The sequence below is a fragment of the Notothenia rossii genome (assembly GCF_949606895.1).
Source record: "Notothenia rossii genome assembly, chromosome: 11".
Lineage (NCBI taxonomy): Eukaryota > Metazoa > Chordata > Actinopteri > Perciformes > Nototheniidae > Notothenia > Notothenia rossii.
This window is the reverse complement of record NC_136910.1, coordinates 15,623,060-15,762,070: the sequence shown is the minus strand read 5'-3', so window position 1 is coordinate 15,762,070 and position 139,011 is coordinate 15,623,060. Positions and strand designations below refer to the sequence as shown.

Here is a 139,011-nt window from a genome sequence, read left to right as displayed (position 1 = left end):
ACAAATATTTATTAAAATTCCTCAGCCTTTGTCAAATGCTGGTGAGAGTTTCCTAGCCATTCTCCACCCCAATTTACTGGTGTGAAAAGATAGGCCTTTGGGAACAAGCTTACTTCTTTGCAAGGGAGCGTGTCTATGTTCCCACAGCCCGATGGTCCCACAGCCCAATGGTCCCACATTTCAAATTTGTCTTCAAGATTAGGCCCTATGTTCCCAGGGAAAGGCCTAACCCTAACCTAACCCTAACCCGTTTTGTTCAGCCGGATAATCTCCACATGTCTACCCTACTTTTATAATTTCGAATCATAAATCGCAAGAAGCAAAAAGCTAACATAAATATGTAAATATTTAATATTATAAAAGTAGGGTATATATATATATATATATATGTAGCACCTCTAGTCCTATATCATACCAAGAACAGAGGCACTAACATCTTCCTAGGTTCGTAAAGTGGTATGTCGTGAATAACTCTGGGAAGAGTTAGATTTTAGTTGAAGATTTTACAATTTTATTGCCAGCAGTGTTCATCAACATTTACATTAAATTGTGCCAACAATATGAAAAGGAATGAAAATACAAAATAGGGCTCTTTACCACACAAATAGAAATAGTCTCTTCCCTTTGATCAAGAGAATTCAAATCAGTTCAGTTCTGTGGGTGTGTATGTACTGCTATGGCTCTTCTACCCGGGTAGAGCTAATAGTGTACTGGTTCTTATCTTGATGAGATCAGTGTTTATTCAGCAGGATTCTTAAAATCACGCGTCCTCTGTAGGCAGGTCCAACGGTAGGCCACACCGCTTCCAACAACCGCTCACAGATTCACTGGGCTTGGCTCGCCATCAATCCCAAGTCAGATTAGATCTGGCTCGCTGACATCAATAAAAAAACAACCGGAGTTTCTACACTTATAAGACGACACAGGCTTTCATCTTCTAGTTCGGGTTCACACAGGGGTCCTTGCAGGTCAGAGTTTGTCAACTGATATAGTTGAGAGTACAAATAACACTTTTTAAATACTATTACTATACTAGGAGCTTCTCAACTTATGTCTCTGCGTCTTCAGGGTGTTCACAGGGAAAAAGAGAGAGAGAGAGGCGGAGTGATTCGCGCCACTCATTACCCTGGGTGTACATTCTAGCGTGCTCCGTGCAGAAACAACATGTATTCATACATCTAAATGACATAAAGGGGTCTAGTAGCCCTATATTTCATATGGGTTACATCCTCCCCCCTTGACTCAGCATGAGTCCCTTCATGCTCTGAAATCCCATAGTCTCCAATGGCATTGAGTGTTTGATTAAAGCTGTCCAAGAGACTTTGTGCAAAGGAGATCAAAGGTTTTACCAACTTAGAGTAATGAAGATGGTCAGGTGGTTGCCGTGACCGCTGAGATTTTCGTGTAGAGTCATTTGTTTCTCCACTGGTCACATTTCTATCCTCTTCCTCATCAACTGTCTCAGAGGTTGGTGCATTTTCCAACTTGGCATTCGGCTGGGCCTCAACAGCATCACCGTCTTTAGGATCCTTGAGGTTTAATGCATCATCTTCCTCATCATTGTTCTCAGCATCAGCTGGAATTTCATTTGTCACATCCGGTAAATTTGTTGGGAAGTACTCAACCATGATATCTGATATCTCTCCATCAACCATCTCAGGAGATGCTCCAACAGAATCTGCAGGTAACTCAGGACAACCACTCATGCAAAGCTCATCCTGAGGCTGAGAGGTCAAGGAGGTCGTTGGCATGGCTGGTAAACGCTCACAATTGTTTTCTGAAGTAGCAGTTGCTTGTGGTGTCCTTGGAATGTCAAATACTTGAGTAAAGCTTTCCTTGGGAATGGAAGACCACTGAGCAGGACAGTAACATGAGTCGTCCTCAGACTCCGAGTGTTCATCCAGAACCTGGGGTTGACTACTCCTGGTTCTTGGCTTGTGGGCTTTTGGTTTGACTTGTTCAGTTTCTTCCTATTCGGAAAGGTTTCCACATGGAAGCAAGAGATCTCTATGTAGGGTTCGGATGGGACCATCTCCACTCATGGGCTGATCTGTGTAGACAGGTAGATCTCCCATCCTTTTCTGAACTTTATACATAGTGGATTCCCACTTATCTGCAAGCTTGTGTTTGTTTCGAAAGTGCAAGTTCCTTACTAGCACTCGGTCACCTTCCTGAAATGTTGATTCTCTTACTGCTCTGTCAAAGCGACATTTGTTCCGCCCAGCAACCTTCTGCGAGTTCCTTGTGGCGATCTCATAGCTTCCTTGAATACATGCTTTCAAGTTTCTCACATACTGGGAGTGAGATTTAGGACCACCATTTTTAACAGGTAGAGAAAACACAATGTCCACTGGTAGCCTTGGTTGGTGTCCAAACATCAGCTCATACGGAGTGAAACCGGTAACATTGTTCTTGGTGCAATTATAGGCATGTGTGAGGGGTTTAACATAATCACGCCAGTGACTTTTCTCTTTCTCTTTTAAGGTTCCCAACATACCAAGGAGGGTTCGGTTAAACCGTTCCACAGGGTTTCCCCTAGGGTGATAGGGATTTGTGCACACTTTGGTGATACCAGCTAGAGTGTAGAGCTCTTTGATTAGTTGCTACTCGAAGTCCCTGCCCTGATCACTGAGCAGACGCTCCGGAAACCCATAATGCACCAAGTACTGCTCCCAGAGGCACTTTGCGACTGTTGTTGCTTTCTGATCTTTTGTGGGTATGGCGACAGCATACTTTGTATAATGATCTGTGATGACCAAGATGTCTTTTGTATTGTGACTGTCAGGCTCCAATGATAAATAATCCATGCACACCAGTTCAATGGGACGAGTTGTTTGGATATTTACAAGCGGTGCTGATTTTTCTGGTGGTGTTTTTCTTCTGACACAACGTCCACATGACTTGATTTTGGTTTCCACATCTGCAGCCATTTTAGGCCAATAAAACCTTGACCTGACAAGGTCAATAGTTTTATCCAAACCCATATGCCCCATATCATCATGAAGGCAAGTGAGAATGGTTGACCTCAAAGATTTTGAAACAACAAACTGATTGGCGATATCATCGTCTGATCGTCGGGTTTTGTAGAGGAGACCATTCCTCAACTCAAACCGCTTACATTCTTTGAGCATTATCTTCAGCTCCAAGGAATTATGATTGGGTTTGGGATTTGCTTCACCTCCAGCCTCTAACAAGTTGATGACAAATCCAACGTCTGGATCAGACCTCTGCAGACGCTGGAGTTCTTCCTCGTCGTAGGTAGGTATGGTGAAACAACCTGCAGCCTCCTCATCTCCGTAGATGTCTGGCACTGCTTCTGCATGAAGAGCAAGGGATTCTACCAAGGTGATAGAAGGAATATTGTTAGCTTCATCTAAGAGATGGCGGTGACACAAGGCATTGACTGTGTCGACTGACAGATCTTGTTGTTCAGGAGATGAAGACAGGTGGTGTGAGGAAAACTGTTTCATCCGCTCTCTTTCTTCCAGAGAAACAGGGTCATCAGCCAGAGGGTCATGTGGCCATCTAGATAAACCGTCAGCATCTTGGTTGCTATTACCAGGGCGGTACTTGATGTTAAAGTCAAAGTTAGATAAAGCAGCTAGCGAACAGCATCAAGTTTGGCTGACTTCAGGACATAGGTTAACGGATTGTTATCCGTTATGACTGTGAACATGTTACCATATAGGTAGTCTTGAAACTTCTCCACAATGGACCACTTAAGGGCCAAGAACTCTAATTTATGGGCTGGGTACCGCTTTTCGCTCTGTGAGAGCCCTCTGCTTGCATATGCGATGACTCTCATTTCACCCTCTTGTTCTTGGTACAATGCAGCTCCTAACCTAGAAGTGCTTGCATCTGTGTGGAGAATGTATGGTAACTGTGGATTAGCAAATCCAAGCACTGGTGCAGAAGTAAGCTTTTCTATGATTGACTCAAAAGTGTCACGCTCCTGGGCTCATGTCACGGTTGTAATTTTTTAGGTTTGGGTGTTTTTGCTGTTTTCCATGTCATATTTTCCTCTGGGTTATTGTCTGGTCCTTTTCCCTGTGTTTTTCCTCTTGTCCTTAGTTCCCTGGTGTGTCTAGTTATCTGATTGTGTTCACCTGTAGCCCTTGTGTTTCTCCTCCCCTGCCCAGCTGTTTCTTGTCCTGTGATTACCCTTCTGTGTATTTAGTCTTGTCTCCTCCTGTGTTCAGTGTTGGTGCTTCTTTTGTGTGTGACTTAGTTCACCGGAAAGTGTTTTGTCTGTTCCAAGTTTATGTTAGACCTTGAAATAAAGGTTAAATCAAGTGTTATCTGCGTTTGGTTCCTACCTGCTTCACTCTGCGTATCAGAAAGCACCAACCAAGAAATGGGCCCAGCAGATCCGTTCGAGCTGGAAGTATTGAACTTTTCCTTTTTTTTGGCTAACTGCTCGGATCGATGGAAGAGAGCACCCGGAGTTCAGCAGCGAGAGGCTGTGTTGTCGGAGGCGCGCCAGATGGCTAGAGAGAAACCAGGTTTGGTGAAGTTTTTACCTGGCTGGATTTCAAAGATCCTCCCGGTGTGTGATTCCCGGCCTGCTAGCCCCAGGCATGCTAGCTCCCTGTCTTCCAATTCCCAACCTGGTACCATACGCCTCGGTGTGTTCCGTCTGAAGTCAACCCATGCTTCGGCCCCAGTTCCTGCTCCTGTCCAGGAGTATTCCGGAACTTGTTGGGCTTATGGAGGTCCACGGAGTATTCAGGCGGCTGCGAAGAGAAGGAGTCGCAAGGCCAGGCTAGCAGCCCGAGCCCCAGCAGCCATGGTTCCGGCTACAGAACCGGCCCACACAGCCATGGTTCCAGCCCCAGTTCTGGCCCCAGCAACCATGGTTTCAGCCCTGGTTCCGGCCCCAGCAGCCATGGTTCGGGCTCCAGTACAGGCCCCAGCAGCCATGGTTCCGGTTACTGAACCGGCCCCAGAAACCATGGTCCCAGTTTCGGCTATAGGACTGGCTGTCCGTCCGACGCCAGCTCCCCGTGTCCTGTCGGCATACCGGCCGACTCCAGCACCTCGTCTCCTGTTGGCTGTCCGTCCGACGCCAGCTCCCCGTGTCCTGTCAGCATACCGGCCGACTCCAGCACCTCGTCTCCTGTTGGCTATCCGTCCGACGCCAGCTCCCAGTGTCCTGTTGGCTGTCCGTCCGACGCCAGCTCCCCGTGTTCTGTTGGCGAACCAACCCTCTCAAGTCCCTGCTCAAGTCCCCTCTCCAGTCTCTTCTCAAGTTTCCCCTCGAGTTCCCTCTCAAGTATCCTCGAGTCCCCTCTCGAGTCCCCTCTCAAGTCTCCTCTCGAGCTACCTCTCTAGTCCCCTCTCAAGTCACCTCTCAAGTCTCCTCTCCAGTCCCCTCTCAAGTCTCCTCTCAAGTTCCTACCCGAGTCCCCTCTCAAGTCACCTCTCAAGTCTCCCCTCGAGTCCCCTCTCGAGTCCCCTCTCGAGTCCCCTCTCCAGTTCCCTCTCCAGTCTCCTCTCAAGTTCCTACCCGAGTCCCCTCTCAAGTCACCTCTCAAGTCTCCTCTTCAGTGCCTTCTCAAGTCTCCTTTCGAGTTACCTCTCGAGTCCCCTCTCAAGTCCCCTCTCAATTCCCCTCTCAAGTCTCCTCTCGAGTTCCCTCTCAAGCCCTCTCTCGAGTTCCCTCTCGAGTCCCCTCTCGAGTCACCTCTCGAGTCCCCTCTCGAGTCACCTCTCGAGTCCCCTCTCGAGTCCCCTCTCAAGTCACCTCTCGAGTTCCCTCTCAAGTCTCCTCTCGAGTCCCTTCTCAAGTCCCCTCTCAAGTCTCCGTTCAAGTTCCCTCTCAAGATCCCTCTCAAGTCATCTCTCAAGTCAACTCTCAAGTTGCCTCTCAATTCCCCTCTCAAGTCTCCTCTCGAGTTCCCTCTCAAGCCCTCTCTCGAGTTCCCTCTCGAGTTCCCTATCGAGTTCCCTCTGGAGTCACCTCTGGAGTCCCCTCTCAAGTCACCTCTCGAGTTCCCTCTCAAGTCTCCTCTCGAGTCCCTTCTCAAGTCCCCTCTCAAGTCTCCGTTCAAGTTCCCTCTCAAGATCCTTCTCAAGTCATCTCTCAAGTCAGCTCTCAAGTTCCCTCTCGAGTCTCTTCTCGAGTCCCTTCTCATGTCCCCTCTCAAGTCTCCGTTCAAGTTCCCTCTCAAGATCCCTCTCAAGATCCCTCTCAAGTCATCTCTCAAGTCAACTCTCAAGTTTCCTCTCGAGTCTCCACTCAAGTCCCTTGTTCTGTGTCATTGGCGGTTCCGCTGGGGGTCCTGCCAATCCTATGTCCTGTGCCGTTGGAGGTCCCGCAGACTGCTCTTCTGCCGGGGGTCCTGCCAACCCTATGTCCTGAGCCGTTGGAGGTCCCGCAGACTACTCTTCTGCCGGGGGTCCTGCCAACTCCATGTCTTGTCCTGTTGGAGGTCCCGCAGACTGCTCTTCTGCCAGGGGTCCTGCCAGACTGCTCTTCTGCTGGGGGTCCTGCCAACCCTATGTCCCGTGCCGTTGGAGGTTCCGCCGACTGCTCTCCTGCCGGGGGTCCTGCCGGCCCTGTGTCGTCTTCCGTGGGGGATCTTGCCGACACCGGCTCCTGCCCGGCCTCCGGAGCTGTCCGGTCTTTGCCCTCGAGCCCGTTCCCCTTAGTTCGCCCGCTGTGGTCTTCTCCCCTCCTCGAACTCTGCCTTGCCCCCGGGCCGTCCGCCTGAGACCCCCGCCTCAAACTCTGTCTTGCCCCCAGGCCGTCCGCCCGAGACCCCCACCTCATACTCTGTCTTGCCCCCGGGCCGTCCGCCCGAGTTCCCCTCTTTGAAATCTACCTTACCCCCGGGCCGTCCGCCCGAGTTCCCCACTTTGGACTCTGCTTTGCCCCCGGGCCGTCCGCCCGAGTTCCCCTCCTTGTTTTCTGCCTTGCCCCCGGGCCGTCCACCCGAGACCCGTCCTCCAGACCCCCTCCACCCTGCTGGACTTTGTTTTTTGGGAAGTCTGGAATCCGTCCCTTGAGTGGGGGGTTATGTCACGTTCCTGGGTTCATGTCACGGTTGTAGTTTTGTAGGTTTGGGTGTTTTTGCTGTTTTCCATGTCATGTGCGTTTGGGTCCTACCTGCTTCACTCTGTATATCAAAAAGCTTCCTGGCAGGCAGGTCTCCACCTGTCTGAAAAGGGTTCTTTAGGGTGGAAGTACCCTCCAGAGGAAGATGTTGCTTTTGTACCGTTTCTGTAGGGTGGGTAACCTCCAGTAAGGTCGTTCAAGGGTTTGACTATTTTTGAATAGTCCTTTATGAACATTCTGAAGTACCCTGCGAAACCTAAGAATGACTTAAGGTCGCTGAGGTTTTGAGGCCTAGGCCAGGTGCGGAGGGCACTGATCTTCTCTGGATTGGTCTCTACCCCTTTGCTTGAAACAATGTGGCTTAAATAGTGCACTGAACTTTGGAAGAAGTGACATTTTGATGGAGAGAGTTTCAACCCATTTTTTCTGAGTTGTTGGAGGACATGTGAAGGTCTAGTCTCATGTTTTTATAATGTGCTTGACAACACAATAATATCATCTAAGAACACAAGTACTTCCTTCAGGTTTAAGATTCCCATACACTTTTCCATTAAGCGTTGGAAAGTACTCGGAGCATTGGTGATGCCTTGGGGCATACGATTAAACTAATAAAACCCCAGTGGACACACAAAAGCGGTCTTAGATTTATCACGCTCCTCCATCTCAATCTAGTAGTAGCCAGATTTAAGGTCCATTACCGAAAACCATTTGGATCCGGCGAGGGCTGAGAAAGCCTCTTCAAGATTGGGAAGTGCGTATGCATCTCGGATAGTCAGCGCATTCAGTTTACGATATTCAATGCATAGTCGGACCTCTCCGTTTTTCTTACGAACCACCACAATTGGTGAAGAATAAGGAGACTCTGATTCACGAATCACTCCTGCACAGTGGTGTAGTCTACGTGATACGCTGGTATACGCCGTATACCCACTAGAAAATGCCAGTGATTTCCGTATGCCCTCTTAAAAATGAGCGATGATACGTAACAACATCATTTTGTGACTTCGCTTTCACGCTTTCGTCCCCTTCTGTGTTAATACTTTTGGACGTCTGGGGCTTCCGTCGCCTTTGGCCTGTTGCTAAGCAACAGCAACACACTTTGTTCGGCTCTGACAAACCCCACGTTTCTCTAACGTTATCAGAATTTGATCCGCCCATCATTCAAGTTCGCGGAACGCTAAACAGGAAGCAAACATGAAACGAAAACAGACGACAATATTTTAATGTTTTCCGAAGTTTTCCCCTATTACCACTACAGAAGAAGAGCCAGGTCAGGCGGCTGTCCTAAAGGTGACAGAGAACGAGTCCGGCGCTACCGCAAATTTACCCAGTAAGTGAAATTAGCATGGTTATGATTAACGTAACAGTAGCTAACTAGCTAACTTGCTAGCTAATTTGATCAACGTTAGTGTGGTGGATCAATGGAAGAGAAAGGGAGCGAGATAGTGTGTGTGTGTGTGTGTGTGTGTGTGTGTGTGTGTGTGTGTGTGGGGTCATAAACAGAACACAATGTTTATATTATCTCCTTGTTTCGGACACAGATGAGAGCTCCTGGCCAGCCTTGTGGACTGAAAGTTAGGCTATGGAATTTAAGAACAGGCATCCTTGGTTGGGGTGGAGGGACAGAAAGTTAGGGAAATGTCAGCACACATGCAAAGGAAAGCTGATCTAAACAACAGAAATTCAAAAAGTCAATGACTATGCAAATGAGAGTTAATTCATGGTCATGTTAAAATTGCATTTAAAACATTTGCATCATTACATTACTATATGTTAGTTATCAGTAGTTGTCAAATAATTAGCTATTGAAAAAGTGGAACATTTTTCTCCTTTTATCTGCTTTTCATGCATTTGTTAGCCATAATGTAAATATTGTAAGCAGTTTATTAAATACTTTTGAGTAAATCTTGGCTCTTTTCTGCAGTTGTTATTGGTAAAAACTTGTATTATGCTAATTAGTCATGGTTTTGTTTATTTCCTTTGCAGCGCTACAAAATCAGTAGGTGTCCTCACAGAACAACGAGTGTCTATGTCTGAGGAGTGGGTGCACTTTAAGATCCAGTCCTCAGATTCAAGCAGATCAACATCTTTGGCCTCTTTGAGAAACAAGATTAGACGACATGAGACGTCCAGAGCACACAAAATAGCCCAGGAGCTCACGGAGAAGGGTGGACAGGATTTAGTTGGAAATTTGGTGAGAGCTGTGTCAGAGACTGTGTTTGCAGTAGGCCATATTGAGATTTTGATAAAAATGTCGATTAATTATTCAACCCTAGAAGATAAGTGGGCTTTTTCCATCATTGTTCATTCTTTTATTTTTTTATTGTTAATTTCACTGGCAGTTAAAAGTCACATAAAAATGCTTATAATACATTGACATGTTGATAACACATAACCAGTCTCAAGACTAGTCTATGCATTAGTAAGTGTGATGGTATTCATGAGGTGTTGCTTCGAGACAGATGTCGCTCCGCGATGCGTCGCTCTAGGATGGATGAATACAATTATTACAGTATACCCACTACAAAAAAGTAGACTACACCACTGCTCCTGCATCAAGGAGTGTTTGCACATGCTTCCTCACAGCTTCATAATCCTTTGGGTGAATAGGTCTGGACTTTTGTTTGAATGGTGTTTCGTCTTTTAGATTTATGTGATGTTTCACTTTAGATGTATGCGCAAAATCCAGATGATGCTGGGAAAAAACATCAGCATAAGCATTTAGACTCTGGCTTATTCTGTCCTTCCACCCTGTTGGGAGAGGAGAATCACCAAAGTCAAATGTAAGGTCTGATTTGGTAGGTTCATTTACTGACTGAGATGTAACAGTACAGCATTTCACACTTTCAGCATTTTCGTTTGAAGCAGGTAGGTTGTCATAGATTTCCTCAGGAGCATGAAGCTCGGCAATCACACAGTTTGAGGGAAGCGTTATGTCATGCTCAGTTTCATTCCGAACCCACACAGGTAACTTATGAGGACGCTGCTTGGGTAAGGTGACAAGACAACACTCTACCAATATTCCACCTGGCAAGGCAGATGTCGTAGGCTGTTCGACAATAGCACATTCGCTAGTGGTGTCTGCTCTGACATAGCCCTCAAGGAGGACTCTCCCTTGAGCATGTATAACTTGCTGTGTTTTGTCCTTAAGGGTCATCAGGCCTACTCTTCCACCAGAGCTTGCCTCTTTCCTGAGCTTGAGAGTGAGAAGAATTTGTCTATATCCATAGACAGGAGTCAGATCATTGGGTTCTTTCCCATCACAATACTCATCGTACAAGATGTCAAGTGTATTTGTCCCTACCAATATAGGTAAGTCACAGTTTGAGCGTAGGTCTGGAACTACTAACGCTAATGTAGACATTTCTGGCTCAGAGTCAACAAAGTTCTTTGGAAACTTAAGGCTTAAGCCTAAGTATGGGACATTCTGGCCATTAGCACCCTCCACATCTAGACAATCAATAGGTTGAAGGGGGTGCTGGGACAGATGTTTGTTGTAAAAAGAGTCAGCTACATTGGTCACCTGAGAATCAGAGGAGAGAGTTACAGTCCACACCTGAAACATTAACATTAGCTGTGCATTTCTGTCCAACAAGACCTTTTGGGAGCTTCACTCGGTTTTCAAACTTGTGAGAGGGATTACATGTTTTAGTCTGGGATTTAGATATGGGACGTTCGTGTGTAGTATCAGTTCCTGGTAGTCCCTCTATAGCAGGGGTCGGCAACCCCTGGCACGCGTGCCAGCATTGGCACGCGGCACCGTAACCAGTGGCACACTAGGAATAAGTGGAATAAGTGTGCAATAATATTTAAATTGTATTTTCGGATCCTGAACGAGACCGCCGCCAGAGCGCGTCTACCTGCAGAAGGAAGCCATGCACGCAACGCAGCCCCGCTCTCTTTAACTCCAGGTGACTTTCTGCCGCTTTCCTCCGTGGTGCAATGCTGATCGTTTCACCACAGAGGAAAGCACTTCACAAATTGCAGTAGGCCTACCCATAACGAGCTGTACAAATGCCGCAGTTTTTGCGTGGCTGTGTCTTTAGTTGAAAGCCCAGTGGCGATCAGCTCATCGAAATAATATGCTACAAATTTGGGGCGGACTGGCCATCTGTGTGTTGAACTTTCCTGTCGGCTCCCAGACCGTAGTCGAGGAGGGCAGAAGCAACAAGCTTCAGGTTCAATAACCCACTTTAGCTTAAATGACTGGAGAGAGGCGAGCTCTTCTTGGGAGGCCGTTGCATTTATTTAGCTGTTCTTCTGTTTCACAAAATACATCACAGACCTCTGTTTTTCTGCTTCCTCGTTTCACTTCCAGAAACATACACACGTTCCCTCACTGTCGCTCTGCCAACCACACACACACATGCACAAGCCACACCCCTCTCTCTCTCTCTCTTAAAGGGACAGCGATCTCATCTCACTCTGCATGACCCTAATATTATAACATGTGTGTTCTTGAGAATCACAGAACGGACGATTGTCCTTATTATTATGCCGTTTAAACCAATCATTTAAATGTGGAAAATGTGTAAGTTTCGTTGACAGGTCCACACACTGTTGATCATTCTCGATCGTCGGCACGCTGATAACAATTTTTTTTTTAAATGGCACTTCATATCAAAAAGGTTGCCGATCCCTGCTCTACAGGAACTGGGTTCAGTTGAAATGATGCTTATTTTCTTCCTCCCAGGCTTGTTGTTTTTTCTTCAACTCTTTACGCTTCACTTCAACTAGCTCATGGTTTGGTTCATTACTGCAGGTAGGCGCAATGTGGCCATCCTTGCCACACCTGAAGCAATATGAGGGACGGGGCCTCTTTGAGAGCTTTAAATCGCCTGTGTATGAGGATTTTTCTTCATGGGAGGCATTGGGTTTTGACTTGACTTTCTTATATGGTTTTGTGGAAGTCTGACTTGAATCATTACTCCAGGATGCTTTCAGGGAAGCCACTTGAGCTTGAAGCTTGGCAAGTTGTTTTTCCAGACATTGTGTATTGGTTGAAGGTGTCCCCTCTGTAGCAACAGGTACACCAAAGTCATCAGCGGTATACTCTCCAACTGAAATGGAATGTGTCTGCACTCTGGTTTTGGAACCATCCAAGTGTTGCTTCATGCGGCTGGACTTGGCAGCTTGCCTGTCCTCTTCAGTACGCAGAAGAAGGAGTAACTCAGAAAATGAGGGTGGTTGACTCTTTTTCTGTTCAAGTTGCAGATTTGTGATCAGACTGTTATTCCAGCAGCCTCTGCAGAACTGCTTAAGTAGCTGGCGGTCTGAGTCAATGGCAGCAATGCCGCCTCTCTTAATGACTTTACTCAAAGATGACTGCAACCGCTGCAAATAGCCAGAAGGCTTCTCACCTGTGTTCTGGTTGTTGTTGAGGAACTTAGCAAAAAGCTTGTCCCCGTCATCAACAGTGCCATACGCTGAGTCGAGTAGGCTAAGATAGTCATGGGAAGTAGAGCCAGGACCAAGATGTTTAACAATATTAGCAGCAGGTTGAAGAAGGCTCTCAACAATCTTTCTGACAGTATGTCCGTCAGACACAGCAGTATCTGTTAGGAGGAAATAAACATTGCCGCGCCATGTGTCATAATCAGATTCCATAGGTGGACAAGGAGTTCTTCCTGAAAATGGTCTGAGCTTGGCATGACAATGATACTGGGAAAACACATCACTGCTCTTAATGAAATGCTCGACCACCACCTTTTGGACTTCAGGAGTAGTGGGATGTTCAGAAGGTAAGAAGAACGTCTGTTTCCTAGGCGAGAATGACGCCTCTGCATTCCCAGTGGATGGAATGGAGTCACGACCATGAGAGTAGGTCAATGTTTCACTTTCAGTAGCTATTAGCTTAGCTTGGGCTGTGGTGCTAGTGGGCTGAGGTTCAAAGTTATCTAATGACACTACTGGCTCAGTTGTGCGTCTGCTTTTAGTGGACTCTTGAATTCTAGCTAGCTCATCCAACAAAACTTTCTCAAAGTCTGTCCCACTTAGCTTAGCAAGACCTTTCAGTTCAGTCAAGTAACTATGGGTTAAGCTTGAACCTTTGTCAGCAGCATACAGATCAGAGAGAAGAGTAATGGCATGTGTGACATTTGGATTACGGCTGGGTCTTTTGCAGGGCAAGAAACCCTGAAGGAACTGAACTGGGTCACCTGTTTTAAACTCCACAATGGCTGTGTCTTTAAACTGAGCTTCAGTAGGCCTACTGGTTACTTTAATTATTCTTTCAATATAACCTATTTCCCCTAAGTACTCCATAACTGCATTATCGACTATCTATACTATATCGACTATCTACACTATATCGATTATAGTGTGTGTGTGTGTGTGTGTGTGTGTGTGTGTGTGTGTGTGTGTGTGTGTGTGTGTGTGTGTGTGTGTGTGTGTGTGTGTGTGTGTGTGTGTGTGTGTGTGTGTGTGTGTGTGTGTGTGTGTGTGTGTGTGTGTGTGTGTGTGTGTGTGTGTGTGTGTGTGTGTGTGTGTGTGTGTGTGTGTGTGTGTGGCTATGGCTCTTCTACCCGGGTAGAGCTAATAGTGTACTGGTTCTTATCTGGATCAGATCAGTGTGTATTCAGCAGGATTCTTCAAATCACGCGTCCTCTGTAGGCAGGTCCAACGGTAGGCCACACCGCTTCCAACAACCGGTCACAGATTCACTGGGCTTGGCTCGCCATCAATCCCAAGTCAGCTTCGATCTGGCTCGCTGACATCAATAAAAAAACAACCGGAGTTTCTACACTTATAAGACGACACAGGCTGTCGTCTAGTTCGGGTTCACACAGGGGTCCTTGCAGGTCAGAGTTTGTCAACTAATATAGTTGAGGGTACAAATAACACTTTTTAAATACTATTACTATACTAGGAGCTGCTCAACTTATATCTCTGCTTTTTCAGGGTGTTCACAGGGGAAAAGAGAGAGAGAGAGGCGGAGTGATTCGCGCCACTCATTACCCTGGGTGTACATTCTAGAGTGCTCCGTGCAGAAACAACATGTATTCATACATCTAAATGACATAAAGGGGTCTAGTAGTCCTATATTTCATATGGGTTACATATATATATAGGGATGAGATGACCCCGTTTGCAGGAGTAGACCACAGTTAGTATCGAGCAAAGCCTTGAGAATCACAATACTTTGAAACGTCAGCTGAATATTGTTCTTTGGTAATATAAAAAGCATAACAAAATGTATAAGACACAGACGGCGTGGATGATTTGCTAAAAGCCAGTCCCATTTTTTGTGATATCCTGTTACATCAAGAACAAATCTGAAAATTATAATTGTAATTTTATCCTTTCTAAGCAATCACTTACCACATCTAGAATAGCATAGAGTAGTACATCCAGCTCTATCTTTAAGGGTGAATTAGGACCAGGCCGGGTAATGGCATCTTCATTATCAGTTAAGTTCAGGTGACGTAAAACATCCCAATGCCTGCAGCCTCCATTGGACTTCCCATCTAAAGCTAAAACATAAAGACACATTTCAGAGTCCACTATTGAAATGTAATGAATCAGGAAACAGGATGCTCTTAGTTTTTCCTTGAGCTTCAGAGTAGCTATGTTCGAATTTAACTCATGACATTCCCATTCGCATCAGATGTACTTTGTATGCTTAGAGCGTATTGGCGCCCTTACCTGCTTAGCATCAGTTTCTTAGCATTGTCTTTTGGAGAATGTTAGCCAATAGCTCAAAGCTAGCTGGGCACAAGTGCAGCTACACAGACGCTTTAACATTTGCCCCATCATAATTGTCAATCAATACAGTTCACAATTATCTGCAGTAATTTGAAATGATTGTGGCTCAAGGTTCTTTATTGTCAAACTAACATAGCTTCAGAGTAATTATGTCATTGAAATTCTTAGGTCACAGGCTTCTCCAACAATGCAACACAATAATCCAGAGCTCTCAAGTCGTGAGACACACGCATTTCATTCCATTCACAAGCTCACACGCCACAGCTTGTATTTCTCACGCAGAGATTTCTTTCCAGGGTACCGCCCACCAAGTTGCGCCGCAATTTTGTAAACAAACTCGTACAGAATCACTGTAGCCACGCATCAACCAATCAAAAGAATGTAAGCTGTCGAACAGCCAATTAGAAAATAACATGGCTGTATCCGGGTAGGATTTAGACATTCTGCTACAACATTACATTCTGATTCCATTCCAATGATTAAGACGCTCGCTGAAGAGTAACCAAAGAGGACGGCTGTCACATAGTCACTCACTGACATTTTGCGTGGCTACAGACTGCTCGACCTGGGAGAAGACCATATTTTCAGTACAGTAAGTGAGGGGTTCCCAAAGTGGGGGTCGCGACCCCCCGGGGGGTCGTGAGACCCCGACTGGGGGTCGCAAGATGATTACAAAATAAAAATGGAAAATTTAAATAAAAAAAAAAGATAATTTTTTATAGATTTAAAAAACAAAAAAGTATTATTAATGATAACGTTTGCATAGACATTTTCAGGGGCGGACTAGCCATCTGTATAATTTCCCCGCAACGAGGCTCCCCCTTTCAGTGTTTCTCAAACTTCCCTCCCCCCCCCCGTCGCCAGTCTCTGGCACTGTTATTTTGGGGGTCGCGGGCTGAAAGGTTTGGGAAGCCCTGCAGTAAGTTATCTCATCATTGATTTCCGTTGTTATGGAATATAGGTCCAGGGAGCTTTTAGCTAACAGTTTGACTGACTAGACTAGAGTATGCATGAACTAGCCTAGCTAGCCGGTTGAATCCCTGCTAGCTCAGCAGCTATTCTGATGCTTGTTTTCTTCGGAATTTTGCGCCTACACTAACTTATTATAATGATTATTATTGTTATTTATCATTATCATTGTTGTTATTGTTATTGTAGTAAGCACCAAGGCTATTTGCTCCCTTGTTGGACTGTCCCTGTGTCTCCTATTTTCCCGGTGTGTGCGCGCGCGCCAGGGCTGGAAATTAATTTTTCAAAACATTTGAATATTTACACAACACATGAACATTTACCAGCCACTGGAGAAAATCTACCAGCCATTCAGTAGTAAACCAATGGTACATTTGTATTATGTATTTAAAATCTACCAGCCACTTATGTTTTACCAGCATTTGGCTGATGGTTGGTGTTCATTTCCATCCCTGGCGTGAGTGTGCGTATATTTTATCAGAAAACAAAGCATATTAATAATTATTGCATTTGCTTTTCAAAGATGTCAGGAAAGAGGCAACTAAGCATTCTTTCATGCTTTCAAAACAATCAGCTCCCTAAAAAGGTGGCCAGGTCAGAGGACACTGTAGAGGAGGCAGTAGAGGAGACTGTGGAGGAGGCAGTGGAGGAGACTGGGGAGAACCCATTGGAAACAGAGAAAAGGAGAGGATTATGTGGAGCAGCCACATATAGGTGTTCCTTTAAGAAGGAGTGGTCAACTCGATGGCCATTCATCACAATGGGAACCACCAGCTCCTTCTACTGGTGCTCAGTGTGCAGACAAGAGAACTCCTGTGCTCATCAAGGCGTGAGGGACATAAGCAGGCATGTGGAAGGCAAGGGACATCGGGCCAAAGAACAGTCTCTGAACTCAGTCAGCAGTGTTGCACAGTTCTACGTGCAAAAAACTTCTGTAGGAGGCATGAGTGTAAAAGAGGCCAAGGTACATACAGTACAGTGTAGCACAGGAAAACTAAAAAGCTGGCAGCAATGTTTGATGAATTACATTTCTTTTCAAATTGATGGTCAAATTACCTTGAAAACGTATTTAAGGTTATGAGGTATGTAATCAGTTGTTTCTGTTGCAGACCAGGAGGGCTGAGGTGAAGGTTGCTGTTGCAATGGTGCAGCACAATGTTCCCTTTGCCGTTGCTGACCATTTCAGCCCCTTGTACAAAGAATGTTTTAGAGACTCCCCTACAGCTCAGGGCTTTAAGAGCGCAAGCACAAAAACAACGTGCCTCATAAATGAAGCAGTGGCACCTCATTTTAAGAAGGAACTGGTGATGAAGATGAGAGAGAATCCCTTCACACTTGTCACAGATGGCTTGAATGATAGTGGTATGTGCTTAATAACTTCTATCAGTAATTAGTACTTATTTTTATCCATTTCTACATACACTCATACAATTTGAACAACATATTGTTTTAGTTATGGTCCTTATTGTTACAGGTCTAGGGAAGATGAATCCTCTCACTTTCAGAATTTTTGACAGCAACCAAGTTGTGCAGAGGTTCCTTGATATGTGCACCACCAGTGGGCGGAGCTGTGGCACCGCTGAAGTGATCTACACAAAAATCAATGACACCTTGCAGGAAAATGACATCCCTTGGAGAAATTGTGTAGGTCTCTCTATTGACAATGCCCCTGTAAATACAGGTGCCAGAAATTCAATCTCAGCCAGAATGTTGAAGGAAAATGGCAGTATTTACATCCATGGATGCCCCTGTCATATCATCCACAACACTGTCAAACATGCGGGGCAGAAGTTTATGGAAGTAAGTTCAAACATGTACACTCTATATTACAAATCCGTTAAGCCCAATGCCATGTAAAACAGTTTGCTGATAGTGTTGCAATAGATACTTGAATTCATGTATTGCAGATATCCGGATTTGAGCCAGAGGATCTGACCGTCGATGTTGGGTACTGGTTTAAAGGAAGCACCAACCGTAAAGGTTACCTGGCAGGTTTGTGATTCAACCAGCTCTACTGTTATACAACATAATGCAGACATTTTTTATTTGTTTACTGTTGATGTTATGTTTTATATTTTCCAGAATTCTTTGAATTCCATGAGAGCGAGTACATGGAAATGCTGCTGCACATTTCAGTGCGATGGTTAAGCCTGGAGAGGCGCATCACACGAATTCTGCGACAGTATGGGCCACTTACCAGCTATTTTAAGTCTTTAAGTATGTTGTTTGTGCATTACACCAGACTAAATGTGTACTTTTAAGCACTGACTGTGTTTATTTACAGATGAGAAACAACCAAGATTTAGAAGGCTGGTGGATGCATTTTCCAACCCCCTGACTCAAGTCTACCTACTCTTCTATCAAGCGACGCTGTCAGTGTTCACCCTACTGAACCTCCTCCTCCAGAGAGAAAGGTCTTCCATCTTTCAGCTCCACAGAGAGGTAAAATGCAAGGGTTAGGCCATCCTGCTGCCAAATACAGTATGTCTGCTTGAATTGGCTGATATGTCCTTTTTCAAGTAATACATGGAAATGTTTTATGAACTACAAATTTGCAGATGACAAAGTTCATCAAGAAACTGTGTGCGAGGTTCATGAAGCCGTCAGCACTACAGGGCCGACAAGTCCATGACATCCTCTACACAAGGAACCACTAAACCAACTGCCAGGTAAAAGTTTCATATAAGGAGATACACCTGTATTCTCATTGACCTCAAATATACTTTTTGGGAAGATTGTTGTTATTGGGCGAGTTGGGTGATATCTCTGTTATGGCTGTTAAAAAGCATAAATGTGTGTAGGCATACCATGCTTGTGTAGATTATGGGTAAAATTGTATGCTTACATAGAGGAATACCTTCAACCACTTGCACTTATTGTGCACATAGTGCTCAAAACTAGACAGACTGAATCTATACACTGACTGTTTGTCTAGTTTTGAGTTAAATTGCCAAGTGAAATCCCTGTCTCTACTTGATGCATATTGTTGAAACTACCTGGACTTAGTTTGCTTCTCTATCTCTTTCTGTTCTCTGTCTGGTAGGAGAAAAACTAAATGTTGGCTTCACCACCAGAGCTACCCTCAATAGGCTCCTTGAGGCTGGAGACATCACACCTCAGGAGGTTCAGCTATTCCAACCGGCAGCACTGGCATTTCTGGTCAGGGCTCTGGAGTATGGCATCAATAAACTCCCTCTGAAGGAGGCTCTTCTGAGGCATACAAGATTTGTGGATGTGCAGCAGAGGACTGAGTGTGGGGTGGAAGATGCCCTATACTTTATAGACAGGTAAGGGTTTCCACATTTTCCAGGATTTTAACACATTCAATACTTTGATTGAATACATTAATCAGTTCTTTACACATGGTGCTCTTTTTAGATTTCAGGAACTACTACCTTTCCATGGGCCGGAGGAACAGGACAAGGTGTGTGAGGAGTTCCTGGAATATCAGCTGATGGATATCCCCATGCCCCAAGATCCCACCGTCTTTAATGTTGAGGAGTTTTTGGGGGAGTATGTCCTCAATCAAGTGCAAGGTAAGAAATATTTGGCACCACATGACATACACATAATCAATTGAAATCAAAAGCAAAGCATTTGAGTAATAGAGTCTCTTGGTTCCTTTTTTTAAAGGTGATCGGTTTGAGCCAGTTTGGGAGGCTCACTAAAATAGCTCAACTTGTTCTATCTAGTACTCCCTCACTCTAATGCCGACGCGGAGAGGGTTTTCTCGATGGTTGGACTGAACAAGACAAAAACTACGAACAGCTTGGCCCTAGATGGAACACTGTCCTCCATCATGACAGTGAAGATGGCAGGCCTGGAACCAAACTCTTTCAGATGGGAGCCACCAACCCCAGTGCTGAAGGTCTCAAAAACTACCACCAACACCTACAACAAAAAACACTGATACACACACACACACACACACACACACACACACACACACACACACACACACACACACACACACACACACACACACACACACACACACACACACACACACACACACACACATCCCTTCACTAAGAATGAAATAAATATGTTTTTATTTGTATGAATTTATGAGTCATTTATCAGATAAGACCACCGTCCCCACCTAAAGCCCCGCCGCTGCCAAAATCTCACTCTGAACTCTGTTCAAAACTTGAGAGCCCTGATAATACAGATAAGCAGAAAATATTAAAACAATATTAAAACATATTATATTAAAAGTAATCCAAAAAGAAAATTAGTTTTTAAAAAAGAAAGTGAGAAAAAAAAGTGGAATAGTGCAATACGAGTCTATATACAAGTTATTGGAATGATATTAGATAATAGATAAATAATTACTTAGTAGCAGATGAATGTTATGAAATTGTTTCAGCAGCTCAGTTGTTTAACAGTTGGTCACACTAAAGCCATTACGCTGAGTGTTAATAGGCGCTCCATATGAGATCCATCTGCTATCACCAAAGCTTGTTGATACACTAAAAACTTAAACCATTAAAAGCTGAGTCTTAAAAATATGTGGTTCCATTAAGTATTGCATTATACTTAGTATGTTTTAGCATGTTATATTACGAATCCACCATTTTTATAACAGTGATGTTAAGACAACATTATAATCATCTCCCATTTTAGCCAAGTTCTTTTCAACAGTGGCACAACATGTGTCTTCCATAATGATCACAATATAACATAAAATTACAATTGTTTACAGATTGTAAGGACTAAAAAAAACCTTACCTTTGAGGAGGAGCAGAAAGAGGAAGCCAGAAAGCATCATGAGTACCGGTCTCTGAGAGGTGTGGACAGGAAATGTGCGTTTCGAGAAAGTAGCCAGCATTTATCTGCATACTGGAAGGGGGCTGGACAAACTGAATGACCAACCATATGATCCTTTGCATCTGTGTCAGTTAAAACAGAGATTCACAAAAAGAGGGGCAGGATACAAGAACACAGTTTAAACACTTGAAGTGTGCTAATTAAATGTTTTTCAATCTAATACTTCAATGTCATGTGAATACACATGTGCATTTTTCCAAGGGAAAAGTATATAGAACATGAAGAAAGGTATTTTGATTGCCTTAGGTTAGCTGTTAATTAGCATGATTACAAATGATTACAAATAGTAAAAAGAGTCGGTTCAGCCTGGAACTGCTTCTGTGTCGTAACTAACTTTCAATCAACCCGCAATCCTTTTGTATTTGCTAATGGTTTCTATTTGATAGTTAAACATTGGTGAATATGTTTGCTTGGGTTTTATCCAAAGTAATGTATGTCATTCAAAAACAAAAAACATGACACTATGAGAAAGATTATATGAAACAGAAAGTATTACAGAGACAGATATGGATTTTTAAATTATAACTTCAGAGCCCTTACTGGTGTTTGTCGATTTTGCCACTGGTTAGCTTATGACGTTTATACATTTTTTATCATTCTTTCACTCTAAGTCTATAAACACCAGCTCATAAATATTTACAATACTATTTGGTACTTGTGGTCAGAGATGGATGTGGCTAAACGTAAAGACAATAAAATGTTTGGATAATCATAGTTCTACAGTCTCCATTAGAGATTCATATAGACCTTCCTTTTTGATAAAGCTTATAGTTAGGGCTGATTAGCTTCAGCATTTCCAAACATTTGGTCTACCTATGTTGCAAATGTATTATCTTTTCAATTTACACACGGCATCTATTGCACGTCTGTCCGTGCTGGGAGAGGGATCCATCCTCTGTTGTTCTCCCTGAGGTTTCTCCCATGTTCCCCTTTAAACTGTGGGGTTTCTTTGGAAGTTTTTCCTTGTACGATGTGAGGGTATAAGGACAGAGGGTGTCATATTGTCATACTGATATTCTGTACAAACTGTGAAGTCCACTGAGACAAATGTAACATTTGTGATATTGGGCTATATAAATAAACATTGATTGATTGATTGATTGATTGATTGATTGATTGATTGATTGATTGGTTGATTGATTGATTGATTGATTGATTGATTGATTGATTGATTGATTGATTGATCGTATATACCACCAAATGCATGCTAATGAAATAATGGCCAGCATCACTATGAACTGTCTGAAACCTGGTTCAGTTGAAACAACTAAAAGAACAGTTAGAAATCTGAAATCATTTGTCTATCTTAAAAAGAAAAGGAAAAAAATCAGTTATCAAGCCATATCATCAGTTTGTCCAACAAAAGAAAAAAAATACTCACTTAGCTCCAGCTATTCAGGCCATTTTTAGTTAATTTGTCCATGATTTGAGATGTCCGTTATCATAAACAACGAGTGGACATGAAGACAAGAGCAACCTTGCCTGGATTAGGCTCAGGGACTTTGGTCTGCATTTTGGCCTCACAGTAAAATCTCCTCGACCAATTCAGTGAGCAAATCTAATCGACAAGCCCAATCCTTAGTGACAATGACAGCAAGTTGTAAATTGAATTGGTGTCACATCAAAATAATGTACCAAAGTTTGGCAGATATCTTTGATGGTCATTGAGTATGTCCAGCCCTACTCCAGCATGGGGTCTTGGTGCACTCATGATCTCTGCTCCAGGTAAGGGCCTTTGTTTTGACCCTCTTTCCTCTTGTCAAACCAATTCACCAATACATCTTAATCCATTAAGTACAAGCTCTTGAAAAACCATAACCATACATCCTATAACTTTGACCCTTTTACAGTGTGTTTTCGGTTCATGAAAGGTAATTGTTACATTTTGGTTGACTCAAAATGTGTCGTTCAGCAATCTGCTCCACCCTCGTGTCACCTATCAAAAACCATATCTATAGCCAAAATACGAAACTCCAGGCTAGAGTCATTCGTGGGAGTTGTTGTATTAGATGCGATCCAACACATTTGTTCTGTTGGGAGGTGGTCTCTATTATTTTTCTATGGAATTGTTAAAAGTTAAAAGTTACGACTTCCTTTAAATAAAGGTTTAAATTCAATGGGTCAGCTTGTTGTTTTGGATCCAGTATTTTTCTTGCACCATTAAATATTTCTCAACGTGGAGATAACAAAGGAGATTGTTGTCGATTCAGGAGAACCTACACTGAACTCTCTCCCCCCTCCCCTCCCTCCCCCCTGCCCCCACGGGACTATAACACCCCAACACACTCAGACACTCAAATCCAGCACCAGACCATTTTTATGCTGCTATGGACAATCTTGCACTGATGTAAATTCTCATAATATTGAAGTGACTGTAATTTTGTACATATTGATTGTTGTGTTTTTATTTAGGTCTTAATGTGTGCACAAGTAAAAATGTGTCTTTGACTGTGTATATAAATACATATTGGCACACACATTTTCATATACATTTGTTTTTATATTCGGGAATGTGGGAAGCAGTATTTCGATCTCTGTCTGTAAAAAACTGGAAGATTGACAATAAGGTTGACTTTGACTTTGATACTCACTGCAGGACACACACAACCAAACACACTAACAAACAAAGAATAATCACATACACCAAGAGATAAAAAACATTTTGTATGTTTATTTGATAGTATGAAGTCATGAACATGTTTTTGAACAAGCTTGGCAGGATTTATATTTCATGTAAATACATTATGTACTGAAATGCACATGCAGATATACTTCTTTTTTTTAAAACCACAAGCTAAAATTACTTGAACTATAGAAGAAAATACAAATGTAAAGCCTTAATAAAAGTATACGGGATTAGTATGATGGAAAACAGAAGTGTTTCCACAGCATTTCCACAAAGAAGCTACACTCACAGTATTCAATATATTTCATGATGCATTTTATGAACTTATTGGACACTATAATATTGCATATTATAGTAATATATTACTAGAACTTTACTGTAGGAGATATTTATTTTAATTGTGGGCATGTCGTATTATTATGATAGATATATCATGCAGTATTATTCCAGACACAGGGTTGGTGATTAGATGCAGAAGGTTGTATATAAGGGTGCATAGTTGACAGGAAAGGGACAGCACAGGTAGAGGGAGCGCACACAGTTCTCACAAGATCTACAGACTAGAAACACTCACTTGCAGAATTGGAAAATCTCTTAATGTTCAATAATTAAGAGGCCATGCCATTACATATACAATACTTCTTTGTACAGTCACACCATGGCTGTTCAAGGGATCCATGCAGTGTTATGAGTGCACATCAACATTAAAGGCAGATTAAAATGTGTAACGTGACATAGCACAATGTAGGAGATTAATTACAATGTATAGTGTCTGCCCATTTTAAGTTAACATTTATAACAGTAATATGGTTGCTCTTTATTGAGCATAGCATATATCTTGCTGTCATTAATCAGAAATACATTATGATTAATGATTTCCCCCTGTGGGTTCATGTATTGATTCCTAACCAGTCAGTTCAACCCTCGACCCCCTCTTAAAAAAACAATGAGTTTTGTTTAAAACGTTGGTTCTGACCAACCAAACTAAAATACAGATGTGGGACTGAATACAGATGCGTTAAAGAACATGTTAATTGAAGCAATGTCCTAATCAAGTCAGCCTTGAGACAGGTTTTAAAGTTTGTCAAAATGTGTTGCTATGATCAATATAAAGTTTAGATGATCGTTAGGGTTAGGGTAAGCGATTGAGAAATGCTGGATCTGGCCCTGACCTGTCCATCACTGCTTGCACTTGGTGGACTCGCAGTTTGAAGCAATAGTTAATGTAGTAGACTGTTTCCCTGTGGATATGATTGGCTTTTGAATTTGTGACCCACTTAATCTAGCAGGCCCGAAATACATTTAATCTTAGTTTTGCAAGTTTATTCCACAGAAATTTGGCGCCTTTAGTAGAATAATGTATAATCAATTCTCTCTGGTGACAAACTTGCAAAGATAAAAGACGGTTTAGTCAATGTCAGACATTTTAGGGGGATAAAAAAAATATGTTTTTGAATAGACCCCAATTGTTTACCACTATTCGTCTTTTGCATTGATCCATACTGAAAAGATGACAACCAAAAACACTACGGACACTGTGACATAGACAAAAAAGAAAATGATGTCCAATTTTTTAGCCACTTTGGTCCAGTAGTCAGGCTTCATTTCTTCCTTGCTGCCGAGGAGCAGAGAGAGTGCTTTCACCGTCTCACTCAGTTCATCTGGGAGCTTCTCCAAGGAATTGGACTCCTCCATCAGTTGGTTTCTTTTGTCCTGCAGAAGGTTTTTTTAGTGGTGTGATCATGGACCATAACAACCATAACAAATTGTCAGCTGTTCAATTTGATATACCAATTGTTGTCAATTGTGGTGAGAATAAAGAGTTGGTACTGTAAACTATTTTTATACCAAACTGTTTGTTTTAAGGGTAACCCAATTCTCACCTCTTTGGCCACAGACAGCAGTTCAGATGGCGGTTCATCAGACACATTACACACACAAGCACAGTGAGTCCATTTCTTCACATCTGAAAGGAAATTGTTGACACAGGACAGCAGCATGTTCAAAATAATCTATTATTAATTGTAGAAGTTTCTTTTTGTATTCCAAACAAATGAGTAAATACAATATGACCATAGTTCAAATCCACAGGTTTGAAGAATGGGTTCAGTCTCACCTCCATCATAGTTGCCCTGTTTGTCTCCACAGTCCTCACTCAGGCTGCGTTTTTTATCTGCCTTTTTTTCTTTAGATGCAGAGTCTTTCTCAATCAGATACATCACCAAAATCGTCTCCAGAAGGCTGATCATTATCAAACCAAACATCCCAATGCAGTACACCGCTGAAGAGAAAAGGCAACATCATTAAAGTGGACGAAAGGCAAGCCATTGTTGTTCCCAGGGGCAGACTGGGACTACAGATCAGCCCGGGACTCTCGACCGGCCCACTTCGGTACCTCCGGCCCACCTCGGTACCGCGAGTAATTACCACTAGTAAATTGTCAACGGGGGAAGGGGGGTGCTAAGTGCTAGTGACTTATCCGACCGGCCCACATCGTCCGACCGGCCCACTTCAGTACCGGCACATTGGGATTCGTCGTCCCGAACGTCCCGATGGCCAGTCCGCCCCTGGTTGTTCCTGATTTAATTAAATGAAAGTCCAATAAAATAATGACTCTGCTTTACCTATAAGCGGTATCCTGTCTGAAGAGGAAGGCAGAATCTCGTTGAGAATAAGCTGCATCACAGTGACAGCGAGCAGCAGAGTGACCTTGAAGCTGAGCTTCTCGCCCCCGTAGTCTGAGATCAGGAAGGAGGCCAAGTCCAGACCGAAGAAGAACAGGATGGGCACTAAGAAGTTGGCGATGTAGAGGGCAGAACGCCTCCTCATCGTGATCTGTGATCCAAGATGGAAAAACAGTGAATCTGTTCACTAATGCTGCAATGATCAAAAACATTATTGATTATGGGTTTAAGTTATTTTGCATGCAATATGAAAGATATTGTTCCACTGAAATATGAAGTTAAGTGTTTATATAATTTAGCTATATTTTATATTTTGTCACAGTGGTTAAGGATGATTAAGTGACCATCATCAAAAATGTGCGATTACAATGTATCCAATGAACAACAATGTCAATGGGTTTGCTCTTTTGTATTCTGCTGTTTAGAATGCAAGCTAAATAAAAACAGCAAGTGGAGCTGCAGAAATTTTCATGCAAATGTTTGCAGAAATAAATAAAAGTAAAATGTACAACACACTTACAGTATAAATTACAAAGCTTTGGTTTTGATAAAAATGTGGGACAGATTTGATCTTGACTGTCATGCCGATGAAAAGCCACTCAAACTGGTTCTTCATCATTTGGCGAGTCCATTCAGTTATCACTGAACTGTTTTCTAAGGCGTGAAACTTCAACTCCTCCTCTAAGGTGAAAGTGAAGAAACAAGTTTGAGATGTCTTATCAGGTCAACACAGGATAAATACATGTGCTGGTTTGTGCTCATGTGACAATTAGCCTTTAAAGAGATAATTACCACAAACATGCAATCAAACACACAACATACATATTTGAGATAATGTCTAGAAACTTCTGAAAGCTCACCTGGGTAACTGATAGACTTGAGAGACAAGGTGCAGCTCTGAATATCAAAAGGAAATTTGTAAACGTGCATCTTGCACGTGCTGACCACCATAAGGTCCCTCCCATATTCAACTAATCCGTTTGAGTTAATGGTGATAAAGGCATTTGGAACAGCCTTTTCCTTCTCTATCCTGTATGACAACAAACATACATTTTGTTACGACTGGGGCACACACAAAAATGATAGGACCCAAATGCACGACTCCAGACAAAAGATGATTCAAAAAAGGATTTACTTGTGGTGAAATGCAAGGTAATAAAAAACTCTCAAATGACTTCACAAAAAACTAACTTAGATTTACTGTAGCTCAGAAAATAACTGGCTGACAAGTAACACAAGGGTCGAAACGATCTGGCACTTGGCACAGAGAAAACACAGAATAAATACACCCGTTATCCCCATGTCTTACCCAAAACTGTCTTGTGAGCTCGTGGCAGAACCATGAAACCAAAAAAACTAAAATATACAATCTATAAACAGGTGCAAACAATAAGGGCGGGGCAGGTAATCAGGTCAGTTAACACACTGATAGGGTAGGAGTCAAACTACCTGAAATGAGAGAAGAGATTAACTAAGTAAAACAGGAAATGAAAGATAATTAAAAAAAAAAAAGGGTTAACAGACACAGACTTCACTATATTAACTAAAAAGAGAAATAATACTAACAAATCTGATGAGACACAACACATTTGTAAAAATTATAGCTAACACTTTATGCTTCAAACTGATTTTCACATTGTGTAATACTTTAATACAATGAAACATTTATCTAAATGATGATACTATTGTTTAAGTCTGTATTTTCCTAAAATGTTCCCTCATTACTTTAAATATAGAAATACTATCCACACAGTTTAACAATATCAAACATCTCTATATCTTAAATATGATTAACCCGGCTCAAGTCAGTTAAGGGGTATCTGCTTCATTGTGTATTGCATTCTAACCACAGCTGTTGTCCACACAATACATTGGTGTAAAAATATAATTGTAAAAAATATATATTTTTAAACCTTGTTGCATCATTCTTTTTTACATCCATATGATTTATTGTGCATGTCCCTCTTAATAATAATAGGCTCCATCCCCATTTACTCTTGTGAGTATGTGGATTTGTGAGTATGCACAAAAAATGCCAACTTACATCTCTTCAATGATTAGATCTGGCTTCCACAACATATCTGCAGGAACTCTCATCGTTTCAAGGCCACCAAATTGATGTGATTTCCAAAAAATGTGCGAATCTTCCCATTTCTACACAGGAAAACAAGGAAGAAGGGAAGGAAAAAAAGAGAAAAAATACCTTTAAGATGCAATCTACAGCAACTAATTTCAACCTACAGTATAATAAAGAGTATAGGAAAATCACAAATTGGTTCTCAAAACAAACTCACCATATAAATCGCAACGAAAGAAACGAAAGTCTGGTCAATCTCTCTCTGTAACCGAAGAAATGGTAAATGTGAACATTTTTACCACATTAAGGTATAGCTGACCTCACATAGGCGAAACTGTCATAAAACATTGCACTTTGAAGTTAACATGCTGACTACCTTTAGCAAGCTGAAAATAAGTAAAAGCTCCTTTGTAAACCCACTTTGTGATTTCGCTGCATTAACAAGATCACACTAAGCAAAGCCCCAACGATGTTTCTTCAAAATGTAAGGTAGCATTGGGGGAGAAATTGATTAACGGTATTATTTTTGGGTTGACATCATTTTTGTGGACACTTTGTCGCACTATTCTGACTTGTTTATGCTTCCTTCAATAGTGCTAGTATATAGCTGTTTCCTAGAGATACTATTTACAAGTACTGATCTGGTACAAATTGTACTATGATGCTCTCCCTGCGGTGATCCGCAACATCCCCACTCTTGGCGCCTTTAAAACGGCCCTCAAGTCTCACCTGTTTGCCAAGGCCTTTGGCTCCTAATTGATTTGTTGTTTTGTCTGTCTGACTGTTTGTCTGACTTTTTTTTTTGGTTTGTTTTACTCCTGTTTTTTCTGTAAAGCGACCCTTGGTCCCCTGAAATGCGCTATATAAATGTAAGTTATTATTATTATCAATCAGGAAGAATTGCATGCTATATTGAAATGTATGCTGAGCTGTTTTTTGAGAGTCTTTTGTTCTTATTAAACTATCTTATCCTATATTTGGATTTGACTTTACTGATTGCTTTTTTGGCTTTCATGTGTATTACCGAGTGTTTGTACAGTTCAACTGTTATCTTTGTTTTTGTTGTTTTTGGCTGCTTTCCAAAGCAAAAAAAAAAGATTATCCTCAAAAGAAAGAAAAAATCAAAGTTGCACTTACCACATCTAGAATTGCCAGAATTGACATTTGGACATAGACCCCTGTTATTTTTTTGTAGTCTTTGACAGGCCGGACCAACTCCTTGGGTTTGTTCAGATTCAGGCTGTTTAAAACATCTTCATATGCGAACTTCCTTTCTATTGGGAGGACATAAAAACAATATCTCCATCAGAGAGTTACTTATTTATAGGAAAAAACGATAAGGAAATGCAGACCTCAGTTTTTTATTCATAGATCTCTCTCTCTTTCTCTTACTCTCTCTTTCTCTCTCTCTCCTCCCATGTCCTTAACCAACTGATTATTGGCGTTCACTCATTCAGTTAAACCAACAAGATGTTGTCAGGATATCCATCAGCCAGTCATTAGTTGCTGTCCGTCAATTTAGCCTATTTACCACACCCTATTTATGTTTAGTCAACATACTGTACCTGATGCCCACTTTGAGCTCATCAGAAGACCACTCCTCATCACACACTGAGCTTGAGCATCGTCCTCATCTCATCATCACCAGGGTTTAGACTCCACAGGTGGGTCAGTACCGGTACTCTACTTACGGCTTCACCACCCCCTCGAAATATCTGGTATCACGATGTTGTCTTATCCACATTAACTCATCCTTCTTGTTGGCTAATTTGCCACTTAGAAATAAGTGTTGTCTTATCTGTTGTAATATCCAGTGGTTGTGGACACTGAAAGGTCATCATTAGATGGTGTCGGCAGGACAGCAGGGATTTGTGTCATCAGTCCACTAATAACTTTTAAATGTGAGCATTTTACCAATTATTTTTTTACATTTAAATGAGGCTCTCCATTTGAGGTCCATCTGCTCCACATTGTCAAAATGCTTCAACGTCAGACCTCATGCATTCAACGAACCAAGTTTAGTGTCTTTATATAAGTGTTCTGTTTGCTGTTCACACCAGTAACATATCTATTAGTTGTATTACCTTGTGACAAAAACTGCATTAAACTGATCCAGTGCTGACAACAGACAAGTGTATTCATTTTTAAAGAGTTATATTAATAAAGTAAAATAACACATAATTACTGTGTACTTACTCTTACTGTCACACGGTTCTCTCTCAATGGAGCGTTGGCCATTAAGCCCTTGTTGTTCCAAGTTATTGATTGTTTTTCCACCTGACAGAAAAAAGTATGCAGCTCTTAGAGTGATTCAACTGAAGCAGTTTAAAGTGTTGTGCATCTGTTAGCAAAAGCTAAGAACACAATTATAACATATTTTAATCCTCAGCGTTTAACAACCTCAAATGTGAGATTTCAAACATATAAACAAATAAAACTCATTCACATATTTTCTCACGGATATATACAATCTATAAATAAGATAAATGCTCTATACATGTAATTACTTGACACATTTTGAGTGTTTACATACCTGCTTCAGAGCTGGGATTTGATATAAGATCATCCTGAAGCTCTGGTATCTCTGTGGTATTCCAGGAACTTCCACCTGACAGAAAAGAGCATACAGCTCTACATTCAATATTATTTCCATGCACACACACAAACTGCTTTTCCACAAAACATTTTAAACTGCATCTGCAGATATCTTTTGGTTTAAATGATTTTGAGATAACAATCTCCTAGATGGTTTACCCATCAAAGAAGGTAAATGGGATTTGTGGAGCTCACTTCACTGTCAAATAATGGTTATGTCAGACATCATGCATTCTCAACAACTTAAGTTTCTTTATATCATTTTTTATTATTATTCACACCACTAACATATCTATCAGTTTAATTAAACAAAAAACTAATGTGAATGATATAATGCAGTAAACAGACAAGTGTATTATTTTTCAAGACTTCTATACGTATAATAAAAATAGAACAACACATAATTACTGTAATTTGTTGTGTTTTTCCCTTTACACACCGTTGTTATTGTCGTCCTTTGAGTTATTGTTGGTACTTCCACCTGACAGAAAGAAGTATACAGCTTACAAAGTGATTCAATTGAAGCAGGTTAAAGTGTTGTGTAACTGTTAGGAACTTCCACCTGACAGAAAAGAGAATAGAGCTCTACATTTAATGTTATGTTCATGCACACAAATGGTCATTTTTAACAAAAGCAACTTCTCTTCCCAGGGACATACCTGCTTCTCTGAATAATCCACATACTACGTTGGAAAATTATGAAAGAGTTGGAAAATTGTGTTTTTTGTAAATATATGTTGCTTGTATATCATCCTTTGTTCCTTTGTTATGCTGTATCACAAACAAACCTTCATTCCCCTCAATGATATTGGAGTGGGAACAGAGACGTCCCACCTGCATGCAACATATAGAATTTTTCCAGCTTACCTGTGAGGAGGAGCAGAAAGAGGAAACCGGTAAACATCCTGAATGGAAAGTAAATGAGCATCCCTGTCCTCTCTGTGTTTTCTGGAAAGGTTTTTCTTTTTGTAGAGATTATATCTCTACTAGAAGTGGGACGGGCAATTGTTTGACCAACTTGTCTCTTTTTTTACTGATTAGTCTAATGATAGAAACTTGCTAATGCTTCCAGGAACTGCCAACCATTTCAACACTCAGCCCTCTGTGGTTAAATCAATTTGGATGTTATAAAATTAGCTGTTTGATTCTTGCTTCCGCTGTTGCAGCTGTTTGTTTTCCAAAGTAATGTCTTTATTCTTTGTAGGCTTTACAATCAATGCTTTTGATTCAGTTGCGAGTTGGTCCTGAATAGTTTGACAATACTATTTGTTTATTATGGCCATCACAATATATCTGAATTTATATATTGATTACATTATGGATGATCCAATCCTATTGATACAAAGTGAATACATTCTTTCATATAATCTAAAGAGCTGTAATGTTTAATATCAAACCACATGATCCAAAGACAAAGGGAGCGGCATTACATATCACTAATGGTTCCATATTTAAACAAAAAAAAAACGGCTGAAACCTGTCAAAAAGCCGTGACGCGACACAGACGGACCCGGTGGAATCGAGGGGTAACCCTGTGCTTTATGCTTTGCTTTCCTATTGATTGTTTGCTGTTTATTGGAACATAACAAAGTGGCAGAAGTGAGAAAAACGCAAATAACAGATCCAGGAATTAAGTTGGCATATGTAGCAAATATGCTTCTGCAAAAAAACAAAGCGAACTGCAAACGGAAGTTTTGCCTGTCCCCTGTAGCTGCCAGGCACTGTACTTCTGTTGACATCTCCTGGGGCCTCATTTATAAAGGGATATAGGCTCAAAAAATGGCGTATGCCAGTTTCTACACAATGTTTGCGATTTATAAAATACTAACTTGACGGGAAAACGTGCGGTCCTCCACGCAAACTCTAACCCATGCGTACGCACTAAACACAAAAACGGGAGAGACGAGAAACTGCGACACCGTTGGCAGAAGGAAGAATGGAGAGAAATATGTGGAAATAATACCATAAATAAAACGTTACCTCTCATTTATCATATATGAAGAATTTATTTTTCAAACATTGATCAAAGCCAATCTTAAAATGATTAAACAAACGCCTGTTTGCGACTCCTCAGCAGGGGCGGCGCCAGGGGGGAGCTATGGGGTGCTGAAGCACCCCCCAGGATTGCCAAAGCACCCCCTAAGCACCCCCAAGAAATATGTTTGTTTTTATTTCCGAATTAAAAAAAAAAAATGTTTTATTAAATGAAATTATACAAATTATTGATTACATCAATTCAAATGTGAAACAAACAAATGTTTGACCAAAAACATAAAGCCAACACAGGTGATATGATTAGGCCATTGGCCAGCACCCATTATATTTTTGACCTACCCATAGGCTAAATTACTTTGTGACACTTGAGTGACTTCCTGTTACCTGGAGCGTCAAATTATTTGCTAACAGCAAAGTGACAAATGGATCGTTTTTTAGTTCTTAAACGTCCACGTGTGGACACTCAATCAAAACCACCTGAAAGCAAGAGGGATTCTGCACATAATAGGCCTCGTGAGTAAAAGTAGCTTACTTCTGGCTCTCTGTGTTTCATTCAAGCTCTGCTCTGTGTGTGTGTGTGTGGCACGAGCCATTTTGTGTGCGTGCGCAAGCACCGGTGGGTCTCTACGGGAGATCGTTGTGGTTAGCATCTGGTGCTAGCTAGCCAAGCTAACGGATAAAAGGAGCTTTTTCAAAAACAAGGTGGAGGGAGAACTCTCTCCTGTCAGACTGAGAGTCTCAGATAACCTCAGCTCAGGTGAAGTAAAGGACTCTGTGTTTAGATAGTTAACTTTAGTCTAGTTATCTCAGTGGGTCTCAAACGGTTTGTTTTAAAAGGGGAGTGATTTGTAAAATACCTATAAAGAAATAGTAAATCTGTTTACAGTTCTGTTTCATAATGTTGAGAGATGTATCCATAGATCTCTTCATTTTACTCTCAAAGTGCACCAGATTGATGCTTTTAACTTCAATATTTAAAAAAAAAAATCGGGGAGCAAGCCGTGTGGGGAGTTTTGCAGTCATACTTGTCTACCTTGAGACCTCAGAAATCGGGAGCATTTAAAAATGCAAAATGGGGGGGGGGGGGTGGTAGTGGATCGCCGGAGCTGTTAGATTAACATTAACATGCTTATATTGTAGTTCTAAGTGCAATGCCTTGCGGCCTGTAGCACCATCCTTGATGGAGCATGTGTGTGTGGGCAGGAAAGGAGTGAGCAGAGAGTAGAGTAGTTGTCGATTTTTGTTCTGTTTTCTGTGACTATCTGCCTCACCCTGTCAGACTTTCAGTTGCGCGCGCTACTAAAGAGACGTTTTGCCTGTCCCCTGTAGCTGCCGGGCACTGTACTTCTGTTGACATCTCCTGGGGCCTCATTTATAAAGGGATATACGCTCAAAAAATGGCGTACGCCAGTTTCTACGCAATGTTTGCGATTTATAAAATACTAACTTGACGGGAAAACGTGCGGTCCTCCACGCAAACTCTAATCCATGCGTACGCACTAAGCACAACAACGGGAGAGACGAGAAACTGCGACACCGTTGGCAGAAGGAAGAATGGAGAGAAATATGTGGAAATAATACCATAAATAAAATGTTACCTCTCATTTATCATATATGAAGAATTCATTTTCGAACATTGATTAAAGCCAATCTTAAAATGATTTAACAAACGCCTGTTTGAGACTCCTCAGTGCACACAAAAACATAACTGGGAGAAATAAATAAATACGGATATGTTATTTAAAACCACCTCGTATATGTTGTGTTAATGTTATGAAATGTTTTCTCATAAATTATGCGGTAAGCAGGAGGACAGAATTACGTCTAAACTGACGCCGTTTTGCATTTATATAGGTTGTAGATACGAGCATGGTTTTATATATGGTTTAACTTTTTTCCCGGGTCTCCGAGGATGCTGGCGTTGTTTGTTCGTCGCTCCTCCGCCCCAAATATTGTTCTTTAGTCCAGATTAGAACCTCTCCTGTCTGGCTCTCTACTTTTGAAACGTCAGTCATCAGCAAAAATAGCAGATGTGTCATCTCCTACCTGCTGGCTCTTTCCTGCTCATCGGTCCCTAGCCTGCTAGCTAGCTAGCATTATCGGACCTAGCAGGCTGCTACCTAGATGCTCCTCGGCTCCCTGAAGTCTGCCGAGCTAACAATTCTGTCTCCACCCCAACTCCACCCCAACTCCACCCTAACTCCAGCCTAACTCCACCCTAACTCCGCGGCTCGTGTGGGTCTTCCCATCCCGCTGCGATCAGCCGGCTTCCCCGCTGATATCGTCTCTCCCTGCCGCCTACAGCCGGTGGCTAACAAGCTAGCTAACAAGCTAGTAGGCTGGTCACCCAGCTCCCACTCTGCACCAGGCTGTCAGCCCCTCCTAAGATTCTCCTCCGGAAACCACTGGAATCATTCTCCTGATATGCTGTGGATTATCACTCTCATTTTATCTGGAATCACACCGCTCCTTCTTCCACGGTCATCCGGCTCCTGGTCTCTGCTGCCCAGGTCCCCAGCATTAGCTAGCTCCGTGCTAGCGCCACTTCACAGGATCATGCCGCCTGCCTCCGGACTGCATGGACATCCTCGCAGATAATGAAATACTCCGCAAACGCCGTCCTCCACACAGAGGCTCTGGCCGTACGTTTTTATATCATTCCACGTCTCCACTTTCCATCCCGTCCATTCGGTCCTGTCACGCGCCCACACTACGCCATCAAAAAAAAACACGTGAATCTGACCAATCTCCTTCCACTTCTCCGGTCCACACAACCCCCCCCAATGCAACGTCACCTCAGAGCAGCCCTGCTCAACACACGCTCCATCCACAATAAAAGCCACATTCTGAATGAATTCATTAAAGACAATAACCTGGACTTTCTGTATCTGACCAAAACATGGGAAAAGCCCTTGGACTATTTTTCTTTAAATCAAATCACCCCAGCAGGATTGACATACATTGACAAACCTCGCCCACAAGGGCGGGGTGGTGGTATAGCTGCTATTATCAGAAAGGAAATAAAAGCTACCATAAACCCCATCCCTGATGCTTCTTCATTTGAACACCTGATCTTTAAACTCTCTGGTCCCACTCCCCTCGTCAAAGCCATCATCTACCGTCCCCCAAAGCCAAACCCCTCCTTTCTCTCCGACCTCTCTGAAATTCTCACTCAGCTTTCTGCCATATCCCCATCTGTTCTCCTCTTACGGGATTTTAACATTCATATTGACGACCCAACCTGCAAATATGCCTCTGAATTTAAGGAAACCCTTCATTGCTGCAACTTCTCTCAACACATCAACTTCCCAACACACAGCCGTGGTCACATCCTGGACTTGGTCTGCTCCACTGGTCTCACCATCCATCATCTGTCCAGCCTCAATCTCCACATCTCTGATCACCTGGCCATCATCATGGATATCAACATCCCCATCCCCGCCCAAAAGCAAAAACGCACAATAACCTACAGAAACCTCAAATTCATCTCACCTTCAGCAATCACTGCCTCCATTACCTGCAAGATGTCTGCCTCCCCCCCCCACTTTCTGAAAACCCATCTGAACTTGTGGACTATTATAACAGCACCCTCTCCTTCTGTCTCAATGAACTGGCCCCCACAAAAACTAAAAATGTCTCTTTCATACACTCCGTCCCCTGGTATACCCCCGAACTCCGCCAAATGAAATCAAGGAAACGTCAACTTGAACGCCAACACAAGAAAACCACACTAACAGTCCATCTTCAAATCTACAAAGACTATCTCCAGCAGTACAGTAATGCACTCAAAGCAGCCCGGTCTAATTACTACTCACAACTCATTCAGTCTGGCTCCAGCAACCCCAAGCGTCTGTTCTCCACCATCAGCAAACTTCTCAAACCCTGTGACACCGCCACCTTGTCCTTCACCACCGAACAGTGCAACTCCTTCCTTTCGTTTTTCCAAACCAAAATCAGCAACATTTACAGCAATCTGACACCCTCATCAGCACCCCCCACCTCCTCTCCTGGCTCCCCCCCCCTTCACCTCACAGCCCCTGTCCCACTTCTCCCCTGTGACCCCCATGCAACTGTCCCACTTCATGACTGGAATTAACTCCACCTGCACACTTGACCCAATGCCCTCCACATTTATGAAAGAGAGCCTCCCTGCCATGTCCCAGCTCATCGCCACCATCATTAACTCCTCCCTCAGATCTGGATCAGTTCCCCCCTCTCTCAAACTGGCTGCTGTCACACCCATTCTCAAAAGACCTGGACTCACACATGACATCATGTCTAGGATTTAATGGAGGCAAAGGAATTAGTTTGTTTAAATAATGGGCAAGGTACAAGGATCAATTTTAGAGATGGAACAGAGTCTGCGATCGACCTAACTCTTGTAACAAGTGAATTAGCTTCTGGTAGCAGTTGGGAAGTATTGGCAAATAACAGTATTGGGAGTGATCATCTTCCGATTATAATCAAGTTTGATATAAATCATGTGGTTGAGCTAGACGGTATCATGAGATGGACTTTTTATAAAGCAAATTGGGAGATGTTTACTAAATTGTGCGATAATGAATGGGATCAGATTGATATGGCAGAAAGTATTGATGAAATAAATGAGCAATTTACTTCAAATATAATTAATAGCGCTAATCAAACTATTGGGAATAAAACTGGGAAACTTAGTAAATGTGTTAAGATGGTACCGTGGTGGAACAAAGAATGTAATGATGCAATCCGAAACAAAATCAGGCTGTTTGGAAAGCTAAGAAAGACACATTCATTACATAATTTATTAGAATATAAAAAGGCACAGGCTCAGGTAAGGAACATTGTTAAAAGAGCAAAAAGGGAGTGTTGGAGAGGATTCTGTTCAAGTATTGGGAGAACTACACCATTAGATAAAGCATGGGGAATGATTAAGAAGATGAGGGGAATAAGACAGCAGAGTAACCTGCCAGTATTAGAGATTGGAGGGGAAGTTGCCACTGGTGCTATGCAGAAGGCAGAAATTCTAGCAAAATTTTTTGTCAAAGTTCATTCTTCGGAAAATTTGACAGAAGAAGGTAAGATCAGGAGGCAGGAAGTGTTAGATGAACATCCTAATGTATATGCAGAAAGACATTTGTCGCAGAGTGTTGTAAATATACCTTTCTCTATTCAAGAGTTGAGAAGAGCATTAAGTAAGTGTAAAATGACTGCTCCTGGGAAAGATAATGTATGTTATATAATGTTGACCAAATTAAGTGATTTTGCATTAGGAAAGCTGCTGGAGATGTACAATAAGATCTGGGAGAAAGGGAAGCTGCCAATAATATGGAAAGAGTCAGTCATTATTCCTATTAGGAAACCTGGGAAAGATCCAACCAGTCCAGGCAGTTATAGACCTATAGCTCTGACATCACACTTGTGTAAAGTTATGGAAAGAATGATAACAGAAAGGCTGACATACTACATTGAGAAAAATGAACTAATGACCCCTTATTAGAGTGGGTTTAGAAGAGGGCGGAGTACTTTAGATCCACTGCTGTGCCTGGAGTCTGAAGTCAGGAAAGCCCAAGCGAACAAGGAGTGTGTTGTAGCTGTATTCTTTGATGTGGAAAAAGCTTATCATATGATGTGGAAGGAAGGATTATTAATAAAACTGGACATTATGGGTCTGGGAGGTAATGTATATAATTGGATTATGAATTTTTTGTTTGGCCGTGCCATCAGAGTCCGAGTTGGCAAGTCATATTCTCGAAGGCATGAAGTTGAAAATGGAACCCCGCAGGGGAGTGTCATCAGTCCTCTTTTATTTTCTATCATGATCAATGATATATATACACAAGTAGGATCTGATATTGGTAAGTCACTTTTTGCAGAGGATGGAGCTATTTGGAAAAGGGGCAGAAATGTAAAATATATTGTAGCTAAGATTCAGGAAGCCATTACGGAAGTTGAAAGCTGCTCTCTGACATGGGGGTTTAGATTGTCGGTGGAAAAAACTGAAACTTTATTTTTTACGAGGAAAAGGATAGGTGAGGAGGTTAGGTTAAAACTTTATGGACAAGATCTAAAGAAAGTGAAGACATTTACATTTCTGGGAATATGGTTGGACGAGAGAGTCACATGGAGTACTCACATTGATAAAGTAGTAGATAAATGTAAAAGGGTTTTAAATGTTATGAGGTGCTTGGCAGGCATTAAGTGGGGGGCCGATAAAGCTGCTTTGAGGAACGTATACACAGCCTTAATTAGATCAGCCATAGAATATGGACTAATAGTGTATGGGTCAGCTGCATATTCTTCTCTTCAAAAATTAGATAGAGTCCAGGCACAAGCACTAAGGATATGCTGTGGGGCAGTAAGATCTACACCAGTGTCGGCACTTCAGGTAGAGGTCGGAGAAGTACCTATTTCTTTGAGGAGAAAACAGTTAATTGTTCATTACTGGGCAAATCTACAGGGTCATAAAGATACTCACCCTACTAAACTAACTGTACAAACAAGTTGGGAAAGTAACAAAATAAAAAAAGAAAGTTTTTGTTTTTGTGTTTTGGAAATATGTAAGGAATTCAAAGTTAAAGAATGGAATATTAGTCCGATGGTGTTGTTATCAGCTGTTCCACCATGGTTGCTACCTCAATCTATAGTAGATTTATCACTATTGAAAGGGTTACATTCAATGAAAAACAAATTCAATGTACAGGCTTATGTGAACACTGTTCTACATGAACAATATGGGCACTTTATAAAAATATTTACTGATGGATCCAAAAATCCAGAAAATGGTCTAACTAGTTGTGCATTTTATGTTCCTGAGTTAAAAGTCAAAGTGGGAAAGCGTACAAGTGATCACATTGCAGTATATACAGTAGAGATGATGGCTATCTCTCTAGCACTTCAGTGGGTAGAGGAAATACAGCCAATGCGAGTGGTCGTGTGCTCTGACTCCAGTGCAGCTCTGGAGAGTATAAACAACTTCTCTTCAGAATGTCGTCAGGATATTTTACATGAAATTTTACAAAGCATGTTTAGGTTAGTTCATCTGGGAATTGTTGTTCAATTTGTGTGGGTTCCAGTGCATGTGGGTATTAGAGGGAATTAAGTAGTGGATCAACTGGCAACATGTGGTTTGAAAGCAAACCAGATTGATATTATTGTACCCATCAGTAGAGCAGAAGTCAAAGCTTTTACAAAAGTGGTTATCAAGCAACAATGGCAAAAATTATGGGACAGTAACACCAAAGGAAGACTTTTATATCAGATACAAAGGGAAGTAGGAACAGGAAGCACTTGGGGGAGTAGTAGAAGAGAACAGAGCATTAACAGCAGGATAAAATTGGGACACTCTGGACTAAACTCATCATTGCATCTGATTGGAAAACATCCAAATGGCAATTGTGATGGTTGCCAACAACCAGAGACAATACTTCATGTATTTTTTAGCTGCCCGGATTATAACAGACAAAGATTCATTCTGAAAACTGCACTGGAACAACTCAACATCAAGGACATGGATTTCAAGGAAATAATATGAAAGTAAATCAAGAAATGAAGCAAACAAGCTGATCTTCAAATTCCTCAACAGCACTGGTCTGAGGACAAGGATTTAATATGAACATTTAATAACTCAACAGTAGGTGGCGATATATGCTCCAAGTGGAAGCGATTCACCATTAAAGAAAAGAAGAAGAAGAAAAAGAAGAGAAGCTGCGCACAGCTGATCAGCTGGGACACAAACCACCAAATACAAACAAATAATTCAGATCCAGTCGTCATGACTCCACTCCGGAGGGATTCCCCGATCATTTCTTAGAGTTTCTCATCAAGGGGGTGTCTCCTCTCCCCGGTACAAACACACCGCCTGAGGAATGCTATATGTATTTTTTTTGTCATTAACCTTTTTCGGACCACTTATTTATTTATTTTGGTGACGATCCGACCTCCATGCTGCTCCTCTGGTTCAAACTGCATCCACCAAACAATATGATTTATCTCGACCTCCCCAAAATAACCAAAATCTGACACGGTGTGAGGTGTCTTTTTTAGCTGTTCTGTCGTAATTTCCTGCGATTTTCTCCATGCAGTCAGTCAAAATGAATGAATGAAAGGGCGTTTCTTTGACTATTTATAGGCAAACATGGGCGTTACGTGAAGCCCGCAAAAGCTGAACCGCATTTCGAGTCGGTTGTGATTTATAAAGGGAAAAAGGCGTAGGAAGTGCCATACGCATTTTCCTCGCCGGTACGCAATGTTTGGTGAATCGGAAAGTGGCGGAACATTTATGGACCTATTTTTCGGATTTCTACTACATAAGCAACCTTCCCACATCAATCCTACACAAGCCGTTATACATGAGGCCCCTGGTCTTTTTTCCCTGTGTTTTCCTGTCTGTCGTTAGTTTTCCCTGGTGTGTCTAATTTCCTGATTGTTTTCCCCTGTCACCTCTTCTGTGTCTCCTGTGCTAATCAGCGTCAGTCCCGCCCCTGATTATACCTGTGTCTTGTTACCCTGTGTTTAAATTCCCCTGTCTCCCAGTGTTCAGTGTCAGTTCGTTTTCGTCTCTTGTCATGTTCAGGTCTATGTGTTTTTGTCTATTGCCTTGGTCAGGTCTATGCGCTTGTTTCTTGTCATGGTCAGATCTATGCTCATTGTCTTTTGCCTTGGTCAGGTCTATGCTCTTTTTTGTACTCGTGAAAAGTTTTGTTCCTCACCACGTGAACGATTTTCTTTTTGTTCTCATTTTTTGTCATCTCATCCTGAGATTAGTTAGTGACCATTTTTTGCTGTATTTTGGAAAATAAAGTATCCTACCAATACTTTACCTCTGTCTCCCGGGTCGTGCAATTGGGTCCTACCTCCTAAGTGCCTTAGTTCGTAACAATATGTTGTGTTAATGTTATGAAATGTTTTCTCATAAATGATGCGGTAAGCAGGAGGACAGAATTACGTCTAAACTGACGCCGTTTTGCATTTCAATAGGTTGTATACGAGCATGGTTTTATATACTATCATGTTTTATGCCGTTTGCTAAGACCTGATAAGTCGCTCATAAAACACAGGAGGTATGGAAACTAAGAACACCATATGTGGTAAATTGTACAGCTAATATAACACAACACATTAGTTGTATTTCCTTTAACTGGTGGATTGCTGCAGTGGAGACACGGTGTGAGATATCTTTTTTAGCTGTTCTGTCATCATTTCCTGCTATCTTCTTCATAAGGTCAGTCAAAATGAATGTATGAATGGGTGTTTCTTTGACTATTTATAGGCAAATATGGGCGTTACGTGAAGCCCGCAAAAGCTGCACCGCATTTCGAGTCGATTGTGATTTATAAAGGGAAACCGGAGTAGGAAGTGCTGTACGCACTTTCCTCACCGGTACGCAATGTTTGGTGAATCGGAAAATGTCGGAACATTTCTGTACCTATTTTTTGGATTTCTACTACGTAAGCAACCTTCCCACGTGAATCCTACGCACGGCGTTATACATGAGGCCCCTGGTGATGTAGTAGATTAGGCAAGTGTGAAAGTTTTCATCGGACTATGCCACTTCAGATGTAATGCTAGGCAGGGGTGGGGAACCATGGCGAGACCATTTGGTACGGCCCTCGAGGTAATTTATAAACACACGCAAAAATTTAAAACATTAAAGAAATCTAGACCACAAAATAATTAATCAAACGAGTTCCTGTTTTTCCTGGCCAAGGTAAGGGTCCTTGAACACAACACGAGCCTAACATGTCATCACGTGGTATATGTCTCGTCTGACAGGGGTGCAGTTCTGCAGGAGAGCACCAGAACGCCGCTCCGGTGTCGGTACCAGATGTGTTCGGGGTACCATATGTGTTCGGGGTCCGTCTCTTACCAGTGACGTCAAGACCTACAACGTCACGACGTAATGACGTCAATGACGTCACGCATTGTGATTGGCTGTACGGTAATTTACCCACGCTGTCTAGACGTATAGAGGGGTTTTTTGATCATTACATTAAATTGCATTTAGCTGACGCTTAAGTGCATTCGACCAACAAGATAAAAACTTGAAGAAATACAATAAAACTTGAAGAAAAACACAGACGAATGAGGAGAAGAACAAGAGAAATCGAAGGTAAGAAGTATATAACGTAATATGGTAGGTAATATGTAATATGTTCAGTGCCGTTGGTACGTTAGTTCAAACAGTAACAACAGACTATTTTTTGCTTAGCGTATGCATGTCAATTTAAATCAATACATACAACTATTTCACATGTACAATATTTTCTTAGCCCTAATACTTAATACTACTTATTTCGTTTTGATTGTTATATTTGATTATATTATATATTATCAATAAATTATATATTATATATCAATATGATATACTTTTCTATATAATAGATTATCAAAAAAAGTATTTATTAAGTAAGGGATAATGTGCAGCAATCACAATCAAGTCCACAATCGAATCCATAAAGACAAAGTAAATCTGTTTACAGTTGTTTCATATGGATGTTGAGAGGTATCCATATATCTCTTCATTTTGCTCTCAAAGTGCACCAGATTGATGCATTTAACTTCAATATTTAAAAAAAATCACTCCAAAGGGAGTGCTTGTTCTTCCTTCTGTCTGTCTGTATCTGTGTATTCTCATGTTCTGATTAACCCAGCCAAATTTTTCTTCTTTTGTGTCTTGATGTGATCTTGAGTCGAGGCTGATCCTCTTGCTGTGGTCCCGCATCCTGGATCCTCTATCCTGAGTTCTGGATTAAGTCGTGGACTTCGGGTCGTGGTCTCGTCGTGCTGCCTCCATGAAGGCTCCCACAGGATTGTTGACATCTTCTTGGATTCATCCTCTTATTATAGACACATGCATTTCCTAACATTCGGTCTACCTATGTTGTAAAATGTATTATCTCTTCGATTTACACACGGCATCTATTGCACGTCTGTTTGTCCTGGGAGAGGGATCCCTCCTCTGTTGCTCTCCCCGAGGTTTCTCCCATTTTTCCCTTTAAACTGTGGTTTTTCTCTTGAAGTTTTTCCTTGTACGATGTAAGGGTCTAAGGACAGAGGGTGTCGTTTTCTTCTCATACTAATATTCTGAACAAACTGCTGTTGTATTTGCTGTAAAATGTCTTTACTGTAGGGTATTTTTATTATTTGTACAGCACTTTGGCTCGACCAAAAATCGTTTATAAATGTGCTATATAAATAAAACTTGATTTGATTGATTTGATTTGAAAGGGTGTGCGCCAAGGTTCCATATTAGGACCAATAATTTCACCATATACTGTATGTAAATAATCTCTAATAATTTTTCAAATGCTGCTTTCCATTTTTATGCAGATGATACTGTTATTTATTGTTCATCCTCTTCTATAGAGCAAAGTCTTGATTTCCTCCAGTCTGCCTTTGATGTTATTCCATCCCATTTATCTCAACTCAAGTTAGTATTAAATGCAGACAACTCCAAACTCATGATATTCTCAAATGGCAAAAAGTTAACTTCTTTTCTCCCCAACATTTGTACTGTTCAAGGGACTGACATTGACATTGAAAGGGTCACTACATACACATATCTAGGTTTTTATTATTGATCAGAACTTATCTTTCAAGTCACACACTGAAAATGTTGTTTTAAAATTAGGTTTCTCCTTTCAGACAAGGAAACATTTGATCTCTGCAACGTTTTTACCAGTATTGGATTCTGGTGATCTGCTTTACATGAATGCCTCTGACCAGTGCATAAAGACTTTGGATACTGTATATATATATATATATATATATATTGTGAGTTTGGAATAAATATGCACTTTATGAAAATTATTAGTTGGTTACTGTTAGTAAAAAACAGTAAGGTTAATACTGGATGTTTGTTACACTTGGATATGTTTTCTGTAACACTTGTAACATAATTATTCTCCAGTTTATGCATTTGAGTGACTTGCAGTTAATGCTCGACATTCAATTAAAAACCTTTATTTATCCAGGTAAAATCCCATTGAGATCAATGATCTATTTTTCAAGGGAGACCTGCAGCAGTAGGTTCCACATGAAGACATAACAACATAAACAACAGAACAACAAAAGGACATCATACAGCAAAAATTACAGGGATTACAATTTACATATCTATCCACATGTACAGGTACCAACAGCATCTGACTGTGGAGCATCCAACCGAGCTTTAAAAACATGTAGTGGTACCAGCTTGGTAATTTTACATTCTTTTTGCAGACTGTTCCAAGTTAGTGGAGCTGCACATCTAAAAGCTTTCTTCCCTAAGACAGTCCAAGCACTTGGCACATTTAATAAAACCACAGCATGAGATCTCAGGCAATAAGTACTTTCAATTTGCCGAGAGATCAGGGAGCAGATATAAGATGGTACTTTATCCAACATGGCTTTGTAAATGAAAATGTACCAGTGACTGAGCCTCAGTACAGTAAGTGATGGCAAAACCGCCTTGGTTTACAGTGTACAGTGATGCGTAAGTGCTTTATAGTTTGTCACAAATCTCAGTGCACTGTGATAGTAAAACCTTATTGTGGTGTAATTATATATCCAAAGCAGTCAGAAGTCAGAAAATCATTAGTGATGTTTAACCACTCAGAAGACAGCCCATCAAAATGAACACATTGGGACCTTTCAGAGAGGTAGTTCATCTTCTACATATAATAACAGACAAAGTAAAGAATGAAGTGTAGGCTATGTTTAAATGTTCGGAATTTGACCGTGTATGATGGTCCTCTTGAGTTGCCGTACAGCCAATGGCGTACAGCCATGCTCCGTTTTCATGTTTTTTTAACATGTTTTTCACAAACATTTTCACACGCTAGGAGCATAGGAATAATTCAATTCGGTTCGTCATGATCTGTAGATGTGATTTGCCCCCGAGCACCCCTGGGTAAATTACCGTACAGCCAATCACAATGCGTACAATGCGTGACGTCATTGGTAAGAGACGGCCCCCGAACACATATGGTACCCCGAACACATCTGGTACCGACACCGGCACTTCACAAATTGCAGTAGCCAAAAGGAGCCTTACACATGCTGCAGTTTTTGTGTGGCTGTGTCTTCAGTTGAAAGCCCAGTGGCGATCTGTTCATCTGTCATACTGATCATACAGTCAATAACTTTGTTGTTATTAGCATCTGGTTAGCTAGCTATGCTAACGAATATAAGAAGCTTTTTCTACAAGCAGTCGGGTAAAGGCACATCTTTATATGATCATTAAAGTCATAAAAAAATAAGAGAATAAAGTAAACAGGTATAAAATACTATATGACAGTAAAAGAAAAGTTGTTATTAATAAACAAGAATACAGTTTAAAAGGAGAGTGATTTGTAAAATATCCATAAATAAATAGAGAATCTGCTTACAGTTCTGTTTCATATGGGTGTTGAGAGATCCATACACTGTAAGGAACGTACTGTGAAATTCACAGTATTTAACTGGCAGCAATTGACAAGTTACTTACTGTAAAATGTATTAAAAAGGAAAACAGAGTAACTTCCAAGTACTGTATTTGTGTTTACAGTAATAGTGTTTAACCTGTCAAATGAAACACAGTAACTTCCAAGTACTGTATTTGTGTTTACGGTAATAGTGTTTTAACTGTAAAATGAAACACAGTAACTTCCAAGAACTGTATTTGTGTTTACCGTAATAGTGTTTTAACTGTAAAATGAATCACAGTAATATGTAATTACTTTATTTTTTGTTACAGCAATAGTGTTATAGCTGTAAAATAAAACACAGTAATTTCCAAGCATTGTATTTTTGTTTACGGTAATAGTGTTTTAACTGTAAAATAGAAACTTTAATGCTATCATTTTAAGTTACAGTATCAGTATTGTAACTGTAAAACAATTTCTTTATTATAGTATACTTTATGTCGTGCTGGTAATTTACAGATTACCAGAAATTCTTGACACCATTTTAAAGCTCACCAATAACTGCAGGGAGACAGCAAACAATACATTGTAACAATGGTATTAAGAACATGTATTTTCTTGTGCTAAATGGGTGAGCCTACCATGGCTACCACAAATGTAGTCTTCCATTGCATATAAGTGGCGATAACAAATCAACACAAAACAAGATGAACTGACACAGGACAGGAGGGAGACAGGACTATTTAAACATGAGGTGAGTGGGAACAGGTGGAAGCAATCAGGGGCGGGGCAAACGGTGACGATGGCGGGAAAACACACAAAGGGAGGAAGTGACAGGGCCTGAAATGAGAGACAAGAATAAAACAGGAAATGGAAAACGAGACACGACATGAAACACAGGGACTTAACTAGAGATGAATGACATAAATAGACAGACCTGACATGACGTGAATAAACATGAAAACCTGACTAAACATGAAATGACGGACATAATACATAAACATAACTAACACATTTAACGAGACGCAACAAAAGGCACTGTTATACATTATCACTATTCTTAGATAATACACAATATTTTAAAACACTTTGAATACAGTAGGGCATTCTGCATGTCCACACTGAAATGTAATGTTTGCAAGATTTCTGTGAATTTGAACGTGCAAATTGAATGCAGGAATGTGCGGAGCAACCTAGGGGACATGGAGAAGAAGAAAAAAAAATGTTTTGCGAGATCTCGCAATACTTTGGCGAGATCTCGCAAAACCCCGTTGCAGTTTGTAGACAGTCCCTAAGCACTCATCTCCCTCCTCCAGCTGCAGATTGTGACAAATTCTTGAAGTTTAGCTCGGATAGCGGCGCGTATCGAACTGTTCTGATAAAAACGACTCTGTAGCTCGTTGTCTACCTTGCTATGATTGTAAAGTCATATTGTTTGTATTTTTACGAGTTATTGATCCGCAACCTATTGCCAAGCACTGATGTTATATCTTTATATTTAAGGCCAAGCTCGAAGTAAAATCGATGAACCGCTCCATTGTCGTTGTTTCTGTGTTGCCGAACTGACCAGGAAGTACATTGAGCTAAATGAGGAGAAATCGGCGGAGAAATCGACAGAGCTGCTGCTGAGAAAAGTTTGAGTGTGTGTGTGTCAGGAAGTAACGGCTCCACGGAAGTAACGGCTCCACGGACGTAACGTAATGTTACGGCTCGTTACGTTATATCACTATACCCAAATACTTGACTATACCCAAGAAGAAAACAATGGAAAAAGAGAAATCTCCAACGAGGCGTTCTGGGGCAGCAGAGACAGGTATGTTCTGTGTTAGAGTTGTATTCGCTACAGGATGTACTTTGAGGGTTTGTGACTCTGCAGACCGTTTACATGCATAAAAACCTTCATAACACACAAGGGGATGGGTAATTACCAGAAAAGCATGAAATGGGCCCTTTAAATATTGTATATCTGTCGTTATTATATATTTAAAAATGTTGAATGGATTAACCAAGAACACGACAGACGGCAGACGCAAACATTGCTGGAATGGAATTGCTCAGGCAATTTAGCACCGTTCATTTACGTCCACAGAAAGTGTTGGCAAAGGCATTGCATTCATTAATCAAACAATATATGGTATCCAAATGTATTAAAGCAATCTTTCAAAGGTTTTATTTGAGGAGTGCCAGAGCTGTCAGAGTGCGTTGGGTTGTAACTTTTCACTCTTGTTCCGAGGGAAATGAACATTGGCAAGAATTATGCTAGGGAGTAGGGTGCGGGTTAATTTTGGTTTCCTCAGCCTTTGTCAAATGCTGGTGAGGATGATAAATGAGAGGTAACATTATATTTATGGTTTTATTTTCATACATTTCTCTCCATTCTTCCTTCTGCCAGCGGTGTCGCAGTTTCTTGTCTCTCCTGTTTTTGTGCGTACCGCATACGCATGATGCGTGGAGGACCACACATTTTCCCGTCAATTTTTTTTTTATAAATCGCAAACATTGCTTAGAAACTGCCGTCCGCCATCTTTTGAGCGTACGCACCATTTATAAATGAGGCCCCAGGTGATTACTGTGTCAAGCTTTCCCATCACCTCCAGTACAGGCTCGAACATTTCTTTATTCCGCCGCTTTTAATTAAGTTGCAAAGTGGTCCAGAATAATTTAACAAAACCATATGTTTATTTGATGTCAACTACAATGTCTCTGCATGTATATATTATTTCAATGATCAACAATCCAATCTCATTGATGCAAAGTGAATACATTTTAATCATGTTATAAGGTGTAATGTGCAGTACAAATGCTCCAAAAGGAGGGGGCAGCATTGCCGGCAGCTGAATTTATATTGATACAATAAATGAGAACACAATGCAATTTAACACATACATTTTTTCTAATGAACATACAGAGGAATATGAAATAGTACATTAAAAATAACTAGTGTCAAGCACACCAGAAATTGTATCCATACAAATATGTCCCCAAAATTGACCAAAGCAAATCATTGGTCCCCACAACTGATAAAAACCTAACTGTGTGTGTTTGTTTCAGGAGACAAATGATAATTTACTAGTACTTTTTGAAGACAGATAACTTTTATTTATCGAATCGAGAGCAACTTATTTTCACAATGGTTCTCTTAAGATATATAATCAGGAATGCATTATACAAAACAAGTATGAAATTAAAATGTTATGCAAAACACTAATACATCACATGCACTAAGCATACATTAAGCATAAAAAAGAGCATGCATAATTTGTATTGTATTATTTATTTGTGTGATACTATGAGCTTGATATATGTTTTCAAAGCTAATACTGTACCTTCAGATTAACAACTTTTATATTACATATAAACATCAACTACGAATCTAGACAATCTGTGATACATACACATTGTGCATATTAGACACTGAAGACATGAAAAGATTAGATACAGTATAGTCATTTTAGTGTAATTATTGAAATGGAAACAGACAATTGTGTTTTTATGATGTAGCAATAATCACCTCTATCCAGTGTTCCATTTTAAAAAGATAATAATTAAGAACAGACTTACCACTGTTAAATAGAAAATAAAGAAAACTTTGTTGACTTTTTTTGCCACTCTGGTCCAGTAACCAGGCTTCGCCACTTCCTTGGTGTTACTGAGGAGCAGGGACAATGTTTTCTGCATCTCCCTCAGCTCATCTGAGAGCTTCTCCAAGGCATGATACTCCTCAATCCCCTTTCTGCTGTTGCCCTGCAAAACATATTTTGTAGTCTGGTTAACACAACTATGGATTTTACCTTTATCATTAGTTACGTTTGCGATTTGGCATTTTGTGGCAAAGTGCAACTCAAATCTAACCTCTTTGGTTACAGGCAGCAATTCAGACGGAGTTTCACACGCATCATAGATACAGCCGCATTGAGTCCATTCGTTCCCCTCTGAAAGGATATTACAATTAACCGGAATGTAATAATAACAACAACAACTAAAAGACATCATAACAAGAGACCATTTTGAAATATAGGATCACAACATTTAAGATGCTTTATATATAGGTCCGGGGCCCATTCTCCCCGATGGTGGAACCCATCGTCAAAATGGAAAATCGATCCTAGTCTTACCTTGGTGACTATTGTGGAAGTTGGCCTTGCCCCTCTTGTTACAGTCCTTGCTCCGACCATTATCTGCCTTGTTGTCTTGGGATGCTTGGGAGTCTTTTTCCATCAGATGCATCACCAAAATTGTCTCCAGGAGGCTTAGTAGCATCAGAGCAAAAATCCCAATGCAATAAACCGCTGAGGGAGAAGGCAGCAGCATTAATAAAGACAAATAAACACACATTGACAGTCCAATAGGAATGACTCTATAAGCTGCTTTACCAATAAGAGGAATCCTGTTTGAAGAGGCAGGGAGAATTTCATTCAGAATAAGTTGTAACACAGTGACAGCGAGCAGCACAGTGACCTTGAAGCTGAGCTTCTCTCCCCCGCTGTCTGAGATCAGGAAGGAGGCCAAGTCCAGACACAGGAAGAACAGGACAGGTACCAGGAAGTTGACAATATAGAGGAGAGACCGCCTCTTCATGGTGATCTGGGAAATAAATGTTGGTGTCAGATAGTTATGTTTAATATTGAAAACATTTAAATTAAATAATATGTTAAAATAACAATTATATATGTTATTCTAATAAAGAACTTTGTTTGTATACCTTTCATACAAAATATCCAACACAATGGGCTTTTATATAAAAGTTAAACTTTCTTAGAAATAAAAATAACATTAGGAATAGAATGTCAATGCAGCATGCACATTTACATCAATGCAGCTGCATCAAAAAGGTCTCTTTTCACTTCTACTCTGTTCTTCTTTTTATACATTAGTGGTTTGGATTTGATTTTTAAGACCAAAAAGTATTTTTCCTCGAGTACATTCTCTATCAATAGGTTTATTTGAGGAAAAACCTGTAAAATGGACTCAAAAAAATATATTTCTGAGATACAATTTTATTTACATTTTCAGATCAGGTAAAGTAGCAAAAGTGAAAAGGATATAAATGGAAAAGAGAAATATTGAGGACCAAAACGTGAAAGAAATAAGGAAAGGTTGATGGACAGAACATTATGGGGGTAATGAGCGAATAAATGACATTTGGTCACAAACTGAAAGAAAAAAAAGGATACTGTGTACATCTGTATACGTACAGTGTAAATGATGATGTCTTGGCTGATCAGATCGCTGGCGTTGTTGGTGGTAACGGTCATGTTGAGAAACAGCCATTCGTACTGGGTCCGCATCACGTCACGGGACCACTCTGTGGCCTCTGTAGAGTTGTCGCTTGGCTGGAGTCGAATGTCCTTTGCTGGAACGAAAGATAAATGGACGGAAAGGTGGTTTTAGATGGGAATGGATGTAAAGTGCTGGGAGTGGTTGAGACAGTAAGCCATTGTAAGTTTGATTCACAAGCCAGTAGAGGCAGCAGGACATACTTTGTTATGTTGGAAATACGGAATAAACTATTTAACATTAAAAACCAAATTAACTTGATCTGGTGCAAATAAAGAGTGTACATCTATAAACAATGTTAAAACTCATTTGTTGTATAGATATTAATGTTGATAACATTCACACCCAAAAAGCATGGTGAACAAAAGGGGTTTCAAGAGGTGTTTGAATGGGTTGTCAACATTGTTGCAGAGCCCTCGCAGTAAAGACAATCCACCCCAGTTCATCAAATGGAGAGAGGGTACAGCAAGAACTAAGTCCCCGGGCCTGGGAAGTGGTGAGGTGTGGACGAGGGGTTCTGTAAAGCTCAAGATAGGAGTTGCAGGCCGCCTTCACCCTGGGCCTTAACAAGCTGAAACTAGAGGCGGTCTCGCTACACCTCCACAGAGACTCTTGAAAGATGTCCCAGAGGATCCACCCACAATGTGAGACCGTCTATGACCTGCAAAGTTGAATCCCTCAAGCAAACTCTACACGTTGGCAGGTGTACAAATATTCATTATGAAAATGTGGCGGAACAGACTGTTTTTAATGTGAAGCACTGGAAAATTATAGAAAAAAGTTTAGTTTTTTCTTATTAAAAGTTGTAGCATGACATGATTGAGTTCATTTGCTGACATTGCACATGCAGAAGTGTGACTTTGTTTAAACACTTTAGCTAGCATTGCGGTTTATTCACAGGTCCAGTGCATCATTACAAAGACAAAAGGTATTTTTTAAGGGGCAGTTTTTCTCTCCGAATGAGTCTATTGGACATTATATTCACAAAGCTGATTTGTATGATACAAAAATAAAATGCTGCTTATTTTTAACTTATTTCCTGCAATGACTCACCAGTTTCAAGATTAATTGTTGCATTTTTTTTGCTACCTTTCTCGATCAATATAGTCCACCCTGAGGAACTTATTTCTTCAATGGACCATCATCATTGGGCATCTGCATAACATTTGCTCGATTTCCCCATTAAAACTGTACCTCACCAGTTATTTTATGAATGAACCCCCGATATTCATCCCCTAAAGTTTACCTCATGTCACAACAAACTCTTACAGAACTCGCCATGCTCTCACCGGTGTGTATGATAGACTTGAAGGAGAGGTTGCAGTTCTGTATGTCAAAGGGGAACTTGTAAATGTGCATCCTGCAAGTGCTGACCAGCACCTGGTCGTTCTGGACTTCAACATCACCTTTATCATTGATTGTGAGATAAGGACTCGGAGGGGCTTTGTCCTTCTCTGTCCTGTAAGAGAACACATAGAGACATGTGAACACAAAAACACAAATGATGGCAATTGATTCAGGACTTTTTCAAAATAAGAGAAGATATAATTGACAAGGATTATTTTAACAAATTAAAAGTCCATATGCATCCCTTCTGGTACAGTGCCTTGCTGAGATAATACTATAACAAATTATTTAAATAACGGTCCAGATCACAAATATGACTTGGTCACAAATAAGAAATTATACAAAGGGTAAACATTACGTGAACTATTGATGTTGCAAAAGACAGACATGTATTTGTTTAGTCTAATTTGTTAATTTTCAATTTTCTAACTACATTAGTATCTGACCATTACAGAAAAAGTGTGTGTGTTTGTGTGTGTGTGTGTGTGTGTGTGTGTGTGTGTGTGTGTGTGTGTGTGTGTGTGTGTGTGTGTGTGTGTGTGTGTGTGTGTGTGTGTGTGTGTGTGTGTGTGTGTGTGTGTGTGTGTGTGTGTGTGTGTGTGTGTGTGTGTGTGTGTGTGTGTGTGTGTGTGTGTGTGTGTGTGTGCAGTTACACTTACATTTCCTCAATAGTGATATCTGGTATCCACAACGCTTCAGCAGGAAGAGAAACATTATCAATTCCACAAAACTGATTTGGATCCCAGGATATGTATTCATTGTGCCACCTCTACAGAGGAAAACAGAAACAGGATCCACGGTAACATAATATATCGTTTAAATGGAAAAACATTTCCAAACAAAAGTTCCTTCAGGATTCATCAAAGCACTCACCATGACAGTCCAAACATAAGGGATGAATTTCTGATCTTTCTCAACCTGTAAACAAATAAATAACGAGTATATGTTAGGTCTGATTAGGGCTAAAGTGAGTTTAAAGAGGTCACCCGGTGAAAGTTGAAAATAATAAATTATATTATTCGTAATACATGAAAACCTGCAGAAGTTGTCTGCATGGTAATACAAATCTGGGCTCAATCACACTTGTTTACATTACATTTGGTGACTTAGGCTCAATTAAAGGTAAATATTACGAAAGCTAATAAGATTATTGTTTCCTTATGTTCCAGCTAAATGTTAATCAATTGCCGTATTTGTAATGTTATTTAGTTTATTATAGACACACGTGAATACAAGGTAGTATCTCCATTCAAATTTGGAGAACAGAACAACTAAAGGAACTGTTAGGGAAATAATTCTCCTAGACTCCTATATATGATGTGCATGACCAACCCTGACGTCTGTTATCTCCTTTAAGGAGATAGGCTGCTTCAGCCATAATGTTGTTGTTCCCATTCTATGACCGGGCAACCCTAGGTCATAGATGGTTTATTGTTGTGGGTACACTGGGACACTTCCTTCTCGGTGTTTGTGGACTCCAAGGTGTGAAATCTTCGAGGCCATAAGTGTCAGACGCAAGTAACTCAGTGTTCCCAACTGTTTAGGCTATCTTCTCAATGTTGATTACTCTCTGTGAAACCAGTTAAATGGGGTAATGAGAGAGACTGCTGTGACTTGTGATGTGAATCCTCCGGCCGAACCTCCTAAATAAACCATCAGTGTTTGACATCAAAGCTCCTGCTCTTCCCGTGTCTCCTTCATGAGTCGGTGACTCCCACTGCATTGCTACATAGAAGTTTTCCCCACAGGAACCAATTTGCTTGTACTGCATTTCCTCCTTAAAAACCCTGAAGATTGTTCAATGAGCTTTTTCGTCAGAATATCTTTTCACAGTTCGGGAAAACATGAAAGCTTTCACTTACCACATCCAGAATGGCATAGAGCAGCACTTCCAGAGAAACCTGTGTGGGGCGCTTGTAGTTTTTAACGGGGCGGGTCATTGAGTACAGCTCATTGGTTTTGGTCAGCTGCAGGTGGTTTAAAACATCCTGATAACTGCAGTTATTCTCAGGTAACACCCCATCTACAGCAAAAACATCAAGACATTCAGAAAATGACTCATTACATAATAAGGTAATGTGGAAACATGCTCCACATTACTGTTTGTCTGGACATTCAGAGAAAAATGACATTATTCTCTGTGGGTAGGTTTTCATTGCTTCTGAGTGTATCATCAAACCAGAAATAAACACCAGCTCACAAATATCTGCAGCAATATCCTGTGGTTGTGGTCACTGAAAGGCCATTACGAGATGGGCGTTGGCAGAACTGCAGGGGTTTTATCCAACCAGTCCACTAATGACTTTCGAAAGTGATCATTATTACACTAATTCAAGTTTAAATGGGGCTCTCCATCAGAGAGATATCTGCTATTAACGCCAAATTGCATGTTGTTGAAATCATGCACCCTTTTCCGGCTCATATCCCGGTATATAAACCTAATTATGTAAGCAAAGTTCTCTAAGTACACTGTTTTTTTTTCTTTTAATGTTCCTATAATAAGCCATTTTTAAAATGTCATTAAAAAAGAAAACAAATTATATATTTACAATTTTGATATGCTTACTTCCTTTCTTTCTTTCTTTTTTTAGTACATTTTGGTATTACTCCGGAAACCGAAAAAAATGCTCTTTAAATGAGCAGAACCAGAGGACAGTCACTAAATAAATAAACAGGCTTACCTGTGAGGAAGAGCAGAAAGATGAAACCAGTAAGCATCATGGCATCAACAACTGTGAGAATCCAAACAGAGTGAGATGTCTGCACAGGTAATGTCGTCCTCTCAGTACTGTCTGGAAATGTCCCCAAGTCTCCCACATACCGGATGATGCTGATGTGTCACATTATTATGACAGCCAGACGTGGTCCCTCCCACAGTGGTCGCCCCAGAATTCATCTGTGTTCTCATAGAGGAAAAAGAGTCTGGAAACTAAAGTGGACTGTTATGATTTTTAAGTAAGTAAGTGACTAATAAACACTTTGCATACTCCAGACAATGTAATACATATACAAATACATATACATACAAGTCAGTAGCACCTAATTTAGTATAAAGTTAGTACTATTGATAACATTATATACACTTGATGATAATGTTTTAAAATATCTGTTACCATTTGTTTGAAAAGGGCATTTGAATACACTTAATTCAAGATAACACTTTTCATAAAAATACATGTTGGTTTTTATTTTTGTGATCTTCAAATAAGAGTAAAGTTCTGGAGCTACCTTCAAAGTGAAATCACTGCTTAACTATCAGATTTATAATCATCGCATTTGAAGAAACAGAACATTTAAAGGTCCCCTATTATACTGTTTTTCATCAATATATATATTTCATCAATATATTATAGGTGTCAGATATACCTATATATACATATATACATGTCTCTGAAGTGTGTTTCAGCCCTGTTTCAAAAGTGCTGATTCTCTGTCTGTTACTTTAGATGAAAATAAGGAGCCCTTCCCCACACCCCTCTGAGAGATATTTGGTTAAAAAGAACACAATGGTGCTTTAGGAGGAGATTCAGGTGATAAGGTGGGGGTTGTTACCTTGGTTGGTGATTGGCTAATGGTTACACAAGCCAAAACAACGTTATGACATCATAAAGTGGCCAAAATCTGATCAGACCATTTTCAGACAGGTTTTTATATAAATGGATCAGGAGAAAAAGAGAAATAATCTTTGTTCCTGGAACTTTCAGAATCTCTTTACACAGAGGGGACACATATTTATGTATAAAAAACATGAAAAAGTGGATTTTGCATAATAGGTGACATTTAAGGAGATATTGAGAATCCAAAGCATAAGAAAAGGATGAGCTCACCCTCTTGTGGCGGCACACATACTCAGCCAGAGGATGCTGTTGGGGGGAAATCTGGTGAAAGAAGTCAGGTACACATTAGAACTATTAAATGACTTGATGGATACAGTATTTTTTTTATTTCCTGTTAGTGTAATCATTCAAGAAAGGATCAGGAAGCATGATCAGATTGATGATGTCAAATAAAGGAATGTTTTTTAGGAAGTGTCTGATTAATGATTAGGGCATAATGAAATGATTGGATACAAAGTTCTCTTTTATGCTTATCATACTCTTTTTCTATTAATCATGTAAACCTAAGAACATTAATAGTGATAGAGTAATTATTTTTTTCCCATTTGACTAATTAGCTATAACTTTGTTCCTTTCAATTTGTTTTATGAATAGTCGACGGCCACACTGGGAGTTCTGTGAGGTCCTAAAATGAATCAAAAACAATAATTGGTTTGCACATTCCCTCTAGATTATGTTATTGTGATGTGACCACCCTATGGTTAAATACAAAATATGTTATTTTGATAGCAAAAGGGATTTCTCAATCCATACAAAAATAAAAGACAACGTTTGGTGGCACCATGAACTAATGTAAGACCATGGGTATTGTTTTACTCACCAACAGTCTGCTTCTGCCGGTTAGACTATTTCTTACCTGGGGCAGAATTGAAGGCAAAGGTATCTTCCTCTCCAAAACAAAAAAACTAATTAAAACAGTTGAAAACAATTAATGAAGCAGTTTCACTTTAAAAATAAGTGTTTCTTGACTGCTGTAAAGCTGCTGCTAACACTGAAACCAGTTTTCATAGTGTCTTCCCGTTATAGTTATAGAGGCTGAAACAAAACAAGTGGTGTAATGAGGCAACAAAAGTGAGCCATCACTTATGTCATTATCTATAATATGTTGTGCTGCTTTGAAAAGTCAAATTGTCTGCTGTGATAAGGTCTACAGTTGAGATATTTCAGTCTGGACTAAAGTGATTGATGTGCCAACATTGCCTGCGAGCATGATGAAAAAAATATCCACTGTGATTCGATGTGCTGAAACAATGTCCTGAGGGGACTTCTGAGCGATGAGTGTGCACATAATTTTGTCGGCTCTTATTATTTAACACCCTCCTTTCTGATTGCATTTATAACATAAAGGATATCAGGCTGGTGGGGACGGCCATGATTAGTTTAAAGTGTCGGAGTGACAGATGGGCTGTGAGGTAAAAGTAGACAAACAGGACATGGGAGTAAGATCCATTGCTCTGAGTTAAAAAAAAAAAGGATGTCCGTGATGGATGGAATTGGAGACTGTAAAGTCTCTCTTTATTCTCTTACATCGGTTGCCCTTGTGACTGTGGTGACTACATCGAGGTGCATCACCGGACACAGCTGCACTTTCATTAATACATTTAGGTAGTGAGTGACGTGGGGGTGGGGACAGGTGGGCAGAGGTTTGGTGACAGCAGGGCTAAAGAGGAACAGGGGAAACTAATTAGGGCGCAGCAGCCAATCAAAGAACGCTAAATACATCTGTGTATTTAGATTCAATTACTTTATTCTTTCCATTTTAAGACATTTACAGGTCCTAATAAACATCTATTATAGCTTACAAATTGATATTTCATTGTCGAATGCTGAGTCTCAATTTGCACATTTACTTTATGTACTGACATTTGCTGCTTTGAGTACACAAGTATGGCAAAATGCACTATGATGGTGCATTTATAATGGGCTACCAGTGAATGAAGCAAGTTATACATGTATCCAAATTGAGACACAGCTTATGATTCCAGAAGGTTTAAAGCAGCCATTGTTTGAATCAAAATTCAAAAATGTAGATTTTACTTTCACGCTTTCTTTAGTTTACAGCCCTATTTAAAGTCCATGCCTTAAACTGAGCAACTGGTAAAAATGTATTAAGCTTTTAACAACAGTATAATTCTTTGCGAGACACATTTACAGAATCATGTAACTTTACTTTCAAACTGGGAAAAGTCATCTAATTTGAACTACATAAAATAGATATGACAAAGTGATACTATAAATACAGAATGTGTGATTTTATAAGAGCACGACAATTGTGGAAATAAGGGTAAAACACAGAAATCTATGGTATTACAAAGTGTTATTTTTCTTGTCTGTTCCACTCGATGAAGAGGAGGGATAGAAACAGTGACACAGCAGTGAGATAGAAAAGGAAGAAAGCTCTGTTGATTCTTGCCGCCCATTGGCCGCACTTCCCCACTTGGTGTCTGCAGTTCAGGTGTAGATTCAGAGTGTGCTGCAGCTCCTTCAGCTCCTCCAGGATCAGCAGCAACACGTGAGACTCTCGCCACTGAATGCTGTTGTTAACCTGCAGGAGTCCCAGAGTCATGTTAGAGTGGTTTCATGGTAATGTACTACCAGCAGGGTGGACAAAGTGCATGTTATCACACAGGATAAACACAGGTTTAATAGTGTAATGTAAAACATGTGTTTTCATGATAATTTTAAGAAAACTGGATAGAGAAAATGGGAATGAATGCATTCCTCCATCCACTATTGTCAGAGTTGGTTTATTGGTATAAACAATGGTGTTGATTCTCCAGTTGGGTGCCATGGTTTTTTTATGTATCTATTTCATAAACATTTTCAGTTTCCTAATTGCTCCCACAGATCGGACATTTTCCTGTCATCAGTGGATCTTTAGGTCACAAGTTTTAGTATTAAAAGACATAAGATCCTGCATAGATGCAAGAGAAACTACATGATTATGTCCACTTGTCTTGATCATGATTACTTATTGCTTAATTTGATCAACTATAGTGCTTTACCACTTCAGCCACCGGCAGCAGCTCATGTTGTTTCTCACTGTCAGACACTTTGCAGATGCATGGACAGCAGTTTTCTCTTTTCTCCTCTAAAAAGAAAGTACAATTATTATGATGAAAAAACTGGAGAGTGTATGTCTTTGTGTTTGAAAAATGAATGTGATTTGTGTGAAAAGATATGATCAAAAGTATTATGTGATTTAAACTAACATCACTAGTAGAATTGTTTTCAAACTGTTAAGTTTGTGGATCACTCAATTATTTGGTTATCTGGGTCTTACCTGTGTTACAGTTATTGACTTTCTCCTGTTGTTCCTCCAAGTTGTTCTTCAGCCTGAGCTTCTCGTAGGAAGCAGAGTCTTTCTCCATGAGATACGTTACCAGAATCGTCTCCAGCAGGCTGAGCAGCATCATAGCAAAGATCACAATGCAGTAGGTCGCTGAAAGGATGAAACAGACAATAACAAGTAATGCTGTTTAATTCACAATCCAGTGAACAATACACCCTCAAAGTGTCAGTCAGTACCTATGAGAGGAGTCTTGTTGGACATGGAGGGAAGGATGTCATTCAGGATGAGCAGCAGGACGGAGATGGCCAGCAGCACGGTCACTTTGAAGCCCAGCTTCTCTCCTCGATGGTCTGCGATGAAGAAGGAGGCGATGTCCAGACTCAGGAAGAACAGGATGGGTAACAGGAAGTTGATGACGTGGAGGAGGGGCCTCCTCTTCATGGTGAACTAGGAAAAAGGGTCATGGTGATCAACAGGACATTTTGACATCTCTGGATTTAGAAATTCATCCTTGAGTCAAAGTGGACAATTCCAAATCTGATGAAATACCCTTTAAAGAGTTATCACAAAAAGGAGAATGGATGGACGAGACAAAAAACAACGTTAAAAAATGTGTAGCTGCTGCTGCTGCCTCTCAAGGCACTTGGATACTCACATAATTTTTACAGTAACTTGTTTTATGTAACTTGACAGTGTGAATAATGTCCCTGGTCAGAAATTCGTAAAACTGACTTGTGAATATTTGATGTCATTTACTTGTGCGCACAAAAACATAATTTAACCTATTCAAGAACACAAAATAGAAATAAATGCATTCACCCTTCTCACATCATACCTCCAGCTACATAGTGCATTATATAACCAATTAGCATCTCCTGTAATTACACCTACGCTCAATGTGTTCATATCGTATTAATCTAAGCATATGTTAATACGATTAACACTGTTCACACAGCTCATATTACATACAGTGTAGGCATATTCCTACCACTCATGGTTTATTTCAAATGACAATTTCTCTACATTTTCCTCTGTAAATACTGTCTCGGCTCGTCTGGTTATATGCTTACATTTGTCTCAGAGCCTACGATAGGACAACATTTTATATAATATATATTCTGTATAAACTCACAGTGTATATGAGCTGTTCCCACTGTTTAATGCCGAAGGTGAAGTTGTGGCTGGAGATGGACAGATCGAGGAACTCCCACTCCCCCTGAGACTTCATCACCTCTCGGGAAAACTGGGTGGCTCGAGACGCGTTGGAGAAAGGGAAGATACGGAGCTCATCAACTGAGGAGAGAGGGAGGGAGTACTTTTCAGAGAACAAGCCAAACAAAGTAACCCGAGGCAGCCACACACACTCCCCCTCCTCACCGCAGTGTATCGCAGACCCAATGGAGATGGTGCACTTCTGTGTGTCGAAGGGGAACTTATGGACGTCCATCCTGCAGGTGCTGACCACCCTCAGGTCCTCTTCACAGGTGACTGTCCCATCGTTCAACACGTACATGTACGGATTCAGAGGGGAGTCATCCTTTTGTATCCTGACACACAAACACAAGTCATGTTTGAAGAACTGTAAACTGTTCCAGATAAGCAGAGTGAATAGAGGATGAAGCTCCTTTACAGGTTAATGTGCTTGCTCTTCACAATAAAGAGAACTGGTGTGTACATTCATTATAGTGAGCACACAGGGTCTGTAGCATCAGCAAATATCAAAGTATTCAATTACAGAATGCACGTGAAGAAAGAAAAAACTCCCATTCTCTATCAAGAATTTCCATTCACTGCATTAAATACAATTATTCAAAATACTTTGCGCTAATTTTTTTACTTTGCTTTCTCAAACTTAAAGCCTGTTTTTGTGTCACTGCTTATGTCTTTCTTTTTTATTTCTCTATTCATAAGCACCAGTTTGAACCTGTGTGTGTTGTAGGCTCACATCTCATAGATGAACAGGTCTGGCATCCAGAGCATTTCTCTTGGAACTGAAATCGAATTTATTCCACAAAACTGATCGGGGTCCCATTTGATGCGTTCATTGTTCCACGTCTGCAGTAAATTAAAGGTGTATGACCAGAAAAATAAGACCGTTTTAATAAAACAACAGCTAACCAACCAGTGTTGCCTGAGGTGATCAGAAAGAGAGATTTTGCGTTTAAATAGTAAAAACTCACCATTGTTGCCCAGACGAAAGGAATAAAAGTTTGTGTCTTCTCAATCTGGGAATAACACACACACATAAGTCAGGACAGATCATATGCATGGCAACATTTAACAGGTGAATCATACACCTACCACAGCCAGGATGGCATAGAGGATGATGTCCAGCTGCACCACGGTTGGGTGTTTGTAGTTCAGCACGGGCCGGGTCAGTTTATACACGCCGCTATTGGTGGTGAGGTTCAGGTAGTCCACTACATCATGGTAACTGCACACTTTCTCAGAGGACGACCCGCCTGCAGTACAACGGAGAGCAGTTTGGTATTTAATCTTTCATCAAAAATAAATACGTTTTTTTCATATATATATATTTAATTTAATTTATAATTATTGATTGTTATTTGTTCATGTTTTTGCAATGTCTGTGTGTAGCAATTATTGTTGCTGATGATAAAAATGCTGGATGGACAAAAGTGTGTAATAAATATATGATAATACTGTGTAAATTGACCAGCAAATAATAAATGTACACTGTTGTGCAGTTATGGATATCTCTTCACCTCCCAACTCTTTTATTTAACAAACTGTTGATAATTCTGTAGTTACTTGTTGAGATAGCTTAAAGATTAAATTACACTTATATTCACTATTGAAATGTATGCTTCGATAAATAGAGTGCTTTTGGTTTCTTGGTTCATTAAGAAAATTACCTTCTTTAAATTAAGCATTATTTACTTCCTTTCAAGAACAGTATGTTATTTTTTTTCTAACAGCAAAGTTAAGAAAGAAACCAAATAAGTCATGGCTTTGAGTTTGACCAAAGTTGAACCTTTTTGCTTCAAGATTAACAATTAAAATGTCAGTATGATATGAAATGGCTTTGACCATAAGCACAGGCTCCACTTCCTCACAGTTTATATATCCGATACAAGCAGAGCTAGACTGATGGAGAATGTTATACTAAAGTTCATCATTTGACACTTTGATGTCAAATGAGGAAACAATAATATTTGAGAAACTTTTTGGAGGTAAAACACATAAACATGCTAATGCAGCACAAAGTCCTACCTGTGAAGACGATCAGGAGGAGAAAAGCAACGTGCATCATGTCTGCAGCCGTGTGTGTGCTCCTGCTATGAGACCAGAGACTTTGAGCGGACACGGGCTGGGCTGAAGGACTGACCCCTGCCTGAAGTGAAAAACCCCTCCCACAATGCAGCATCATCAGGTCTTGGTTTGAGCCTCGAGTCAGGTGAAATTGAAGGTAACAATAAACCACGGGGAAGGCATGTGTGGAGGATTCATCCATCTGAAAGGACACATAATGTGGATTTACAGAAATTTATTTGACACAGGTGACTAACGGATAGTTATGTGAGTGCACACAGTTGCAAAACAGATTTCTACTGCAACACTTGCAGAGCAGCCCACGTCAAATGAGAAAGTACAATTCAATTAGAGGGGAACTTGATAACCAGAAGGAAGTGGTAATTACATTCAGAACATTGCAGCCATTTAAAGCTACTTGTTCTAGTTGACTTCCCGCTGTCAGGCTCACCAAAGCATTAAAGCTGCTTTATTATTCATGGAAGATGTCTTATTTTGAAAAGTAAGTGACTTTGCAAATGCAAAAATGCTCATCTTAATGGACTGACGTTATTTCACTGAAGTTTATGAACAACTAATGATTTTCTTTTTCATTATTCAATATTTCTGAACAATAATAATGGGTTTTAAATCCCATTCAATGTTTATCCTATTTTTGTATTCCCTAAATGAATAATTATTGGTACATTATTGGATGAATTTTCTGTCAACTGAGTAGCAAACGAGTTCTGAAAATATTTTAATTTCTGATGATATTTTTGTTATGTTGCATGCAAACCTTATTGTTGCAATAAACTGAAAAAATGGCACACTGTATAGGAATAGTGAATTAAAACGAGAGACTAACTATAGTGTCTATCTCTAAATCTGAAGAACATGTAAAGTATTTAACCTTTGTGTTGTGTTCGAAAGCTGTTATCTTTCATGGTGTTCGCGGGTCAATGTTGACCCATGATTTATCTCAGTCCAAAACACTCCAAAAATAATTACTATCATCCAATATTGTTACATCATAACTTATTATGCATTTATAACCGTACAATCCTGTTGTCATTTTATTTGATGGCCCCAAAACACATTACACCACATATTGCACACGTGCATGTGTGTACTGTATTCAGGTTCAAGCGTTAGTGTCATAATCTTTGTGAAAGTTTGAGGTCCCGTGGGGGGAGGGGGGTCAGAGGAAGTGGAGACCAGGTGCATGTTGCGAAAAAAATTATTGTTACAGTGGATGAAGGGGTGGGGTGTCTAAAGTCAAAGATGAATCTTGATTGGGCCAAATATGACCCCGAGTCACCCACAACAATTCTGCTGGGACTCCCCAGACCCGAACATCAAATTATAGACTAGATAAGAGACCTTCCGATTTGGCTAAAATTGTAAAAAATCTGTTTTATATAGCTGCTGTGGAGGATATCATTAAGCCTTGTTCCGGTAGAAAAAAAAACTAGAGCGTAGTTATTATATAATTTGAACTTGAAACGGGTCAAGGGAGACCCGAACACAACATAAGGGCATGGTAATGGACATGTCTGTGTCATGTTTAAAGCTAATTTTGTTTGTACACTTGGGGGCAGTGCAACACAAATTAAACACAACAGCGACATATTATTACCTTTTGAAGTGAAAGAGTTGTTTGTGTAGGCCGGTTGGTGCTTAAGAGGAAGTTTACTGAAAACTGGTCTGCTGTGGCCTAATTCCACGCTTTTGAGAAGCATAGAGTGAAGAACAGTAGAGCTGCGGCTGTCAAACCGAAAAAAGGAGCTGCATGGTGCTCAAACAAGCTGAGGGGAAACTACAGGGTCAGAGATCGTTCTCTGTGAGTGGATCTTTTCACAATAAACACAGAGACATTCTCACGCCCATGCTCTATTGGTTACATAAACAGAGTCATTACTGCAGCTACAACAAACAGTTTCCATTGTTTTTCTTCTTGTTTTATACTGGGTTCTTTCTATTATGTGTTATGTCTGTGTCATTTTGAAAATAAAGTTTGGGAACTGAAAGTTGGATGAAAATTATGCAAATTAAGAGACACATTTTGTATAGAAGATACATCTGTGCAGGACAAACAGAGTATAATAGATATAAGGGAGGGGGGGAACTAAATAAACAATGTTAAATTGCAAATAAAGCTACGTAGGACAGATGTCTTTCCATCTTTGGGAAGGGTGGTGATTTCGAGTCCAAATAAGTTATTTTTACTAGTGACCAGGGTGGGAATTTCACGACGGCCACGACGGCCATGGCCGTCGTTGCCCCGCACTTTGGCCGTGATGCCCTGTGAAAAAAAATGCAATTCACGGCCAAAGTGGCCTTTGTGCCCCTGTCAAAAGTTCCAATGTAAACAACGCTAGTGAAGTCATACTAGTGCGCGCAGTAGGATAGTCCCGTGCCTGTGGATCAGAGCGATTGCTCTGCTGTGATTGTTCCGTCAGACATGCCGTGTAAACAACGCTAGTGAAGTCATATTGGTGCGCGCAGTAGGATAGTCCCGTGTCTGTGGATCAGAGCGATTGCTCTGCTGTGATTGTTCCGTCAGACATGCCTGTAGGGGCCCGACAGCCTCCTCCTCAGCCGCGGGAACAAATCTCGAAGTTGCTTTAAAAGCGTCAGAACAGTGTTTTCATAACTGCATTATGCTGCGTTCACAACGGACGCGATGCGAACATTCTCATCGCTCTAACCGCTGGAGTTTCACCGCGGCTGTCAACTGTGTTTACTCCTGTCAATCAAACAGGACGCGCTGGAGAGGGGGCGGGGCTTATTTCAATGTAAATACTGTGGAGGAAACCAACTACGACAAAATTAACCTATTTTACCCTGATTTAATTGTAATACATGTTTCAAAATGATGCTGAAGTAACTACATACTGATACCGGTTAGTAAAAAACATGAATTAATGCTTTGCCAAGTCTGCAGACAAGACGGCAAGCGAAAAACCTTTTAAAATGCGTGTTTTCTGAATGGATCAATCAGGCTAAACTAACCTGTAGCTGCTCCGTCCACGCTCACAACAACGTCCTAAAGACAGAATTAAAGCAGCGATTGTATTCGCCATGACAGTCTTTGTACATGTTTAACTTTTGTCCAGAGCTGTGAGCACACACACACACACACACACACACACACACACACACACACACACACACACACACACACACACACACACACACACACACAAACACACACACACACACACACACACACACAATGTATGTGCAGAGTTTGACCCTTGAAGGCTGTTTCTTCTGCTCTGAAATTGAATATATTTGTTACATATTAATATAATTTTAGATGTTTTGATTTGATTTTGTGAATGGGAGAAGTAGATGGAAAACATCCCAAACACTAATTATTGAAAGTAAAGTATTTTATTTTATATACGGTAATACTAAGGAGGCATAGGCCTATATGATGATATAATGTTTGACATTATTGATATTAAAACAGTGATTTGTTTTTCTTATCAGAAAGTGAAGTTATTTATTTTGTAAGCTCCAAATCCAAATGTTTCCCTCAATGGCCTTTGTGCCCTGGCATGTGGCCTTTGCGCCCTGAAAAAATGTGTGACACCAAAGGCCAAATGGCCTTGCCCCTAAAATGACGAAATTCCAAGCCTGCTAGTGACAAAATACAAATTGAGCTCATTGGTGGGAAAATGCTGCAGAGCTGAGTTTGAAAAATGATTGTATGAGGCAGAAAGGAATTTTCCATGGCAGGACAAATCCCAGAGCAAATAACTGCACAGATTGATGAATCTCCAACCATTTAAAATGAAATGACTCAGGGACTGTTTAGTTGCAAAAACTTTATTGTCCGTTTGATGTTTTCTTTGACATTTTCACCCATAGTTCTAGAAAAGTGGGGGTCTTGCAGATTTGGACCCATTCCTTTGATATCATACTGTGACTGGTGCCAGAGAACAGCTTCATCTACACATTCGATCTGTGATCACATGACTGGTTGCAGCTTGGATATACTAATGCAGTCCTCCTGACCTAACAGTCCGGGTCGAGGGAGTAGGGCTCCTGAAACCGATAACACTGCAGAGGGATATGGTCCGGCTTTATGTGTGTGCAGCGATCCATCATCCAGTCTTCTATATGGGTGCAGGCGGACCTAGACTAACATGCTTACTCTATCGCCTCATGCACCACAAAGTGTGTTGTCTAGGAAACAGATAATAGTGCATTAAATGTTGATATTGTCGCTTTTTCAGTTTTTTGTTATGCGAGTGTGTAAAACCTTAACACATTTTCACATGTTTTCATCCACATTCTAGTAAACGACACAGTGTTTTGCAACAAATTAAAATTACGGGAACGGAGAACATCGACAACTTGTGAGCTATACATTAAAGTTTTACAAAACAAACAGCTAAAGGCTTCACAAACGAGGAGAAAGGGGCTCGTAGAGATTATGTTAATATGAACAAAATGCCAGCTAACAGTGTGGCCTAAATCTCACGTTTAGGTTCTCAAATTCACCGTATCATGTTTTCCTCACAATAAATCCCTTCCCAATGGCAAAAAAAAGATTAAACATAGAATTAGACACATTGAAATGTCTGGATTTGAATGCAACGGGCCAGTTTGAACTGCACATGAGATGCAGCTCCGGCATCGGTATTGCTTGGTGGTTCTTGTTGGATTCCAGTTGCACTATGATAATACTGACATGCTTAGAGGGAGCTGAAGAAAGAGAGTTTGGTGCAGTTGGTGTGTTTGTGTTTATAGAACCAGCTTAGGGGTTCAAAGTTCACGTTGAATTCCAGTTGAGATGACAATTTAAATGTCATGTACTTTCCCCTTCTAAGAGATCAACGTTCATCGTCTTACATTCTGTGTTTTTTTCCTTTATTTTCAGTCCATTTCTGTTCATTTTGGCCGCCATTTCCTGGCTCCTCTGCCACCTTACAAGTCCAAGGCTGTTTGGAAAATAATGGCGGGAAAAGAGAAACATCTGCAGAGGTTGCATGCGAAGTGGAGACGGGCGCTCCCTGATCCGAAGAGACGAGTCAGCACGTTTTAGTTTGCCAAGGTAAGGTAGTCCGGTGTGTGCTGACTTTAAAGTAGTGTACAAACACTTGTTCAACATACAGTTTATAAGAGAGAAGAAGAAGTACATCAGTAATAAATCAGATTGCCGATCACAGTAGCCCCTGACTGTTTGGCTTGTAAGAGAGGAGAGGAAAGGAGAGGAGAGGAGCAGCATGTAATTTTTAGAGATAGTGTCAGAATACACAGCTCTCATTGGTTAGACCTACAGGTAATAAATAATAACATAGCAATGGGCTAAACACAACAAAAACGAAACAATAATGTTGAGCTAAAAGTGCACAGACGACATGTGATGCCCTTCTGTTCCTCTTTCCTCCTCTTTCTGCTCGGGAGGAGTTTAAGTGCCAGCAGCGACAATCAAGACAGTTGGTATAGGGGGGTGGGGGGGGTTCCCTGCAGGACAATATCCAGCAATGCAGCACTATGGCAGGGTAAGCTGAGACTGGACGGAGAAGTCTGTGTTTCCTTGTGTGTTAGAGTATGTTACACAATGAGTGGTCCGCGGCGGGGATGTTTGGGACTCTGGCCGTCCCGGTTCTCAGCCCCCTGCTCCTCCATGTTGATGTTGCTGGTGGAGGTGTGGTGGGCGGGGGGCTCCAAAACAGGCCTGTAGCCTCCGAGGTACATCAGACCTGAAGGAGAGAAGGAGACGAAGACACAGAAGAGGGTTATGTTGCAAAATTCAAACACACTGACAGGAATGTAAAACCCACCTTTATTGATCAATTAATACTTAAAGTAATGTCCCATACCAAACTGGCATAACATGCTGCTTTCAGCCTCTTAAATGTGGAGATGTCCTGCTTTTATATATTTTATATCATATTAAACATAATATATAACCTTGGACAAGAAGGACATCTTTCACTATTGATTGGTTAATCCTAAATATAATGGGCAGATTCATTGTTAACTCAAAGTATTGTTTGATGCAGCCTTACCTAGCAGAGTACTGTCTCACTATATTGTTTACTCATTTGGTTTATTATCATGCCAATACGTTTTCATCCAATTTCTTACATCTGCATTTTCAGGTTGAATTAAAAAACCTACCTTCCTTCTTTTTTTTTTTTAAATAGTGACGCAGTCAAGCAAACTTAATCTGACTGAAGTAGATGTAGGCTAAAGCCTTACTTTAATAGCCTTATTACACAGAGAAAATGCACTAAAACACACACAAATTATATACAAATGATGTTCAACTATGAATCCCTTTTCAACCCCACCGTGTCACACTGCAGTCCTCCAGGCCTGTAACTGTAGTTGGAGGCATCTCAAAGGCTCACCGACCAACAAGAACTGAATAACAGTGAATATCAGCCAGGGGATCAAATTAATTATTGATAGTTGTATGTCTCGACCACGGAGGATATGAATAATGAATAGCATCGGCAATGAAAGCTGCCTCAGCTCAACTATTACTGTGCAAATTGAAGGTATGAGAAAATATCATATAAGGTCTAGGCTGTGATGAGGAGAGATACATGCTGGACTAATAAAGAGAAACTGCATCAGAAGATATTTGATTACTGATTAAAACGGTATTGTGATGAACTGGTAAACACACAACAAGAGGATGATTGTTATGGTGCATGCAATCTACGAAGTATCCCCCTGGTGTCTGTTCTAGCATCTAGCCATAACTCCATACCTAGTCCTCAATGTGCACTGGGCACGACTCCTCATCTGTCCATCCAAAAGAAGGCGAAAGAAGGAAGAGAAAGACAAGGAGAGGAGAGAGATGGGGAAGAAAATGTCCAGGACAGCAAAAGATGTGAAGAATGACAGAGGGGAAAGGAAGAGAAACAAAGAGATAACAACACACTTTTACGACACAGAAAGAGAAAACATGTCACACCATCCACCATAAAGAACCAATGGGGGGTGTTAGGTTCAAGGGGGTGAAGGTAAATCAGGGTTTTGGAGTCTCAGCACTACCAGAAGGATGCAGAGCTAAAGGCTGTGAAGCAAGTTTGACCTCAACTGTTTAGAAAATAGTAAATCAACAAGAAAATTGGCACCTTTAGCTCTCATCGCAGCAACCTGCCGAGTGTTACAAAGCAGGGTGGAGGATAAGGAGAGGATGGAGGGAAGATGGAGGGCTGTGAGAATGAGTTGCAGATGTTTGGCGAAGCGGCTCGGAAGCTGGCAGACGCTGACATGAACTTCAAACTCTGGGATGGACCAGACTCTTAACTCTCTCACACTCAAACAGACTGTAAACACAGCATGCAGAAAGCTTTTTTCAGACACATAATAAGATACACGCACACACACAAACACAAGGGCTCTGGCTAAAGCAGGGGAAGAGTGCTCAGCTAACCGGTGCTGAAGAAGCAATGAAGCAACACAACACCAAATAGGGTAGGGATGAAGAGAAGAAGGAAGGCTCCAGATCTTCATGCTAAGCAGAGATGCTAGTCTTGGTCGCTAACTCCTGCTAATTAAAACACAATTTTCTTGTTTCTATGTAGTTTTATAATGCATTAGCATGTTAGCAAAGCAAGCTAATGTGTCAAAAAGCATTGCTTTTTACTCATGCACTCTTTCTCTCTTATTACCCTCCCCCTCATCTTCCTCACTCCCATGCCTAGTCCTCAGCTCTCATTGGTCCATGTTCGAGAGGTTGCCACTCACCGGCGAATCGGCTGTCGGGAGCCTGCTCATTATCCAATCCCAAAGAGGGCGTGTCACAGAGGGCGACGCCCTGATTGTTATTGGCCAACTCTGGACACCTGCTCCGCCCACCTGCAAGCGAGGGCAAAGGTCAAACAAGAGCAGCCAGGCACAGCAGGGGGGGAGTGGGGCAGGCAGGGAGAGGGAGGGGGGGGGGGGGGAGGGTGTCAAGAGTTGGAGGGGTGGAGGGGTGAGTTTGGCCATGCTGGAAAGGCATGAAGAAAATAATAAATTATAGAATATCTCTGCATTTTGCCACCAGTTATCTGACCTAAAGGTGAGGTCAAGCTTTTGGTGGTTTCAAATCGCATTGGCTCTGATCCTCAGTGTCTTTAGAATCATTTTTGAAGAATTTCTGCTTCATAAATTCTATGGGTGTTTCTCAATCTCAAGTAAAGCTGCTCCAGAGCCACTATTTCAAGCATACTACGTCATCGAGTGCTGCCGAAGTACTGTTCCAATGTCCAGCATACTTGGAATTCTACCGAGCCCGGCGTACTTCGTTTGGAGAAATTTCGAGGCTGCACATGTGAAGACTCCGCGGTCTTAAAATCCCCACAATGCTTTGCGCACAGACCAATTTCCCCAAATCTGTGGCAGAAAATGTAAGGCGGGGCCTCTCATATGACGCACACCTGCACACTTGCTCGCCTGTTCCACTCTTCGTTTTCCGAGGATAGGAATTATTCTTGCCTCGCTTCTGAAGCAAGACGCTCGGAAGACATGTGCTACCAAGCAAGCGTACTCGACATTGATAAACACCGTATGTGGGTGATCAGATACTTGCAAAGGGTGGTCTTTGGACAGAAAGACACATACAAAATGGAGAGGTTGTTGAAAAAAAAAAGAACTCATTTAGTAGAAGAGACTTGTGTCAGTTTTGTCTAAATGTGTTAAGGGCTGTTCTCCGGTTGTACAGTAATTTATTGGTTAATTACTCATTTTTTTCTGTGTGGCAGGATGTTTGAAAACAGTTGCCTAGTACCATGAAATGAAGTATTGTTTAAATGGATCTTCATAATAAAGAAATATATATCATGATTGAGGTTTTCATCCAAATCGCTCGCTTTTTGTAAAGAGATTTTGATTTATACTGATATGCACTTTAATTTACTGCACTCAAATGTAGCTTTCGTTGCCCACAATGTTCACTTTGTTTGAACTAAAAACTAGCCACACTGACGGTGAAGTGATTGGGAATAATTTAAAGAAATTAACAGACATTTTGGTATATACTCCATGCCTCGTTATCATTTTTAATAGTTTACCATTTTGATTTAAGGCCCCCAACATGTAGTCATATTTTCAACTTCTTTTGATTTTCTGATGAATGAGGTAAGCCGACAAAATTAGCTAGAAATATCCATATTTACATTAGCATTTTTAAGATTAGCATGTTACTGCCGTTCCCAGCATGGCCAGATAACAGATACTGACATGTTTCATCAAGTGCGTCATGCCTGCAGCAAGCCAGTGTGTGTGCGTGTGCGTGTGCGTGTGCGTGTGTGCTAATGAGGAAGAAGATGAACTGGATGATTGGCAGCTCAGCACAGAGACACAGGCAGGGCATAGAGAGGCTGTCTGGCCGCGCTGGTGCAAGATGCAAACATACATCCTACAGCGCGTGTGCACATTCACAGTCTGTCAGGCAGCTCAGGTCCGCTCGCCTCCTAAAGAACTCAAAGGTCATTCTGTATTTTACAGGAAGAGTGTTTCACGCTGGCCCCAGGAGTCACACACACACACACACACACACACACACACACACACACACACACACACACACACACACACACACACACACACACACACACACACACACACACACACACACACACACACACACACACACACACACACACACACACACACACACACACACACACACACACACACACACACACACACACACACACACACACACACACACACACACACACACACACGCTTTTAAATACACACGTTTCAAACGGTTTCAAAATGAAGGTGACCACGTCGTTTCTCTTCGAGTCTTACAGGTCAGGGTTTCACACTCTGTACACCACAACACTGACTTTAGCACTCCATCAAGCTCTCTTTCTTACACACAGACACCCATACACAGATGGAGCAAGAAGAAGCTTTGACATCATGATGCAGCGGCTTAAAAAAAGCAAATGATGCAGAGCTTTTGAAGGGCAAACACGTAAATGATGGTCTTTATACAGTAAATCCTCAAGCACACATGTAAGCTTTTTATACTGGATAATAAAGAGGTGCAAACCATGCAATAGCAAACCAGTAGCCTAGTGTGCAGCAGAACCTCATCTATGGTACACAGGAGGCCTGTAGGTGCTCATTTCCTTTTATGAATGAAAGAATGCTCCGATCGATGGGAATCAGCCGATATGTATTGCTAATAACCTGATTACCGGTCATTCAATTCAGCAGTAAGAAAACAATGATTGTAAATAAGCGGAAGCGTATGAATAAAAGTCACTCAAACAGACTTTTTACTGTCTGATCTGTCAGCTGTGAAACAACTCAGATGGAGGCTCACAGAGGCTGACCCCTCGATTCCACCGGGTCCGTCTCCGTCGCGTCACGGCTGCGCCGCGGTTTTGGTCCGGCCTCCTCCGGCGTCATACCCTACCGGGCGCGTTTCAGGAGCATTTCATTGGCGGAGCGTCTTGCCTGCCGGCTTGCAGTTTATGTTGATTTGGGCATATTTCCTGGACAGGCTACTTTGTACAGACAAAGTTAATAATAAATGTAATATTCCAGTTATAAACGACAAGAATCAAAGATGTGTTGTTGTATTTTAATGGTAAAAAAATGCATTCATCATAATCATAAATCATAATTATTCTATATATATAATTTACACAGTGCCTGTAAACCGGAGGAGAACGCTGGCATTTCTCCTCCTATTTGAAAGACTACGGAGGGATAGGGTCTGCAAAATTAGTTTATTTTGGAGATGGGCCGGATGCTCTGACCGTTCCACTTCCTGCCCGGCGCCTCTGCAGCGCCTCGCGTCACGTCGAAAATAGACTTGCATCCTATTTTGAGCAGAGCCCAGCGCCGAGACGCTTCTGGGACGCGTCTCAGCCGTAATGCGGCGCGTCTGGTGGAATAGCACCAATTGACTAGAGTGGCCGCGATCTTTGCGAACGCCACGGCGCAGCCGTAGCGGCCCGTCCACACAGCGGCGTGCGTTGAAGCTTGCCGGCGGGCGTGTCTGAAACTCGACCAACAACCAATCACATGAATCTCCCTCCCCTGACACGCAAGCAGCGGTTTGATTGGCTAGAGCTTGTACTGGCATATGATTCGATTGGCTGACGCTTCTGCAGAGGCTTCAAAAGTTGAACATTGCTCAACTTTTGCATCGAGCTTCCCACAATGCAGTTCGGCGAAAAGTGACGTCACCCCATTCAAAGTGAATGGTGAAGCTTTCAACGCACGCCGCTGTGTGGACGGGCCGTAACGCGCCGTAAGGCGGCCGTAACGCGACGCAGACGGACCCGGTGGAATCTAGGGGTGAGGTTAAGATTAAATAAATGGCATGAAAAGGACTAATTTCTGTTTCCTGATCTCTCCGACTCACTTCAAAGTAATTTTCCAATTTAAAACAGGATTTTTTGTGGATGAAAAAGCTTTCGTTCTTGCTCCCTTTACTGTGAAGTAGACCGAGGTTCTATTGCACACAAACTGTATGAGAGGCCATTCACCTCAGCTCAGATAATGCATGTTTTGGAGTTTTCAGCCAATATACCGTGCATTATAAAAGGGACTGCCCCAGTGCCCCATCTAGAGGACACGATCTGACATTGGATTCCTTTATTTTGAAGTTGTTTTCATTTCTCAGCCATGATTCATAAATATTCAGAGAAAGCAACGATAAGTTGAACCACTCAGTTCCTTATAGTTTGCATGAAAAGTTTCCTATTACAAAATGCAAAGGGAGGTGAGAGGGCAGGGGTGAAAGGTGAGGGATGGTCTCCATAGTTACCTTTCCCATTGGACGGGGAGGAGCAGTCCTCTTCAGTGACATCGTTCCCCTGGAGAAAACAGAGAGAGCTCAGTATTAGTATATATTTAATGTTGATATTCAAAATATAAATCAACATTATACGCTTCAGGTCTTTCTTTTTTTTTAAATTAGGCTACATGAATATTTTAGATAATATACTTTTAGTAAAATTGGGTTTTAGCAGTAATTGCATTTGATTGTTTCTGACTCTTCTGATATAAACAAAGTACAAATGTCAAGATTTATTGAAAAAAGATAAATGTTATAATTTCCAAAATTCAAAACATGTTTTTTATAAAACAAAAAAGCTTCAATCCATATTTGTTGGTGTTAAAGATTTTAAAAACAAAAAAGTGTCTTTTTGAAAAAATCCTGCAATCAAGACTTTTTTTAATCAAACGTAACAGTAAGTGCACTGTAGAGGACGTCAACACCATTTTAGTGTGAAAAGACAGAATTAACCGATGAACTATGTAACATATTATACTTATAGAGTGATATAAATACAATAATAAATTCAGCTTTGTTTAAAAAATAAATAAGTAATTGATCTGAACATTGCTTTAAATTTAGCCACTAAAGAACTTTTGATGAAAGCTGCCACATCTCAAAAGACTTTGTAGTCAATGTACTGGGAAAAGTACTAAATGGGACTCCAGTCTGCATGGGTTGTTGGGTCATCTGACTAGTTTTATGGAATCTCCAGTTGACTATACTCATAGGCACCACTTAAAATAAAATAAAAAGCAATAAACATACGTGCTACTCTTGGCTCACAGAGAGCCACGTCTTTCCTGCACATCCCTATCTGTCTCCGAGTCTGTATCTGAACCTCCTGCATCTGTTTATCCTCACCCTCTTCTATACCAGGTGTAACATCATCATCTCTCTCTTCATCCAAGAGCTCCAAATCTGAATATCCCTGAACTAAAGAGCTGTTATTTAAAAACACAAATTATTTAACTACTTTCAGAACTAATTATATTATTCATAACATGTTTAAAACACAAGCACAATGGCCCACCAGTGTCTCACTCACCTCTGAGTCCTGCTCCTCCACAGCCACTGAGTAGTTTTGTTCCTTTGGCTCCTGGGAAAACTCCTGAATGAAAGACACAAAGGAAACCAAAGTGTTAAAGGTCCCCTATTATACAGTTTTTCATCAATATATTACAGGTCTCAGATATATACAAAACATTTCTCTGAAGTGTTTGGCTCGAAATACCAAACAGATCATTGTAGCATCCCATAATCCCCTCTGTTTCAAAAGTACTTACTTAGATATTTGGTTAAAAATAACACAATGGTGGTCTAGGAGGAGATTCAGGTGATAATGGGGTGTTACCTTGGTTGGTTATTGACTAATGGTTACGCAAGCCAAAAAATCGTTATGACATCATAAAGTGGCCAAAATCTGATCATCTCATTTTCAGACAGGTTTTTATATAAATGGATCAGGACAAAAAGTGAGCAAATATTTTTTCCTGAAACTTTCAGAATCTCGATTTTGCATAATAGGTCCCCTTTAAATAGATGTCAGGATGGAACAGCGTATTCTCTTCCCTCCCTGGATTCTCACCCCGTCCTGCTGCGACGGTCCTCGGCTCTCCATGGGGGCGTCCTGGTTCTCGTCCCCCTCGGCGTCTCCACCCTCGTCCCCCCCGGGCTCGCCTTCTGCCCCCGCCAGGTAGGACCCTGACATGGAGGACATGGTGTCAGTGCTGATGTGGGAGTGCTGCGAGTGGGACGAGGCCATGGACATCACTGACTGGACCAGGCTGGTGCTCACTGGGTCTGACAGACAGACGGACACACACATCACGTTCGGGCTCCGGCTCCGAGGACTTGTTTCCTCTGGTTGCCGGGTAACATTCCCACCATAAAAATAAAAAAAAGTAATAATCTTACCTTCAGACCCTATTGGAGGTTCTGGCCATCTGTTTTTTTAAGTGAGCACCTTGAACAACCATCTTATTGTGCTTCCCTCTGTATTTTGTTTCATTACATTTTTCATGAAGTAGTGAATATTTGAAACCAGAGTATTCCAATTTATTTTGAGTAAATCAATTCGACAGCTATGTCAGAGACACAGGATGGACTACACATGGATTCACCATGTTGGTCACTTTATGGAACCTTTTGTTCCAGCTGGAATAACACCCTTCCTGTTTTGTGCCAAAAAGCCATTTAGCAGAATTCCCATAAAAGCAGATCCAGTGGCACAGACGTTAAGTGCTTATTATTTATTTATGTTAAAATGCTTGATGCAGCGCCTGGAGGGTTGCTTTTTTTCCTCCTCAGCCTCGGTCACAACATGAAGGGGGAAATGTTTATAGACTACTCTGATGCCTTGTTGATGTTGACACAATAATGTTACTAGGTCCAAGCAGGTGATTGCAGTTAAGGCTTTTACATAAACGTGAAGACATGAGTCTTACATGTAAAATCACATTTATGTAATATGATGAATGTTTGAAAGAGGCTTAAATACAGAATGAGCTCATGAGCCCCGAGATACTTTTATCTCTTTTTTGTTGTTGTTTCTGTTTGTCTCACTGAATATCTGATGATTTTAATAGTTTTATTAACTTATTAACTGATCGACATCAGAGATGAAAAATATCATCCCTGTGTTTTTTTATATTGTAAACTGTATTTAAGTTATGTGCGGGCATGTATGCATGTTGGAATGGATGTGTGAGCATATGTTTATGTGTGTATATGTTTATATAGATACAGTGGGGGGGGAAAGTATTTAGTCAGCCACCAATTGTGCAAGTTCTCCCACTTAAAAATATGAGAGAGGCCTGTAATTGTCATCCTAGGTATACCTCAACTATGAGAGACAAAATTAGAAAAAAAAATCCAGAAAATCACATCACTGATTTTTAAAGACTTTATTTGCAAATTATGGTGGAAAATAAGTATTTGGTCAATAACAAACGTTCATCTCGATACTTTGTTATATACCCTTTGTTGGCAATGACAGAGGTCAAACGTTTTCTGTAAGTCTTCACAAGGTTTTCACACACTGTTGCTGGTATTTGGCCCATTCCTCCATGCAGATCTCCTCTAGAGCAGTGATGTTTTGGGGCTGTCGCTGGGCAACACAGACTTTCAACTCCCTCCAAAGATTTTCTATGGGGTTGAGATCTGGAGACTGGCTAGGCCACTCCAGGACCTTGAAATGCTTCTTACGAAGCAACTCCTTCGTTGTCCGGGCGGTGTGTTTGGGATCATTGTCATGCTGAAAGACCCAGCCACATTTCATCTTCAATGCCCTTGCTGATGGAAGGAGGTTGTCACTCAAAATCTCACGATACATAGCCCCATTCATTCTTTCCTTTACAGAGATCAGTCGTCCTGGTCCCTTTGCAGAAAAACAGCCCCAAAGCATGATGTTTCCACCCCCATGTTTCACAGTAGGTATGGTGTTCTTTGGATGCAACTCAGCATTCTTTCTCCTCCAAACACCTCTAGTTGAGTTTTTACCAAAAAGTTATATTTTGGTTTCATCATACCATATGACATTCTCCCAATCCTCTTCTGGATCATCTAAATGCTCTCTAGCAAACTTCAGACGGGCCTGGACATGTACTGGCTTAAGCAGGGGGACACGTCTGGCACTGCAGGATTTGAGTCCCAGGCGGCGTAGTGTTTTACTGATGGTAGCCTTTGTTACTTTGGTCCCAGCTCTCTGCAGGTCATTGACTAGGTCCCCCCGTGTGGTTCTGGGATTTTTGCTCACCGTTCTTGTGATCATTTTGACCCAACGGGGTGAGATCTTGCGTGGAGCCCCAGATCGAGGGAGATTATCAGTGGTCTTGTATGTCTTCCATTTTCTAATAATTGCTCCCACAGTTGATTTCTTCACACCAAGCTGCTTACCTATTGCAGATTCAGTCTTCCCAGCCTGGTGCAGGTCTACAATTTTGTTTCTGGTGTCCTTTGACAGCTCTTTGGTCTTGGCCAGAGTGGAGTTTGGAGTGTGACTGTTTGAGGTTGTGGACAGGTGTCTTTTATACTGATAACGAGTTCAAACAGGTGCCATTAATACAGTTAACGAGTGGAGGACAGAGGAGGCTCTTAAAGAAGAAGTTGCAGGTCTGTGAGAGCCAGAAATCTTGTTTGTTTGTAGGTGACCAAATATTTATTTTCCACCATAATTTGCAAATAAATTCTTTAAAAATCAAACAATGTGATTTTCTGGATTTTTGTTTCTCCTTTTGTCTCTCATAGTTGAGGTATACCTAGGATGAAAATTACAGGCCTCTCTCCTCTTTTTAAGTGGCAGAACTTGCACAATTGGTGGCTGACTAAATACTTTTTTGCCCCACTGTATATATTTATTTGTTTTATGTGGAAATGCACTGCGAGGATTGCTTTTTTACATTTTGTTGTACCTGATGCGATGACAATAAAGAAATTCTATTCTATTCTATTTTCTTTTCTTTTGATCAGCGTGTGTCTTGTTATTTAAACATTGCTGTGAGGTTTTTGTAAGACTACTATATCAGACTCATTATTCTTTGACATTAAGAAGGATTATTTATTTGATTTTAATGTGTACATGTACAAGGACAGGAACGCAGCATAAAGCAATTCCACATACTACAGCATTATTATATTGCTGCTTGTTTAAAAGGCCAGTTGGTTTATGTTCATGACGCCACCAAGCCTATATCAGTTTTAATGTTGGTGTCATTATCTAAATCAGGGATGGGCAACTTGGATGGTGGTGGGGGCCACATCATTTATGTACTGGCCACCAGGGGGCCGCAGATTCACTTGGAACACACACGCACAAATTCCATGTATTGTATGTAATTACTAACAAATATACTACGTCTGACATCTTCATTGACATTTTACAATCGTTCAGGGAACATCTTCTAATAAGCTCACTAAACAAATATCAGTTCACAGAAATGTTATTGGCATGTTAAGTGGCATGTTTGTATTGAACAGGTTATTTAACAGTGGAATAAAACTATTTTAAACTATTGGAAAGCACGGAAAGTGCGTGTGCATTAAGATTAACCACTAAGAGGACATAAACATGAAGTCATGAACGCTAAACCAGACATTAGTTGTCTAACTTGAACCTAAAACACTTGACAGCCTGTCTCTGCATTCCCCTTATTCCACAATAAGGGGAATGTCAACACAGACACCTGTCAGCCCGCACTCTGCTGTTCCTCAGCGCCACTCCCCCTCCCTCCCGCTGAAATTATGAAGGAAAAGCGTAGTAATCATAGATAACGAGGCAGGGTCCGTGACAGTTTGTTTTCATCTGATTTCAAAGTCTTGGTTTTTAGAATATTAAAAACTTGTTTTGCCAAATTCAGATGATAAATACAACTTTGAAGCTTGTAATAACTACAAGAGGTGATTTAACGCCATAGCAGGCATAATAACAGCCGGTGTTTCTTTTGAGTTTTTCCCCGGGAAACAAAAGGCGTCACAGATTCTTTTGCGGTATTTGGCTACCGAACTAAATCATGTACGCAGCTCGCTACGTAACTAGGAGTCTAGTGGACGGTATCAGTACTACACGTAAAACAAAATAAAATAATTGCTATGCCCCCGGGCCGCCATTTGCCCATCCCTGATCTAAATGATCTAATTCTGGGTCTAAATTGTGTGACAAAAAGTGTGTTATGATTTATATTGTTGTATTACATGAATGCATCAAACTAATGCTGTTGTTTGTCTTTTAGCAATATACCTGGGCCCTGGTCTGCTGGTCTATGGTTATGTTAGTTAGGGAAAATATACAGTGTGTGTGTGTGTGTGTGTGTGTGTGTGTGTGTGTGTGTGTGTGTGTGTGTGTGTGTGTGTGTGTGTGTGTGTGTGTGTGTGTGTGTGTGTGTGTGTGTGTGTGTGTGTGTGTGTGTGTGTGTGTGTGTGTGTGTGTGTGTGTGTACCTTCAGGGGAGGTGATGGTGGAGGACAGGGGGGTTCCGGTGCAGGACGACTGGTCGATGGCTCCAGAGGACGAGAGAGTCAGGTTCTCGCTGTCTGGAGTCACTCCGTTCTGCAACAACGGGAGGAGATGTTAGAGAGGAGCTCACAACAACAACACAAAGCTTTTAGAACTATCTGACCAATGTGTTTTCTATTTGTCTCTGTTTCACACACTCAAACAAACACACACACCTCCTGCTGGTCTACGGCAAGTTTGTGGCGACAGGCCTCGGATTCACTACAAGACTTCTCGTCCTCCTCCTCAGGAAGCACAGATGAATTCTGGGAAAGTGACCTGAAATAGACAGAAATAACATTGAGTGGATTTTAACATAATGACGGGGATTGTTTCCATAAAATAATTGAATAAAACATACGTCTATTGTTAACTAGGTTATTGTTTTAATGTTCATAATAGGATATTAAAATAATAATAATACAAACCACTCAGATTAAATCAAACAAATACAAATATAAATTTGAGTGCAAACATAGGCATATATTTGTTAATCATACTCAACATGAACAGCAGGATATCTTTCTGGGAATAAATAATAAACTAACAAACACGTATATTCGTAGTAGACATTTTTGGGTACCACTTTACAATAAGACTACCCTTATAAAGGATTCATAAAGGGTTTATAACCAGGTTATGAATTAGGTTGTAAACACTTTATTAATCATTAAGAACCATTTATAAACCAGTTATAACATAGTTTTCATACATCAACACAGGCTCACTATTTGGCAAGATGACTAAGCCTTATATTGGCTACTTAGCGAGAATCAACTCGGTGAGCAACAGATACCAAGGATGCTGGCTGATGAAGAAGACGGAGTAAAGGCCCGTCCACACAGCGGCGTGCGTTGAAAGCTTCACCATTCACTTTGAATGGGGTGACGTCACTTTTCGCCGAACTGCATTGTGGGAAGCGACGCGGAGCTTTGCTGGCGTGGCTCGCTGCAAAAGTTGAGCAATGTTCAACTTTTGAAGCCTCGGCAGAAGCGTCAGCCAATCGAATCATATGCCAGTACAAGCTCTAGCCAATCAAACCGCTGCTTGTGTGTCAGGGGCGGGATATTCATGTGATTGGTTGTTGGTCGAGTTTCAGACACGCCCACCGGCGAGCTTCAACGCACGCTGCTGTGTGGACGGGCCGTAAGCTAAGTAGCCAATATAAGACTTAGTAGTACAGATACATGTGGGCTCACTATTTGGCAGGCAACCGGTCACAGTCGCCCTGTTTATCTCACGTCTTATAAAAGCTTATTAATGGTTTATAAAGTGTTCACAACCTATTTAATTAATTAATTACAAACTACTCGTAAACCCTTTATAAGGGTATTCTTATTGTAAAGTGCTACCCATTTTTGTCTAATTGCAAAGAAAAATACAGTCAATACCATTTTTAATAAAATATTGCGATTTAATGCTTATGTGCTAGCATTAGCTGTCGCTTATACTCACTTTGAACCACTCTTCTTGAGTTTGAGTCCCTGACTGGAGTTGGAGTGGTCGAGCGGGGAGAGGGAGCGGGCCGGCGCCGGGTGAGGCTCACTGCTGTACGGAGGCAGCGTCCCGGCAACATTACTGGGACCGGAGTTGAGAGGAGGGTTCACCACGGTACTGCTGAGGGGGCCGTTCAACGCCTCCAGGAGAGACACCACCTCGTAGCCTGGAGGGATGTGCTCCGACGCCTGAAACCAGGAGGGGACACTGGTGAGTTCACTGGGACTGGGAATGTTACAGTATGTTTATTCAGGTTTTCTGTGTCAACGACTTCTCACCGAGTGTTCCTCAGAGTCAGAGGTCTGTGAAGTGATGACGGGGTTAAAGCTGGAGGGTGACAGAGGACTCAGTTTCTTCCTCATGGCTCGGATCTGCAGCAGAGCTCTGAATGCTGAATAAAAACATAAGATGACAAAACATTTTCAATATTTTTTTCAGTATTAATTATGATCCATTGTTTGTCCTGAGGTATAGGCAGTACAAAACATTACAAGCTGGTTAGAAGTCACTATGTGTGTTCATTGTTTGCTTCAAGTAAAGTGAAAAATATTTATAATCAAATCTGTGATTTAAGTGAAGAACGTTTTAGAAGTAATTGAACTATTTCAATTATGAAGTATTTTAATATTGTCCCTTAAAAATCATTATTAAATGCTGTATAATGTGAATTAGGGCTTATACCTACAATTATTCAGCAGGCTATAACACAGTAAGTAGTTTATAAAACCTTATGGATGGATTCCTAGAAGGAATTATTGTAATAAAAACAAGTTAACATAGCATTAACGTTGGGTAGCAGCATTTATCAAAATTAATTCAATTTTTAGGGCCCTTTTCCTCTAATTTGAAAAGAAATTCCTCCATTGCTCATGGGAACTCACGCAGCCTGCAGATGGGGCAGCAGTTGGCCTGGTAACGCAGAGTGTCTGCGCAGGCGTTGCAGAGACACAGGTGTCTACACGGCAGGATCAGTGTGTCCCGCACATCCGACAAACACACCACACACTCAGCACTGTTGTCACTGATCTCATCGTCAGCAACCTGGAGAGGAAAAAAGGATTGTAAAGTCGAGCTGCAGAACGATTTATTTTAACTAACTATCATGTCACTCCTGACGCACTCCGAGAAGATAGTGCTGTCTGATATTTACCTTTGATTCTTGGCTGTTGTATTTGTTCTCGATGCCATAGATCTCCTGCAGTAGATAACTCACTCCATCCACCTGGGATAGGAAAAAAGTGAAGAGTAAAAGATGGTTCCGACGAGGGAAATAAAGCTTTAGTTTATCTTTGTCTTTGAAAAGCATAAAGAATGTTACACAAAATGAGCAGGAAGGGGAGAGAATAAAAGTATTCACCACTTGTTTCTGCTTTAGAGGCTTCACACAGTAGCTCCCGTCCATGTGCTGCCAAAGAAAGCAACAAATGTTCATTCATTTGCAAAATTCTGTCAAAAGAATCCCCTAGTTTTTCTATTCTTGCGTTCAGAACTTGCAAGAGAATCATCAAAAGTTATCTTCATTGTAAAGGTATTGTGGTTATGTCTAAACATCCAGCAGTGCTTTTCCAGCATTAACCACAAATAGCAAATTCAGCATATTTGTGGACGATTTCCCCCAAATGTAAAAATGCATAAGATTCAAACAAAAGAGTACAGTCAGTGTTTGAAGATTCTATATTTATGGTTATCATATCAGTTATTATTATACATTTTATAATGTTGTGGGTCAAAAGTCTAACAGGTCCTTTCTGAGCTATTTCAATTGAATGCTGAATCATCTCTCCTTAGTTGCGGACAACACAGTTCAAATAATATTTATGGTTTCTCATTGATTCTTAAATTAACTTATTTCATCACCACATAGCAGGACTTGATGCTATTATCAGCCTCAAGTCCTGCTATCCGGTTTTTCTGAAGCGAGCAGTCATAAAAAATTTAAAACAACAAATACCTACAATCACATGTGACTCAAACAATTAACCATAATGAAAAAAGTTACTGAAAAGGGACCTGTCAATAAAAGGTTCTTGCTCTGCTGCAATTTCTCTGATACAAAAAGTGTCTTTCTTACCTTTTCAAATGTAGCCAGCAGTATGTGAGAGTGGCCCAGATGTTCTGCAAGGATTCAAAAAAAAGGTGCAGACGATTAAAATTCTGCAGTTCTACTTTCACATCAGAACATCAATGTGATAAACACACAGTCACTCACCATCCCCCTCGTCTACAACAGCCTGCACCACCATGGGGAAAACCTCTTTGTCCACGTCAAAGAGCAGCTGAGGAGAGAAAGACAGTACATTTGTATCTGCCCTTATGTATATGTGGATTTTTACAGCCTCATACAGTCCTGTGTTTCAGTGGCTCACCTCCTCGTCGGCCCACTCGCTGAGGTTGACGGTGTGTGAGGGCAGGCAGAACTGCTGGCACACTCCCCTCTTAAAATGCACCGTCTCAGACTGCAGAGAGCTGTCCTGAGGCAGGTACCTGCAGGGAACACACACACAGTCAGAGCACAACATATATGATTCCTTATGCCTGCTGCAGCCTGACATGTGGAGTACTTAATGGTTGATTTCAAGAGCATTCTGTTTAAACTAAAACAGGTGTTATTGTATATATAAATGTGGCATTCACTCATGTTGAAGGCATGTTCTTCATCTTGTCTGAACAGAAATAGAATCAAAGACAGCTCTTAATGCAACATAAGTAAACATATATTTGTATAACATGTGTAACACTGCGCTGTCATAACTTGAGAATGTCAGCATGAATATTCATTCAAACATTTCTCTGTTCTATACTAACCTGTCTTTTTTTTTATATACGGAGAGCAATTTAAATTATGCAACAAAGCCGAGAATATTTTTTTCTAATTTGAATAACTTTGTACTTTTGATGATGTTTTTGATGTAAGGTGTGCATATACGAGCAATGAAAACTATTAAAAGGGAGACTTGATAATAAAAAAATCTATGAGTTTTGCCAAACCAAAACCAAATATTGATTGCAAAATCTGTTTCCACTTACACTGGCACTCCATTGTGAAACTCCTCCATGGCCTGGTAGTAAATGGTGATGGCCACCTGTGTGTCAGCGTCGAAGGTGAACTCTACGTTGTAGCAGGCCCTGTTCTTCCCCTCCGCCTCGTCACCCGGCAGCTTCAGGTCCTCGCTGCACCTACGGGTGGGGGAGGAGGAGATAAGGACAAAGGGGAATGTTTTCAAGTAGAGAACAGGAATATGAGCAGGCTCAAACTCCATTTAATGTTTGAGTAAATGATTCATGGAGTGTGTATTTATCACACATGCGTTATCCCAGCTAAAGAGTGCCTTGAGCCTTAATAGTCAATCATACAGAAATGATCTGTCAAAGGTGGATTCAGTTATAATTTGATGACATTCAATTATTTTATTTAAAGGAAATCATTTAGATATACGTTTCTTTAATCTCTTTTCATAAGTATTATGCTTATTTTTTGGGGAAAAGGGAAATGTGTTGCTTTTAGGATAGCCTTAAATATTGTTATTTGATGTTATATTGTTACACTTATACAGTGGGGCAAAAAAGTATTTAGTCAGCCACCAATTGTGCAAGTTCTCCCACTTAAAAAGATGAGAGAGGCCTGTAATTTTCATCCTAGGTATACCTCAACTATGAGAGACAAAATGAGAAAAATAAATCCAGAAAATCAAATTGTCTGCTTTTTAAAGAATTTATTTGCAAATTATGGTGGAAAATAAGTATTTGGTCAATAACAAAAGTTCATCTCGATACTTTGTTATCAGTGGCGGCCGGCCCATAGGGGCGCTAGGGGCAGCGCAACACCTCTTCCCACAAACAAAAAAAAATATTAAAAAAAATATTAAATTAAAAAAAAAATATTAAAAAATATATATATTTCAAAAATATATATATTTTATATTTTTAATTTTTAATGAACAAGGTAAATATCATACAATTGGTATCAGTAAAATGTATAATCTACAATAAAATCTTGTTTAAAATTGTGTTACGATGTCTAAAGTTACTGATAAGTCACATGTTTCCTGCCTGGCCTTGCCCTTGGCATTAGTTTATCATTACGGGGCGCTGCCCCCGAGCCAAACATCAGCAACCAGCACGTTGCAAAACTGAGGTTACCTACTGTAACCCCAGCTTCTATGAGTAAATGGCGCAGCCCTCTAAGGCTATCGCTATTGGGTAATCCCCCTGCGCCCCCGCGCAGCACTGAAACACTTGTAGTCCACGCCCACCCGCAAGGTGGGCCCCACCCTCGGGCCTCCTTCCGGTATAATAGGAAGGTGGCCCGGCAATCTGCTCCCATGCAACATCATTTTTCTTCAGCTATTCGTAGAGCCAGTGGGGCCCCGCACTTAGAGGGCTGCGCCATTTACTCATAGAAGCTGGGGTTACAGTAGGTAACCTCAGTTCTATTTCGTATATGGCTTCGCCCTCTAAGGCTATCGCTATTGGGTTAAGGGCGAAGCATGATGTAGTCTGCGCCCCACTGGGTCCGCCACTAGAAGCACAGACATACCTGCTCAATAACACCCCCCTGCCTGATGTGCCATGCATAATGGCTCATCACCGTACCTGGAACATAGCAAAACATGCCTATCTTCCCGACGGGGTGAAGGCTGGGAACAATACATACCAGCCGCTATGAGAAAGTAGAGACGAAAGTCCCACCTCGTCCTGCGATCGTAGTGGGGGAACAGCAGCTCTATGCGTGCAGACAGGCAGGAGAGCGCACAGCTGGATCCCTGACGTCACTCACTCTGACCAGGCACTCCGTACAAAGTGTGTTAGAGGAAAAAGGAACATCCCTCCTATAAGAGGGGAAATGGGCCGCTCTCCGCGTGCCGAGAGGCAGGAGAGAGGCGCACAGCTGGCTCCCTGACGTCACTCACCCCGACAGGACACCCAGTACAGGGTGTGTCAGAGAGGAATGGGAGACATCCCTCAAATAAAAATGAATAAATCAACAGGGGGAAGACCAAGATGCAGCCGTGCAAATATCTTCCACTGACATTCCTCCGTGCAAAGCCGTGGAGGAGGAAATTCCTCTGGTGGAGTGCGCCTTGATGTTCTCCGGGGACTCCACCCCAGAGGAGACATATGCCTGTGACACAGCCTCACACAGCCAGTGTGACAGCCGTTGTGCAGACAGAGGTTGCCCGATCGAGCTCTCTCTATAGTGCACGAACAGGTGCTGAGAACGGCGCCAGGCCGCCGTGCGCGCCACATAGCAGGACAGCGCGCGCACCGGACAGAGGAGATTTAGAAAAATAGCGGGGGTAAAAACCGCGCAAGACACTGTTCCTGGGATGACAGGAGTGTTTCTTGTATCCCATGGAACTGCTGGGGGGAGAGGCTTCTCTGTGAAGTGCCGTAATGGTCTTCATCGTGACGAGCCACGCCATCGCCACCGCTGCCCGTGAGGCAAAAGGGCTGCGAGGGAGTTTCCACACGCTGCCTTTCACTCCGTCTCTCCTCATGAGGCGCGTACACGCCCAGGGGATGAGAGGTGTGTGCATGCTGTCCACACGAGGCGTTATAACGGTGCTCGTGGTTATTATGACCGTGTGTAGGAGGCATATCTAGGACAGAGGAATGCCGCGAGTTCTGCAGTTTATAAACCAATAGGTTAAAACAGCAGGCTTCTGCAGCGAATGAACCACCTCTGGAGTGTCCCCCTGTTGGAAGAGACTCAGGGGGATCATCACGTGACCAGCTGACGCCAACGCCGAGCAGCTGCGTCACGGAGAGGGCTGTGTGGGTTGTGACACGCCGGAGGAGAGCTGTCAGTTCTTCCCCTCGCTGCCGCGAGAGTCGCGCTCTCATGCTGGCTGAGTTTAACTCCACTCCCAGATAAACGATTGTCTGAGAGGGAAGAGGACAGCTCTTCTTCCAATTTATTATGAAACCCAGGCTTTGACAGATGCGATACGAGATGTACCGTCTGTAAAGCGACTTCCTCCCTGGGGCGAGCCAGCAAATAGCAGGTCGTCCAGAGGAAAACCACACTCTCATCCCTCCTCTGTGTAGTGGCTCCAGCCTTCTCTACACAAATGCGAGGAGCCAGGAAATATCCGAACGGCAGACGATTGTCCGGTCTGATATTCCCTGAATGGAAAATGGAGGAATTTCCTGTGTTTCGGGATGATGGGTACGTGGAAGTATACCTCCTTCAGGTGGAAGTGAACCAGTCGTCCTGGTGAAAACATTCCAGCACCTGTTTGATCGTGAGCATGTGGAATACTGACAGATCGAGGATGTCTCATTCCCCCAGTCTTTTTCGTGATTAGAAAAATAACGGGAGTGAAAACCCCTGATTTTCCTCCCTTTGAGGAACCCTGGAAATATCCTCTTTCAACAGGAGTTCCAGCAGCTCGGATTGGAACGCAAGACATAGCTTCTGGGAGGACAGGAGTGTTTCCTGTATCCCATTGAACTGTGGGGGTGGGGGAGAGGCGAACTGCAGGACGTATCCTCTGCTGATCAGCCTGCTCATCCATCTGTCCATCAGACACACGCGCTGCCACTCTGAGAAACACTCTAAGAGCGGGCGCACATGCTCGAGATGTTCTGTGGTCGTCATGGCAACGAGCCACGCCAGGGAGTCTCCACACGCTGCGTTTCACTCCGGCTCTCATCATGAGGCGTGTACACGCTCAGGGGATGAATGGAGGTGTGTGCAGTGCTGTCCACACGAGGCGTTATAACAGCGCTCATTGGTTTATTATGACCGTGTGTAGTAGGCGTATCTCGGACAGAGGAATGCCGCGAGCTCTGCAGGTTATTAACCGAGGTTAAAACCGGCAGGCTTCTGCAGCGAGCCCTGCTGTCTACTTAATCAACAGATTAGTGGCAGCCGGCTTAATTAGCGAGCTCTTCAGGTTATTAACCGATAGGTTAAAACCAGCAGGCTTCTTGCAGCGAGACCTGGCGCCGTGGCGCTGCGGGCGCTGCCGCTGTGGGCACTCAGCCTGGAATACTGCTCATTCCCCCGTTCTGGCTTCTCTGTGATGCCATTGCCCTCGCCGCCACTGTGAGGCGAAAGGGCTGCGAGGAAGCCTCCACACGCTGCGTTTCACTCCGACTCTCATCATGAGGCGCGTACACGCTCAGGGGATGGATGGAGGTGTGTGCAGTGCTGCCCACATGAGGCGTTATAACGGCGCTCATGGGTTTATTAAGGCCGTTTGTACGAGGCGTATTTCGGACAGAGGAATGCCGCGAGCTCTGCAGGTTATTAACCGAGGTTAAAACGGGCCGGCTTCTGCAGCGAGCCCTGCTGGTAATCAACAGATTAGTGGCAGCCGGCTTAATTAGCGAGCTCTGCAGTTAATTAACCGATAGGTTAAAACCAGCAGGCTTCTGCAGCGAGCCCTGGCGCCGTGGCGCTGCGGGCGCTTCCGCTGGGGGCACTCAGCCTGGAATACTGCTCATTCCCCCGTTCTGGCTTCTCTGTGATGTGCTGTAATGGTCGTCATGGTGACGAGCCACGCCATTGCCCTCGCCGCCGCTGCCCGTGAGGCAAAAGGGCTGCGAGGAAACCTCCACACGCTGCGTTTCACTCCGGCTGTCATCATGAGGCGTGTACACGCTCAGGGGATGAGTGGAGGTGTGTGCAGTGCTGTCCCCATGAGGCGTTATACCGGCGCTCATGGGTTATTATGACCGTATGTAGGAGGCGTATCTCGGACAGGGGAATGCCGCAAGCTCTGCAGGTTTATTAACCGATAGGTTAAAACCAGCAGGCTTCTGCAGGGAGCCCTGCTGTCTACTTAATCAACAGATTAGTGGCAGCCGGCTTAATTACCGGCTCCGCTTCCTCGGAGGCTCTCGCGGAGCAGACCAGGAGCGGGGGAGCTTCACTCCCCTTTGACTCGCCGCCGGGAGACCCTGTCTCTGGGGTGGCGGGGGAGCGGAGACGTGGGACGGAGCCCCTGCAGCCGCCGGGGCGGTCGCTGTGGGCGTCTCTCCGCTTGCGGCCTCCTGTGGCCGGCGTGGACGCCGCGACTGCTGCGGGCGTTGGTGCCGCTGTGGCAGATCAGCCGACTGGAGCCAGCTGTACATGCTGGCGAATGCCGTCCACCTGTTCCGCGGCCGTCTTCATGAACTGGGGTCCGAACAGCCCGTCCGGGCTGATTGGAGTGTCCAGTAGCACTTTTCTGGCCGTCTCCGTAACAGACGCCGCCGCGCTGTGGTGACGGAGAGGGGGAAAGCATGTTCGGCCGCCAAGCTGGCACCCTGCTCCGACTCTGTCTCCCCCGCCCGGGGGAGAGGAGGGAGGGGAGAACTGAACGGCACCGCAATATCACGTGAGGGCTGGCTTGACTAGGTTTTCCCGAGTGGAGGCTGGCTTGACCGCAGTTAGTTTAGCATACCCAGCCCGACTCAGCCTGGTTGTTCCTGGCCCTAGAACCACGATTGTATGGGGCCATTACATCACCAGAAATCCCAATTTAAGGGGTAATTTCTCCCAACAAAAAAAATTCTATATCAACAGCCCCACCAAAAATATTTGCCACCAGCCGCCACTGTTTGTTATATTCCCTTTGTTGGCAATGACCGAGGTCAAACGTTTTCAGTAAGCCTTCACAAGGTTTTCACACACTGTTGCTGGTATTTTGGCCCATTCCTCCATGCAGATCTTCTCTAGAGCAGTGATGTTTTGGGGCTGTCGCTGGGCAACACAGACTTTCAACTCCCTCCAAAGATTTTCTATGGGGTTGAGATCTGGAGACTGGCTAGGCCACTCCAGGACCTTGAAATGCTTCTTACGAAGCCACTCCTTCGTTGCCCGGGCGGTGTGTTTGGGATCATTGTCATGCTGAAAGACCCAGCCACGTTTCATCTTCAATGCCCTTGCTGATGGAAGGAGGTTTTCACTCAAAATCTCACGATACATGGCCCCATTCATTCTTTCCTTTACACGGATCAGTCGTCCTGGTCCCTTTGCAGAAAAACAGCCCCAAAGCATGATGTTTCCACCCCCATGTTTCACAGTAGGTATGGTGTTCTTTGGTTGCAACTCAGCATTCTTTCTCCTCCAAACACGTCTAGTATGACATTCTCCCAATCCTCTTCTGGATCATCTAAATGCTCTCTAGCAAACTTCAGACGGGCCTGGACATGTACTGGCTTAAGCAGGGGGACACGTCTGGCACTGCAGGATTTGAGTCTCTGGCGGCGTAGTGTTTTACTGATGGTAGCCTTTGTTACTTTGGTCCCAGCTCTCTGCAGGTCATGGACTTGGTCCCCCTGTGTGGTTCTGGGATTTTTGCTCACCGTTCTTGTGATCATTTTGACCCCACGGGATGAGATCTTGCGTGGAGCCCCAGATCGAGGGAGATTATCAGTGGTCTTGTATGTCTTCATTTTTCTAATAATTGCTCCCACAGTTGATTTCTTCACACCAAGCTGCTTACCTATTGCAGATTCAGTCTTCCCAGCCTGGTGCAGGTCTACAATGTTGTTTCTGGTGTCCTTTGACAGCTCTTTGGTCTTGGCCATAGTGGAGTTTGGAGTGTGACTGTTTGAGGTTGTGGACAGGTGTCTTTTATACTGATAACGAGTTCAAACAGGTGCCATTAATACAGTTAACAAGTGGAGGACAGAGGAGGCTCTTAAAGAAGAAGTTACAGGTCTGTGAGAGCCAGAAATCTTGTTTGTTTGTAGGTGACCAAATACTTATTTTCCACCATAATTTGCAAATAAATTCTTTAAAAATCAAACAATGTGATTTTCTGGATTTCTTTTTCTCATTCTGTCTCTCATAGTTGAAGTGTACCTAGGATGAAAATTACAGGCCTCTCTCATCTTTTAAAGTGGGAGAACCTGCACAATTGGTGGCTGACTAAATACTTTTTTGCCCCACTGTTTGTGTTTTTTTTACTTTACTGAGTACTGCTGAAGAATATTTGACAAGACAAGAAAGGTGCGTACCGTACAAGCCGCAGAGTGTCCTTACGGATGTTTATAAGGCTTCGTAACGTCTTAACTGGTTCCTGAGGCGGAGGGGCTGCGTATGGGAACTGAAAGGAAACAAATTATAGATGTAAAATACATGTTACTTATGAGAGAGAAGAGTAGCAGCATTCATCTCCCCTCAGTCCGCCCCGACATTCCTCTCTTGACCACAGGAAAGTCAGGGTTACACAATGGCCCCGGCTGCTTCTGGTTTAACCTTAACACAAGCGTTTCGGTTGGTCAGCACCCGCCAGATCCGTGCTGACAAGTGCTGAGCCACAGCGAAAAAATCTGCTCAGATTGGTTCTTTCCAGGGACGAGGCTGACACTTCAGACAGTGTATAGGCACATTTCTGCAAACGCAGGACCACAGGAGTGTGAAACAGTCCGGGGTCAAACTGTGCCTTTTAACATTTCAAAGACCAGATGAGGTGAAGATAACGGCATCAGGCAACATTTAATAGCATTAGGCCAAAGACAAAGATGTGAAATACTTTCCTTGCATTATTTTCTCTAGTGACTGCTACCGATAAAACCGTAACATGGTCACACACCCTTTGAATTTAACCCACTCTGTGGTTCACTTCTCAGCACTCTTGTTGTGTGTTTGAAGCCAGAAGTTGCTGACGGAGCGTAAAAGAAGAAGAAGAATAAGATGGACCTTTATTAATCCTCCGAGGGGGAAATTCAGTTTCCACTCTGTCGTACACACACACACGCGTTTTTATACAGTAATACAGTACACACACAGTACACACTTTTTACAACATGCACATACAAATACACATAGTTATATGCACACATGTACATGCAGTTGAGAGGTCAGAGCGGAGGCAGCCAGTCTAGCCGGCGCCAGTGAGCAGTTGGGGGTTAGGTGCCTTGCTCAAGGGCGCTTCGGCAGTGGCCCAGGAGGTGAACTGGCTCCTCTCCAGTACCATTATACCATATTTTTTTTGGAGAACCAAAGGAGAGTTGGTTTGAGAAGAAACATTCAGGATGTGGTCAGATACCTCCACCCTACACACCCTCATCTGTCCGTGTTCATATATTATCCATATTACTTTGAGTGTCTGTGAATGGCAACATATTCAGTACTTTTACACATCTGGGCTCAGCGGGAGTCATGCCTGTAAACTACACAAACAAACACACGGGGTAACAGATGCTGAAAAGAAGCATTCATTAGGAAACTCACAGGAAACTTCACAGCAACACACTGTATTTTCTCATACATGCTAAGACAAATTAAAATAAAACAAATTTCTTTTCAAATACAGGTGATTTTTTCCTTAAGAATTGAAAGGTCATTTTTAAATAATTGTGTACTACAAGTCGAGTGCCATGGTAGCAGCTCTGTGGGCTGTTTTATTATTAGCAATCTTCTTTTTGTCTTTTTTTAAGTTGTGAAGCATTTCTATGCATTAAGACTTTTTTTGTAGTGTTGTAGAGCGCTATCTTAAAAAACATTAAGTATTAAGTACGTTTGTAACCTTTCCTGTAGTGTAAAACTACAAAAATAAATGTATTTTGTGTAAAAACTGTATACTGGCCTCGTAAAATAAACATGACAATCAAAATGCATTTTCCAGTTTTCATTGGACTCGCATAAACAAGCTGTAACTTGAATACTAATTACAAAAAAATATACACCCAGCTTAGGTCAAAAGGCTAATGTTAGCCACAAACGTCTTCACCTCAAGGAAGTGATGCACATCAGGCCTGAACACATTTCTGTATTACCCTTTGCTCACAGCCCTAGATGTGAAGTGAGGCCTAACTAGCATTAAACACTAAGTTTCGCTCAGCAGATCCCACATGAAAAGCACCAATCAAAGTTAGTATGATTAATTTGTTCGGGAACATTGGTGTGTCTGACAAATCACTTGTCAATCCATTAAATATTTGTTGGGACACTTTACCAAAACCCAAAGAGGCCCACCTCATTACGGTGCTATTTGAAAAGGCATGTTATCACCAAAGACAGTATACAGTTATCATGAGTGATTCATTAATGTCGTATAAATCGAATCCATCCAAGAGTTGATTAGATATTTGAGTCCCAAACACAGTGGTGAGCGACTCTTATTGATTCTAGAAAGGGTAAACGTCCATTTTGTAAATCTGTGTGCTTCGGGCAGGCGTTTCTGAAAACCCTAAATATAGCCCGCCCTATCCATTATCATATTTGTAGAGCGGTGCAGGAGGAGATCGGGAACACAACAACTGCGGTTGGTTTTATTCCACGGCACCATCTGTTTAGAAACAACCAAACATTATATAATGAAAAGAAATCACCAGCTGCATCCTGTGCCAACAGTAGGATTATAAACACCCACATAAATCGGGAGAAAAGCTGCACTCCTAATTTTAGGAGCCCAGTCTAGACTCAAACAGCAGAGCAACTGAGATTAGCACACACTGTGATGGAGCTCTCCATATTAGCTCCCTACAAGCCTGTGACCGTTACTCGTCTGTGACAAATTCTCTATCTTCTCTCTAGATGTGAGCTCTTTTTCATCCGCAGCTCTCAATTGTTTAACCTTCACGTTCATTATTAGGTTGAAGGAACCCTCCGGAGGAACCGTGGCTTTTTGGCCTCTCTGAACAAGGGAGACGGTAGACTGACATTTCCCTTTTAATTAGGTTGACACGATGAGACGTTGAAATACATTTCAATCGGCGACAGTCTGGAAGCTTGTTAATTGCCAATGCGGCTGGTGAAATGTACCAGCTGTTCAATGACAAGACGGCTTCACATCTTAGCTGATTGTTGAAGGAGCCGTTTGACACAAGATTCTTGACTTTAAATCATCTATCAAGGCGAAATGGCAAAAATGGCCATTTCGTTGTCTCTTTTTCACTTCTAAGACATCATGCTGAGCTGTTTTTTTTTTATAACATTTTCTGACACAAAAACGATGAATGGATAATGAAGATACTTGAGATCTCTTTATTTTAATTCCTTGCTTTGTTTAAATACTTAAAGCATTTTTATAAAATGTTTAATTTGGGTATTTAATGTTCATTTTCGGCCTGAATGTTGACAAAAACTTCTACTTTCAGGGAATAATTCTGTATGCATGTTTACCTTTTGCCCTCTGACGCAGATGCCCAACCTTAGGCAGCCGCTATCTCCCTTAAGGAGGGGCTGCCCAAGCATGTTGTTGTTGTTACCAGTTTATGACGGGGCAACTTTCGGTCAGAGATTGTTATTGTTGTGGGACACCTGGAACACATCCTTCTCGGGGTGTAGATGACCTTGAGCCATAAGCGACAACAAATGTGATTCAGTGTCCCTCAGCTGTTTAGTCTATCTATAGAAGAATGTTGATTATTACACTCTGAACTAGTTCAAACCTGGAGCTACAGGAGGGTTCTTCAGAATTGATTGCGGCATCTCAACCGTGTGGTCAAACTGTGGCCCGTGACATGTCTTGTGAATTCTCCGGCCGAAGCTCCAAATAAACCGTCAGTGTTTGCCATCAAAGCTCCAGCTCTCCTCGTGTCTCTCTGAGTCCTAACTCTCCATTGATACAGAAGTTTCCCCCACACTACTCAATTTCAATTTATAAGTCGGATGTGCCAAAATTATTTTTGGAAAATGCTACAGCTCCTTGACAACTCTATCAGGGTCAGACTTTTGGTGAGATTGTTTGAGTTTTAAACATTTAAAGGGGACATATTATATTTATTTTTTACTTGTATTTTGGGTTTCTAAGAGAACATGTTACCCTGATTTAATGCTCAAATAATACATTGTGTTTGAACATTTCTGTCTGAAACACTCAGTTTTAGCACCGGTCTCCTTAAGATCCTTACTGAAAAAGCCAAGTCTGCTATGATTGGCATGCTAGAAAAATTACAAAAGCAGTTCTCCCCCCGTGGGGGGAATACTCAGATGTCGGGCTGTATATTCTATTCTGCATGTGTCATAGGAAGTGGAGATAAATACTATATGAATAGCTTGAATCTTGTGTTTCCTAAACAAGGAAAACCCCTAAAAGTCTTATTATATCAGTTTGTGGTTTGGTCGGCACTCACGGTACACAAATGAAGCACTGAAAACTTGAGTTTCCCTTTAAAACAGCTGTTAGTGTGAGAACACCTACCGCCACAGGTCTCGTCCCCAGGAAGTTAAGGTCAGTGTTTTCCCCAAACAGGTAACCCTCCGGATGGGTGGAGTCAAACTTCTCTCCCCCCATGATGAAATGGCTGGCGAAGTAACTTCCTGCACACAGAGAAGTACAACATATTAATGACAGAAGTTAGGGGTGAGCGCCATGTGGCTGTGTCTTTCAATTCTCATGCATACAGTTACTTTTGTTTTTCAACCAAGTTACTGATCTACGGAGCCCCGGAGGGTTAGAGAAAAATAAATAAAACGAGGCCAGGTTTTATTAATTTGTGCGCACGAGATGTAATTTGTGGACTCAATTTAAATAAAACGAGGCCACAAGATACTTTCTTATGGTTAGACACATCGAACTGCCCGATTATTACGCCGTATTATTAGTTTTATGAAGAAGATGTCCGGTCACCAGGGCGTGTGTATGTTTGTGTGTGTGGGCATTTGTTTTCAGAAGATATTATGATAGTGGTGTTCGTTCTGGTGCACTCCGACAGCACTTAGCACTAGCCTACATCGAGATTAAACAAACTTCTTTCACTTGGGAATACACATATGGAGTTAGCCATGTGTAAATGACTGTTCATGGTCATTTGGAAACAAATGCCGGTGTCGGACACACACATACACCGAACACACACACCCACACAGAGCTGAGCAGAGCACAAACACACAAACACGCCTCGTTTTATTTATTTTTCTCTCTATGAACCCTCCAGGGCTCCGTACTGATCTAATGGTCTGTGAGGGCATTCTCACAGAAGCTGAGTTGTTATTGGGTCTATTGCAGTTTTTCCACCTGTTTACCAAGACTTTGGGTCGTGGACAACAAAACTAAATAGACGTTTTACCTTTTAATCACAGGGTGAGCTAATATCATAAGACTTTAATGGTGGTTTGCAGTCTTTAAATACATGCTGGACAGGCAAGTCATGTATCTGCTGCTGGGAGGACCTAAATACTGGCATCTTTCCCTCTTATTAAAAGGTGACAATTAACTCGAAAGTAAAATATATATTTGCCCCTTTTTGTATAGCTATTTATGAATCAAGATTGTTTTTGCGTGAGTAGTGGAGATATTGGTCTCAGAGATGTCTTACTCCCTGGAATATAATGGAACTGGCTGATCTGCTCAAAGTGCGAAAATTACATTTGAAAAACTGTACAGTCATTGTCCATTTACAGAAATGATGACCCAGTAACTCAAGATTATCCACAGAGCTACAAAGTGCCTACATGACTCTGATAACAACAAGGTCTGTTGATATTAACTTTAACACTAGGCAGCTCACACCAAAACAATCTAGTCTGATAAAATAGCGATATAATACATATGAAATTTGGATTTTATGTTGAATTGTCTCTTTAATGCTAGAGAGGAGGGCGGGTTTGGATGCTCTGACATTGAAAACATTCACACTGTAGAAAAAAATCCACAACACAACAACTCGTCAACTAAAAAAAGCCACAATGGGCTCTGGCTCCCACTCTTCATCACCTTATTATTATTAACAGTAGGTGGGAGAAGCGAGCTTGGCTGAGGATTTGCCACCAGATCCCAGAAACAGGAACTGTGGCTGACAGATCGGTTTCACCAGCAGCCATCGCCACCAGCTTCTTTCCTTCCCTTCCACCATCATTACCACACGGCTGCAACTAGGATTGTTACATCACACAATCAAAGAGCCTGTGACAAATCAGCTAAATTATGTGACAAAAGAGGCTTTAATGGTAGCCACAAGTCAACAGTTTTCCTTCCATTCCCTCCTTTCTCCAACACATAATATCACTATAGATCTAAGATATTATTGTGATCACAAAGCCCAACACATCACAATTGCTGTTCCCTAATTTGGTTCCAGGTCGAAATGTGTGAGAGATTTTCATTTACTTTATGTCTTTGCTTACAATAGAGTGGGAAAGCAATAACATTATTTCTTCACAATGAGATTTTATGGTGGTAATATTGGATTACTGCTAAACCCTGGTGGGGAGCAGAACAAGGCGCTGCAATCAGAAAATGTCACATCAAGGAACAATAACAACACAGATTCAAAACACAAGAGGTCAGTTTAGGGTTGAGAGGACAGCTTGTGAGTCAGGTGAACCGGTAGATGAGGGTCATGTTTGGTATAGTTTGAAATGTTTTGATACATGTGCCAAAACCTAAAAATGTTGCCTCCACATTAACATTTGAAGCACTTTAAAAAGTCTCATCTCAACATCTAAAACAGTTATTGTAACAAAGACTCTTGTAGATGTTGAGATGATGAGTCGAGCTCATCATCAACTGACAGAAAATGTCAATTCCAAAACGTGTCCAGCTTCCTTTCTGATTTCCAAATGAGAAGCCTAAAATGATCAAACTGAACATAGACAAAACAAACAACTGGAGTATGTCTTCATGGTCGAATTTTTCCACTATTTTCTAAAGTTTTACTGACTAAAAATTAAGTTATTTATTCAAGGAATGTGCTGAAATGTAACAAAAATGATGACAGTTGATACCTGGTTTAAGGATCTACTACAATGTGGGTTTAAATAAGTACTGAATTCGCTACAGTAGTCAATCTTTAAGTCAAACAACAATTTATCAATCCACATTACCATTAAAATCTAATCTTTTTTATTAATTATTAAATATATAAATCTATATTTCCAAACCTCCATTGTTTTTGCTTTTCCACGGTTTTATAAAAATAAACATTACATATCTTGGGCTTTGTTACTCTTTTGGACCACTGTGAAAACTCAACTCAACAACAGTTTTCTCTAGTTTGACAGCATTATATTTTGTAAAAAGGATGACGTGCACATTAAAGTACACAGAAAGAAAAACATTAGTTGTAGCCCTTTCTTTTAAACTAAAAGCTCTGCTGCTAATGATGATGTAGGTATTGTCATGTTCCTCCTCTTGGGGTCCATCATTAATGAATTATTTTAACACAGACTGAGATAGGCATGATCAGAGGTCCAGCTCATAAATGCACCACAAAAGCCAATGGCCATAAATGAGATGCTCCATGGACAATTCAGCAATGCTGCAGTGCCAGAAATACATTAAAATTACATAAAACGTTATGAATAAACATGAGACAAAGGCAGTGTGCAATTTGAATATGTAAATGGGAAATTAAGTTGAAAGAAAGCTCAGAAAAATTAGTTATTGGTCCTCTCCCCTCTCCACAGGTAGCTCCTCAGGCTTGAATGCTCTGCAGGCCTGCAGCTAGGTAAGAGGGTGATGGTTCTGATGTTGATCTCTACTTTCATCTCCCTTCCATGCGTTTGAAACACGAAATTGAGCTTTAAAGCATGTTACAGTGACCCGCAGTCAGTGTGACCTGCTCGGTGACTTACCAGATTTCGGTGGATAACGGTATACCGAACTGGACGGAATGTCCAGTTCTTCCACGCCTATGTTTTGTCTGCTTATTAAAGCTCCCATTTCCAGTCAAATAAAGACCACACGGATTAACTGGCATAACACTTCTTCGGGTACACTTTGTTCGCGGCGTCTCTTTTATTCCCTATCGTTTAATCCAGTCTGTGCTGCCCTGCATGCATGTCCATTCCTATCGGGTCCAAACCCCGCCGTGAGTGTGACAGTCCTGGGGGATTAGTTATCCAGCTGCTTATCCTTCCCCGGTCACCAGCTCGTTTTTGAGGTAGAAAACAGCCGTAGTTGTCCCTTTAACAGCGGAGAGGCACTCTCATGGAAAGCCGCAATCAGAGCGATAATTCTCCGTGACTGGTTTTTACTCTACGGGCGAGTGTATGGCTCAAAACAGCCGTGTGCTCGTCGACATCTCCCGGCCCGCTGTTTGTTGGTCACACATCATCCCCGGTGCCTCTCGTTGTTGGATCCTGTCAGTGAGGTCCGAGGCTTCCCATGACGTAAGGCAGGCACAAATCCGGGCCGTGGTTTTTGCGCAGTCCTCCTCTCTCCAGCAGCAGCAGATAGTGCCGACCCACTTTGTAACGTGACCTTCCTACGCCAAATGTGCGAGTAGTGCTGACTGCAGTGCAGAGAGGACGGGACTATGGTATACACACCGAGCAAAAACCACATTACCCTCTAAACATGGGTGGAAATTGGCAGTACACAATTCAATTTAGCGTACAAAACGGGAAAGGTTGTTGCTGTGATATAAACCTTTTTTTGTACCGCAACAAACAGTGCCACAGGAACCAAACTCTAAGACAGCGACCCTGGATTCACAGCAACACTGTCCGGCCTTGATAAACTACAAAAAAAACACTATTAACTCATGACAACTAGCTTATATAAATGAAACTAAAGAGAACAAAGACAGCAGTTTGTCCAATATTATCGTTTAAAGCTACTCCCTGTCGACAGAGGGCAGTGCTGCGGGAGAGGTGGCAGAAGTCGAGCAGCCAATCAGAAGAGGCCAACACGGGCGCAAGAATGAAAGAGGAAAAGGAAGCTTTATTGCCGCCATTTCAGGTGAAACCAGTGCGGCAGAGACGACAGCCAGTGTCATAAAAACAAATCTGCAATAATTACACAAATTGGAGATTACGGTTGGGCCTAACGGGTTGGACTGGGCTGCTGTGTTGACTGGAGACAAACACAATGAGCTACGGAAGGGCGCCGCCAGACGTTGAGGGGATGACCTCCCTCAAAGTGGACAACCTGACGTACCGTACTTCACCGGAGACTCTGCGCCGAGTTTTTGAGAAATACGGCCGTGTGGGAGATGTTTACATCCCCCGGGACAGGTACACTAAGGAGAGCCGCGGGTTCGCCTTCGTGCGATTCCTTGACAAGCGCGACGCCGAGGACGCAATGGATGCTATGGACGGCGCGCTGCTGGACGGGCGGGAGCTCCGGGTGCAGATGGCCCGCTACGGGAGACCCCCGGACTCCATGCACAGCCGGAGAGGGGCTCCGCCGCGCAGATCCGGAGGAGGGTACGGCGGACGCAGGAGGTAAATACTGTTGTGGATACTAGTTTTAGCTGTGGTGTATTGTTGCTATAGGAGGGGGTCAAAATTGTGCAAAACATAAACCTTGTCATCTTCAGCTTGTTTTCCATGTCTGTAGTGTTTCTCAAGTTGAAGCAACCCTTTCAGTTTAACAGGACAGTTAATTTATCATTATGTAGTTACTATTCTTTGTTGTAGCTTTACATATAGTTGCTGTGGATATAATATAGTAAGTCTGCATCTAACCATTGTTTTAATATCTAGTAATCTGCAAGTATTAGGAGTCATTCATCATCAATCCTTGATTTTGTAGGCATGGGACAATATTATACTGACTAAGATTCTGCCATTGACGAAATTATTCAGATTATCTTCAAAATAGACTTTAAAACCTAAAAATGGAATACAAATACTAAACATTGCATTACATATAGGAGCACCTCCTGCATAACTAAAATACACTTTAAAACAGCAAAATTGTGTAAGACTTGGTGTGAGGATATTCACGATTATCCTGATTTTGAATGTTCTTTTTCTCTGACAATAAGTCTTGTCAGTTTCCATCTTATTTTGGTTTGTTCTTCTCTCTATATTCCCAGTCGTTCAGCCAGCCCTCGACGTCGCAGACGTAGCCGCAGCCGCTCCAGGAGCTGGAGCCGATCCCGCTCCAGGAGCCGCCACCACTACAGCCGCTCCAGGTCTCACTCCGACTCCAGGTCAAGGTCCAAGTCTAAGTGCAAGTCCAGGACCCCAAGACGAAGCAAGACAAAATCTCCCTCAAAGTCCCGGTCTTCTAGGTCAAGGAGTCGAACCCCGTCTTCAAACAGAGGGTCCAAATCAAAGTCCCGCTCCAAATCCAAGAGTAGGCCAAAATCTCCAGAGGACAACGGAGCAGAGATTTAATCCAGTCTTGGACACAGCATGACGGTATTCAGGGGGAAGGGTGAAATATATGATTTGCTTCAAATAGTATTCCTAAAATGGCTATTTGTCATCAGTTAGGTTATTATTCTGCAGTCTTGGTGCTACATGTCATGCATTTGCACAAAAGCAACAAAGTCGTCAGAATCATTTTTTCAAAATGGTAAAAATAAGATTGGGACTGATGTTGTCCTAGTTCTGTGTGTGCTGTACTTTGCATTGCCAATCTATGCACCCACAGACAACAGGAGATTTGGGTTGATTGGACCTAGTGTAACCTATATTTCAAAATGGGCTGTATGGGAGGGACGTGGGGTGCTTCACTCAAAAACGTTCACCTAAATGTGGAATTCTTTCCTCCAAGCTGCGGAGTCCTGTTTGCAAAGAGAGGAGGAGGAGATGGGGGTGTGGCAGTGTGAGAGCAGTTAGTGTGTGATCTGCCTGATTGCTGAGAGCTATGGCAGTTGCTAAGGAGCAGGTCACCGAGGCAACGGTGGTTGCTATGGAGCAGGTCGTCATGGCAGTGGTTCGGGCTGTCAGTTGGTGTGTGAGGTGGTGTGGTGAGGTACGTTGGCGGGGATCACAGGCAGATGCACTGAGCAGTCAGTGCCCACCTGTTCCTGTGGGCTCGTCCGCCTCACAAAGGGAACGGACCCCCGAGGTTTGTTTTTCCAATTCGCCCGGGTGTAAGACTTGTTAGAGCTAGTACTATTGTAAAGGGGGGCCGGGTAAGGTGTGTAAACAAATGTGAAAGTTACTAGAAATGTTGGGTATACATGAAGATGCCCAGGGGGGAAATGCACTATGATTAATGTTATTGTGAGCAGATCAGACAAGCACTGTGCTTAAATGTCTAGGTCAGCTTCAGGAGTTTTTAGAAATAAAAAAGCCTATTTTGGGCATTTCCTAATTCTGTTTTGTCTTTCTTTGCAGATCTCAGATGACTGAGCCTTTGCTGAGGACATCAGGAAGAGTCTCACATTGAGCAAGTGGACTCCACTATTACCACTGAAAGCAGACTGAAAGGTTATTGGAGCTTGGTCTAAAATGATTTGACTTTATTTACAAAAACAATTTTGTAACATTGATGTGATCATTGTTTGCGAAGTTGAGCAATTTGAAAGGGATTTAAAATAAGTTCTTCTCTTGCTGATTTAAATTGGGTTTATTGCATTTTGATTACCCTTGCACTTTTTTTATGAACTTACATTTCCTTTAATTTAACCCCTTGTTTAATAATCTTTCTAAATGAATATGAACGTTTTATTTGCAGGGTGTAATGTTGAATGTTCAGAGCTTTTACATCTGTTTTACCACTCTTATGGAGATTTTTTTTTTCCTGTACAGTGAAAAAGGCAAAACATCAAAGGCACTTAATATTTTAATTTGCTTATCCCGCAGACTACATGTTTTTATTTTCTGTCAAATCTCTATTTTCTGTCTGGTTAAAGTTGCTTTCCTATGACTCTAACCCTCTTTCTTGTGTATCTTTTGTGCACTAGGCGCAGTTGTGTAGCAGTTGAGTAATGCTGGTTAGCTGTTAAGATGCGGTGCAGTGCGGTGGTGACATGGTGTGGCGTGTTGCGGTGCTGAGTGCCCGGCGCTGTTCCGGGGCTCGACCCTCCGCTGCTGTTTGCCGGTTTGTAAGCTCACAAGTGTGGCAGATCATCTATCCTCTCCTGTCTTGTAATCTCTCTCCCTCGCCCCCCCCCCCCCCCCCGCTGTACAGATTCTCTCCTTCCTTTTCTCTCTATTCCCCCTCTCCTCTGTGGTTTATCCACTGTTAATAAAAAGTTTTGCTTGCTTTTTTTAATTGAATCCAGTGTGACTCCTAGTGAAGGGTTTAATGGGCAGTCCAGGCTGCTTAAAGAAATTATTTGTGTATTTCATTCCTCTGAACCTCAAACGTCTTGTAATTGCTTTAGGTGAATGTCAATAAACATCTGTCGTTCCAAATCAAGTTTCAAGTATTTATTTGTCATACGCACAACTATCAGAATGGTTTGCATTGGCAATGAAATTATTGTTCTCTGTTAAACTTTGCATTAATGTGGCTTTTCCAATTGTGCTACTGTCACACTATAATAACATTTGTCCTTGTCTCATAGTTCTAATACGGCCACAGTGGCTACTGTTTGGGGGAAAAGTGTTCTAAGCTTTTGTAGTTTTAATCACACATTTTTCGTAGGAGTAGATTACATTTTATAAATGATTTAAGAAGAAAGTATATAGATTTAATAATTAACTAATTATTCCAAGCACATTTTTTGGATGTAAAGATATTTAAACTGAACTTGATTGTAGAAGCCGTGTATTTCAACAAGAATTGAGCACCAGGATAAGTTAATGTGGGATATGTTTACTGTTATTTAATGAATTCAATAAAAGGAACATGTACAATAAATTGTTTTAAAATACAAATCGGAATATGCAATATTATATTGGTTTCAACCATTATGACTGTAGATTACTCTGGGGGTAATGTAGTTTGAAGGTGTCGATTAATCCCTGGTGCAGACTGTAAACCGAGCCTGACTCCATCAGCCTGGTGCTGTCACAAACCATCACCATCTCCCGGTGTGCAGTACTCACCTCTGAGGCGATTACCGGCAGAAGAGGAGCCGGGCACGTTGCACCTGGACGTGGTGGGTGGGGGCGGAGCGGGGTAATAAAGCTAGGGCACTCTGCTGACGTGGGGGCGGGGCCGAAGGATGTGACGTCCTGCTCCGAGAGGAGATTGTAACATATCCCATAAACGCTGCTCGTTAACGTTGATGTCTGGGAAGGATTAATACAAGCAGCGGGATGGCCGACTGTAATTGAATGCGGCCGACTCAGGTGAACAGAAAGCGGGGTAGACGGTCACAACACAGGCCTGTTAACACCACCAGGCGCCACAGAAATGGATCTAACTTTTGTAATATCCGCTGTTATCTTCACGCTGCTCGCTATTGTGGTCGCTACGTCTTTATTTAGCGGCTCATCGCCTAGCGCCGACTTTGCAAGTTATTTCGGACACAGTGCAGCCAGAGGATTAGATGAAGCGGGGCCGCAGCAGAACGGCCATCTGCCGGACAAGAAGAAGAAGAAGAAGAAGGCGGCGGACGACTGGTGTGAGATCAGCGCCAGCTCGCATGATCACTGGGATGTAGTGAAGTCTGTGCTTTCAGTAAGTCATCTGTAGTCCAATACCGTTATGAGAAAGCTGTGATTGTTTGTTTTCTATTGCATAATCGGTTTTACTGACTTCACCTCCCACTCAAGTACAGTTTGCACGTCAAGTCAGAGGTGGAAGAAGCACCCAAAGCTTTAAAAAAAAAGAAAACAGCAATGTTACCATAGAAAAACACTCCTTAGCTGCATTATAAATTGAATTCACTAAAGTGTAACGTAATAATGTATCACCTATAAAAGTAAAAGGCAAGATAGGATACATGAAATACGTTTACTTTAAAGGATTATTTTTTATAATATTTTGCATTTAGTGGAGTAAAAAGTACACTGGTGGAAGTATGGAAATACACAAGTAATGTATATGTAGCTGTTCCTTTGAAATGTTGCTTCAGGTGGGTTAGATTAGAACAATTAATAGTTACGTTTGCTTTATTATTATTGGATTAATATTACTGATTCATTAATTTGTTGGCAACATCTTAACATTGTAGCAAGTCTATGAGGCTAATATAGACTGGTGGGTAGTTTACTTTTCTTTACATTTTATTAGCCGATGATATTTTTCTGAAATTCTACCGCAAAAATAAAGTTAGTTAAATAAAGAAGACATTTGAAGAGTTCACATTTCGTTAAGAGAAACTAATTTAATTATAATTTAGAGTAAATATTGTTTTATCAATCAGGGAAATAATCAACTTATTATTCAATAATAGAAAAAATGGGCTTGTAAACGGAAGCATAACAATGTTAATTAAAATATAATGGAAAACTCAAGTAAATATTTAAAATTGTACCAAAGCAAATTACTTTAAAAGTAAACTATTGGGATATTTCTAGTAGAAAACATCCCACAAAATAAACGTGGGATGTTGAGGGCAACACGGACTGACCATGACAGTATTTTTGTGTCTTTTAGCATACATTGGTATCAATAATAAGAAAAGGGCAACACAACTTTATTCTTTTGATACATGTTAGTTTCACTAATAGAAATATGGCAATAGAGCCTCCTCCACACATATCGGCAATGTTCAAGACCCTCACTGGCCTGTTTTTTTAAACTGGATGTCTGCATGTAAAGAGGTCAAATCGGCACCAAAGGGAGAAAGGTATGAAAAGCTAACCTGCGCCAAGTGTAGGCCAGATCAGCATCCAGGAGAGGTGAGAAATACAGGTAACACAAGGAGGTATTTGTTTGGAGTTCAATATCTGTACACCAGTTTCTAATCCGGGGCTACCTAAGACAACATGAATTGATAAAGTTTAAGGGAGAAAAAAATGCCCCTCTCTTTACCCCTTAATTATTTGACAGGAGGAGGCACATCCTCACCCTCTCACAAAAGAAGTGGCAACACCAGTTAAGCACCACTCCACAACCAGCCTGTCCGTGCCCAGTTCTGGGTGTAGACACCAGAGCTTAGAGGTGGACTGGTCGTCCGAGGCCTCGTCGTGTCGTAGGTCATACATTGGGCTCTCTGAAAAGCAACTCCTAAAGTGTGCTTTCTCAATCCCTCAGACTGAAGGAGCCACAGAGAGCCCGGGGATAGATGGTGAGATACATTTTCAAATATATGCAACTATTTATTTCAAAATAAATGTTTGGTGTAAGATTTCTTATCAAGGATGATCTGTTTCATCAGATAAAGAGGAGATAAACGATTCCTTGAAGTACGTCCCTGGAAAGGCGCGATCCCATCACTTGGAGAAGATGATGTCGTCAGAGGAGCTGGAGGAGGAGCAGAGGTCAGTGAAAAGGAACAATATGAGTACCGGTTTTCAGGTAATGGTTCTCTTTATATGAGTTTAAGAACAATTAATTGGGGAGCATCCCTGATGAATTAAAGCAGGATTTTCCACAACCTGGCAACCCAAAAGTTCTTCTTACTTATGGCTTGTAACAGATATAATGACCTGCCTCGCTATGTTTACATATTTTTTTTACGAATTGCCCCTGTTAAAACCCTCTTATAAATTTAATGAAAATGGGTTCACTAGTTTTTCCCTAATCCTACAATCAGACAGAAAACATATCCTACTTCGCCTCGTTATAACACAGTAAAATACCAAAACAAATCCAGCTTTTTTTTGGTGGGTAGTATTCAAAACCTAAACCTATTGGCACAGTTAGCAATGTATTAACCAGGAATAAACATTAATTGCAGTTTAAGGAAACAGAGCCATATACATTTCCCACCCTGTTCAGAGTCTTTCTCCTTCTAATCTCCCCTACGCTGTCTGTGTGTTGTTGCTGTTCGCTCCCTGTTTAGCTGCTGTGTTAGTTTTCCTGTTCAGGCTAGACTGAGTAAGGCCTGATTGAGTCTCTGCCAGGCATTAGCTGAAGGATGAATGACACAAGACTGTGAAGAAAGCACAACAAACAAGGACACGTAGGATACAAAATGTTGCTCTTATCATTACAGGATACACTCCACCACAGTCTGTAACTGTCTGTAGGCCTGAAAAAGGAGCAGTTATGTGGTAAAGTATTATTATTTTCACCCGTTTATCTCAGAGGAGTCACTTTCTGGCCATTATTTGAAAACTACTATTTCTTAACCTCAGAAGTGATTTTGGCCTCATCAGCTCTTTACTTCAGATGGCCATGAAGCGACCGATACACACCCCTACTCCCACTGCCCCGTTGTGCCACATTAGACGTGTGATTGACAGCTGTGACAGCAGGTGTTGATTGTGTCTCCAGTCGTCCACTCACAGAGAAGTGTTAGTTAATCCTCTCAGGACTCTCCTCTGTTCTGCCACAAGGAGGACTCGGTGTAACGCAGCACTGGGACTCGGGCTGACACGGAAACCGCCTCTAAAGTGATTGTGTCACACTGGAATAGTGAGAGTGACGGGGAAATTTGAGGGATAGCCTTTGATAAAGTTGGTTTATTACATGTTAAAGACCACAAAATATCTCACGAAAAGAGAAAAAAAGCTTTTTTCTAGATTTACCTAACACCTAGTTATGTTATCCCATTACATGTACTTTCTACATCTAACTTTATTACAAGAGTTCAAAGTAAAGGCTCCTATTTAATGCAATGTGCTTCATCATTTTGAGTAAGTGACAATAAATGAGATAACTTCTGATAAAGAAAAGATAAAAGGACATTTAATTTGACGCTTATGAGTCATACAGTATATTTCGAAAATGTGACGTCAAGATAACAGAGAGCTGGGGGAATTTAGTTGTAGCAGCAGTACTGTACATTAAATTTACTAATATATATATATATATATATATATATATATATATATATAATATACTTTGCATATTCAGCTTGATGGTTGGTCAAATGTAATGACTACAATCCACAGGTGTAAGTTGACAATGCTTAGTGTTAGATCTTGTAGCAGGCCACCTGCCAGCGGGGGGCGCACTGGTGCCAAAAGGAAATCTGATTGTCTGAAGAAAATGACCGTAGCTCTCAATGTAATGTCTAACTCAAGGTTTCAAACCTTTAACAAACATTGGATGAAGTCATGATGGCTTCCTCTACTTGGCAAACAGCAGATAGCAGGGTTTCTGATGCAACTTCTACCAGTATTCACCCTTTGGCATGTCTGTTCCCGTTGTGTTTCCCTTGTCTTTCCGTAGTATTGTAAGAGTAAAGAGGATGATTCATGCAACCAACTGTTTTGATTCATTTCACAAAAAATGTTTTGGTCTGTAAAACGTCCATCAGTTAACAAATACGCTGCGTTGTTCTGCAATATAATCCTTTAAATTCTCTACTGTGTTATGTATTTATTTGGTTTTTCCTTGTATATGTGTATTTATAGTTTATCTCTTGACATTCAACATATTTTTCGTCTTTACAGTATTTATTAGCATCCGAGTGCTACAGGGAAGAAATGTTTGTATATGTCACCCCAAAAGTTTGCATTGATTGCCCTTCCCTCCGAAAAAGTCCAAGGTTATTTTCCATTGGATTTTGTATTATTTCAGAAAATAAAAAGTTAATGATACTTGATACATATTTCATTAAAAAAGGTAATCTTCACAAATTATTCTTTAATGCAATAGCAATGAGTTTGGGGACTGGTGTGCGGCCAGATGACGTTTAATGTCCCCAACGACTCATTCACTCAGTTGCTCACAACCATATTTTTGAAGACAAAAAATAGCACCAAAAACAGCGTGAGTACGTTATTTGCTTACATGTTTTGTGGCATGGAAAAAAGCCTGAAAATCGTGGGTAAACCACAGACATTGTTTCAGGCTTCTAACCCACTATAGAAATGACGAATTCCTGCAGCTTACTACTTACTAGAAGAGCGTAGTTACTTTTATCAATATTGACACTTGGCAGAACTGGTTTCAGTGTTCTTTCGCTGCTTTCTTAATGTACATTTACAGAATGGGTTTTGTTTGTCGTTATGAATTCCACCTGATAAAAGTTCCACAGTTTGTCGACTTTTTTCTTGGTTTTTTCCCAACTATATATTATTCTCTGATACACTTCAGGGTGCAACGAGAGCAGCTGGCCGCCATCTTCAAGCTGCTGAAAGACAACCAGGAGACGTTTGGGGAGGTTTCAGATGTGGACATGGAGGAGCAGATCAGACTCTACTCCATCTGAGACTTCTTAACATTTTGGGATCCACCATATGATTGCCTCTTTACTTTCAGGACTACTGCGGTGCACCACATACTTTAATAAACATGTTCACAGTGTTGGGGAAATATTTTCCAATGTCCATAACTTTGACCCAGTTTATCAGTTCATACTGTCCTGTCTGAGCACACGCACCTTTAACCTTGGCTGCTGTGCTCTCAGTGTTTTGTCTCCCTGTTCCTGCCTGTTGGCGTCAGCTGATAGAGGTGTTATGATTCTATCCTGTTATGCACAATGTTGATTATTCTCTCTGAACTAGCTAAATACATGGGTCTGGGGTAGAGTTCTTCAGATTTGACGTGGCATCTCTACCGTGAAGTCAGAACCTCTGGCTCTTGGATTTGTGATGTGAATTCTCCGGCCGAAGCTCCAAATAAACCATCAGTGTTTGACATCAAAACTCCAACTCTCCTCGTGTCTCTCTGAGTCCTGACTCTCCATTGCTACAGAAGTTTCCCTTACACACAGTATTCAACACAAGCTGTACAATCCACAGAACAACCTCTCTCTTTGTGTTTTAATATGACATACTTTGTGTTCTTTGAATACTGTCCCACCACCTGTCATTCACACCCCCCATGATAGAAATGCTAAATATAATTAGCTGGATGAATCAAATCCTATTGTTTGTATTTGTTCTGGGAATGTCATTTTCGAGCCTGAAACCTGAAAAACAGACTTGGGGCTTAAGAAGTTTTAAATGTGTAACCAATCCTGTTAAGTTAGTAGTGCATAACTTCCCCTCTGTTGTGTAAGAAACAAGATCATATCCAACTATGAAGAAGTGGGTGTGTGAGCCCGCGTGAGTGTGTGCTGCAAGAGAGAGGGAGAGCTGTATTCCTGTGTGTCATTCGCAGTAAACTTTGATGTAGCCCCTCCCAATATACAGTAGTTGGCGACAGGTATCTCAGCAGTTAGTGTTTGATTGAGCCTTAAGGCCTCCTGTTCTCAGTGTCAGGGATGGCAGAAAAACACCTTAAGATTTGTTATGTGCTGCTTCTGCTCTCAATTTGCAGTGTACTTTTGCTTTTACCATGGGAATATTCATTGAGCAGAATCAGGTAAGTTATTTTGAGATTATTAAGAAGGAACTTATCAGGACTAGTTATTTTTTTTTCCTGATCCTGTTCATTCATATACATGTCCATCATCTGATTTCCAGGTACAACATTTTAATTAAAGTTACTATAAAAATGTATCCTGATAATGCTTGTATTTTGCGTCAATGGCTCTTTTTGTTAAATTTCTACATCAGATGGCCATCTTTGTCAGGAAATATAAGACAAAGAGCTCACAAGTTGTTTTTCGACTTGGGAATGGAAAAAGGAAGCTCCACTTCAGCTGATGTGTTAGCACAGACAACAAAACTTCCTGATTACATACAAACAAATCCAGGAAAGGACCTAAAAAATGATCAAACTGGACCTATTCGAGCCGTTGTGGCTGAGACACCCATGCCCATCCTCATCAAAAGCTCCTTCAAGAAGATTCCTGAGTGGGATTTTGAGGATATTTATAACCAGGATGCTCCACCCAGACAGACGGTAAGCATGTCAGGACAAGACACAAACATTATAAAATCATCACATTTGTGGGAGAGGGTAATCTGCGCGTCCGGGTGTTCAGCTGTCTGTGTGTGATCCGGATTTCTGTTGGCTTTTTTCTCTTGAAGGGACTACTGCAGTTTCTTACATTTTATTTATAATATTTCTACCTGCTTGGCTTCTTGCCTGCTGTTTCTTCAGCTGTAAGGGGGCATTTAGAGAGACAATACATTTTTGTAACTATCAAAGTGAGTATATTATGCTTTATTCTCAGACGTGTGCCAATTCTCTGCGAAACTCTGAGGATGAGAGCTTTAAGAAGAATTTCCTTCCCAACATACGGCTGTATATGCACAAAGACAACGTCAACATGAGCGAGTGGAACCGGCTGTCGCATTTTAACAATCCCTTTGGTTTTATGGGGTTTAAGCATGATGGTAGGTGTTTTTCTATCTGCCCATGGGAGACTCAGTGTCAACAATGTGTTTCAGTTACTACGGTGGAATGCTGCTAGGCAAGGGACTGGTGGATACTTACTGTTTCTCCTGGGTATAAGGAAACTTCTGTGCAGGTCTCCCTTGAAAAAGAGATCTATGATCTCAATGGGACCAATCTGGATAAATAAAGGTTACAAACAAGGGTGATAAACATTATAATAGGAATCTTCTGATATGAACAGTGGAGTAAATAAGGCAAATACCTGCTGTCTCCTCTTAATTAAATGCTATTAAGAAGTCCCAAAAGTGAGAATTGAGTAAAATAATTGAAAAATAATAATGTTGCTAGGCTGACCTCACTTTATTAACTGTTTCCACGCTGATATAAAGTACATCCAGTGATAAGGAGCAATATAACTATAAAACACATTGTTCCCAAGATTATGATCAACTGACCCATGAACACGTTGTAAAATAACAGATTGAGGAAGAAGAACAGAATTATTTACTTAATGATAAAGTCACCCATGGGATCCCAATAGCTGGCAGTTTGCAACTTTTAACACACAGTCACAATAAATGGGTTAGGGTTGGGAAAAGCATTTAGAGGTACAAGTATCCAGAATGGTGTCCCATGTAACTATTCAACTATTTCATACTATATCATGAGATTATTATTACCAATTCATTCAAAAGCAGGATTTTGCAGTTTCAGTTGATTGAGGGGAAGCTCATTTTGAATTATTTGACTGATGATTAATTTTATTAAGCAGATTGTGTATAATTAAAAGGGGAAAGCACCAAATACTCATATTTTAGAAGCTGGAACCATCACTATTATCAAAATAGTTGCCAGTTAATTCTGTCAATTAATTTACAAGTATGCATGTTTTTACAGCTGTATCCATATGTTTTGTGTACACAAATCTGAATCTGCAAAGTAACTAGTGAAAAAAGACATTAAATAAGTATAGTGCAGTAAAAAGTTGAAGATTTCCCTCTTAAGAGAAATGCAGTAGAAGTAGAACGTGGTACTTAGGTACAGTACATTCCACCACTGATCTGATCTCACATTATTTATTTAATGTGTTTTTTTAGATGTAATGACTTCAGTGAAGTTAATCCCAAAGCCCAAGGAGCCACTTCTACTTCCAAAGCCAGGCGGTGGGTGTGTGACCTGTGCTGTGGTTGGTGGTGCGGGAATACTCAATGGCTCAAAAAATGGAAAAGAGATCGATGCTCACGATTACGTTTTCCGGTAAGGAAGAAAACATGTGGATGTTGTCATCAGGCCCAAAATGGTGGCAAATGACTTGTTAGAAAAACTTGGTAGTTCTTTCATGAAGAAGATCGTACATCCCTGTGTCAACAACAATGTTCTTTCTTTAAACGTTCTCTTTTGACCAGACATAAGGATCACCATTTTTTAACAATATGATGTGTGTTTTTCAATATTTAGTTAAGGCGGGGATCACATGAACATTTGTAGACCGTCTAAACCAGGGGTGGGGAACTTCCGGCCTCTGGGCCGTATACGGCCCGCGAGACCATTTGGTCCGGCCCTTGGGGTAATTTATAAACACACGCAAAAAAGAAAAAAAATTCAAGAAATCTAGACCGCAAAATAATTAAACAAGCTTGTTTTTCCTGGCCAAGGTCAAGGTCCTTGAACACAACACGAACCTAACGTATCATCACGTGGTATATGTCTCGTCTGACGGGAGTGTAGTTCTAACGGAGAGCACCAGAAAGCGGCTCCGGGCCGGGACTTCACAAATTGCAATACCCATAAGGAGCTGTACACATGCCGCAGTTTTTGCGTGGCTGTGTCTTTAGTTGAAAGCCCAGTGGCGATCTGTTCATCTGTCATACTGATCATACAGTCAATAACGTTGTTGTTATTAGCATCTGGTTAGCTAGCTATGCTAACGAATATAAGAAGCTTTTTCTCCAACCAGTGAGGTAAAGGCACATCTTTATATGATCATTATAGTTATAGAAAAATAAGAGAATAAAGTAAACAGGTATACAATACTAATATGACAGTAAAACAAAGTTGTTATTAATAAACAAGAATACAGTTTAAAAGGGAATTGATTTGTAAAATATCCATAAAGAAAAAAATCTGCTTCCAGTTCTGTTTCATATGGATGTTGATGTATCCATAGATATTTTCATGTTGCTCTCAAAGTGCACCAGATTGATGCTTTTAACTTCAACATTTAAAAAAAATCTTCATGGTGGTGCATATCCCCAAACCCCCCTAGATGAGGTTAGATCCGCCCCCACCCCACTTAAATCATGTCCACATGGATATGAAACGAAATACATTTGCACACATCTTGTGTCCATATCTTTCTGTTTTGGTGGTCATGCCACGGTGCATGAATGCGCGGGTCATGGTCAAATATCTGGATTAAGAGGTTGCTTTTTCTTTGCACAGCATGAAAGAAACGCGAAATGAATGGGGCTGTGATTTGAGTTTTTTAAGCAGACGTTGAGTTCAATAATTTGTACGGCCCTCGAAGGATGTTGTAAAAATTGAAATGGCCCTTGAGAGGAAAAAGGTTCCCCACCCCTGGTCTAAACTGTCATGAAGCCAAATATTTTTAGTTATCTTTAAAAAAACTTTAAAAAACTTTAGTTATTTACAACACTGGAAAGCAAAGCGAATGTCATATTATTATTGGCTTTAATCTTGAGACAGAAACTCTCAAGAGGCAAAAACGATATCAGTCACAAATGTGGATGGATGGCAGTGTTGAGTTTGTTTGGCATGTGTCAACAGTCTTGGTGAACAATTCCTTGATGACTATGTTGACTGATAATGACTTACCGGGGCGGGCTCTCTTTGAAAGGTGGCCAAGGCATATGTACATGATGTATATTTCGGCTGTTTTTGTCCTGCTTCACTACGCACATCCCATTATGGTGCACGGACCACCAAACAGGATGCACTGCACTGAAGGGAGTTCAATCAGGAGAGACGTGGTGTATGAAATACATGTTTATTATCGGGTCACATTATATAAATGAAACATAATGTTGACAGTTTATAACAAGTGAATGAAATGGTATTTGGCGATTAGGCCCAGGTTTGGTAGGATGTCATTCGGGAAGGGAAGAACCGTTTCCGATGAACCCCCAAAAGAAGTGAAAGTATGAAGTACTGAACGTGATGAAATCTTACCTTGTGGCGGGCCCGGCGCCACGAGGGGGCAAAAGGGGGCATTGCCCCCTCAGTTGTATTATTTGCCCCCTCACTTTGAGCATCATTCATCCATCAAAAAGTACAATAAATGTCACAATTATTAAATAACTTTAAATAATTATTTTCCCCAATACACATTACTATGTTTGGATCATATATGTGTGGCAGGCAGTCAAGCAACGTGTAAAAAAGCCTCAACCCCAAGTGAGCTAGTCTTAATGTTAGCGTGTGTGCTTAGCTGTAAACACAGTCGGATGGGTGACCAAAACGTCCCCGTTTCCGGGTGCAGCTTGGTTGCTGCGTTTCCCACTTGTTGGGAAAAGCCCCTGTTTGTCTTTATTATACTGCTTAATCTTTTTTTATTTAGTATCATTTGATAATTGAACAGCAGTGTTTTTCCACGAAAAAGTTGGTTTTGTCTCTGTATTGAGAATGATATATTCCCTTTAAGTTTCCCTTAACTTTTACTTCAACCCAAAAAAGGGTAAAGCGTAATAACTTCACCTCAAATTGTCTGTTTGTACTGTAAATACATTGTTGTTGCATGTAGACACAGCCAGATGTAAATGTTAAAACAGTTCAGCTGCAAAACACACGAACTGCAAAGCAACATAGATTCCAGTTACAAAGAGACCTTTGAGGGAAGTTTCTGCATGCGATTAAGGACACGTTATACATGCAATCAAGTCGGATTGTTGCACCACTTGTTTATAAGCGTAGGTGGTTATTAAATCCTTTTACCTGTGGAGTTTCCCATAAGGCCCAGACACACCCAACTTTAAAGAACTAGTGCCACACCAACAGAGCCGACTTTTGGATAAACTCACATTGCTTGCTTCTTGGCCAAAAAGTTGCCAAATCCTACAGCCAACAGCCAACCAGCAAGTAGATTCTGCGCCTGCGTGAGGAAATAAATTCAACTGAAAACTGGTTTTTCATGCTTGTGACATGACCCCAACTGATTGTAAATTTGAGGCTTTTAGATATTCTGTTAGATGCCTTTTATTTTTTGTGCTTGACGATACAGAAGATGTTTATCTGTTCAGTTACATACACGTATACACTTTCCAACACCTCACCGCTCTTACGTTGACATCCATTGTTATATGAGATCATCGATTGAACCATCTGCCAGTGCCAAATAAATGTGACTTATCTAGTCTAGCAGGCAGTACAGGTAGGTGACTGTGAGCTAAATTAATCCCTTCCATAGCTCTTCGACACACTATTACCTCAGTGTTGGGTGGCAAAACCTTTGGATTACTGTGCAGTTATTTCATTTCATTTCAATATTTATTTCAAACAGATTTAAAAAAATAACAAATAAAAAATAACAAATGTGAAAAAACAGAATACTGTATTGTTAAAATACAGTATTTATCCACATTCATGATACAAAAAAGTCTTCATATTAATAATAATAATTTAAAAAATCATATGTGTCCGAAAGGAAGCAGGAGGAAGCAAATGCTTAATTCCCACCCCTTACTTGATCAATGATTGTCATTTAAATCATTATGCAAGTTATTCCTACTTACATTTACACATTCATATACAATAATTTCTCATCTTCAATCACCTCTCTTCATTCTCATAGTTTTCCAAAAAAGTGTTTCTGTACATCCTTTTAAACTGAATTATGCTTGTGCTTTGTTTTAAATCCTGCTCCAAACCATTCCACAACTATATCACAATATTGTTTGCGCATTTACACCAATGTATAGAGATATGTCACTTTCAATCTTTTATTCTGCCTTTTGCATGTAATTAAAGTGACTGGTACTGACAATCGTGTTTTACCACGATTAACTCTTTTTGCGTATAATAAAAGTAGCTTTTAAGCTAATAAAAGTCATTTTATCAAGACCCCTTTCACATGTGTATCTGTTTGTGCGACAGGATGAACGGCGCGATCACCAAAGGCTACGAGGAAGACGTGGGAGGCAGAACATCAGTGTACGTTCACACAGCCCACTCCATCACTAGTTCACAATATATATTAAAGGCTTATGGATACAAAAATGTCCCTAATGATGAGGTATGTCATGTTTAACATTGTAATGTGTAACTCACACTCCACACACATACATACAACATTTTCATTCCTACTCATCACTCATCCTCTTTTTGGCAGGGCATAAAATATGTGATGATTCCTGAAGGAATGAGAGATTTCAATTGGCTCGATGGACTTCTCAAAGGAGAAAGGATCGGTGAAGGCCCATATAAAAACAGGAGGTAAACGCCAACTTTGTATAAAATAATAAAAGTAAAAGGTAACACAAAAACACACACGCAGTAATTCCAGGGCTGGGCTATCTTGGATTGGAGCTGAAAATGTGTCACCAGGTCACCCTGTTCAAGGAAACCTTTTAATTTCTGATGATTCGTTATCAAAATAATCAAAATGTTTAATTTTTTGGATTATGAAAAGCACCTATAAACTTACACAAAGGTGGCGCCTTATTCAACCAAAACATGGAACAACTTATAAATAGCCCAACAGTGTTAGGAATTATAAAAGACAGCATCCTTACCCATAATACTTCGGTGATTCTTCCTCATTTCCTTCTCATTTCAAGGCACCCAGAATACATAAATCATGCAATTAGAAAGTAAAATACAAACACTAAAATCGAATGAAAAGTGTCGCTTATCTGACCAGACTCACTCATGACGTTTGAATTCAATATTTTGCTCAGGGCTTAACTTGAATTCATTATCCAAAGTACTTACGTAGGAGTTACATATTACAATCAGAGTGAGCTTTCACGTATAATTAATAAATAATATACAATCTATGATCTCCATACAGCTGAACGTCCACTGACCTGACTGCCCTTATCATATATCCGTCAGAGCTCCAATAATCTCCTGACTCGTTATACTTCATGTTGCAGGTTTTTCAGGAATGTTCCCAGCACAACTAAAAACCTGAACTCTGTGAAACTAGATGGTTGATATTTCTCATTGTGTCAAATGTGTAGCAATGATATAGCCAAAGCGATTAGCATTTAGCAAGAGATTGGCTAGCAACTAGCATTAGCTAATTGATATAGTAACGTTTAGTATTTAGAAATAATGAAAATACAAATATATTTTTTTATACTTAAATGACACTTGTGTGCCTATTAAAGATTATCTCAGAAGTCATTTGTCAGTTTTCCATCAGGAGCTGTTAGGTGTTATTTCTAGTTTATTTATTGAACTCATAAATTGACTTTTTATTAATTCAAAATATAAAGAAAGCATTATTCAGAATGGGTGTTCTTTAAACTTACTGATTGAATCAATGTTTCACAAATGTTGTCAAAAGTCTGTTTTTAGGAGACTGATGAGGCCGACATGCGTGTCTATTTCGCATTTGCAGGCCACGGACGTACTATGCAGGGCAGTACAACGAGACGCGCTTCTATGTTCTTCACCAGGATTTCCTCAGATACGTGAAAAACAGGTAAACCACAGCCCATAAACCTTTCCATCCTGAGTTACTTATTTTTAGCTTAGTTAGATTTAGATTTACCATCTAACACACATTTTAAAACAACACAGACAACAGGCAAACCTTTTCAAATGTACCCTGTGCTCCATCAACTTTAAAAACATAAAATAAACATTAATACAACAGGAACAATCCAGCAAGGCTGCAAGTAAATTAATAGATAGGCATTGATTCCATAGCATCTACAAAAAAAGAGAAAGAAAGAAGAAACAAACAAACTTTTAGTGATTATTTTTACTTTATATGATTCTTTACTTTATATGATTCGAAAAACAATGGCAATAACTTGAAAATGACAATGTGAAGCACAGCAGCAATAAGTCAAATGTTTTCTTACAATACAAGCCAAACATTTACCAACCAATAAAAATGGATAATCAACAGTCGACACTTTTTTAAAAGCCTGTGGAGGCTGTAATTTGTCTTATCTTTTGGATGAAATAAGTGTAATTGTTGTTTATCTGACACTGTTCATCGCCCACAGGTTCATAAAGTCTCGTGCTCTGCTTTCTCCACACTGGGCGATGGTCAGACCCACCAATGGGGCATTCACTCTCTTCCTAGCTCTGCACACCTGTGACACTGTAAGTTCATATTTCCTAAACGTGTACACTTGCCATCTATCCTTTAGGTATCCAAGCCTATATGAATATGAAGAATGGAGTAAAAAAACCTCTATACAGGTCAGCCCGGGACATTAAGTAGTTCTCTTGGTTCTCATATAAATTGCCAAACACTTGTATTGATAAGAGAAATGAAGAGAGGGAGTATTGCAGCCAGATGTATGCAATTTAGATTAGATTACTCTTAAGTAAACCTCTTTGAGATAGTGTTAAGTTATATTGCTATAGCAGCACATTATCAACAAGGATGTGGAGGGCTGTAAAATTGTATTTTCCTTCTCCACTTGATCGTGGTCCAATGGGAGGATCCATCAGAGCGTTAACTAAACGACACAACCGGTTTCTCAACCTTTTCCACATTCCAAGCCCAATTCTTCTCAACTGATTATCATGTTGTGAATCTCCACCAGAGCAGGATGAGGAATTTTCTCAAAAGGAATCGAGTTGCAGTCTTCGAAATAGTGAACCCGCCAGTCTGTGACAACAATTCTTGGAATGATGACACGTTTTCTTTATGTGAGAGGGCATCAGACTTTAGTCTTGTAAAAGTAATGTGCTGTATGTTAGATAAGCAGAACTCTAATCTAAAATGAGCATGGTATATTGTTCGTTTGATCCCCTATAAAAACTAGAGTTTTAAAAGTTTGAACTTTACTTTATAGGACTATTTTTGCAGTGATTTCTTTATTACTCCCAAATAAAGACATGACCTTTGAATGGAGCCAAGCTTTTTTCCTTTGTTTGCAGTCTTGATGCTTAACTAAGCTTTTAATTCTGGACTGACATGAAAACGTAATAGAAATTCCAGTCTTATTCACAGTAATAAATCTTAAAGAGCAACTTGCAGGTTTTTGTTTTTTTCTACATTTATGCTTAAACTTGCTTGAAAATTACAATTAAAAAACTGAATGCAGGATTTGATATGTTTTACGAGACATAAGGTCAGGAATTCAGAGGGAAAGGAGCAATTTTGAGCTCTGCTCTTAAAAACTGCTTTTTTTTTAAGGTCATACGTCAAATGCGTCACAAAGGGGACACATCTCCGCTCTCTGACCACGGGAATAGTTAGTAGTTGCGTTGAGCAGTTGTGTTGAGCGGTTGTGTTTTAGTGAGCTGGTATTTTTCGGTAGTTTTACATTGTATTTCACCATTTGTAATCATGGTGCAGTATTGTGTTTGTGCAGGTTTATTTAGTTTATAGCCTGATATATGATATCTAACTTTACAATGTTGTGATGTGACGTTAGCTAACATTCTGTAGCTAACGCCGATCATTCACCAAGATAGCTGCCCCTTCCCTGCTCTCTCTATCCCCTCCGGTACAGCTCCGTAACGTAGTGTGGATTTGTTTATTAGTTTCTGTTATGGATCAGTATCAACAGTCCTGCCAGTAACGTTACTATATTATCAATGCTACTTTAGTTATAGCCTGATATATGATAGCTAACTTTACAATGTTGTGATATGACGTTAGCTAACATTCTGTAGCTAACGCCGATCACTCACCAAGATAGCTGCCCAGTTCTCCACTGGTTCTCCTCACACCACAGCTCAACTTCTCTCCGATGGCCGTTATTTCTTCTAATCCTTGGCTGCTCCTGGTCTCTTGGACGCCTAGCAGGCTCATAATTATAAGGTTGTGGTCCGTCATATGCATTCGAATATTCATGTTCAACTTCTTCTGTGTTTTCTGTGTCGAAACTAGCATTGGGATCCATGTTTATTAATACGTTACACCAGCCGCTCTCCTCCTTGTTTCCCCTTTGTTACGTCACATGCGGGAGGTCACGTGCCGAGGCTTTTTTGATGTGGAAGTAAACATTTCTAACGAAAACGACGTCAGATGTCACTGTAGTGTATATTTATGTATATCTTTTTGAAAATCTAGTCTATTCATCATTTTCCTACACATTTATTCACAGGTGTCTTTAACCTGGAAGTTGCTCTTTAACAGATCCTGTTGTTATTCATAATCGTCCCTGTTCTCTGTTTTTCATTCTCAGGTGAGTGCATATGGATTCATGACTGAAGACTACAGTAAATACTCCAACTACTACTATGAGAAGATCAAGAAACATGTTGTTTTCTACGCCAACCACGACTATATCATGGAGAAAAATTTGTGGAAAAGCCTACATGACACGAAAATCCTTAAGCTATATCAAAGAACAAATTCAGAACAGGAGCCAGAAAAGGAAAAGAAACTGATACAGTGAGAATGGCGTTGCATCTATTATTTTATAGACATTTTATATTTGTATTATTATATGTGTTTACAGAAAGACCGTGGCAGACAATGTGTTACAAGCTCTTTCAAAATAGTGTCATGTCGCAAAGGCTCATTTCTAGATAAATGTCAACACATTGGGTAATGGTCGCCAAATTCAAAAGGTAAATACATTTTGAAGTTTGTAAAGGTATGATGGCGAAGGGAGCAGCTTAACGGCAGAAGAATTACAATATGTGCTGTGTGTTTGTTTCCTAGAAATTAGGGATGCTCCGATCGCCAATTTTGGGGCCGATCGCCGATCCAATCCAGTGGGTGGGGGCTATGGGGACCTTCCATTTAAACTCAGTTAATGGGGCTCATTCACTGGCGCTTCCACAAACCAACATAATTATCACATTCAAATGAAGTACATTATTCAGGTTTACATTAACTTGGGATAATAACATGAGCGGAAGCGCTCTCTTTTCCTCTCTCCCCCTCTCTGGCAGAGAGTGAATATCGGCCGATATCGATCGACGGCCAATCGATCGGAGCATCCCTAGAAATACACAGACTACGAGCAAAAATAAAAAACCTAGACCTCTACACAACTATTTTCGTAAAAAGTGAGCTGATGGATATCTGTGAAAAATAAGCTGTTGAAGTTCAATGTTATGAGAAAAACAGCCTGAGGAGCTTTGTTATTGACCAACAAAGATTTCGGACCGGTACATGAATCATAGCTTATCCAATGGTTGTAACCCAAAAATCACATGTGTCTATAGCCTGGGCCTGGACTGCCTTGGTTGTTTTAAATATGAATAGTTGCTAGTAAGATGTTATTTCTGCTATTTCGATTATGTATTTGTTGTTTGCATCTGCATGGTAAATGGTAAATGGACTGTACTTATATAACGCTTTATCCAGTCTTTACGACCCTTCAAAGCACTTTAAATTCTACAAGTCATTCACCCTTTCACACCTCATCCATACAGAGCAATACTACTTGCTCTAGGAAGCTAACATTCACACCCACTGGGTGGGTGTGACTGGGAACAACTCAGGGTTAAGTATCTTGCCAAAGGATACATCGACATGTTGACTGCATGAGCTGGGTTTGAACCAACAACCTTCTTGTTGAAAGACGACCGCACAGCCTTGTAGCCACAGTCTTCCCTATGCAGCATATTTATCTAAATGAACTTGTATTTATTTAAAACACGAAGCTAGTCGATAATCACGGATATGTGTTTAAATTGTCTGTTGATGAGAATGCACGTGGGTAAAGGCGTGCACACATTTGTATGGACACGGAAATACACATAACTATGAACTCAAAAATGACCAAGAATGATATTTACATTTGATTAAGGTTTGATATTGTTGGGCGTGCGTTTACGGTATGAGTGTGGGAATGGGTGTGGATGGGTATTTGAGTGCCTCTGTGTGATGGATTGATATGGGCAAGTGCCAAAAAGGGAAGAGTTATGTTTTATCGATTTGTATGCTTTTATTGTCTGTCCATAGCCTTTATGTGCCGTGTATTCATTATTATGTGTGCCTTTTATCCTTTTATCTTTTTGTGTGCTTTTTATCTGTTATTGTAATATTATATTTTATTATAATGTTATGTTTGGTTTGAAGCACTTTGGTAAACCCTCTGTTTTTATTATGTGCTATACAAATAAAGTGGATTGGATTGGATGATTCATTTGAATAAATTTCCAAAGTTTTAAATTGAACATTGAAGGCTTTTTTCTCAGAACCATGGCTCTGTAACAGTCAAAATGCAATGTGAGAAGTCTTGTTTCATATTTGGAGAACAGCAACAATACATCCCTGGAAAGTTGAAAATCTCCACTTTCCAACTGTGTATATAAGTCGGTGTGTTTCAGGGTCAATGAGAAATAAAAAAGTCTGACCTATGGTGTTTCTCAACCTGGGAAAGACATTACTAGATTTTTTTAATTGAAGTACTGTATACACCGTTTACACCAGAAGGTTCAGTTTAACATAAATAACCACAAACTAATATAATATATACAATACAATATATCTGTTTCATGATGACACTAAATAGTAAATTGGATGTCCTTAAAAAAAAAATCATCCCACGGTTTAACATCACGGATTTCTCCAGTTCAAACCGTCAGTCCATTTCATACCTTTGAAATACATATAGAAGTGCTTTTTCCTATTAAATAGTGTTATAATATATGATGATTGAGGTCAACTTTCAACATTTTATTCGGTTTAAAAAGCGATGTTTATGAGACAAGAAACTAATATCTATTCTCTAAAGGATTAAAGTGGAAACATTTTGGGGTGCGGCCCTAATTTTTCTAAAAATAAAAGCCTCAAAATATTGTCTTTGCTACTGTGACTATGTTTTGTGTTCATTGTGATCATGAATGCACAGTTATGGAGCAGTTTGAAGTGTTTAATAAAAGCCACAGAAGGCTTTAAGTATGATTTTGAACTGGATTATATAAGTAGAAAATACGATCTTGTTTTTCCTCCAGCTGCTCTGCCTGGACTCTCATTGCTTGACAAACGTTGCTGATGGACACTAATCTTTACTTGTTCATAATGTAATGCTATCCACCATCAGAGATATCATTTTACACAACACAATGCAGTAAAGCAGACGTGATGGTCACATCAGAACAGCAGAAGTGAAGATACAGGACAAAACCTACACCCGGCCTATAGTTCGTCTTATTGTCCTCCCAGAGATCCATGACGAGGACAACAAGGAATCATATCTCTCATCTGAGTAGTTAGCCTGTCCATGGAAGCCAATTTGCATCGCAAATTGGGGGGCAGCAATGTTGGAAAGCCTGCTGACTGTTACTCCAGCGCCCTCTGTTGGCGGCACGCGCAATTGTATATATATACATATATACTCTTTTTTTTCCCTTTTTCTTCTCACTCAAATTAATAATTATAACAAAGTACAAAAACAAAAAAACAATAATAACAACAACAAAAAAACAATAATAAAAACAATAATAATTCTCAAATAGTCTCTGTCATGTTCAACAGGGGCAAGAAGAAGCTTTAAAAAACTTTTCTGGTCCTATCCCCTATCCAGTTGTATTGTTCGAGGTCGGCCACTCGATTCTCCAGAAAAGTGATTTTTTTTTTCCTTTTCAATGTTTTGTAATTTCAGAGATTGTATTTCTCCCATCAGCTCCATGATTTTATTTTGCTGGGCCGCGACTGTTTTGATTTCGGCTGACAAGAAGTCGAGAGATTTCTTAATATCCTCCACCTAGTCAGGGAGGTTTGCACTTTTTTTGGGTGCCATTTCTCCTGCGAGACTACATACATACTGTACACTACACCTGCTCAAAGGCTGTAATACTGTGACTGTTGTGTTGATATCTTCAGTAAAAGGAATTAACCGCTAACAAGACTCCTGTGTTCTTACCGACACACCCAGGCGTTCGTCATTCCGAGTGGAACTTTCATTATACAGTCCTTCCGGAATTCCCTACTTTTCACTCACAATCCAATCAAATCGCATCAACATCAGTGTTTACTACGTAGTACTGTAACGGTCAACACCGCCGTTAGAAATTATCAAGCAAATGAAGCATTATGGAGGGTGGACATTTGGCGTACTTAAGCAAACATAACTTTACTAAACTTCCGCTACAGCAGCAACTAAAATGGTAGGACGGTTCGTAGATCGTGTTTGGACCAAGTGTGCAACAATGTTTTCATTGTGATGGAATGCAGGTATTTCTGGTCTGTTTAAGGTTCATGAGACGGCACAATGTGAAAAATACGCCTGTGTTAACATTTGATAATTTGATTGGAGTACGATTTAAAAATCTGCTTTATCTTTAGAGAAATCCTTAAATTATACAACTAGCTCTAAGATTTGTGGAACATTTTCCCACATGGCATAAACAAAATAAATATATTTTGATAGATATCTGTCTGGGAAGTCTCCATCTACAAATTAATTCCTAATTTTAATACTTTGGGATTTTGGACTTTAAGATCAGCAACAGTGAAAACAATTTAGAAAAGTACATTCACCTTAACGATATTGAAACAAATGTCACCACCTGCTGACTAGAACTAGGAATACAAAGTGAGAGTGCAGTAAAACATTTGTTCAGAACAAGTAGGGGAAGCAATGGATAGAATTATAATACATTTAACCAAAGACCACTGATTATAAACAAAATGGCAACTTTTTACAATACATTTTTAGATTTAACTTTAGGACGCTTTCTGTATCCAGTATCTCAATGGTTATCAAAAGCGTGTCTAAATATTATAGGGGCAACATTTTCGCCAATATTTGTCGTTTCAAATCAAAAGTTTATAGTGCACGTTTTAAACTTTACTGTTGAAAATGTTGTTTTAAAAGAGACGTGTTGTTTCAGCTGCTTGTATCTATGTCAAAATACTTGTTTCACCCCGCGCGAGAATGATCTGAGGATTTCGCTGACCTTAAAAGGGTCAAAATAAATCTCGCTCTAGGTTGAAAAGGAGTGATTTGAGTGCTATGACCATGGGCGCCGGAAGCGGCGGGGCGCCGGATTCATTTTAGAAGTGGGGGGGCCAAAAAAAGTTTTTGTGTATGGCCCAATCCCAAACCACGCCTTACACCCTACCCCTACACACTCCCCCTCCGTGACGGAGTGAACTCCGTGGAGGGAAACAGGAGGCTCCCTCCTGTCAGATGGAGGGAGTAAATACAGCGGCAAGCTTTGGGACAAACTCCCCTCTCTCCGGCAGAAACAGGAAATACCGTAATATGTAGGCCTAACAACGGTTTCAAATCAGCATCTCTTTGGCAACACATTTTGAATGAATAACAAATAAAACTCCAAACATCTTTAATTGTGTTGCTTTTTTGTAAAGCTCTTTTAGTTTTAAACCTGATGTTTATAATCTTCTTAGTTTTTGCAACAGTCAGTAAATATACACAACTTTATAATAAAATACATACATTTACCTTTTTCTAGACTACAGGTATGATCCTAAGTTAAAAAAAATACGAGGTTATCATGAGGTTGTTAACATCGCAATTTATCACTTTAGTGGTTTTGCAAAGAATTAACCACTCTCTGCTTTTTGTACCATTCTGCGTTGAAGTACCTTCTCTTTGCCCAAATAATCTACTAGCGGTCTCCTTTTTTCCGATAGTTAGCTGTATAGCTTTACCCGCCTCAATGTCCCGACAACAAACCTCCATGCAGTCGGAACCAGCCTGTTTCGGTTCAACAACGGCGGCGGTGGGGTCGGCGGCGGTTTTGACAGTTTCTGCGGCCGCATGGCCCTGACCAATCACAGGTTGGCAGGGGCATGACGTGAGCCTTGTCTGATTGGTCAATCCCTCCATTTGTTTTCACCAAGGGAAGCCAATTTCGGCTGGGCTCCTCTCGCAACAGAATGCAATCTACTCTTTCACCATAACACCTAGAGGGGCGCTGTTTCACTCTTTGTAAAATACTCAATGAGAATGGGGGAGAGACGGGCCGGCAGAATAATTACCGAAACTAAACGAAGTGTTTTTATTTATTTATAAAAATTATAACTACAATCTGAAAAAACAGGGGAAGCCTGGCTTCCCTTGGCCTCCAGGACAAAAACGCCACTGGTTATGATTACTATATGCCTTACATTCATAATTTCAGCGGGAGGGAGGGGGAGCGGCGCTGTGGAAGAGCAGAGAAGTGAGAGGCGAGCTGTGGTCTTCCCTCTACAAGCTTAAAAAATGTGTGAAGCTACTGAGATTGAATATATATAACAATAACAAATAACAAAATATACACAGCTAGATCAGATCGCGTTTTAGATGCGACTTTAGAGTAGAGGGGAATTATTGAAACGGGATTTGTACAGTGTTCCGCGCCGCGATACGTGTGTGTTTTTGTATTTTTGCGTTTGTGTGTATTGTGTTTGTTTCCCGGGGAAAACACTCACGAGAAACACCGGCTGTTGTTATGCCTGCAGTGACGTTAAATTACTCCGTTCTCTGCTTGTAATTATGCCGTTACAAGCTTCAAATTTGTCGGCCTATTTATCATCTGAATTTGCCGAAACAAGTTTAATATTCTGAAAGCCAAGAATTTGCTTAGGCCTATTTGAAATCAGATAAAAACAAACTGTAACGGACCCTGCCGTGTTATCTATGATTACTGTACCTTACATTCATAATTTCAGCGGGAGGGAGGGGGAGCGGCGCTGAGGAACAGCAGAGTGGCAAGTGAGAGCTGTCATCTTCCCTTTACAAGCTTCAAACATGCCTGTAGCTAGTGAGATTGAATATAATAATCAAAAATAACAAAATATACACAGCTAGATCAGATCGCGTTTTAGACGCGACTTTAGAGTAGAGGGGAATTATTGAAAAGGGATTTGTACGCGGCATCTGCTGCTGCGAAAATGTGGGGCAGGGCTGAAAAGTGGGGGGGCCAATGGCCCCCTGGCCCCGCCGCTTCTGGCGCCCATGTAATGAACCACAGACCCGGCATATAATGACTGCAGTGTGCAGGGCTGTGTTAATTTATGTTACTGTTATCAATAGCATTAGTTGACTGAGAAAACCGTCAAGAAAAAAAGTTTAGCGATGTTACGAGTCGACTAGCATAATATGAACCACGGCTGTGATTGACAACCTGGACAGCCAGTCAGAAGCTAGAATGCCAACCTAGAGAGTGTCATGTCCAAGAAACTTATTGTGAAAGTTTATTCTTTATGTTAGAGTTGTCATGTCCCTTTGTCTTGTGCTTTATGTCTATACCCTTAATTATTTCTTCCTCTCATTTCAGGCCTCCACGCTCCCCGCCCCTTTTCTGTCTCCTGCGTCCTTGATTATTTTCCCCGCCCTGATTGTTTCCAACTGTGTCCCCTTTACCTGTGTATATATTGTGTTAGCTCCCTCCTGTTAATTGTCAGTTCGTTGTCTCACGAAGACCACGTATCGGCTTACCTCACGGACCTTTTCACGGACCTTTCACGGACCTATGCTATAGATCGCATTATAGTTTTCCTCGAAAGAGTGGTTTTGTTTTCCTTGTTTTATTACTGTGCAAATTCCAGTAAAGTCTTTATTTTGAAACGCTATCTGAGTCTGAGTTTTGAGTCGTGCAATTGAGTTCATGCCTCAGTGTTCTCCCCTTGACAGTACGAACGGACCATCAAAATGAACTCAGCCGACTCAGATCAGATTAAGAACGCTATCCGTTCTCAGGGCCAACGTCTTGGGCAACAAGAGGAGCGTATGGCCACCATGCAGCAGGGAGTGCAGGATCTAACCAGCAGCCAGGGGGAACTACAAACATCGTTGACGACCCAAGTTAATCTACTGGCAGCAGAGGTTCAGCGTGTGCTCACTCACCTGCAGGCTGTTTCTCCTTCTACGACTCCTCCGGTTCCAGCGGTGACCGGATTCGATCCCAACCGGGTTACTGAGCCGCACAGGGCTTCCATGCGTCTGGCTCCACCCGAAAGGTACTCCGGGGACTCAGAAGGCTGCCGGCCGTTCATCGTGCAGTGTGAGTTACACTATCACCACCAACCGGCTGCTTTTCCCACGGACATTTCCAAAGTGGCTTTTATGATCTCTCATCTCTCCGGCCGAGCAGCAGCGTGGGCCACGGCAGAATGGTCCCGAGGCTCGCCTATCTGCGGGTCTCTGGAAAACTTCATAGACACTATGAGGAAGACCTTCGATCAAACCACGCCGGGCAGGGAAGCAGCTCGGGCTCTGATCAAGCTGCGACAACATCAGCGGAGTGTGGCTGACTACGCCATCGAGTTCCGGACTAAGGCAGCCGACAGCGGCTGGAACTCCGCTGCATTGTTTGACGCTTTCGTCAGCGGTCTCTCGGATTCTTTACAAGACCAGCTGGCGCCTCTCGATCTGCCCGCTGATTTGGACTCTGTCATATCCATGGCTTTACGTATAGACAATCGTTTGACGGAGAGGAGAAGGAATAAATCCAAGGATGCGGTTGATCCACCTCTCCAGAGGAGACGCTCGCCGCTGGATATTACTTCTTCTTGGAGGCCCCGTCACCCCTCACCACCTGCGTTCCGGACAACAGCGCCCCCTGGCTCCGTGGAGGAGCCAATGCAGTTGGGCCGCGCCAAGCTGTCGCTGGCAGAACGTCAGCGTCGATTCAAGGAAGGTCTGTGTTTCTACTGCGGGCAGCGCGGACACCCACAAGCGGCTTGTCCGGTAAAAGAGGAGGCTCACCAATGAAGAGGAGTACGTTGGTGAGCCGGATCTCTTCCTCTGACTTTCCTCCTCGCACCCTGACCCGGATCCAGGTAAAGATCAGAGACAATGTAGTTACTCATGGTGTTCTCATTGACTCAGGGGCGGACGAAAGTCTTATGGATTGGGGTTTAGTTAAAAAATGGGACATAAAAACTAAACCTCTACCCCAGCCTCTTGAAGCGAGTGCTCTCGATGGGCGGCTGTTGTTTAAAGTGACTCACCAAACGGAGCCTTTAGAAGTAAGATGTAATGATAACCACCATGAGACAATGTCTTTTCACTTATTTAACTCAGCCCAACATCCACTCATTTTGGGGTTTCCCTGGTTGAAACTTCATAACCCTCACATAGATTGGCAATCTGGGAGGGTGGAGGGGTGGGGAAAGAATTGCATTGATCTCTGTTTTAAGCAGGTAGCAGAGATTGACAGGGGATGTAACACTGGGAGTGTTAGGCAGGATACAGTCCCAAAAATATATCTTCCGGATGTACTTTCAGTTCCTTCCTGCTACCACGACCTTAGTGAAGTTTTTAGTAAGTCCAAAGCTCTGGCTCTTCCTCCTCACCGCTCCTATGACTGTGCTATTGACTTGATTGCCGGGTCTCCCATTCCTAAGGGTCGACTTTATGCAATTTCAGGACCTGAGAAAGAGGCCATGAAGGATTATATTGATGCCTCCCTCAAGACAGGGCTTATTCGTCATTCCTCATCCCCAGCAGGGGCAGGGTTTTTTTTCGTGGGCAAAAAGGATGGGTCTCTTAGGCCCTGTATCGACTACTCACCTCTCAATGACATTACGGTTAAAAACCGGTACCCCCTCCCTCTCATCTCGTCCGCTTTCGAGCAGCTTCAGGAAGCCAAGGTTTTCACCAAATTAGACCTGCGGAACGCCTATCATTTGGTCAGGATCAGGGAGGGCGATGAATGGAAGACGGGTTTTAACACCCCTTCAGGACATTATGAATACCTGGTCATGCCGTTTGGATTGTCAAACGCTCCTGCAGTCTTCCAGGCTATGATCAACGACGTGTTGAGGGAGTTTCTGAACCGTTTCGTTTTTGTTTATCTGGACGACATTCTGATCTACTCCCCTGACCTTCACACCCACAAACAACATGTCCGCCTGGTTCTACAGAAACTGCTCCAAAATAAGTTGTTTGTCAAAGCTGAAAAGTGTGAATTTCATGTGGAAACAGTCACTTTTTTGGGCTTCATCATTTCCCCAGGTCAGGTTATGATGGACCCAGAGAAGGTTAGCGCAGTAGCTTGTTGGCCTACCCCTGACTCTCGCAAAAAAGTGCAGCAGTTTTTAGGCTTTGCTAATTTTTACAGACGTTTTGTGCGGAGCTTCAGCGCTATTGCAGCCCCTCTTCATGTCCTCACGTCCCCTCAGGTGCCTTTTGTGTGGTCTCCTCAGGCTGAGGAGGCTTTTTCTCGGCTGAAAAAGATGTTCACCACTGCCCCCATACTTACCATGCCGGATCCCACTCGCCAGTTCGTGGTGGAAGTGGATGCCTCCAACGAGGGGGTGGGAGCGGTCCTCTCCCAGCAACAACAGAAGGACAACAAACTTCACCCCTGCGCCTTCCTGTCCAGGAAGCTCTCCCCGGCAGAGAGAAATTATGACGTGGGAAACCGTGAGTTGCTGGCCGTGAAGTTAGCGTTGGAAGAGTGGAGGCATTGGTTGGAGGGAGCCGAGCATCCTTTTGTGGTCTGGACCGATCACAAGAACCTGGAGTACATCAGAAAGGCCAAAAGACTGAACTCCCGCCAGGCTAGGTGGACCTTGTTTTTCAACCGTTTTGACTTTGTTCTTTCCTACAGGCCGGGGTCTCAGAATGTCAAGCCTGACGCTCTGTCCCGTCTGTTTGACCCTGTGCCTGCAGCCAAGGAGCCGGAACCCATCATCCCATTGAACCGGGTGGTAGGAGCGCTGACTTGGCCAGTAGAAAAGGAGGTAATACGTGCCAATGCTGGAGCTCCTGCACCAAGGGGTTGCCCGCCTAACCGGATTTTTGTTCAGGAGGCCGAGCGACCACAGGTGATCCACTGGGCTCACACTTCGCTGCTCACCTGCCACCCCGGAGTCAAGAGAACTATGTTCATTCTTAAACAACGTTTCTGGTGGACGTCCATGGAGAAGGAGGTGAAGGAGTATGTGGAGGCGTGCCCTATCTGCGCTCGAAACAAGACCTCTTCCAGGTCGCGAATAGGGTTATTACAACCACTCCCTATTCCCAACAGGCCCTGGTCAGAGATCTCCATGGACTTCGTCACTGGCCTGCCCCTCTCTAGAGGTAAAACCACAGTTCTCACGGTAGTGGACAGATTTTCCAAAATGACACATTTCATTGCTCTGCCAAAGATGCCCTCAGCTAAGGAAACGGCGGAGGTCATGATGCAGAATGTGTTTCGGCTTCATGGTTTCCCTAAGGATATTGTCTCCGACCGGGGCCCCCAGTTTGTGTCACGCTTCTGGAAGGAGTTCTGCAGCCTCATCGGTGCCACGGTCAGTCTCTCGTCTGGATATCATCCGGAGTCTAACGGCCAGACAGAGCGCCTAAATCAAGAACTGGAGACCTGCCTGCGCTGCCTGGTGTCCCAGAATCCATCCTCCTGGAGCGAGCACCTCACCTGGGTTGAGTATGCACACAACATCCTCCCTACTTCTGCCACGGGCCTGTCCCCGTTTCACTGTGTTTATGGCTACCAGCCGCCACTGTTCCCAGCCACGGAGAGGGAGGTCACGGTCCCGTCTGCCCACGCTCTGGTCAGGCGTTGTCGGCGCGTGTGGGCTGCGGCTAGGAAGATACTCTGCAGGAATTCACAACTGGTTAAGAGAGCAGCAGACCGAAAACGCCGACCAGCCCCTGTATACCAGCCAGGCCAAAAAGTCTGGCTCTCTACACGAGACCTTCCCCTCCACGTACTCTCCCGAAAACTGGCTCCCCGGTTTGTGGGTCCTTTTCCCATCACCAAGGTCATAAACCCAGTCTCAGTGAGACTACGGCTTCCCAGGGCCATGAAGGTACATCCCACCTTCCATGTAGGGAAATTAAAACCATTGAAGGAGAGCGCTATGGTTCCCACCGTCAAACCCCCCCCGCCCCCCCGGATGATCGATGGAGGTCCGGTTTACACGGTCAAGTCATTATTGGCTAGTCGGAAAAGGGGTAGAGGGCGACAGTTACTGGTTGACTGGAAGGGTTATGGTCCTGAGGAGCGGCAATGGATTCCTTCCCGCTTCATCGTGGACAAAAGCCTCATTGAGGATTTTGACCGCCTCAACTCAGAGGAGCCTGGGCCGTCAGGAGCCGTCCCTAGAAGGGGGGGTACTGTCATGTCCAAGAAACTTATTGTGAAAGTTTATTCTTTATGTTAGAGTTGTCATGTCCCTTTGTCTTGTGCTTTATGTCTATACCCTTAATTATTTCTTCCTCTCATTTCAGGCCTCCACGCTCCCCGCCCCTTTTCTGTCTCCTGCGTCCTTGATTATTTTCCCCGCCCTGATTGTTTCCAACTGTGTCCCCTTTACCTGTGTATATATTGTGTTAGCTCCCTCCTGTTAATTGTCAGTTCGTTGTCTCACGAAGACCACGTATCGGCTTACCTCACGGACCTTTTCACGGACCTTTCACGGACCTATGCTATAGATCGCATTATAGTTTTCCTCGAAAGAGTGGTTTTGTTTTCCTTGTTTTATTACTGTGCAAATTCCAGTAAAGTCTTTATTTTGAAACGCTATCTGAGTCTGAGTTTTGAGTCGTGCAATTGAGTTCATGCCTCAGTGTTCTCCCCTTGACAGAGAGCCAATCAGAACTATAGAGAGGCGAAGTCCCTCCCCTTCTGGGAGCCTCCATGGGACCCCGGAAGCAGAAAATTATACATTGAATTCAATGGAGAGAGAAAACGTATATTTTGATCCCGTTTGAATTGTGCCACGAATGACACATATGATGTTTGTCAATTTAAAAGAACATTTTGCAAGTCAAAAAAATTAAAATGTGTCGTAAAACTGTGAAGTAACCCATTTTTTTGTGTTAAGCCGCTCAGTGAACTACATGTCTCTGGTCCCGCACAATACGCGTCACCAACACAAAGATGACCGTCACGTTGGCACATTTCACCTCATTCTTTCAGAATGAGAATAAAAGTATAAAACGAGGTGAAAATCACTACAAGTCTGGGCACGTTGAGAGCTGTACATACACGAAAGGGGAGTTAATCGGTTCTGTAAGAGCCAGCATGCGGGACCGGCTTTACAAGGTTTCGGTGAGTAATATGAGCGCAATGTTTAAGGTTAATGTCAGTCAATAAGGAGGAGAATGAAAAAGAAGATGATGAACCACAGACCCGGCATATAATGACTGCAGTGTGCAGGGCTGTGTTAATTTATGTTACTGTTATCAAAACCGTCAAGAAAAAAAGTTTAGCGATGTTACGAGTCGACTAGCATAATATGAACCACGGCTGTGATTGACAACCTGGACAGCCAGTCAGAAGCTAGAATGCCAACCTAGAGAGCCAATCAGAACCTAGAACGGGTGTACTGTATACGGGTGTGTATGCTGTGGATAACATTAGTGTTCACAAGAACAAGGTACACTCCCGTGTTTTGTTTTAGTTGCTCTTCAGATTGAAGCGGCCAGTTTTATATCGACTATATGTGTGATCTCCTTTTTACATCTTGTTGTGTCATTTGAGTTTATTTGCTGTGTGTAGATTCAAGGATTTTGGTTATCTTGTCAATTTGTTTGGTTATCTAGGCACAGCTGTGTGTGACTCCCTCTGGTACACTGGTATGTTTTCCTAGCATTGATTAATTCATAAACTACACACTGAGTCTAGACCCTGACCAAATCCTTTTTTGTTGATCAAATGTTTTTCAAAAATGTAATACACATTTAAAAAAAATACAATGTACAATCACAACCAATACAACACAAATTACAAAAAAATCAGAAAAAACAAACAACAACAATCAGACAAGAGGACAAAACTATGAAAAAATAAACCCTCCCACCTCCAGATCTGGACCATCCTTGTATTGCTCATTCAATCTATTATAGCATGTTAACAAACATGGTACTTACTTTATTTGTACAGATCTACATGGGAGAGGATGGCGTGATGCAGAGCGCTGTCTGTGGTTGTGCACGGGGGATGTACAAATGCAGCCACGCTGCAGCATTGGCAATATTTGCCATGTGGCAGATCAGCTCCACAGAAGTTGAGTGCCAGTGGAGGAAGCCTGGCACTTCAAAAGTAGTCCAGCCGGTGTCTCAACTCTACCAACAGCAAGAGGAGACATACAACCCACTGGCCAGAGACATCGCCACTGAGGAAGTAGACTTGTTCAGGTCTCCACTGAGGGGCGCAGCGTGGCATGGCATGGCTTTTGTCACCTGAGTCAGAGCTGCAACCTCAACATCAGGCCATTTTCAACGTGCCGGAGCTGGTGAAGTAGCGTGGGGGTCGGGGGCTTGAGGCAATTCTTGCCTCAATGCGACTGAGCAGAGACCAGCAAGCTGCCATCCAGACAGCCACCGTAGGACAGCGGACAAATCCTCAGTGGCAGTTACACAGGCAGGGCAGGTTGACAGCCAGCAATTTTGGTGCTGTGCTGAGGTCGGGACTTTCATCCACTCCATGCGCGTCCCTCATGAAGAGGGTGCTTGGGGGGTACAATTTAGACGGAGTCATGGCTGTCAACTCGGGAGTTGTAAACGAGGTGTGTTTGGCCAGTGTGTTTGGCCTTTTAAGTGTGACACATATGTAGTGATAAATGCTTCACCTGACCACTGTTCCTAAATAAAAAAGGTTTTCTGCATCGTCAGTCATTTTTTCCAAATAATTACCAATATTTCACAAATTCTTCATGTCAACTTAAGAGCACAGCTGTATGTTGAGTGTCAGCTTTGCTTGGTTCATCTTACTGGGGGGCAGCTACATGGATGTCGGTGCAGTCCACAATCATTTTGCAGTTGAAGGCAGAATGAATTTATTATTGACTCAGAATGAAGCACAACTTCATGTCATACAATACATTGACTTTATTTGTAACTGTGTAAAAAAATTAAGCATTTATTAGCAAGCAGGACCTGCAGGAACAGAGAACGGTGATGGATGGAGCTGGGAGGAGAGAAGAATAAAGAAAACAGATCAACATTATTATCGGATATTAAAAATTCAATTTCAAAACAAGTTGCCGCTCCTACAGTTTTCTAGTATGTAAAGATGATTTCACATGACCTATGCAAAATATCACACTCAATACATGTGTCTCTCTGGGGAGTGCATTGTGCCTTTGATGTATATAAATAATATACCATAACCAAATACTATTACGTACAGTGGAAATCAGGTTGCCAGAGCAGGTCAGTCCAGTGTGGATGTTCCTCAGGGTCTCAGCAGTTACAGGTGAGGTAAAGAAAATAAAAGAGAAAAAGGTCAGTAACAACACTTTAAAGTAACAACACTGAATAATTATCTATTTAAATAATTTTCTCTCAGTAATCACTCAACTACTGTCTTTCCAACCAACAGATTGACTCACCCTCACTGTCATCACAATGACACATGTCCAGAAGAATGTCATGCAAAGCTCCCTGCCTGCCTGCCTTCCTTCGACTCTCCCTGAACTGCTTCCTTAGCACCCGGTGGAGGGCGCAGTAGGCCACTCTTCAAATGTTTCACGAAATACTTACCATGATGACTACTCTTACTGTTTAACATTTTGGTTTACTTCATGTAATAAAATAATAACTTAATGGTAAGGCTACTAAAAATGACAAGGCTAAGTAATGTAATGCTAACTAACGTGCTCGCTACTCGTCGCTACTAGCTAGGTAGCTAACTTGACTATGTTCCATGCACAACATGTATATTACCTATGATATTACCTGATATGTCTGATCCAGCGACTCCTGGTCCTTTCATAAGAGGGGAAGGGATAGAACGAGCAAGTGGTATGATCACTTTTGTGATTACAACATGGTACAAAGCACACAGGCATCTTGTAAAAGTGAATTTATTGGAGCAATCTCTTATATTTATTGGAGGGAATAAATCAGTTATGAAATCTTCTTCTTCGTTTTAATTACGAGTCGCAACCACTTGGAGCATTATCGCCTGTGACATCACATGCGCGACGCAGAATGGGATTTGGGATTTGTAGTCTTTGTAGTCGCGTATTTTTCATAGTCTTATATTTCAACAGTATTACGACAAAATGTGACTTTTTTGACATGGAAATGATTGTTTAAGATTGACAAACATCATATGTGTAGTTCGTGGCACAATTCAAACGGGATCAAAAGATACGTTTTCTCTCTCCATTGAATTCAATGTATAATTTTTCGCTTCCGGGGTCCCATGGACCGGAAGTAGATGGGCGTGACTTCGCCTCTCTATACGGGTGTGTATGCTGTGGATGACATTAGTTTTCACAAGAACAAGGTACACTCCCTTGTTTTGTTTTAGTTGCTCTTCAGATTGAAGCAGCCAGTTTTATGTCGACTATATGTGTGATCTCCTTTTTACATCTCGTTGTGTCATTTGAGTTTATTTGCTGTGTGTAGATTCAAGGATTTTGGTTATCTTGTCAATTTGTTTGGTTATCTAGGCACAGCTGTGTGTGACTCCCTCTGGTACACTGGTATGTGTTTTCCTAATGTAGAGAGCATTGATTAATTAATAAACTACACACTGAGTCTAGATCAGCATTGGCACGCGGCACCGTAACCAGTGGCACACTAGGAATAAGCCGAATAAGTGTGCAAAATATTTAAATTAATTTTCGGATCCTGAACGCGAAACCGCCGCCAGAGCGCATCTCCCCGTTACCTGCAGAAGGAAGCCATGCACGCAACGCAGCCCCGCTCTCTTTATCTCCAGGTGACTTTCTGCCGCTTTCCTCCGTGGTACAGTGCTGATCGTTTCACCACGGAGGAAAGCACTTCACTAATTGCAGTACCCATAAGGAGCTGCACAAATGACGCAGTTTTTGCGTGGCTGTGTTTATTTAGTTGAAAGCCCAGTGGCGATCTACTCATCTCTCATCGAAATAATATGCTACAAAGGGGCGGACTGGCCATCTGTGTGTTGAACTTTCCTGTCGGCTCCCAGACCGTATTCGAGGAGGGCAGAAGCAACAAGCTTCAGGTTCAATAACCCACTTTAGCTTAAATGACTGGAGAGACGCGAGCTCTTCTTGGGAGGACGTTGCATTTATTTAGCTGTTCTTCTGTTTCACAAAATACATCACAGACCTCTGTTTTTCTGCTTTCCCGTTTCACTTCCAGAAACATACACACGTTCCCTCACTGTCGCTCTACCATCCACAAACACACATGCACAAGCCACACCCCTCTCTCTCTCTCTTAAAGGAACAGCGATCTCATCTCACTCTGCATGACCCTAATATCATAACTTGTGTGTTCTGGAGAATCACAGAACGGACGATCGTCCTTATTATTATGCCGTTTAAACCAATTATTTAAATGTGTTTGTTAAATTCGGCATCATGTAAGTTGCGCTGACAGGTCCACACACTGCTTCCCCGCAGCGAGGCTCCCCCGCCCTCCTGCTGATAGTTGACGAGCGTAAAGCTCCTCAAACCCCCCCTCCCCCCGTTGATAATTCTCGATCGTTGGCACGCTGATAACATTTTTTTTTTTAAATGGCACTTCATATCAAAAAGGTTGCCGACCCCTGGTCTAGATCGTGACCAAATCCTTTTTTGTTGATCAAATGTTTTTCAAAAATGTAATACACATTTAAAAAAATACAATGTACAATCACAACCAATACAACACAAATTACCAAAAATTCAGAAAAAACAAACAATAACAACAATCAGACAAGAGGACAAAACTATGGAAAAATAAACCCTCCCACCTCCAGATCTGGACCATCCTTGTATTGCTCATTCAATCTATTATAGCATGTTAACAAACATGGTACTTACTTTATTTGTACAGATCTACATGGGAGAGGATGGCGTGATGCAGAGCGCTGTCTGTGGTTGTGCACGGGGGATGTACAAATGCAGCCATGCTGCAGCATTGGCAATATTTGCCATGTGGCAGATCAGCTCCACAGAAGTTGAGTGCCAGTGGAGGAAGCCTGGCACTTCAAAAGTAGTCCAGCCGGTGTCTCAACTCTACCAACAGCAAGAGGAGACATACAATCCACTGGCCAGAGACATCACCACTGAGGAAGTAGACTGGTTCAGGTCTGCACTAAGGGGCGCAGCGTGGCATGGCATGGCTTTTGTCACTTGAGCCAGAGCTGCAGCCTCAACATCAGGCCATTTTCAACGTGCCGGAGCTGGTGAAGGAGCATGGGGGTCGGGGGCTTGAGGCAATTCTTGCCTCAATGCCACTGAGCAGAGACCAGCAAGCTGCCATCCAGACAGCCACCGTAGGACAGCAGACAAATCCTCAGTGGCAGTTACACAGGCAGGGCAGGTTGACAGCCAGCAATTTTGGTGCTGTGCTGAGGTCGGGACTTTCATCCACTCC

The 139,011-nt window shown here is 41.6% G+C and overlaps 8 protein-coding genes across 22 annotated transcripts; 4 read left to right on the top strand and 4 right to left on the bottom strand.

Annotated features, from left to right (window-relative positions):
* Positions 1 to 16,213: 16,213 nt before the first annotated feature.
* LOC307024446 (uncharacterized protein) lies at positions 16,214 to 25,777 on the top strand. 4 transcript variants are annotated; one of them, XM_079658551.1, is made up of 11 exons: positions 16,214 to 16,694; positions 16,840 to 17,092; positions 17,205 to 17,530; positions 17,638 to 17,722; positions 17,813 to 17,947; positions 18,015 to 18,172; positions 18,289 to 18,399; positions 18,774 to 19,017; positions 19,109 to 19,266; positions 19,364 to 19,598; positions 25,378 to 25,777. In XM_079658551.1, exons 1-7 carry the CDS (start codon positions 16,254 to 16,256, stop codon positions 18,385 to 18,387), a joined length of 1,497 nt encoding a protein of 498 aa, XP_079514677.1. In that variant the 5' UTR covers positions 16,214 to 16,253; the 3' UTR covers positions 18,388 to 18,399; positions 18,774 to 19,017; positions 19,109 to 19,266; positions 19,364 to 19,598; positions 25,378 to 25,777. The 4 variants fall into 4 exon arrangements, with proteins under 4 accessions (XP_079514677.1, XP_079514678.1, XP_079514676.1 ...); XM_079658552.1 differs by lacking the exon at positions 25,378 to 25,777 and adding an exon at positions 20,436 to 20,829 and having other exon boundaries at positions 17,638 to 17,710; XM_079658550.1 differs by lacking the exon at positions 25,378 to 25,777 and adding an exon at positions 20,436 to 20,829.
* Positions 21,236 to 35,175, bottom strand: LOC307024445 (5-hydroxytryptamine receptor 3A-like). 3 transcript variants are annotated; one of them, XM_079658547.1, is made up of 13 exons: positions 34,584 to 35,175; positions 30,982 to 31,023; positions 30,481 to 30,555; positions 30,144 to 30,224; positions 29,085 to 29,221; positions 28,165 to 28,209; positions 27,915 to 28,024; positions 26,731 to 26,900; positions 26,391 to 26,551; positions 25,811 to 26,021; positions 25,303 to 25,467; positions 25,070 to 25,152; positions 21,236 to 24,899 (listed from the first exon to the last, which is right to left on the bottom strand). In XM_079658547.1, the coding sequence occupies exons 1-13, from the start codon at positions 34,603 to 34,605 to the stop codon at positions 24,663 to 24,665; spliced, it is 1,539 nt and encodes a 512-aa protein (XP_079514673.1). In that variant the 5' UTR covers positions 34,606 to 35,175; the 3' UTR covers positions 21,236 to 24,662. The 3 variants fall into 3 exon arrangements, with proteins under 3 accessions (XP_079514673.1, XP_079514675.1, XP_079514674.1); XM_079658549.1 differs by lacking the exon at positions 30,144 to 30,224 and having other exon boundaries at positions 34,584 to 35,172; XM_079658548.1 differs by lacking the exon at positions 30,144 to 30,224 and having other exon boundaries at positions 31,331 to 34,720.
* Positions 35,176 to 49,411: 14,236 nt separating this feature from the next.
* Positions 49,412 to 55,298, bottom strand: LOC307024409 (5-hydroxytryptamine receptor 3A; the record flags this gene model as incomplete). Its single annotated transcript, XM_079658478.1, has 10 exons — positions 55,204 to 55,298; positions 54,385 to 54,545; positions 53,396 to 53,440; positions 53,182 to 53,291; positions 52,465 to 52,634; positions 51,094 to 51,251; positions 50,272 to 50,482; positions 50,014 to 50,187; positions 49,751 to 49,830; positions 49,412 to 49,642 (listed from the first exon to the last, which is right to left on the bottom strand). Exons 1-10 carry the CDS (start codon positions 55,241 to 55,243, stop codon positions 49,412 to 49,414), a joined length of 1,380 nt encoding a protein of 459 aa, XP_079514604.1. The 5' UTR covers positions 55,244 to 55,298.
* A 2,661-nt stretch (positions 55,299 to 57,959) lies between these two features.
* LOC307024448 (5-hydroxytryptamine receptor 3C-like) lies at positions 57,960 to 64,390 on the bottom strand. Its single transcript, XM_079658557.1, has 11 exons — positions 64,323 to 64,390; positions 62,666 to 62,906; positions 61,733 to 61,893; positions 61,612 to 61,656; positions 61,377 to 61,486; positions 60,809 to 60,978; positions 60,564 to 60,724; positions 59,668 to 59,878; positions 59,423 to 59,581; positions 59,145 to 59,230; positions 57,960 to 58,684 (listed from the first exon to the last, which is right to left on the bottom strand). Exons 2-11 carry the CDS (start codon positions 62,904 to 62,906, stop codon positions 58,457 to 58,459), a joined length of 1,572 nt encoding a protein of 523 aa, XP_079514683.1. The 5' UTR covers positions 64,323 to 64,390; the 3' UTR covers positions 57,960 to 58,456.
* A 2,114-nt stretch (positions 64,391 to 66,504) lies between these two features.
* rnf157 (ring finger protein 157) lies at positions 66,505 to 100,031 on the bottom strand. Of its 7 annotated transcripts, XM_079658847.1 has the most exons (20): positions 99,403 to 100,031; positions 96,029 to 96,147; positions 91,896 to 91,984; positions 84,969 to 85,118; positions 84,308 to 84,425; positions 84,151 to 84,217; positions 84,013 to 84,056; positions 83,299 to 83,346; positions 83,092 to 83,163; positions 82,823 to 82,982; positions 82,220 to 82,332; positions 81,900 to 82,129; positions 80,621 to 80,723; positions 80,390 to 80,498; positions 76,042 to 76,316; positions 75,502 to 75,564; positions 74,442 to 74,490; positions 70,409 to 70,519; positions 69,423 to 69,457; positions 68,265 to 68,403 (listed from the first exon to the last, which is right to left on the bottom strand). In XM_079658847.1, exons 1-19 carry the CDS (start codon positions 99,488 to 99,490, stop codon positions 69,423 to 69,425), a joined length of 2,043 nt encoding a protein of 680 aa, XP_079514973.1. In that variant the 5' UTR covers positions 99,491 to 100,031; the 3' UTR covers positions 68,265 to 68,403. The 7 variants fall into 7 exon arrangements, with proteins under 7 accessions (XP_079514970.1, XP_079514975.1, XP_079514971.1 ...); XM_079658844.1 differs by lacking the exon at positions 69,423 to 69,457 and having other exon boundaries at positions 66,505 to 68,403; positions 99,403 to 100,027; XM_079658849.1 differs by lacking the exon at positions 69,423 to 69,457 and having other exon boundaries at positions 66,505 to 68,403; positions 76,042 to 76,157; positions 99,403 to 100,019.
* A 465-nt stretch (positions 100,032 to 100,496) lies between these two features.
* On the top strand, positions 100,497 to 103,869 carry srsf2a (serine and arginine rich splicing factor 2a). Of its 3 annotated transcripts, XR_013803923.1 has the most exons (4): positions 100,497 to 100,995; positions 101,592 to 101,919; positions 102,847 to 102,939; positions 103,416 to 103,869. XR_013803923.1 is itself a non-coding variant. In XM_079658859.1 (3 exons), exons 1-2 carry the CDS (start codon positions 100,640 to 100,642, stop codon positions 101,893 to 101,895), a joined length of 660 nt encoding a protein of 219 aa, XP_079514985.1. In that variant the 5' UTR covers positions 100,497 to 100,639; the 3' UTR covers positions 101,896 to 101,919; positions 102,847 to 103,869. The 3 variants fall into 3 exon arrangements, 1 of the variants encoding a protein (XP_079514985.1); XR_013803924.1 differs by having other exon boundaries at positions 101,592 to 102,939; XM_079658859.1 differs by having other exon boundaries at positions 102,847 to 103,869.
* A 755-nt stretch (positions 103,870 to 104,624) lies between these two features.
* On the top strand, positions 104,625 to 110,109 carry LOC307023959 (uncharacterized protein). The gene is made up of 4 exons (XM_079657668.1): positions 104,625 to 105,082; positions 106,400 to 106,637; positions 106,728 to 106,830; positions 109,559 to 110,109. Exons 1-4 carry the CDS (start codon positions 104,816 to 104,818, stop codon positions 109,671 to 109,673), a joined length of 723 nt encoding a protein of 240 aa, XP_079513794.1. The 5' UTR covers positions 104,625 to 104,815; the 3' UTR covers positions 109,674 to 110,109.
* A 117-nt stretch (positions 110,110 to 110,226) lies between these two features.
* On the top strand, positions 110,227 to 122,977 carry LOC307023958 (alpha-N-acetylgalactosaminide alpha-2,6-sialyltransferase 2-like). Of its 2 annotated transcripts, none has more exons than XR_013803803.1 (10): positions 110,227 to 110,770; positions 110,965 to 111,253; positions 111,528 to 111,690; positions 112,789 to 112,948; positions 116,801 to 116,939; positions 117,036 to 117,139; positions 118,272 to 118,355; positions 118,888 to 118,987; positions 121,030 to 121,502; positions 121,790 to 122,977. XR_013803803.1 is itself a non-coding variant. In XM_079657667.1 (10 exons), the coding sequence occupies exons 1-10, from the start codon at positions 110,670 to 110,672 to the stop codon at positions 121,749 to 121,751; spliced, it is 1,356 nt and encodes a 451-aa protein (XP_079513793.1). In that variant the 5' UTR covers positions 110,227 to 110,669; the 3' UTR covers positions 121,752 to 122,977. The 2 variants fall into 2 exon arrangements, 1 of the variants encoding a protein (XP_079513793.1); XM_079657667.1 differs by having other exon boundaries at positions 121,030 to 121,238; positions 121,745 to 122,977.
* The last annotated feature ends 16,034 nt before the right edge of the window (positions 122,978 to 139,011 follow it).

Excerpts from the sequence above, each read along its gene's own strand:
- rnf157 (XM_079658844.1), bottom strand. The coding sequence starts at position 99,490 with ATGGGAGCTTTAATAAGCAGACAAAACATAGGCGTGGAAGAACTGGAC. Across the intron at positions 96,148-99,402 it reads CCGTTATCCACCGAAATCTG|GAAGTTACTTCGCCAGCCAT; the intron begins GTAAGTCACCGA and ends CTCTGTGTGCAG. Across the intron at positions 76,317-80,389 it reads CACCATCACCTCCCCTGAAG|AGGAAACAAGTCCTCGGAGC; the intron begins GTACACACACAC and ends CCCGGCAACCAG.
- LOC307023958 (XM_079657667.1), top strand. The coding sequence starts at position 110,670 with ATGGCAGAAAAACACCTTAAGATTTGTTATGTGCTGCTTCTGCTCTCA. Across the intron at positions 116,940-117,035 it reads AAAATGTCCCTAATGATGAG|GGCATAAAATATGTGATGAT; the intron begins GTATGTCATGTT and ends TCTTTTTGGCAG. Across the intron at positions 118,356-118,887 it reads CTCAGATACGTGAAAAACAG|GTTCATAAAGTCTCGTGCTC; the intron begins GTAAACCACAGC and ends CATCGCCCACAG.
- LOC307023959 (XM_079657668.1), top strand. The coding sequence starts at position 104,816 with ATGGATCTAACTTTTGTAATATCCGCTGTTATCTTCACGCTGCTCGCT. Across the intron at positions 106,638-106,727 it reads AGAGAGCCCGGGGATAGATG|ATAAAGAGGAGATAAACGAT; the intron begins GTGAGATACATT and ends CTGTTTCATCAG. Across the intron at positions 106,831-109,558 it reads GAGCTGGAGGAGGAGCAGAG|GGTGCAACGAGAGCAGCTGG; the intron begins GTCAGTGAAAAG and ends GATACACTTCAG.
- LOC307024448 (XM_079658557.1), bottom strand. The coding sequence starts at position 62,906 with ATGGATGAATCCTCCACACATGCCTTCCCCGTGGTTTATTGTTACCTT. Across the intron at positions 59,231-59,422 it reads AGTCAATAACTGTAACACAG|AGGAGAAAAGAGAAAACTGC; the intron begins GTAAGACCCAGA and ends CTTTCTTTTTAG. Across the intron at positions 58,685-59,144 it reads TGCTGCCGGTGGCTGAAGTG|GTTAACAACAGCATTCAGTG; the intron begins GTAAAGCACTAT and ends GGACTCCTGCAG.
- LOC307024446 (XM_079658551.1), top strand. The coding sequence starts at position 16,254 with ATGTCAGGAAAGAGGCAACTAAGCATTCTTTCATGCTTTCAAAACAAT. Across the intron at positions 16,695-16,839 it reads TGAGTGTAAAAGAGGCCAAG|ACCAGGAGGGCTGAGGTGAA; the intron begins GTACATACAGTA and ends TTTCTGTTGCAG. Across the intron at positions 17,723-17,812 it reads CCGTAAAGGTTACCTGGCAG|AATTCTTTGAATTCCATGAG; the intron begins GTTTGTGATTCA and ends TATATTTTCCAG.
- LOC307024445 (XM_079658547.1), bottom strand. The coding sequence starts at position 34,605 with ATGAGCAGGAAAGAGCCAGCAG. Across the intron at positions 29,222-30,143 it reads AGAACCGTGTGACAGTAAGA|AAAGGAAGTTCGCATATGAA; the intron begins GTAAGTACACAG and ends TCCTCCCAATAG. Across the intron at positions 28,210-29,084 it reads TTCTGGCAATTCTAGATGTG|AGAGAGATTGACCAGACTTT; the intron begins GTAAGTGCAACT and ends CTTCGGTTACAG.
- srsf2a (XM_079658859.1), top strand. The coding sequence starts at position 100,640 with ATGAGCTACGGAAGGGCGCCGCCAGACGTTGAGGGGATGACCTCCCTC. Across the intron at positions 100,996-101,591 it reads GGGTACGGCGGACGCAGGAG|TCGTTCAGCCAGCCCTCGAC; the intron begins GTAAATACTGTT and ends CTATATTCCCAG.